The following is a 138,627-nucleotide window of genomic DNA, read 5'->3' on the forward strand; positions in this document are numbered from 1 at the left end:
TAATAACTGCAGCTCTCATACAGTTCACAACACGTTGGTAAAAGACTACACATACCAGGCATGATGTCTTATAAGGTAATGTAAATGTATGGTCTTTTCCTTAAGTTTCATTTTGTGGTTGTTACGGATCAGCCAGGCTCCCACATCAGACAATCACAACGATCAGCCTCACCTGAGTTCTAATCATGACCACCTGCACCTCATCACCACAGTCATCTAGCCACGCATAAAAGCACTCCCCACACTCATCTCCTTGTCTGATCTCGTAAGCACGACGTGGACCTTACTCCCGCGACCAAAACTAAACTGAGATTCTGCTATTCCTGTTTCCTTGTTTCCCGTTTGTTCCTGTCTGTGAATCAGTCAGTAAAACTTCGGACTTAACTTACCTCTGTGTCTGCCTATATTACAGAAGATCAGACCAATTACCGACTCACAAGATGAGCGCTCCGGATCCTGTTCTCGAGCTGGTGGACACTCTGAAGAGAATATTCCTTCAACCCCTTCGACTACAGCATCTCCGGCTCCTGCACCCTCACCGGCAATCGCAACCACCAGTACTTCATCGCCGATCGTAGTCGCCAGGCCCGTGGTGCGGCCAGCGCCGTTCTCTGGTTCGGCGGAGGAGGGCAATGGATTCCTTTTACAATGTACCCTTGCCATAGATCTGCATCCACATATGTTTCCTACCGACCAGTCGAAAATAGCGTTCATGGTTACATCCTTGACTGGACCTGCGCTTCAATGGGCAGAGACTGTCCTGAGCCAGGTGGGTACTCAATCATTGCCTAATTTCCTCGCCCATTTTCGAGTTGTTCGCCAGGAGATTCCTCTGTCGGGGAACAACTTTACCAACTGCGACAAGGAGATATGTCTATTCATCAGTATTCCCTTAAGTTCAGAACCCTTGCAGCTGCCAGCGGATGGAATGAGAAGTCCCTCATTACAGCTTTCCGTCAGGGACTAAAACCTCGTCTACGCTGCATATGACGACAACTATGGGTTGGAAAAGTTCATCCAATTAGCCATCACATGCTACAATCGCCTCCAGTCATGTCCCACGGATCTCTCCACGGTTCCAGTCACTCCCACTAGATCCCAATCAGAGACATATAACCCCCCAGAACCCATGCAGACGGACACTAACCGCCTGACCTCTGCGGAAAGACGGAGACGTATCTCCATGGGACTTTGTCTGTACTGCGGTACGGGCGGGCACGTGATCCGAAACTGTCCCATTCGGCCAATCCGAACTTTGGTGAGTACCATCCATCCCTCTATTCCCAAGATGAATCCCCTTACCACTTGTGCTCTACTACCTCTGCCGGTAACTACGACTCCAGACCTCGTCCACGGAAACCACTTATGAGATCCAATCCGTAACAGGTAAACCTTTAACAAGACGCTATGTATGATACTGTGTGGGGCCCTTACAACTACAGATTGGACTATTACATCAGGAGGAGCTGCATCTGTTAGTTCTGGAGGGTTCCACTGTGGACATCCTCCTAGGACGCCCCTGGCTGGTGCAACACAACCCCATCCTGTCCTGGAAGGACAGGGGAAATCCTAAAGTGGGGAGAAGATTGTTTCCCGCATTGCTTCCCTCACTTACCACAACCTCTGTCACCAGCTCCAAGATCACTTCCTATCCATTCCACCTCGATCGAAAGCCCCGTAGAGAAACAATCTGTTGACATACCATCCTGTTATTCCCACTTTAGTGATGTTTTCTGTCCCGAGAAAGCAGCCCAGTTACCACCACATCGGCCATGGGACTGTGCCATCAATCTCATTCCGGATGAACCATTACCCCGAGGTAGAATCACTTCCCGAACAAAGGGCCACGAAGGAGTATATTGAAGAGGCGCTACACCAGGGCTATATTGTACCATCCACATCCCCTGCTGCTTCCAGTTTCTCCTTCGTGGCCAAAAGGGACGGAGGATTGAGACCCTGCATCGATTACTGAAAGCTCAATGAGATCACTGTTAAGTTCCGATACCCACTTCCCCTGGTACCGGCCGCTTTGGAACAACTGCGCGGTGCCACCATCTACACAAAGCTGGACCTCCGCAGCGCCTATAATCTCATCCGCATACGTAATGGATATGAATGGAAGACGGCTTTTGTGACCCCTACCGGTCATTATGAGTACCGGGTAATGCCGTATGCTTTAGTGAACGCCCCCTCCGTCTTTCAAGGATTCATTCATGAGGTGCTTCGGGAGTTCCTCGATCGGTTTGTCATGGTGTACATTGACAACATTCTCATCTACTCCTGGAACATTGACGATCATCGCCAACATGTTGCAAAGGTCCTCCAGCGGCTGAGGGACTTCCAGTTACATCTTAAGGCAGAAAAATGTATGTTTCATCAGTCCACAGTTCACAGCCCGGCGGAGAGGAATTACGACATCGGCAACCGGGAACTCTTAGCCATCAAATTGGCGCTGGAGGAATGGAGGCACTGGCTGGAAGGGGCAGCGCATCCATTCCTGGTTTTAACAGATCATAAAAATCTGCAGTATCTTCGCCAGGCCAAACGACTGAACCCCCGTCAAGCCAGGTGGGCTCTGTTCTTTACCCGGTTCCAATTCAAACTCTCCTACCGCCCAGGCCCTAGAAATGTCAAAGCAGATGCCCTGTCCCGCCTGTTTACCCCTGAGGAGAGCTCGGAGGAACCAGAAGGGATACTACCAACCACGATCTTCGTCAGTCCCATTCAGTGGACTTCTCCCACGGTCGCCTCTACCACACCTCCAGCTAATCCACCAGGCTGTCCCCCAGACCATCAATACGTCCCCAGAATTCAATGCACTCCTCTCATCCATGCCACTCATATGTCCCTGGGTACGGGCCATCCAGGGGTCAACGCTACACTGTTGCTGCTACGTGATCGCTTTTGGTGGCCGAATATGGCTAGGGATGTGAAGCGATTCATACTAGGCTTCCCCGATTGCGCCATCTCCAAGAACCCTCGCCACCTCCCCACCGGTAAACTCTGTCCATTACCCATACCCAACCGTCCCTGGTCGCACCTAGGAGTGGACTTCATCACAGACCTGCCCGTCTCAGACGGTAACAGCTGCATTCTTGTCATCATCGATCGCTTTTCTAAATTCTGTCGTCTTGTACCTCTTACAGGTTTGCCCACTGCCCTCCAAACAGCGGCGATACTGTTTAATCAAGTTTTCAGAAACTTCAGTCTCCCTGAAGATATCGTATCGAACAGGGGTCCCCAATTCATTTCGAGGATTTGGAAAGCCTTTCTTTCGCTCCTAGGTGTGACCGTGAGCCTCTCCTCAGGTTACCATCCCCAGTCGAATGGACAGACTGAACGGAAGATCCAGGAGGTGGGACGCTTCCTGAGGACCTTTTGCCATGACCGTCAGGACTCGTGGAATCGATTCCTGGGCTGGGCCGAGTACACCCAAAACTCCCTTCGTCAGAGCGCTACGGGTCTCACTCCCTTCCAGTGCGTGCTCGGTTTCCAGCCTCCCCTGTTCCCCTGGACTGGGGAACCCTCAGATGTTCCCGCAGTCGACTACTGGTTCCGAGAGAGCGAGAGGGTCTGGGACGCAGCACACCACCAACTGCAATAGGCAGTGCGCAGACAGAGGATGATGGCCGATGTGCGACGGGCTGCCACTCCTACTTACCAACCACGGCAGCAGGTTTGGCTGTCTACCCGGGACATTAAGCTGCGTCTACCATGCAGGAAACTTAGTCCCAGATTTATTGGCCCCTTCACCGTCCTGCAACGGATCAATCCGGTCACATATAAGCTCCAGTTACCCTCACATTACAGAATCCATCCCACCTTCCATGTGTCACTACTTAAGCCCTTCTCTCCTTCTGTCTCCATAGAGCCTGGCCAGCCTGCAGAACCTCCTCTCCCTCTCATCTTAGAGGAAGGTGTTGTCTATAGATTGAAGGAGATCTTGGAATTCCGGCGCCGTGGTGGCAGGTTGGAGTACCTCGTGGACTGGGAGGGGTACGGTCCTGAAGAACGCTCATGGGTCCCCAGGGAGGACATTTTGGATCCAACACTCCTGGAGGGTTTCCACACGACTCACCCCGATCGTCCAGCTCCCCGAGGCCGAGGTAGACCACCACGACGCCGGGGTCGGCCCTCAGGAGCAGGCCATGGAGAGGGCGGTACTGTTACGGATCAGCCAGGCTCCCACATCAGACAATCACAACGATCAGCCTCACCTGAGTTCTAATCACGACCACCTGCACCTCATCACCACAGTCATCTAGCCATGCATAAAAGCACTCCCCACACTCATCTCCTTGTCCGATCTCGTAAGCACGACGTGGACCATACTCCCGCGACCAAAACTAAACTGAGATTCTGCTATTCCTGTTTCCTTGTTTCCCGTTTGTTCCTGTCTGTGAATCAGTCAGTAAAACTTCGGACTTAACTTACCTCTGTGTCTGCCTGTATATATTACAGTGGTGGACTGCATCTCATTTTTTGTCTGAGAAGATGCCTTTTCTAAAAGCTTTAGGCTTTGTTTCATCGAAGTACCAGCAAAAATAAGCCTAGGTAGCTTCTAATTAATGTCATTATAAGATAATATTAGTTTCCTAGTGCCATACCCGCACCTTACTTTCCAATCATAGTTGACGTCAAACACTGTTACCATAATCTACAACAAAAAAAAGATTTACACCGCTGGCTGGCTGCAGGATTTCTTAAAATTAAAGTTGTAAAGTTTTAAAGTCAACTCAATAATTCTTTTATATTTCATAAGAGGTCATTAAAATATGTTCATGAAGGTCTCATATATTCACATTCCAATGTAATTATTGACCTGTATATAGTAGAAAAGCAAAGAAATTATATTCTCTCTGTCTGTCAGCAGTATATTCATCACAAACAGCAAAATATTGAATGTATTATATTTAGAATAAACAAATCTAAAACAATCACAATAAAAATGCATAGATATGTGGTCTGGATTAATTTTATTATTTGTGTGTTTAAGTTGTGTTTAGTCTTAGTCTAGCAAAAAGTCACCTTAGGCACGGACGGGAAAAGACACAGGAAACTCACGAATTCTTATAGCAAACTCAGGAAAATCATTCAGGGAACATGGCAAACTCACACTCAACCTCAAACTAATACTCCGACAGGGCACAAAGGAACGAGGCAAGTATATATAAAAGACAAACGAAGGGACAGTCTCTAAATAGACATAAAGCTACCCAGAACTCAACTAGGTGAGGCAGGAAAACAGAAACCAAAATAAAAGTCCATCACGGGAACTCAAAAACAACAGGCCATGACAGTCTTTGCTCTTGGCCCTAAAAGCTTTTTGTTTCTGATTTATAAGTTAAATCTGAGCCTCACTGCATTGTGTTTGTGAGCATGTTTAATTCAATTTATTTTTATAGTGCCAAATTATAATTCAATCATCTCAAGGTACTTTACAAAAAACAAAAAAAAAACAAAACAAATCTCTTATGAGCAGCACTTGGTGACTTGGTCACTGAAGGTTGGTGGGGCCAGTAACTGCACATCAGTAATATACAGCTCCAGGACCAGGGACACCTGCAGAAGGTACAGTGAGAGAACAGAGAGAGAGGGAGAAAGCACAAACTAGGGGAGAGCGAGAGCACAAGGTTAGTGACATTCCGTGGTGGAATATACATGTGAGGGGGGAGGAGGGGAAGGGAAGGGGAGGGAGGGTTAGGGTAGGGGAGCTCAGTGCACCGATGGTCCTCGGGCAGTCTAGGCCTATAGCAGCATAACCAAGGGATGGTTCAGGGTTACCTGAAGCCAGCCCTAAATATACTCTTTGTCAAAAAAGAAGGTTTTAAGTCCAGCTTTAAAAGTACAGACAGTGTCTGCCTCCTGAACCCAGGCTGGGAGCTGGTTCCACAGGAGAGGAGCTTGATAGCTAAAGGCTCTGCCTCCCATTCTACTTTTGGAAACTCTGGGAACCACAGGTAGACCTGCCCTCTGAGAGAGAAGTGCTCTATTGGGATAATATGGTACTATGAGGTCTTTAAGGTATGAAGGAGCTTGATCATGAAGGGGAGAGAAGGATTTTCAATTCTATTCTGTATTTTACAGGGAGCCAAAGAAGAGAAGCCAGTATAGGAGAAATATGATCTCTCTTGCTAGTTCCTGTCAGGACTCTGGCTGCAGCATTCTGGATTAACTAGAGGCCTTTTATGGAGATACTGGGACATCCAGATAGTAATGAGTTACAGTAATCTAGCCTTGAGGTAACAGGACTAGTTTTTCTGAGACAGGATGTTCCTAATTATGGCAATGTTGCGCAGGTGAAAGAAAGCAGTTCTAGAGATTTGTTTTATGTGTGAGTTAAAGGACATGTTCTGGTCAAAGATTTTCACAGTAGTGCTGGAGGCCAGGGCTATGCCATCTAAAGTAGCTATAATTTTAGAAAAGTTATTTCTGAGGTTTTTAGGCCTAAATGCAATAACTTCTGTTTTTTCTGAGTTTAAAAGTAGAAAGTTACTGGTCATCCATGCCTTTATGTCAGTTAGACACGCTTGAAGTCTGGTTAACTGGTTTGTGTTAACAGGTTTCATAGATAGATACAGCTGAGTGTCATCTGCATAGCAGTGGTAATTAATAAAGTGCTTCCTAATAACATTGCCTAAAGGAAGCATGTACAAGGTGAACAGAATCGGTCCTGGCACAGAACTAACTCCATAACTAACTATTGTGTGTGTGGAAGGTTCATCGTGGACATGAACAAACTAGAATCTGTCCGATAAATAGGACTGGAACCATTTTAATGCTGTTTGTTTGATTCCAATCACATGCTCCAGTCCCGGTAATAAGATGCTGTGGTCGATGGTGTCAAATGCAGCACTAAGGTCTAGCAGGAAAGGTGTAGAAACGAGTCCATTATATGAGGCTAAGAGAAGATCGTTGATGACTTCTAATAGTGCTGTTTCAGCACTGTGCTCTAAATCCTGATCTTGATCTGGTTTGTATAGCACATTCCAACCTCCAGTTTTTCACAGTGGGCACTATAGACTATGGATATTCTGGCCATGCCACTGTCAAACCAGCTTGGTGCTGTCTGATCCAGTCTCATTTATTTTGACTTCACAAAAAACTTGCTGTCAGTGTTCATTAGGCTTCTTTTCATGTTGTTAAAATTTAATCTTGCAGTTTTGGTCTGTTTTGAGAGTAATGGTTTTCTTCTTGGATGCCATCTGTAGAGGTTGACATTGTGCATTGTCCTTCAGTATTCACCCTGGCAACAATTTCCACACCTATGTTCCGTATCTGTTTTTCAATGCAAGGTGTGTAAACAGTGATTTGTGTGTGGTGTCATTTTTTGAAAGAGGACATTGCACCTTCCTGCTTACTTCCTGTTCAGGAATCTATTGATGCTCTTGTGTGTCTCCCATCTTCATGAAGTCTCACAGTCTGATTTATCTTGTTCAGGCCTTTTCTTACACTGTGGAGCCCAGTTGCATCATACACAACCCACATTAAAACTGAGAAAGCAGTGGTGTGTTACAGGTCCTTTTTTTAAAAAAAATGTATACAGTTAGTCTGCAGGAAAGTTGTATTTTGGGATCTGTATTTGGGTCTGTAACCTGCAGAGTCTGAATGCCCTTCTTCAGGAACAATTCCAGCCTCACAACCACAAACAGTACCGCATTCACACCGGGAAGTTTTCCAGTGCACACACAATCTTATCCATTAATAAGTGAGCAGCCCCACTGGAGAAGCTGGGGGTTAAAAGCTCTGGTCAAGGGCAATAGCTAAAGTCAAGCTCTACTGATTTACCTGCAGGATACTAAGTTAATTTTAAACACTGTATTTAAACAGCACAGGGGTGCCTTCAACACTTTCAGAATGTGGCATTGTACAGTGTTGTGATTTATTATGCATACTGATGAACCCTGCAGCCCTTAGATGATGATGACTCTCTTATGTGCATTTTTTTCAATAACAGGTTTGTCTGATTGAGTAGAAGTAGAAAAATAGAACTTGTCAGGTGATCTAACATTCGTATTCTTAATCGCTTGTCTTTAGTGTCAGTTAAAAATCTGGGACACTGCTTTTTAGATTTTTTGTGCCCAGTTGCAGGACCAGGATTTGTTGATGATCTTGTTTCTGCTTTTCTCCCTATCAACTGATCAAGGCAGATGGACACTCAACCTAAGCCCAGTTCTGCTGGAGGTTTCTTCCATTACAGGGAGTTTTTCGTCTCCACAGTTCCCAAGTCCTTATTCATGAGGAATTTGTTGGACTTGAGGTGATTTTATTGTGATTTGGTGCTACACATTTAAATTGAATTGAACTGAATCAGCCTTTCTGAGGACTTGAGATTTGTTCAATCTTCTCAGACCTGTTATTAAGCAGCTTTTTATCTTGCTGTCACCTTTCACCGAACATTGTCTCCCATTAACTGTTAACAGTTGAATAGTTTGAATGTTTTTGCATACCTGTGGTGAATCGGTCTGAATGTCTACAATATGACGTTTATATTTTTTTCCCTTTGTCTGTGATCTATATATCACTAATATAGTACTAAGCGCTGGTGTTTGCCGTCATGCATGAGTCTATGTGTTCATGCATGCAAGAGCCAGAAGGAAATGGTTTAGGTTGAATGTCAACTTCCTTTTGACACAGAATGACTTACAGTTTATGTTGCCTGTTTGCAAAGACACCGAAACACACATGGAAAGAAAGAAATTATAGAGAGAGTGAGACAAATGACCTCTGTCACGCCTCAATGTTCTTATTCAATTGTTTCACTGAAGCTGTCTTGTTTAGGTTGGATGCTGGTCCAGAAATGTGTGTGTTTGAGAGTTTGTGTATGCAGGCAGCTGACCCTCGTGTGAATAGGGCCACTTTGTGAGACCACAGTGAGCCCATTCTTCAGTGGGACGCAAACACACTTACACAACAACATTACACACTCACAGCCATTCTCCCTCTCTCACTCTGTCACATTCACTTACACACACAAATACACATACAGAGGGTGCAAGAGTCACTTGCCAGCTTTCTCTCATTCTCCTGACACTAACACACAGCAAATTCTTGCTTCCTCTGTTTCAGTCCAACACACAACACACACCCAGTGGCTATATATATGTCCCTCCATATAAAAATCCTTGCTGTGCTGACTTTTACTTACTGGTTCAAGCTACATGTCTTACACATGATTGCAAAAACTACAACAAATATGGAGTGAATAAACCTTGAAAGTAAACTTTTACTTTGTAGTAAGCTAACTGTGCACACTATCACTAAACACCCTTGCACTGTAGTTTCTATTGAGTAAAATGAAAGTAAAGACATCATCAAAGTTATATAAATGTATTAGCCTGCATTATTTGAATTGGCAAGTGCAGACTAATTAGCTGACTTAGCTCAAATTTTTGGCTCCGTGATAATGAGCACTGTGCCAGTGTTTCCAATAAATTCATGATGCTAAATCACACTGGTACTTGTGAGACTGAGTTGCCTACACGTTTTCAAATATGGTATGGGCTATATCCTGGAGAGTTCTGCGTCAAACACTCACTCATGGCCTGTTGGCATGCCCCAATTCCACCTGCATATACTCTGTAGTAGTCTGGTATACAGCAGCCTTCATGGTTTAAAATGCACCTACAAATGCTCACAGGACAAGGGTGAACTTTAAAGAGAAAATGAACGTCTGGGAAAAACCTTCAGGATAGTGACACTGAAAAGTCCCCTGCATTTGTTGTTAACTGGTTGTGTAATTTTTTTTATTAACAAACATTTATTTACAACAGAGTATAGTTTATAGGGTGAGATTGTTTTGTACCAGCTGCATTTCGATGTGCTTTGAAAAATGAATATTCTTTCTAATCCCTTTACTAGTTCACTGAAAAATCACTTTTAAAAGCAAAACTCTACAGTGTGAGGTAAGGTGCAGCATGATTTCCAATGTAAATAGAGGGTTTCAGTAATTCTATGCAGATTTACAATAGGTCGAGCTCTGCCTTCACTGTGACTGCGCATTTCTCACCCCTTCGGCTCAGTCAGGACAGTTACAAGAGTAAACCTGAAAATCACAAATTCTTGCTTTTTCCGCTTGGGTCTATTATTGTGAAAGGCGTGTCCGGAAGTGTGTGCTCTGCGCCGCTTGCTTGTCGCTGCTAGCTAAAGTTCAGCATGGATCCGACCCGTTAGTTTGTAGACCAGAATCCGTCCATGTCTGCCAATAATAAGCTCCTGACAGCAATGTCGAGAGAAAACACCACTCGGAGTTTGGACAACATCGACCTCGCTGCTTTGAGAGTAAGTGACGGTGTGTTTTCCTTTTCGGTGAAATGTAAACGCTGAGATGTGGAGGCTGTCATCGAAACTGGACGACTTTGGCTTGTACAACCAGTGTTCAAACACTGGTCTCTCGTGTGAAACACTGGAAACGCTAGTCTTTCCGTGTGAAACTGGTCTTTTACTGGTCTTTCACTGGTCCTTCACTGGTCTTTTACTGGTCTTTCCGTGTGAAACTGGTCAGTGTTTACACGCAGGCTTTTGCTTTGGTGACGAGCAACAAGTGTTCGAAATGCAAAGAGTCTTTAAACTGTGTTTATTCATAGTAAAACTAAGAACAACCAGCATTCAAAGTTAATGGCATGTTGTTGTTTTGACCTGGTTTCCGTAACTAATATCTAGGGTATGGCTTTATGCTGCTTTATGGGATTTTCCTGATATATTTCTCTAGTAGCTGTTTAATATAAGAAATGAAAATGTGCCTGTGTTGCAAGAGCCTTTATGTTGATGTAATGTCCTTTATTTCTCCTTTGACCACTCCAGAGTCAGTACAGTCATAACCTACAAAATACAGTTTTGAGGACTTTTCAGTGATTTTCAGCCTGTGTTTTCATTGCTTGTAGCTCACAATGTTATCCACTTTTGCAAAACCACTTCCTCAGTCTCTGTGTCAATATAACACTGCATTGTTCTGCTCTATTTGCCTTTAATACTAGAGTTATATAGCTGTTTGTCATAGTTATGCTTGGCACAAACCTTTTTTATTTTGAATTTGCTGAAATGTGCCATGGTCTGTACAGCCAGACCGTAACAGAACTCCTATCCAATCCTATTTTTACTTATTTGACCAACTTATTTTTGTTTTCTAGGATCCAGCAGGCATCTTTGAATTAGTGGAGGTCGTTGGCAATGGAACCTATGGTCAGGTGTACAAAGTGAGTACATAATACTTTTATGTCCATCTTTTCCATTTCAGTATGTGTTTGTTACACGTATGGAAGATCATAACCATGTTGCAGTCTGTGATACTGATGTTCAGTGCAATAACTAAGGTTTTACACATTAAATTGATTGAATCAAGTGAAACTGGGACAGGACATGGCATCTTTCAGCTATACTCCCCCTCTCAATGACAATCAGATTCCTACAGGCCTTCTGTCTTTCTTCAACCTTCTTTACCCTGTGTTGTGAAGATACAATCAAAATATTAGCCTTGTTTTCCATCTAGCAAAAGTTTTCAAATCACAGGTATTCATTTCCAAAAGTCAGCCATGTAGGAGCTCTTGGCAGCTAAGAGTCTGACACGGTGGGTGACACATACATTTGCACAAAGAGTGGGGCAAAGAGCAAACTCCTTTGTTCTGGTAACATTAGCAACTTAGCCTGGACACAATTTTGCCTTTGTATTAATATGATTTTAATTTGGGAATATTTCAAGTTTTGTGTCACATTAGCACCATCAGCCAATGCTAACTTTTGGCTGGAGACTGCCTTTTGTATCCTGACACACACAGACTTGGCATATTACAGCTTGTTACACATCACTTCTGGTAAAACTCGGTATATCTACTTTCAGTTAATTAGGAGTATAAAAAAAAATCTCACTTGACTGAAAAGTCCTGTGGTTCTTATAAAAACATACACATACCAGCATCGGCAGCAACTTTAAAGGGTCCTGGGTGGGGCTCACTTCCTTATCATAATATCTGTTTGTGTATGTGTGAGTGGTTTGTGGTTACAGAAGGTGTTTAGTCTTATTTAGGCTTGTGCAGCTGGTTGTGCTCTGTGTTCACATGCTTTTACTATACCACAAACCTTGTGTTACTATGCATGTATGAGTTAGTTTCAGTTTGGAGCATCAAAAGGGGTCCTTTTGGACAAATAGTGATTTTATAAATAGTGATGAACCTCATTAATGCAACCATAGTAAGATATAGAATGATGCCAGTAACATAGCCACACCCTATACATGCATATGAATTAAGAGATTAGAAGTAAAAAAGAAAGGTTGAAGAATGACTGAGGTTTGTGGATAATTGTATGTGAGACTGTAGATGAGTGAGCCTCAATGGCTGCTTGATTTCCTGAAAGAGGAAATGTTGCAAGAGATGCACAGGGCAGGGAGGTCCCCGTTGGCCATTACACAAGGGTAGAAATCACAAATTTCATCCAGTGACATACATTCACTGCTCTAACAGCGGAAAACTTCTAGTAGTAGTTTCATTTAGGTTACACATACTGTTGTATTGATTGTAGTGTTTTTCATGTCAAAGACCCACAAACAGAAGCAATGTAGACCACAGAACCTCATTTGATAATGATAGCTTGAAGAAGTTTAATCTGAAAGGATTTTTATTTTATAAAGTGAAGCTTTTCAGCACTTTGTACAATCCCAGTTTCTGATGAATACATGACTCCAATCCTCCTTTGATAGTTAAGTAGTTTCAACATACTGTATTTTCAGTAAAGTGCTTTTGAAGTGGGTTTCTCTGTCCACTATTGCAATAATGTTTTTCTGTCCATTATGTGCATTTGACATGGGGATTGTAATACCCATGATGCACTCACTGTCAGTATTTTGTTCTGCCTTATTAGAGGTGCTATAGGAAATGTAATTGTGTGTAATGCTAACAGGCAATTACGTGGACACTTTAAAGGCTGTGTAGATCTGTTTTCCCATTTGTATTTACATAGTGTGTGTGTGTGTGTGTGTGTGTGTGTGTGTGTGTGTGTGTGTGTGTGTGTGTGTGTGTGTGTGTGTGTGTGTGTGTGTGTGTGTGTGTGTGTGTGTGTGTGTGTGTGTGTGTTAGCAATGCAACGGGTCACATTATGGGAAGCAAAGCCAAGACAGGGTTTAAAAAACAATGAGTTGCACTTACACATAGAGTCACACAAAGACACAAAACCCAAAAGAAAACATTTGGTTGTGGATGGACATGTGCTGGAGATGCCGACAAAGGATCTTGATATTTCCTCAGTTCATTTATATGTGTTACATTTTCATTACACTGCATTTGAAACACTTACTAATGGAAACCCATCCTGGTTGCTCTGTTCTAACTGCAGCAGTGTGTCACGGTCACAGCTTTATAACAGGTACAAGTATTTATTGATGTACACTACACAAGGTCTGCAGACAATACCTGGAGAGAGTAGCACCATGTCAAAAGATAATTGATCAGTTTTGTTCCGAGGCAGCAAACAGACCACATGTCCCAAAGATATAGCTTTGTAAGTCAAATCTGTCATGTATTTTGAAACATTTAAATACAGGAAATTTATAGCATGCAGGCATAGGCAGAGGAAGTCCCTTTTTAAATTGTTGTTATACTTACAGAGTTGCTGACATCACTGTTAACAATGTTTGGTGCTAAATAAAGTACACATTCTTGAAGACAGTAAGACAGTTACATCAAATACACAGTTGTGCAGTTACCATCAGCACTTAAATTTATTTTTTACTGTATTTTTTTTATTTTAGTAAATACTTGTAGAAGGCAGCTGAATGCAAATGGTTGTGCAAATAATATGTAATAACATTTAAAGACAATAAACAGCAAACAAGTAGGGTTAGATATGGTTTACAGGTTTGATCCAGACTTTGCTGGATGTCACAGCATCTGAGCAACACAGAACCTCTGGAATATTCATAATGAAAAGCTGCTCTATGTATTCTGTGTGAAGAAATTAAAAATAGCATGCAGGTGATGTCGAGTGGAGAGAATTTAAGTGAAAACATGTTAGGCAGGACAGAAAGTTACGAACATGCGGTGCAACTTTGAAAAAGAGTGAGATTGGAGAGGCAGTGGAGGGAGATGCAAGTGTAGTCACTGTACAGTGTTTATATGCACATAGTTATTTGCAGTTTGTTGTATTTCCCTGTAAACCACGCTAATACACTATCTGTTTGGTACATTGGTTTGTAGTCCAACTTTGTTGCCATCCAGTTCTGCTCTTAATTGAAGCCTTACAGCTGACCTGCATCCAACATAGGATTTGATTGCTCAGCAATTGTGAAATTTTACCATGAGTCATTTTGAGCAGATTTTTTCTTTTAATCCACTAATTGCCAGTTCATAGTCTGATATCCTGTCAGTCAAATCCCTTTGTCAGGGGAAAGTGACCTCTGTTATGCTCACTTTGATTTTAATTCACTCTACCAGCCTTCGAGCAACAGGGTTTTCTGACATGCCAAGACGGCTTAGAAGAGATACAGAGTCATGTGGAGAGCTAACAGGTCTGGGGAAGACAGACCCATTCATCCAAATGGCTCCAGGACCTGAAAAGGGCTGCACAATGTATTGTTTCAGCATCGTTACTGCAATGTGCACATGTGCCCTAGTTACACTGCAGACTCTGTGCTGTCAAGTAAAGCAAATTAAGGCCAGAAACCTTACACATTACTGAGATTTGTTCAGCCAGTGTTTGCAACACTCTATATTGGTCAAGTCAAGTCAACTTTATTTATAAAGCACTTTACATACAGCAACCACCGACCAAAGTGCTGAACATAAGAAAAATCCAACTAGAATAAAATACCATAACAAGAATTGAAATACTAAAAATAATTAATATTAATAATAATTAATCAATATTAATAATAATTAAAATAGTTAATAAATAATTAAATAAATTAAAACATATAGCCACAACTAAACATGAATATAAACAACAACTCATGCCGGATCAAAAGCCAAGGAGAATAGGTGGGTCTTGAGAGCAGATTTAAAAGTGGGCAGTGAAGAGGCCTGTCTGATGTGAAATGGCAATGAATTGCAGAGTTTAGGAGCTGCAACGGAAAAAGCCCTATCCCCCCTGAGCTTCCGCTGTGTCCTCGGCACCTCCAGAAGCAGCTGCCCAGCCGATCTGAGCGGCTGGGAAGGAGAGTGCAAGTGTAGTAGCTCAGCGAGGTAGGGTGGGGCAAGTCCATTTAAAGACTTAAAAACAAATAAAAGAATCTTAAAATGAACTCTAAAATGAACAGGCAGCCAGTGCAGTGAGGATAACACAGGGATAATGTGCTCTTTCTTTCGTGTGCCAGTTAAAAGGCGTGCAGCAGCATTTTGCACCAGCTGTAGATGAGACAATGTGGACTGACTAACACCAACATATAGAGAGTTACAATAGTCCAACCGAGTTGTAATGAAAGCATGAATTAAAGTTGTGAAGAGATCTCTTGATAGAATGTTTTTTATCTTCGCTAAACGTCTCAGCTGAAAGAAACTGGATTTCACCACTGCACCGATCTGACTGTCCAGTCTAAGATCGTTATCTAACCTAAAACCCAGGTTTGTGACAACAGGCTTTCCAAATTGTGCCAGAGGGCCCAAGTCCACAGGAAAAGACCCACTGGTACCACCCGGACCAAAAATTATTACCTCCGTCTTATTTTCATTAAAATTTAAAAAGTTAACCGCCATCCAGGCTTTCACTTCTTCTAGGCAAACAACCAGAGTTTGTATGGAGTAGGCATCCTTGCGTTTTAGGGGCACATAAACCTGAGTGTCATCTGCATAACAATGGAAAGCAATTTTATGCTTTCTAAGAATGGAGCCAAGAGGCAGGAGATACAGAGAAAATAGCAAAGGCCCAATTATGGAGCCCTGCGGAACCCCACATGACAGTGTAGCATTGGAGGAACAAAAATCATTTAGCCTAACACAAAAAGTTCTCTGAGCCAGATACGATTTGAACCACTCCAAGGCAATTCCATGAGTGCCTACACAGTGCTCCAGACGAGATATTAAAATATTATGGTCTATTGTGTCGAACGCCGCTGTTAGGTCTAGAAGAACTAGAATCATATAGTCCCCTGAATCTATAGCCAGAAGGATGTCATTCAAAACCCTCAGTAATGCAGATTCTGTGCTATGAGAAGTCTTGAAACCAGACTGAAAAACTTCAAGCACATCGTTTTCATCTAAAAAAGTTTTCAGTTGAGTGTACACAATTTTCTCCAAAACTTTGACAGAAATGGAAGCTTGGAGCTAGGTCTAAAGCTAGATAGCACCATAGGGTCCAGGCTGGGTTTTTTGATCAATGGTTGCACTATTGCATGTTTAAACATATTAGGAACTACACCTGAGGACAGGCTGCCATTGATAATGGCCAGAACAGATGGTCCTATAATTCAAACCATATAATTGAAAAATATTTCAGCATTGAGGAAGAATTACAGCTCACTGTAAATGTAAATGTTGGCTACTGATTTGTTAGCTAGAAAATAAGAAAATAAGGCTAGTGAATCTGACTCCTTCTGATAGTCTGTACTGGAAGTTACACATGTGGACAAAATTGTTGGTACCCTTCCATTAAAGAAAGAAAAACCCACAATGGCCATTGAAATAACGTGAAACTGACTAAAGGAACAATAAATTAAAATTTACTGAGAATTAACTAATAAAAATCAGACATTGCTTTTGAATTGTGGATTTAGTCAGACTATTTAAAGGCTGAAAAGTAGTCACTGAGTATTCTACAAATACTCCACAATGACAACTTAAAAGAAGTTTGTTTGAAATCTTTGCAAATAGAAAATTAAAAAAAAATCACACGTACATAAGTATTCACATCCTTTGCTCAATATTTTATTGACACACCTTTGGCACCAATTACAGCCTCAAGTGTATGTTTGAGTATGATGGTACAAGCTAGGCACACCCCATCAGGGGCCTTTCTGTGTGGAGTTTGCATGTTCTCCCTGTGCTTGCGTGGGTTTTCTCCAGGTACTCCGGTTTCCTACCACAGTCCAAAACCATGTATGTCAGGTTGATTGGTGACTCTAAATTGACCATAGGAGTGAGTGTGAGTGTGTGAGGTTGTTTGTCTCTATGTGGCCCTGTGATGGACTGGTGACCTGTCCAGGGTGGACCCCTGCCTTTCACCCAAAGAGAGCTGGGATAGGCTCCAGCAGATCCTCATTTATCATTTATTTTATTTGTAAAGTCAGTACCATCCAAATTTAAATCCATATTTGACTGGTCTGCACCTTGGTGACACCATGTTGAAACATCAGGGCCTCAAGGACTATACCCAGCCATCAAACAGCTGGCTGCAATTCAGTTTCCAGAGTGAATCACTTACACTTCCCCCTTTCTTTCTTGGTTCACCACTGTCACTTCCCTTTTTGTTACCCACTTGCCATTTATATCTGAGTGGTGCTAACGGATCTTCTGATAAAATGTCCAAATATTGAGTTTTACCAACTACTAAGGTGTGTAGCAACCAAACTCAGCACTTCAGCTTCTGCTGCACAGCAAAAGTAGCTGGAGGGGTTTCAGTTTGAAATAGCTAACTTAAGAGGGTTTCTTTCAGTTAAAAATTTTGACTTGCTTCTTTATATTAAGATGAAAGATGGCTCAATTGTGCCAAGCATACTTATAACAACATCACGCAGTATTTGAAATTTGGAAATTTTAAATAAAAAAGTCTTATCTTGAAATAAATCTTTGTTCCAGAAAAACGCAGTGGTGGGTGAAGGGTTGAGCTGAGAGAAAGCAGAAGAGAGAGGGATAGGAAACATCCTCCAACATAGTTGCTGCATTTTTGCTTGTTCGAAGTCAGAAAGGGAGTGAGAGAGACAAAAGAAAAAAAGAGAGAGAGGAAAGTGAGAGAGTGTGTAAAGGCAGAGGAAGGAAGGCAGAGGTGAAAGGCAGCAAGACAGATGGGACAGGAGGAAGGAAGAGGGAGAGAGACAGATGAAAACTAGAGAAGGGAAAGCAGCCCCCCATGAGGCTTGGAGTTTGGTGTGTCTGTCTAGCACTCTGCAGCTTTCTAATGTGTGTGTACATGAGCTGGTGCAGAGCGGGGAGCCCTTGAGCCCCTGTGTATATGTGTGTGCTGCAGATTGTTCATAAGTAGCCCAGTTGAGAGTAAAATATTTCACATTTGTAAGTTGTGGTGGCAGCACAGTCAGCAGACACAATTGCATCTGAAGGGACAGGAAGGCCAGTTCCGTATTTATTACAGTTAGGCCAGTGACTGCTTTTTTGCCACAGTTCTTTGTAATTATGTCCCTGGCTAGGGGACAGACTCAAGGCCAGAGTGAACAAAGTGGGCAGTGAACCTGACACAGTACATCTTACAGTTAATATAAAAGTGTACTATACAGTATATCAGAAGAATATCAGCTCGATTGTTGTCTGAGAAGGATTGTGTTTCACAGTTAGCAGGTCTGTAGCATTTTCATTGAAAATTATTGTGAGACATCTGCATTCTACAGGTTGTTACCCTTCAATACTACAGGCTAAAATGATTACACCTTTATTCAGAAGGAGACTAGTTATATGGTGTGTCTCATCTGCAATAGCAATATAAGTTGTTACACATGTCCACAAGTGTCACATATACATATCAGAGTTTTATACAACACTTAAGAGTGACGGCATCCTGCCTCTTCAGAAATAAGAGGCCAAGAAAAAGTAGTTGCACAACACAGCAATGTTTTTAATGCTCGAGGTGAATTGTTACTGTCCTCTACTGACCACATTGATTAGCTAGCCAATTGTGTTAGTATCATCTGAACCACCTGAAATCTTTAGCTAGTGTTAGAAGAATTTGATTAGTATATTATAGCAAGTCATGATGTCACATTAGCTTGTGTAACTTCTCATTTAGCATTTTTTTCCCATCAGTTTTTCTGAGCAAATGACGTGTCATGCAGCAGACGTATAGTATGTGTCCACTCCAGCAGTGCTATTATAAACTGAAATTTTTGTATGTCTTGCAAAGGTAAACGATGACCTTTTGACCACAGGGAAAGAAGTTAATCTTCATAGTTTTGGGCCTTATGGGAAATAGTCCATTAAAGGCTGCTAAAAACAGATATTAAATACACAAAATCAGGTTATCGAGGTGTTGGGTAAGGTTGTTTCAAGGCTGGAAATTAGCTACAAATGTTAAGATTTTGAATGAGGTTTTCTTACTTCTGCAAATGCCAATGTTACTTCAGCTAACTGCGCTGCTGTAGTTTTATGACAAAAAAATTAAGTTAAATAGCCAGACAGTCCACTCATGTTCCATTGACGTTCCCCCCACAATGCACTGGATACCAATCACGTTACCATATACGGGAATGTGGTGAGGACAACGTAAAATGTTTTTTTTCTGGAAAAAAAAAAAAAAGTAGACAACATGGAAGGCATTCAAAACTAAAATTAAATGACACTACACTTCAAAAGTGTGAACATGCCTGAAAAAACATATTTTTTTAGGATAACAAGACAAAACAACATGAATTTTAATGTTATAGTGATTAAATCTTTGATTTATGAAAATATCCACCTTTGTTTTTACTTACAGCTTTGCAAACTCTGAATATTGTCGCTGTGAGTTTTTCCAGATATCTTGCTGGGATCTTTTCCCAGGTGTCTGCAGACATTGTCAGAGCTGCTGTGCATTTGTTGGCTGCATGCTTCAAACCCTGCAATCCAGTTTGAAGAAGTTCTAAGTGAGGTTGGGTGTCTGAGGAGGCTATATGATGATGAGCCTAGCACCTTCTCTTTCTAATTAAATTGTGCACAAACTGGATTTGTGTTTTGGGCTGTTTTGGGCTGGCTGCTTTTACTGCAGGACAAAACTTTGGGTCAATCAGTCGACTTGCTGAAGATATAGCATAATGCTGCAAAATGGAAAGATAGCTTTTCTGGGTGAGTACTCCCTGGACTTCATGGAGATCTTCTTTCATGGATCCTCATGTTTGACTGTTGGGGTAACACATTAAAGAATTGTGTTTTCACCTCCCAATACATGACAGGTCAGTGTTGGTCACAGCTTTTAATGACTAGCAAGGGCCCTGTGAACTTCCCCTACTGACATTTTCTGACAATTGATCTTTTTAAATCCAGGTTGAACTTTTTACACTGTTTTTTAATGCAAGCTATGCTTGACTTTTAGCTGAAGGAACTAGGTCTTAATATTTCATATGCTCTTTTATGTTTTATTGTATTTATGTATGCATATGTATGTGTGTATATGTTGGCTTATGCGTGTAAATGTATATGTATGTATATACATGCATATCCTTTTTTTGTCCAGCACTTTGGGCAGCAAGAGCTGTTGTAAATGTGCTATATAAATAATAATAATATTAAAATTGACGTTTTATGACATTTTCAGTTTCATGGCAGTTGCTCTAAATGTGTAACCCTCATCTTTCAATGAAAGATTTCTTGTTTCTAATGAAATTCTGTTTGTATTTTTCATTATTTTGTAAAAATGTCAAATGTATATGCAAAATTTCATACGTTTGAAAACTTTCTAAGAAAATCTGCAAAACCTCTAGCAGTTCATTGTGACTGTGTAAGATGCAAACAATCAGGAAATTGTTAGACTAAATATTAAATATCCAAACAGCTAAGGTCTTTGTCTGTAATCACATGAATCTTCATGTCCATTTTAAGACTTGAACTGTCTTCTGGGTGTAGACTTATAGGTTAAGCACTGCATTTACAGTCTTTCAAACCCAAGATAATAATTACTTTTATATACTGTGTTTTGTCCCTTGATCACTATAACATGAGTGAGCAAAAGTGATTGTTGACAAGTTTCCAGCAAAGCACGTATATACTCTAGAAAAGTTCCCACTGTGTAAATGGCGCCTCGCTTACATATTTACTTCATTCTATCATTATGCCTGTTCTTTCCCCAGATATCCTACCATAACAGTGTTATGATTATTGTTCATGCTCCAGAAGAAAAAATTGTTGAAAAAGCCAAAACGCCTTTAATTTAAACCATTTAAAAAATCAGGGCTGACTTTCTGAAACTACTAAACCTTTCTCTGATGGGGAAATACTGAGTTTACACTCAAAGATTTCAACACCCTGCTATCATCCATGGCTTACCATAGAAATCAGTCCTGTGAGTAACAGGTCTGGAAAGTGATACAGCATGCATTTAGTTGCAGAGAAAAATATAAACAGGCAAATGTTACCATTTTGTCACAGCTTCTGTGTCGATGCGTGAACTTCAGCTGAGTATAATGGGATTTGTCATGCCTTGTGGTCTGTTTTCAAACACACACACACAGACACTCAGTTCTGTCATACATCACAGCTTAAAGACTTATAGAGTAGCAACTCTAGTATCTTGTCAGTTTTCTGATTCATGACAAGGTTTTCAATTTTCCCCTTTTCACCTGACTGCACTTTACAGCTCTGGCTCTCTGTGCTGGCATGCTCTGTCTCTTTCTCATTTTGCGTGCTGTCTTGTTCTTTGTGACCGTGCTTCTCGTGAGAAAATGAAAGTACATAGACATAACTGTATCGAAAATCCAAGCAGTCACGCAAAAAAATGTAAAATAATATAAAAAAACATTGCAATTGTTTTTTGATTATATCGTAGATAATCTGGAGATAAATGCATACAGTACCTTTCCATCCTGCCTATTTTCTACACATCTGCACTTTAGATTTGAGAAATGTTTTTTTTTTTTAGTGTCAGCATTAAAAATGGTGTAAGTTTGTAAAAAAAAAAAAAAAAAAAATTGTGGTGTGTTTAGGGTTTAATATGTGTTATCCTAACTCATTCTTCATGTGTCCCACCAGGGTCGCCATGTCAAGACAGGCCAACTGGCAGCTATTAAAGTCATGGAAGTCACAGAGGTAAAAATGCATCACATTAAATCACACATTACATTTATTTGTCTACCACTACTCTTAGATTGTTCAGATCTTTTCTGCCTGTTATATTTGATTAATATTGATGTAAAACATCAAGTATAATTCATTTCAGCACTACTAGAAATAAATAATAATGCTGTCAACGTGTGTTATACATGACATACAGCACACTTGAGAATATCACAGCAATCTGGTGTAGGTCGTTCCCATCTGGGATGCCCACAGATCCTTGTTAATGTAAGTTTACCAAAGATTTAAATGTTAATTTGACGTCAAACTAAAATTTTATTTTTTGTTTCTGCTGAAGATTTTTGTGTCATGAAGGCACGTGCTGTTGATATCTTTTAACATTTTGATTATCAGTGTCATTAAGACAGCTGATTAAAGGTCCATCACTGAAGTTATTGGGTGCATTCTTTTGAAAATCAGTGGACAAGTGACTTGTTGTGTTTCAGAAAGTTATAGGGGTTTAAAGCAGGGATACTGTCAATCGATTATGCCTCATGCCAGGTAGCTCCTAACCTCCACCACATTATGATCATGGAACATAAAATCTGTAGGATGTCATTACTTTATACCCTGCCCACTTGTTCATAAAAGGCTCATTAAAGCAACTGTTTTTATTTATATATATTTTTTGCTTATATTACTATTTTGATCACGCTTTATTGTGTTAATCATAAAATATAGTACCAATAGCTCAGAATTCCTGCCAGCTGTATTGCTGGCAACCTACAGTAGCTTAACAAGGAGGGGTTTATTTCTAAGGCTGAACCAATAGTTTTTAAATAGGATTAAGTGACACACACAGAACTTCACTGGTGCTCTTAAATCTTAAACTCACTTGAGCTACAGATGTGCTGTGTTCTGCTGCACTTGTTTACTCTGGTTCTGTCACAGACAAATACAGACACAGAGGTGGTCCTGTAACTCTTTATCTTTACCTGTGAACTTGGCACGTGGTCTTTCTTTTTTTTACATTTTGCTCACATTTCCTCCCTCCCTTCTCCTGCAGCAGTACTACCTACAGACTGCCAGCATCTCTATAGCTAAGAATATCATCTCTTTCCACCTGCTGCTATTGGACCTGGACTTCCAGAATGATGCAAATCTAGCTGGTTACTTATTTCATTTCATTTGTTGTACACAATCCTAGCTATTTTAGCTACGCCTGATTGTTACTGTTTACTGCGAGTTTAATACCAATGTATTCATTTGTTAAACACGTGCATTATAGTTATTTTAAAGTTAATCCACACCTTCTGGATCATCAGAAGTGAGAATTGTCAATAGCAAAGATAAAAACGATTGTTTTATGTTTTACTGCTTCAATATTGGTGTGTTTAAAAACACTTAGCATTGGTGTTGATTCTGATTTAACTAAAAAAGTGATGAGAGAAAAAGAGAAACTGTAGGCACCATAGACTGGATAGTTTTAAGGCACCAATTTAAGGCACATATTTGTTTGAAACCTTCCCTTGTTTTCTTTTTGTTGTATTGTAGCTTTTCTCTTTCAGGTGACATTACCCCAGTCAGGTTTTGAACAATTGGCCTTGGAAACAAGTGAATGCACTTGCAATCTTTGAGCTTGTGAAAGGTTTTATAACTCATTAGACTAAATGACTGGTTGTGCAGTGTGCCTCTCTTCTGTCCTTTCCCAGTTCAATTCTCGCTCCCTTCATGTGGGTAATTAAAGTGATGGAACTTGTACAATCCATTTGACAGGCTCATTTACAGTAACTCCCTCCCCAAAGCATTGACACGCAGTGATGATCAAACATAAATCTACCCTAATATACTTTTTGCCTGACAAAATGAAATTCCATGAAAGCTGCTTTTTCCGAGTTATTTGACACCCACCAATATTTCAGTTTTGACCCAGAAGTAGTTTTTATAAGATTCCAGGCAAATTTTCTTTAGTATTAAATTTCTGTTCACATAAACATTTAAAGCCAGAGTGTTGGATAATTTTTGTTACATGAAATATATAAGGATGAAAAAACTCTGAAGGTCTATTTTGAATTTCAGGTAAGTTATGCATTACTGACCTTTAACAGCTCTGACTGTAGAAAGCCATTTAGGCTTTATTGAACAGGGCAGCAGCATGGTGTTCATTGTGGGCTAATAAGAGCATGGTGCAGCAGGTTCTGAGGCATGCCAGGCTGTAATGCAGCAAAGCAGTGTTTGACCATTTTGTTTATGGTGACAACATAAACTAAAATAGCAAACATGACAAGCATCAGTGTGATAACTCTGTCAGTATGAGCAGGTTAGCACACTGGTGTAAGTATTCAGCTCAAAGCACTGCTGTGCTTTGTACAGTCTCATAGTCTGTGCTCATTGCTAGACTCAGAAATCTAGACTCAAACTTTGCCCAGATTCCCCAAGCATCAGGTTTGCTTTCTGTGAGAAAGTGAAAGATTTTGGACAGATGCTAAACAAAGTAAGCAAATTGAAGATGTCAGAAAAAACAATCACAAGCTGGTCAAACTTTCTTTCTACTTTGTCACACACTCACTTATTACAGAACTGGATACTGCTTTTTTTTTTGCTGTTGATGAGACTCTGGGTTTTCTGTGTCAAGCTCTTCAGCAGGAAATGCTTGGCGATTACTTTTTTCTCTCTCACACACACACACACACACACACACACACACACATTGCAGATGCAGACGCAGATGCAGACGCAGACAGGAGGCTTTGTGTTTCAGATAGAGGTGAAAGTTCAAACGCTGCCTTGTCATTTTCTCCCCTCCTGTCTTGTGGACATTTTAATGGGGTCAGTGACTGGAAGAAACACAGTTTCCTCTTTTCTGATTAACAGCCACATCCAAATATGGCTAATTATAGAAGCAGCTTTAAACGTTATCTGATCTATAGTTTTAGAACGTATTTCTAGAAGGAAAAAATAGCAGGAAAGTTGGTTGGAAAGCAGAAGTGTCCGTGATAGTATTCTGTTTGCCACTCTTTAGTTATAGTTTATGTGCTCAATAGTGTAGTGTATTTAAGGTAACTGAGGAAAAAAGCAAAACTGGAGAGCTTCCCCAACAGAGAGACATCTCACCAAACACTGCACAATAAACACCATTTAATAGCTTGTTTAAATGCAGGCCAATCTCCTATCTTATGAATAAGCATGGTGTTTAATTTTTACGCACGTTTAGGAGGAAGAAGAGGAGATAAAGCTAGAGATCAACATGTTGAAGAGTTATTCCCACCACAGGAACATTGCTACTTATTATGGAGCTTTTATTAAGAAAAGTCCTGCTGGACAGGACCACCAACTATGGGTTAGTAACCATCTTTCTATCATTATTAAATAGCTTCTGCCCCTGACTTTAAACTGTATAAGATTATGACATTTCTAGTTATTTTGGGTACCACTTCTGTGTCTGAATGATATTTGACCTTATTTCTATCTAGTTGGTGATGGAGTACTGTGGAGCTGGTTCAGTTACAGACCTGGTAAAGAAGACCAAGGGAAATTGTCTGAAAGAGGACTGGATAGCTTACATCTGCCGAGAGGTGCTGAGGGTGAGTATTCAAATATAAATTTAGTGATGAGGTAATATTGGCTTAGTGCTAAAAAATATTTGTTTCGTCTTGTCTGTAATAAATAATATTTTTTTTTATGACATCAATTTGAAATTGTTCATTATCAATCTGTTATGTTTTGTAGTAGTAGTAGATTTTTACAGGGCCCAAGGTTGCATACAATGAAGGTTTATTGAAAACGCCAATCAAGGAAAAAACTTAGGCAGGCATGGACAGGAACAGGCACAGTAACGTGGCGCATGACAAGAACACTCAGGAAATCCAGTAACTCAAAAATTGTGGCAAACAGTCAACAAGGCAACATAGCAAACTCTCTCAACCCAACAAACTCAATAATCCGGTGGGGAACAAAGGAACCAGGCAGGTAAGTATAGACACGGAACCAAAAAGGCTAATAGAACTTAGGTGTAACTTATCATGGTAATTAAAACATAAAACTGGGGATAGGTCTGGGAATGGGTCTGAGAATCTGGGAGGGAACCTCAGAGGAGATGCCTTCGTCGGCACACCGAGGTCCGGAAGGCTGGGATGGAACCTCGGTGGGGACGCCATTGTCGGCACACTGAGGTCCAGGAAGCAGGGATGCCATTGTTGGCACACTGATGTCCAGGAAGCAGGGATGGATCCTCAGCGGGGACGCCTTCGTCAACACACTGGGGTCCAGGAGCTTGGGACTCAGGTGGACCTGGCAGGAGTGCTGGAGATTCAGACTGGCAGAATGAAGACAAAGATGGCCTCTTCTGGTAGTGGCAGTGTTGCCAGCACCGAGGCTGCGGGACTGGAGGCTCGGGCTCGGACTGTGGACATGGCTGACTTGGGAGCTCAGGCTGTGGACTTAGGGGAGTTTTGGGAGCTCAGGCTGTGAACTTAGGGGAGTCTTGGGAGCTCAGACTGTGGACTTGGGCGGTATGGTTGTGGACTTGAAGCTCTGGCTAAGTGCTTGGGGACTTAGGCTGAGGGCTTTGAGATAAGGACAGCCCCCTCCAATTCTGCCATCATCATCAGGCTGCAGGAGTTTCGCTAGCAGCGGCCTGGACGACGTCCCACGAGCAGACTGACTGTCGACCCTGAGTCTTCAGCTCTTGCCAAGTGGCACGACCCTCTGCCTGTGTTATAGGCTGAGGTGACTCAGACACCAGCATCAGTGACTGGAGGACTGGCAACAGAGACAAGGGAGCCGGTGATACGGACTGGAGAGCCGGCAGAAGGTACAGGAGAGCTGGCGGCAAGGGCATGGGAGCCACAATAGAAAATTGAAATAATTTAAGCTGAGAACTGAAAGTTTACACACAAACCCTGGAAATGCTCCAGACAGCATAATGTTGCCTGTAGAAAATAAACCTTGTATTTAAAATTGCCCCTCTCACTATACAACTTAAAGTGTGAGTGTATATGAAATGAAAACATGTACCTAGTGTTACCTAAGATACATAAAGAATCACAAGTGAACTTCTTCCTGTGGTGGTGTTACTGCAAAGTGCCTTTTGAGCTCTGGTGAAAATGGAAGTAGTAATTTGACTATGACCTGCTGCTGTTGTAAAAGAAACATGATGCTGTCGTTGTGTGCGATTCTCTGCCAAAGTATCAAAGAGAAGCAGCTAATCAGTGTCTCTCATGTTTTACCCAGTGTGACTCAGAGAGAATAATCAATTTATTTTTGAAAAGGCTTTAAAACACATGTCTGTAAGATGTTATGGTTATCATTATGAGATATCACGGTCCTGGGAAAGACTCCAGGATGTTTGTACTGCTGTCTACATTGGTGCTTGTGTTTGTGGCTCAACTATCAGACCTACACATACGGCATATCTGCTTTTATCTACTCACTGCTAATATATCTTTCATTAATGTTGATGTTATTAGATAACAGATGATTTCTTTTATTAGTTAAAAAAACATGAGAGAGAGGGCTCTGGATTGTCGCCAGTGTTTTCTGTGCTGCTGTCAACCTCTCTGTCTCCCCACTGGTTCAGAATTGCAACCTACACACACAGACCATCAGAATAGCATGGTGAAATCATTGTCCAAAATAAGACTCACTTCCTGTTTATTTAACCTCCTTTGAAGAAGCAAGACTACAAACACACACACACACGCACGCACGCATTCAGACTGCATCACCAATTGGCAGTCTGTGCAATGAGGTCACTGCCACCTAAAGAAAGATTATTTAGAATCATCTTGGAAAGGAAAAGCAGTTCAAAAAGCTTGAAATAAACCCCACCTTTCTATCTACTACTTTCTATCCTATTTCTATCTTCTAATATTCCTTAAAAAGGTATACATAAATGTCACTCTTTTAAGGAAGGTTTGCAACGATTCACAGTGATCATCTGACTCTTGTGTGTTTATGTCTGTGTATTTTTGTCTTCCAGGGTCTTTCCCATCTTCACTCCCATCATGTGATTCACAGAGACATTAAGGGACAGAATGTTTTGCTCACAGAGAATGCTGAAGTCAAACTGGGTATGACACATGGACACATGCGCTGTTGTTTCTCAGACACATGCTTATGCCTTCAGGCGAAGCTGCAGAACAATGACTCAGTCATGCCTACATAAATAAATCACACAACCACCAAAACACCTCATAAAGAAGCAGAGATTGTCGTAGTTTGAGATGTGAATTTGTCCTGTATGTTCATGTTCCAGTTGACTTTGGAGTGTCGGCTCAGCTGGACAGGACCATTGGTCGAAGGAACACCTTCATTGGTACTCCCTACTGGATGGCTCCGGAGGTCATTGCTTGTGATGAGAACCCTGAGGCCACATATGACTACAGGGTACTAAATGATACAGAAATAGTCTTGTTTCTGGCCAACTTCAAGGATTTTTTTTTTTGTCACTTTAGGAGTTGTTGTAAAACATACCATGACACTAGGGTTAGTTTTCAGTTTGGGTGACTTCATGGTTTTCATGAATATAAAAGTATGGCATTCAGCAATAAAGAGCATTTGAAATATTGAGTAGTAGTAAAAGATCTTGTTGTTTAGGATCAATTAATGCAGATGATATCTGATCTTTTCTGATGCAAAAAGAAAAAGCTAATCAACCCTGTACGACAAACAATGAAGACAGCAGAGATTGGGATGAATTGATCTCACGCCTCGTTTACTGTATACTTTTCATTTCAAGTGTCTTTCTTATCTTTACAACAAAAGTTGAATTGTATTCACAGCCTCACCCACACAGACTGATGCTTTCACGAACCCAAATCATTCAGTGGTTGAGCTGATCAGCATGTTTTGGCATCTGTATGATCCTATTTGTTTAATTCACTGGATCCATTTTCTTCTTGTCACTTAAATGAGACTGGGAGAATGAAGACTGATTTAAGTGGAGCTGCAGCTGCAATTATAGTAGGGGGACAGATGCTATATCGGCAACACAGGCCACTTACTGATGTAGCTGAACATCAGAGGATTTAAGATTATTAATGTGGCTTGGAAAAGCAGAGACATTTCCATCTAGCTAGACTCCTGAGGTTTCAGTCCATCTTTCCAATACTTCTTGAATGTACTGAATGCAAGTCCACATCACCATATATTTAACAGCCAAGTTTTCATCATTATTCTTAGCTGAGTGTTATAACTGACAGAATGTCTTCCAAGCTAATATTTATCTTCATTCACGAAAATTTCTTGAAAGGAAGTTCACCTATGTATGCTTTCTGGAAATCTGAACAATGACATTTGAAAGATAGTACCTCACTGAGGGGAATCCAGTGACTTTTCTGTAAAAGGCCAAAAGTTTGGATGGAAGTCTTGGGAAGTGTTTCTGTAATTCCTAGATGCATACTCTCACACTATGCACAAAATGATTTACTGATTGTATGTAAAGAGGCCATCCAAAGCTTACAGGATTCTTAACCTTTTCCCATTTCTTTCATTCTCAGAGTGACCTCTGGTCCTTAGGCATCACTGCTTTAGAGATGGCTGAAGGAGCCCCTCGTGAGTTAGAAATACACATGCACACATTCTTAACCGATAGGCTCAGCTGTTTATTTTTCTGTCTACCATTCATAGTGCATATTTCACCACAAGTTTCAGTTTTAATGTTTTTCACTGTTTCTGCACCCTCGTGTTCACTTCCCTCTCTCTCTTGCTTTCTGTATGTCACCGTGACCCTCTCCCATTTTCACACACTGTCTCTGTTCATAGCTCTGTGTGACATGCATCCAATGAGAGCATTGTTTTTAATTCCACGAAACCCTCCACCCAAGCTTAAATCAAAGAAATGGTAAGCCTGTGAACACACTCTTGCACAAACACACACATGCTGACAACAGGACGGAGAAGGCAGTGTTTAGGTTTTCTCTTCTGAAAACATGGCTTGAAAGTGATCTTTGTTGTGGGTTTCACACATCTGAAATTTAGACAAACGATATCCCAACACAAGAGGAAACTGAAAGGTCAAAGTCACAGTTATGTCTACACATTAAGATGAAATTTAAAAAAAGTATAAAACATGTACACCTCTCTTTAAAATAAAAAGCCATTTTTAATGTCAGGAGTTATCACTATATTATGATGCATGATTTTTATTAACCTTCCCCTTTCTCTGCTTCTTTCTCTTCCATGAAAGAAGTTTTCAGATTGAATTTGTGGGTGTACTTATGCCACCTTTCATTCACTATTAATGTGTTTAGACGTACTAGCTCATAGGACAGCTTTTAATAGCTCCAACAGTCCTTTTACCTCTGGACCTACTCAAGGCATCAAAACGAAACAGCAACATGTTTTGTGCATGTACAGAACACAAACAACATACTTCTTAAATGTTAGGAGCATTTCTCTGAATAGATATTACCTAAGTAAAACTTCAACTCAACATTTTCACCAGGATTTTCCTTGATAAAACTTAAAGAAGTGATTACTAGCTTGCATACTCTAGGTGAGTTTAAACAAATATGTGTGACAGGCCATAGTGGCTGTCAATGATTTAAATGAATCTGCTGGTTTGTAAAATGGTCTGTTTCATTTCATTGTTCGAAAGTTTTTCTCTTTTCTTCTGATTTTAACTGCATGTTGACTGAAGTGAATAGCTTTAAATATTACTTTGATATGCATTTTAACATTTTTTACCACTGTATGAAAAATGCATTACTCAAGGTAACATGTCAGACTCAACAAAATTGCATCAGTCTGTTTTTCCAAGTAGTACAGATACAGTAAGCCTTTGTCAGTTATATGTGTGAAATTGCTCTTCAGTAAAGCCATTTCCACTTGTCAACTCAAGTTTATTTATATAGCTCTTTTAGCAAGCCCTTTAACCAAAGAGTTCTTTACAGATTGCATCTTGCAAAACCCGTTGAGTGAGTGAGTACAATGCAGACTGTAGCTTTAAATTATGGTGGGTATTACAGTAGCGCTTCTGAAACACTGGAATTAATGTGTGTATTTAAAGAATTAATGTTACCAAACTATGTTTAATGGCTTAAAATTTTACAGTTGAGTTAAAGGCACATTCAGGAGATATCCAGAAATTTTTGTAGTGTAGATTTTTAACAACATCAAATTTTTATTCCTCCCTCCACTTTCACTGTCGGCATTTTGTTTCTTTCATAGGTCGAAGCGCTTCTTGTCATTCGTTGATAGCTGTCTAGTCAAGAACCACCTGCATCGACCTACCACCGACACTCTGCTGAGACACGCTTTCATTAAAGACCTGGTTAATGAGAGACAAGTTCGCATCATGCTGAGAGATCACCTAGACAGGACCAGAAAGAAGAGAGAGAAAGGTAAGGAGAAAGTACCAGTAAATAAGGATGTGTGAAGGGGTTTAACAAAAAGATTGATGGAAAATGGCTGGATGGAATGAGATGTACACTGAGGATTAAATGCAGTGTGCTATTAAAAGTTGAATGAATGAGTTTGGGCCAAACCCTGAATTGTTTTTTTGTTTTTCTTTGTTTTTTTTCCCGTTTTTTTTCCTGTGTTCAGAAGCAGCAGAACTGACTCACTTAAATGAGTTACAGTGATTCAGTGTATGTATATAGGATAACAATCTAATTAAAAAGTTAGTACTGTGTACTGAAAGCATGATTTTCATTTCTATCTCGTATTTTCTGTGTGACCTAGCAGTGATTGGATTAAAACTCAACACAGGGAAGCACACACACAGAAAATGAGCATATTCTTTCAACACAGTAGACACAATTAAAGATATAGACTAGAGATGTGCATCTCTGCTCTGATGTGTATCTCAATATGCTGCCAACAATCCAATGCATTAAAGATACTAATGCAGTAACTACCGATTTGATATGATATGATTCACTCCCAATTCCCATGCACAATGATTCAACATGGTTTGGTTCAACTGACACCCTTAGCAGCAACAACTGGAATCAAGCGTTTGCGATAACTTGCAATGAGTCTGTGGAGGAATTTTGGCCCACTCATCTTTGCAGAATTGTTGTAATTCAGCCACATTGGAGGGTTTTCGAGCATCAACCACCTTTTTAAGGTCATGACACAGCATCTCAATTGGATTCAGGTCAGGACTTTGACTAGGCCACTCAAAGGTCTTCATTTTGTTTTTCTTCAGCCATTCAGAGGTGGACTTTGTGGTGTGTTTTGGATCATTGTCCTGCTGCAGAACCCAAGTTTGCTTCAGCTTGAGGTCACAAACAGATGGCCGGACATTCTCCTTCAGAAATTTTTGGTAGACAGCAGAATTCATGGTTCCATATATCACAGTGAATCTTCCAGGTCCTGAAGACTTGCTTCATTAGATTCATTAGGTTTACTTCAAACGGCCCCAGACGATCACACTACCACCACCATATTTAACTGTTGTTATGATGCTCTTTTTCTGAAATGCGGTGTTACTGTTACGCCAGACGTAATGGGACGCACACCTTCCAAAAAGTTCAACTTTTGTCTCGTCAGTCCACAGAGTATTTTCCCAAAAGTCTTGGGGATTATCAAGATTTTTTCTGGCAAAACTGAGACGAGCCTTTCTGTTCTTTTTGCTCAGCAACGGTTTTCGTCTTAGAACTCTGCCACGCAGACCATTTTTGCCCAGTCTCTTTCTTATGGTGCAGTCATGAACAGTGACCTTAACTGAGGCAAGTGAGGCCAGTGGATGAGTTGTCGCTGTGCTCTTGGGGTAATTTTGGTCAGCCGGCCACTCCTGGGAAGGTTCTCCACTGTTCCATGTTTTCGCCATTTGTAGATAATAACTCTCACTGTGGTTCGCTGCAGTCCCAAAGCTTTAGAAATGGCTTTATAACCTTTTCCAGACTGATAGATCTCAATTACTTTCTTTCTCATTTGTTTTTGAATTTCTTTGGCATGATGTCTAGCTTTTGAGGATCTTTTGGTCTACTTCACTTTGTCAGGCAGGTTCTATTTAAGTGATTTCTTGATTGCGAACAGGTGTGGCAGTAATCAGGCCTGGGTGTGGCTAGAGGGGAGGGGGGGGGGACTTTTTCACACATGGCCATGTAGTTTGGGATTTTGTTTTCCCTTAATAATAAAGACCTTCATTTAAAAATTGCATGATATGATTACTTGTTATCTTTGACTAATATTTAAATTTGTTTGATAATCTGAAACATTAAAATGTGACAAACATGCAAAAAAATAAGAAATCAGGAAGGGGCCAACACTTTTTCACACCACTGTAACTTTAAAAAAAAATGCATGTAGAGGTTTATATGATGCAACCCCTAATAATTACATTGATAATTTTTTTTACCGATGCATTGACACATGAACTGATGCATCCAGATTTCATCTCAGATTGTATCTAGTTCACAGCAGCTCTAGCGACGCACTCGCGTCATGCTCGCACAAGTCCTTGCATCGGTACAAATCGGTCAATATTCCCATCCCTAATATAGACACATACACACAAACACACTAAAGAATGAGAAGGTGCCAAAAACCTGTTGTGACGTAACACCCAGGTTGTTTCAAGACTGAGGTCATCACCTCTATCCCACATTATTAGAATTAAAGAAATTATTCCCAGAGAGGGAATTTGAGTAACAGATAAAAGTTTAGGAAATTTTACAAATAAACCACTTCACAGGAATGTTTCAAAATGGTTTTCCCCCTGTTTCACAAATTCAGCATATCATCTGGTTTTTGCCCAGTCATGGTTGGAATAACAATTACCAGTGCACTGACTGCACTGATGGCAGAGCAGTTGCTTTACTTAAAAAACAAGAAAGTTCAAAAGAATAAAGCTCTGTTTTTTTGTTTTTATTGTTTTCAGATGTGTGTCTATATATGCATTTATATACCTCACTAAAGTTATATATAAGTTATATTAATTATTGTCAATACATTAATGCTGACTAGACAGCAGTAAAGCTTTTAAATTTGAATTATACAAGTTATGCCATTTTCAGTTATTTATTTATGAAAGAAGAAATAAATGAGGAAGAGCAACAGTGAGATGGCAAGACAAAAACAATGAGAGTGAAAAAGGGAGAATATTTGGTTGGGCCAAAAGGCTGTACACAGCTGACTTTTCTACTGTGTTCGCTTAGGACAATGTTTTATAAAACTGAGACAGAAAGAAAAAATGGGAAAATAGACAAAAAAACAAGACATATTAGGAATATGTTGTAAAGATTGATACTATTCTGAATGAGCTGAATGTGTGATGCTATAAAGTGTAGTTAAACCGAGGAAAAAGGGAGGAGAGGAGAAAACAAGATATTTAGGTTTTGCTCTTCTGTTCTCATGCAATGTAAGAATTACATGTACTGTTCTTTTAGGTTTATTAATTTTCATTTTTGAAAGACAGGGTAAGGAGGTGAGACAGACCAGAGAGAAACTAAGAGAAAAGCTGAGGGGAAGGAAGGAGGAAACAGAATGGACATCTGGTTCTAATCTTGAGTTAGCGTATAAAAACATACTAATGACTGGTAGACTCTGCATACTGCATTGGTTTTTTTTGTATGTGCATGTGATGTGTGTATGTCCCCCTCCCATGTCCCTCTAGAATAATGAAACACTGATAGTCTCAGTGCATGTGGGATAAAGTCACAGCTGAAGGAAGAAAAGAAATCTGTGTTTTCGACATGATGCAAAAAGGATGTATCATTTTCATCATACCCAAGATTGCAATTTAGGCAGATTGTCTATGCTGTGGAAGATGAATCACTCCAAAGAAAGGAGAATGACCAATTCTTAGTCAGTAAAAGTAGGCACTAACCCTATAAAGGCACTCTCCTGCTGCAGCTTTGGCCCAATAAGACATAACAAGAGCCACAATGTTCAAACATGACATCACAACCACAGGGATTTCCTCTTTCTGGTTTGCACAGACACACCTGTATTATGTTACCTTTCACTGTGTTAATAACAACATGCGACATGTCAAATCATTTTTCAAGTTAGGGCAAGCTACTTTTACTGCATATGTTGGCCAAATGTTATGCTATGTTGCCTAGCCCCAACATGTCACCTGGTACACTGTCGCCTGAAACCAAGAAGGTCCCAGATTCAGATCCTATTCTGTGTACAGTTGAAACCAAAAGTTTACATACACTGTATAAAAAGACATATAACTTTTTTTTTTCTTACTGTCTGATATTAAATCATACAAAACCCTTTCAGTTTTAGGCCCGTTCGGCTTCCCAAAATAATTTCTATTTGCTAAATGTCAAAATAATGTGTGAGAGAATTTATTAGAGATTTTTGTATTACTTTCTTCAAAGTCAAAAGTTTACATACACTAAGGTTACTATGCCTTTAAACTATTTGGGAAAGCCCAGATGATGAAGTCATGGCTTTGGAAGCGTCAGTTTTAGGCCCGTTCGGGTTATGTCTTTTTATACAGTGTATGGAAACTTTTGGTTTCAACTGTATGTATGGGTTTTCTCAGGTAGTCCCATATTCCAAACACAAGGAGTTTGGGTTTAGGACAATTGGTGACTCTAACTTGCCTGTAGATGTGAATGTGAGGAGTAGTTGTCTGTCTTTGTGTGTCAGTCATAGTGATTTGTCCAGGGTGTACACAGCCTCTCACCCAATATCAGTTGAGATTGGCTCCAGCCCACTGCAGCCCTGAATTGGACTAAGTGGTATGGAGAATGTATATAGAGAACTACAGTCAAAAATGCAAATTAAAGTCTTTTTCCATGCACACCAATTGAAGACATCCATCATCAGATTAAAGAGGACTGTTCAAATAGTAACTAAGCAAAAAAAAAAATATAGATTTCAAAAACAGTTTTACTAAGACATTATGTCCAGCTGTGTGACTGCCAATCATGCTGTGCATGTGTTAGCATGTGTTAGGATGTGAGCACATAGAAAATAGAGAAACTGTTTAGTGTATGCTTTGGGTCCGGATTGAGATAATTCAGCATTGCTGTTCTATAGCCATGTGTGACAACACTGTCCCATACGCTTTCCACTAAACAAGACTCTCATTTACTCTCTTGCCCAAGTTTGCCCACATTATATTTTTGTGTAGCTTTCATAATGACAAAATTGCTACTGGCAGCAGACGATGAAGAAACAAGATGGCAGGCTTGGAGGAACAGTGGCTGCTTCAGAAAACGGGGGACACTTTACTCTACACCAGTGCTTGCACAACAAGTGTTCACTCCAAAAAACCATCCATAACTGTACCTAGTTTCTGACAATGAATGCATAATTGCACAGTAGAAAATTTGCTAGCAATCATGTACAGTTATGCAGCCAGTGTTAACATGGGCACTAGAGTGAAGTGGCCCCCATTCCACAAATGCTCTGCAGCTGGTGGTTGTCTACAGTTACAAGTTCATATGTTTAGATGCTGATGCTTTGCTATGCTGATATAGCTGTAGAAATATTTTTACAATTGGATGGTTTTTTACAGTATAATGTATCTTTAAATTCTAATTAACGTAATAATAACCCACAAATGTTTTCTGTTTTTATTTCCTTCTCTCTGTATTTCTCTCAGAGGGTCCAGGGTATGAATACAGTGGTAGTGAAGAAGAGGACAACGAGGTGACGGAGGAGGAAGGAGAACCCAGGTAAAAGCCTATTTATATTTATACGAGTCTGGAATATTTGTTCAAACTGTCAATGTAAAAAAAATGGGAGGTCATGAGAGGTTGCATAGAAAAAAAGTCTGAACCACATTAAATTTTATAGATTTCAATATACAGAAAAAAGATGTCAATTATTAACAACTGTATTATCAGAGTCTCATAGGACTGATAGCACTGCTACCGTCTCTGGATTAGGGTGAGCCTTAGGTATTTGTATTACAATGCTCATTTTCATGATGTATCACACAGTTTTTCTCCCTCTTTCTCAGTTCCATTGTGAATGTTCCTGGTGAGTGGACGTTGAGGCGAGAGTTTCTTCGTTTACAGACAGAAGATTGTGAAGGAATCAGAGAGGGAGTCCATGGACGTGGTGTTCAACAAAGACAACAGGTAGGTTCTGAGTTCATGTGAAGCGTTTCACAGAACCATTCATATTGTGTTAAATATCATTTGGTGACATCAGCAGGGCTGGAAGACATTGTGACTTTGTTTTCACTTTTTAGCTTTAGCTTTTTTCCATTTTTCACTTTAGATGTTAACATTTCATGGGCTAAATTGTTAATAAAGAAAGTTGTTGGCAGATGAATCAATAAAGGAAAAATATGTGTAGCATTATTAGTAGTAGTGGAGGTGCTTGTAGTAGTGCAACTGTCAACACAGGTTAATTCATTTTAATGATTTTGTTTAAAGTTTTGTCATAAGCACGTCTTTGAAACTCACAAATTAGCTTGCCCTAGTTGACTAAGATTTTTAGAATTAGTGCTCATCCTCTGTGTAATGTACCCTTTAATTTTGTTGAAGTTGTCGGTATCATGCTTAATGTCACAGTGGACCCTGGATCAAAGTCAAACTCACAAAACTCAAATTATAATTTCTATTGCAGATTTAGATTAACTCAATACATTTGACCATTAAATCAAAGACTGAGCTGTTTAAAAAAACCTACTGTATCATTTTAAAATATATATGTATATTTTTAACGTATATATATATATCTGAATCAGTGGTTAACACTGCAAGAAGGTTCCTGATTTGAAACCCAGCAGGGGCCTTTCTGTGTGGAGTTTGCATGTTCTCCCTGTGCTTTGCGTGGGTTTTCTCCAGGTACTCCAGTGTCCTCCCACAGTCCAAAAACATGTATGTCAGGTTGATTGGTGACTCTAAATTGACCATAGGAGTGAGTGTGAGTGTGTGAGGTTGTTTGTCTCTATGTGGCCCTGTGATGGACTGGTGACCTGTCCAGGGTGTACCCCTGCCTTTCACCCAAAGAGAGCTGGGATAGGCTCCAGCAGATCCCTGGGACCCTGGTTAGGAATAAGTGGGGTCATATATCAATTATGTTTAGGCATTACAGCAACACAGGCAGCAATTGGCAGAGCAGGAACGATACAAGCAGCAGTTAGTGGCTGACAGACAGAAGAGGATCCAACAACAACAGGAGCAACGGCAAAAATTGGAGAATGTGAGTACTGCTTCAACACATTATTTTGTATTCACTCAGCATTTATAGGTCACTACGTAGGATAGAGTGCTGCTGCAAATAAACCATTTCAGATCATTGGAAAATAAGTTAAGATCAGAAAGAATCACTTAAGTGTCACCTTCTACCTGAGTCACAACCTTAGTTTGCCCACTCTACATGTTTTTTTTTTTAGGTCGCTCTCTCTGTTTTCTGTTTCCAGCAGCAGAGGTGGCAACTGACAGACTGTGCCTTGCAGTGGGCGGAGCTTCATGAGGTTTTAATGGGGGAGGAGTCCGACCTCCATGACAACAGAATCCAACTGGATGAGAGAAGAAGGACCAATGGGCCACAGGTGAGGTTTTTGTACTGTGGTGACAGGGTCCCAATGAGTTCATATGAAGAATTCCACTTTGTTGCTATTTGTACCAACCTTGCTGCCTAGCCAGTCTGCTGGTCCATCAGTGGACCAAATCTGATTAAATCATGTATTTTTCAAGTACCATCAGTGAGTCAGTGAATAAACAGAATGTAAACGTACAAATGTCTTATTAAGGTAAACTACAAAGCTTCTGATTTTTATGTCCAAAATTACTGGTTGTTTAGGAAAACCTTGCATAAGCATAAGAGCTACAAGTACTTTTTTGGCTTATGTCTGCATTGTTAAATTTTTTGGGCCACGCAGCCTCATTATCATTTATTTGGAGTCATGTTTCTCAACCTCTATGAACTGTACATCCTCACTATAATGTGTGCTGCCACACGTTACCCTGAGGCAGTGCCACTGCGCTCGTTAAAAGCTTGTGCCATAGTCAAGGCACTTGTCAAATTCTTCTCAACTTTCGGTCTTCCAAAGCATGTTCAAAGTGATCAAGGATCAAATTTCATGTCCAAATCTTCGCCCAGGTCATGTCAGAGCTCAATATCAAACATCAAACGTCCAGCGCATATCATCCCGAGAGTCAGGGCGCATTAGAAAGGTTCCACCAAACTTTAAAAAGCATGGTTCGAAAGTTCTGCACTGAGTTAAACCCTGATTGGGACGAGGGGCTGCCGCTGTTGTTGTTCGCCATGAGGGAAACTTGTCAGGACTCTCTAGGGTTCAGTCCAGCTGACTGACTGGCTACACTGTGCGGGGACCATTGCGTCTGCTGCGTGAAAAATGGCTCTCAGATAAGCCAAGCCCGGGAAAAATATCTTAGACTATGTCTGTTCGTTTAAAGAGAGGCTACATCATGCTTGCGATGTAGCACGTGAGTCGCTTTCAATGGCACAGTTCAAAATGAAAGCAAACTATGATAAAAAATCTGGCCTGAGTGAACGTCTACCCCTTAGCTGATAAATGTTTCACTTTGCCTCTCTCTGTGAGCTTCATATAAGATCTTTGTTGCCAAAAATAGCTTCCCTCTGACAATATGACATTGAGGCGGACTGTCAGAAATTGTAAAGTCCTGGGTCATAAAACTCTGTGTTTCTGTGTGTGACCTTGTGTTTTTATTGATGTACAGCCCAAAACAGGAAGTCCACTCAAGTTGTGGGGACTAGTCCTCTTGTTAGGTACCAAATCATTGGATTGTAAAGTCATGACTTAGTTTCAGGTTAGTGTAAGGTTTAGTGTTAGGCTAGTAAAGTGTTGGAGTGACCTCTATATATAAAAGAGGAGTTACATAAATTAGAGATTGGATCTGTTTCAATAATCCGTTGTTTCTGGTTTCCTTGACTTCAGTGAAGTCTTTATACAAAAAAAAAATCACTCACATTGAATTGAAACTTAATTTATAACATCATTCAAATCTGGAAAATTAAAAAATCAGCTCTTCTGTAAGGCAGTGTTACAGAGTGACCTTAACACTGCACATTTTTGACAAAGTAGATTAAGAGAGAGAGAAGTGTCTCTGCCAATTCTAGTGACTTTAAACAAAGACACATAGCTTTTTTTTTTTTTTTTTTTTTTAATCATTAATTTTAACACATGCTTCAATTAATCTATCCCACACACCAGTGAGTTTTCAATAGATACTGTGACCAGTGAACAGGTTAGCAAATGTGATTTCTTCAAGTTAAAGAGACAGTGTGTTTTAATCCTATGTCCACTTACAGTACATTATATGTCAGTTTGGTGTATGTGGTCTTATGTGTGTGAAGCAGAGAGCTATCTGTACATATTAGATTCTGATTATGCAGATTGCCTCTAAGTCATTAAGTTCAGAATGTGTAATGGATCTATCTGACGCTTCATTTAATTTTAATGCATCTACATTTAACTATGTAACAGGTTCATGGAGTGTGTGATGTGATTTTATCAGATGAACAACTCGTCTGGGCACAGCAGTTCCAATCATTTTACACTGATCAGTTTGGAAAGTATCTAATGTGATTCAGTGGTGTTTTGATGGTCGTTTAAAGATAAAAGAGGTGGCCTGTTGTGGGGTTTTAATCTCCATAGTGCACAGGGAAAGTGAATGACAGAGGGGGTTTTTACACACTGTCGAAAGAAAAAACGCTCTTAAATGCTTTGTGGGTAGTGTGACTTCCCTGTAACGGACTGGTAACCTGTTTGAAGTCATGCTGGGAGACACTCCAGCCCACCGCAACCTCGAAGTTGAGGGGTATAGAAAATAGATGCTGTTTGGAAAGGTGACTTCCATTATCTGAGGTCAACTACAGATATTCTATGGGACGTCTTTTTTTTTTTTTTCCCCCTCACTTACACAGTTTCTTGGCTTTGGCATTACTTGTAAAAGCAATAGTAAAACTACCCAACACCTACTGGTTACGAGTTGTCTAATACTAAAATGAATACTTTAAAGTCAGGCTAGCATTATTGCTTTAGTGTTGTTAGTGTTTGTCAGTCATTTCACCAGTTGTATTCATCTGATGTATTTGCATGAACTTCTGACATTCATGTTCACCAGAGGAGGTATTGAACCATGACTATCATGAAGATCCTGTTGTTCCACTTCATTGATCCATAAATTAATAAAGTTTATTTATATACCCATAGATTTTAATGTAGTGTTTGATGTAAAGTATCTGGTATCTTTTTTTTTTTTTTTCGAAAGATTCTATCCTACAAAACCTATTTCCTGGAGCCTAAATAAACTAATGTTCAAATTGATATATACATTACTACAAACAGTGCTGACAACATGAAATGTACTCAACTAACAGGTGCTATATGTCCTCTACAGTCACTGTCATTCTTATCAATATCAGACTGAGTATGGCTTGTTGCTCAGCAAGAATTTAAGTTTGTTATCAAATGCACCAGCTTCATCAGAGAGTTAAGCTGTTGTTTCAGCTCAAACTCTGTTCAGTGTGACCCTTCAGATTCAGGCAGAAAAACAATTTTAAAGGCAATGGAGGAATCAAGAATTGACACTAGATTCAAACATATTCAGTTTGGACACTGGACATACTAGGGTTTTCCAGCAGAAATTCAAAAAGAGGTCATAATAAAATATTCAGATTTGATGGTGTTGGCTGAGAGCCCCATGCCATCTTGCACAGTGTGAATATTTTACTTCCCACCTCTCAGAATGCTGCTCCAAACCATAGCATACCCTAATTAAAGTGAGTCTTTGCATGCGTTCGTGTTTGTGCAAGTGTAAGAGAGAATGAGATGTGCCTGTACTTATGAGGACCTAGCAAGGATAGATAATCTCTGACAGCGATGTAATTTAGTTGTGAGGGTTAAACAAGCAGTAAGCAAAGTCATAGAGTATACAATGGAAATAATATTCTAATTCACCTGTGTCTATATGTGTGTGTTTTTCCTGTGCAGGATCAGGCAGGCAGACAGCACAGTGCCGATGTGTCAGTAAGGCCTCTGGGCTCCACGGCAGAGCAGGTAACAAAACTTCAGTCTATATCTTTTACTTACCTGTCAGTAATTCCTCCATTTTTCTTACAAGACAAGTTTTTTTTTTTTTTTTAAATATCTAGAATATTATGCTAATAATGAAAAACGTATTATATGTGGTTGCACCATCTTAATTGAGCAGTGGTTTTTGATGCTAGACCTTTTCTCGTTTCACCTTTGACTTAATTGTTATTATTTCTCAGATGAGTGGAATTTCTCTTGAAATATTACATCTGCAATGCTAGTGAGAATTTGCTGCTTTCCTTTGATATTTGTTATCTGTCGGTTTTGCGCTGTCGGACATTGAAGGGGACTTTTTTTTTCAGCATTGTCTGACATCTTCAGTGACATCTGAATTTGTGATGCTCCAGATTTGATGAGATTAAATTCAAATTTTATTTGTCACATACACAGTCATACGCAGTATGATATGCAGTGAAATGCTTGCAAATTACAGAATAGTTTCATAAAGGTGAAGAAAGAATGTTTGATCCAACAGGAAGAGAACAGGAAATTGACTGAAATTACATGTCCGCGGTTAATGAAATATATGAATTTAAATGATAAAGACTAGGATTTTTTACATCCCTGGGAGCATTATTTTTGACGTTCTCTCAGTCAAGATGACAGTGCAGGATCAGAGTTTTAATAAGTATTTCTGTGGAAGCGGTTCATAGACAGTAGTGACATAAACTGCACGGTACCAGTAGTGTCAGATCTTGACAAGCTTTTAAGACCATGCTTATCACAGCATGCCGTCACTTTGGTTTTAAAGCCTCCCCTCTGTATCTGTCTCTCTGTGTCCTTCTGTCTCTGCTGATCCCAGCATGCCTTCTATCTCCTTTCCTCACTTGTTTCCTCTCTTCATCCCTCCCCTGTTGTTCACAGCGTGGAACCTCTTTCATTTCTATAGTCTCTCTTTTAAACTTGTCTCTCAGATTTTCTTCCAAAACGTTACTATCTAATCTCAGTAGGGGTTTCAGACATACAAATTCACCAACATGTCTCCTTTCACTTTTAGTGTCTCTTTTCTATTTTCTGAAACACTTTTCTGTTTCTCTTCACTGCCTCCTAATCCCCTCATCCTTCGGTTCTTCTCCTGTGGCTTTCTGCCCTGATGTTGGAATGACTCTGTTTTAATGACTGTTTTGCTTGATAGCCTACAGACTTATAGCATTAAACAAATGGCTGCATATTTTGTGCAACTCTTACAGTCACAAACAAACTATCATGATCTGTTTTGCTGAATTTGCTGTAGAATATATGCCCTGCAATAATGGTCACCTGCTGCAAGTTAACATAACTTCTGTAGCATCTTTTGTGGTGAGTTTTGTTGCTATGTGTTTGCTCTCTGGTATTGTATTCGGAGATAGTTTTCACATACTTTTGAGTTGGGCAGAGTAGAGATGACAAATTTTTTTTTTTTCACTCTGGACCTCAAAAGTAAACTTGGTTTAAGTTTCCTGATGTAGTGTATTTTGCAGTTTCAATTGCGAACATACTGTGACTGAGCTACTGAGACATTTGTCTTGACTTAGGCGCCACTATGGGGAATACATTTTACTTTCCACCAGTAACATACTTTTATATTAGAGGGGCAAAAAAAACAAAACTTATTTTATGAAAATCTGAATTTTAAATTCTTTCACTGATTTGTATTCTTAATCTTTGTGTAAGTTACATAGATAAACTGGCATTTTATTCCAGTTATTTATTTATTCCAGTGCTGATTTGGAAGGTATATTGTAGATGACAAACACATTGTTTCCTCGAGTCTGCTGTGAAAATAGGTCTTGTGCTGAGGCAACAAGAAAGCTGATGTGTTGCCATAGCTAGTGTTTAGTTGAACAAGATTAGGAAAGTATGTTGGGTATTCTGACTGCGTGTACTGTGATTCTCAAGAAAATAACATTAAATCTGTGGTGATGGTTTCCCCTCTACAGCAGCATTCACATAAATCTAATCTCAACCAGTTGTCATGAGGAAGTCATGTTCATATTTCAGATGGACAGCAGGATCGCACCTTTTAGTGGGGTGTAAGGAACTGCAGGGCTTGGTATTATAACCCTGAAAGAGCCTTTTAATATGAATGAATCGGACTGAGTTCTCTGTGTGAACGTCCTGGATATGTCTGCATTTACTATACAGACATGCAGCATGTATCAGAAAATATTCAAGCCTTCTTCACTTTTTGCATATTTCAATGTGTTGTAGATTTCATTTGCAGAAATGTCAAAAAACAGGTATTCAGTTTGAAATTATGGGTTATGGTAATGATCAAAAATCTGCAGCATAATAGTGTACATATGTTAAGGGATTGAATATCTTCTGAAGACACTGTATGTAGTACTGCTCTGTGTTATACACAGCAGCACGGTTCAATGCATACATACACAGTACTGTATCTGTTGCTTGTTTTTATGTGGGTAGCCTCAGTGCTAATCAAACAGAAAAACTGGCATTGCTGGGCTCTTAAACCACATCTGTAGCAGTCATGGTGCTTATACACAGATCTAAAAATGTTCTGTGAAAATTCCACCATTTTGTTCTCTAGCAAAGATATACTGGGGAAAAAGGTTTCTGGCCAGCTGTAATACAAAGTTGTGTGATGTGGATAATGTGATGTTATTTGTGCTTTTATTGCATTTACTACAGAGAATGTTGTGCTTACAAATCACATTCTCAAGCCAGAGAACTACTGCTGTCATATGTCCAAACTTTATAACCAATGCTAGAATGATTGTTTTCACATTTGTACACAACAGAAGTGAATCAAATTAGCTCATTTCTTAAATGTGTGTCACAACAAGCTTAAGGATTTAGTATATGCTTATTAGGTCTTGCATGCAGCAGTTGTGGCTTGTCAATTTGTGCAGAACTCGGGAGTGTCAGTTTTGTTTGGAATTAGCATGTAGTTGTGCACATTCACTCACATTTTAGAATCGTTTAGAGTCATGTATGATTGATATGTAGAGTCAATCATACATGAATTTCACACCTGCAAGGCCTTTCACAGTTTATATCCAGTCTGTCTATACAGCACAAAAAAATTCACTCTTATTGTCACTGTGAGATTGTTTAGTAACCTTCACTCTCTGGAAGCTGAAGTAAGTTTTGAGTAAAACTCCTGAAATATAATCTGATTAGCCAGTATTGGCCCATTGTGCTATATCAAAATTACAATTTAAATGTGCCAAGTATGTTATTCGAGAATGTTGTCATTCATCAAAAAATACAGGGGTTTAATTGGTTCTAATCAGGAAGAGTCAGCTAATCTTGGCAAGAGGGGTTGAAATCAGTTGAAACTTTCATGTTTTATAATTGTGAATAGTGTAATTTCTATGTACTTTACTTAGGATACAACACAGTATACATGTATCTTAAGTCATATAGACACTCCCAAGATCTGTTAGTTTCTGTGTGCTTTTAATGTTTGCTACATAGAGAGCCAGGGCTGCAAACCAGCTGCTTCAGCTTAAGGCCCAGCCTCAGCTACAACCACATGCCAAGCCCCAGCCTCTGGCCCAGCAACAGCAGCCCTCAGCAAGCAGGAGATCTCACCGCACCCTGCCCAAGGACCAAACCCAGCTCCTGTCGCTGCAGCACGACCACAGACACAGGGAAAGAGAGAGGGAGAAAGAGAGGCAGAGGCAGAGAGAAAAGCCTGTGGCAGGTGTCCAAAAGTTAACAGCTAATAGTGGGAAGACTGCTGCAACTGCTACTGCCGCTGCTTCTTCACCCAGCCACCTTGCAAACAGCCAGTGCTCAATGGTAAACACTGCCTTTTTCAGATGTCTGGCTAGAGTTTTTCGCATCTGCAGTCCACATCTCCCACACCACACTCTGTCCCTCTGGTAGCCCCCTTTGTTTAGTTCTTTTTCCTATCCCCTCCTCCCGGTTGCATGGCCCAGGTCGTCCTTACATCATGTCCGTTGACAGACTTCTTTGACCTAAAGGTTACAAAGGTAAAGAAAAAGTGAATGTTAGTTAGGATTTGGTTAAGTTAGGTAGTCACAGTTCAAACCATTATAACAATCCAACAAAGTCAGTCCAATTTGCTGCTGGTAGTCTTTGCTGCAGGTTGGTTTGGTGTAACAACTATAAAAGCTCAACTGAACATTCAGTTCTGCTTTAGAGCTGCAAAGATATTAGCAGTTTCATATTTTTTCATATAAATGCATGATTAAACATGCTGCTGTGGTTTATATGGTTTATAGCTTCTGTTGTTCGCATAGTAGCTAATCCACATGAACAGGAAACAACACACGTCAACAGTCAGTTGGGAGGCAAGTTTTTTTTTTTTTTTTAAATAATAAAGAAATGGCCTTAGGCTGTTCCTAAACTTTGATGCAGAAATCAGAAAAAAAGTCATTTTAACATTCTTTATTTTGATTTTTAAGTACAGACCTTTAACAAAGACCAGTGATGAAAGCTGTAGAGCTTTGAGCAGAAATGACTTGGTCCAAGAGGTACCCATGAATGCAACAATCCAACAGAAAACCTGGTAGAGTGGCCAGGCCGGAGCCACTTTGAGTAAAGGCAGATGACAGTCCATGTGGAGTTGATGCTTTGAGACAAATTATTTTTGAAGGAGCATGAGAAAAAAAACTGGTCTGAGCAGATAAGAAACAAAACTCTTTGAGCAGACGTTCTGTTGGGTGAACACCAGGCACTGCTCAGCATTTGGTCAACACCATCCCTTTAGTGAAGTGTAGCTGGGGCTATATCATGCTGTGGGGGGTATGTTAGCTACTGGGACAAGGAAACTGGTCAGAATTCAGCGCAGTCAAATTCAGTCCTTAAAGATACCCTGCCCTTAGAGTGCATATATAGTGAGTCAGTTCACTACAATATCTGAAAATCATTCAAAGCACACCTCCAAAACAATGGTAGAGTAGCTTCTCTGACACTTCCCATAAAATCTAATGGAGGTTAGGAGGATCTTCTAGAAAGAACTGGATAAACTCTTCAGGCGTTTAATTCTTGTAGGAAGACTCAGTCAAAAACAGTTTAGTTTTTTATCTCTAATAAATTTGCAAAATGTCAACAAACATGTTTTCAAATTTGTGAGTTTGAGTTATATTGAGTGTGGATTTAGGGGTAAATTCTACATCATAAAAAGGGCCAAAGGTGAAGTTGGTTTGAATGCTTTCTGAAGCCATTGTAATTCAGGAACATTTTTCATTGTACTTATTCTCAATTCTAACAGCAAAATTTAGAGATACATCATTCATGGTACTAAATCGTAAGTCACACTCTGAGCAGTTTTAAAAAGTCTCTACTGCACCCCCCCCCAGCGTGTATGTTCTGTTCAAAATAGTGACTGATTCCATTACTCTTCACAGGTAATTTGCCTCTTCTGCGATTTTTCCTCCCCATTTTTATACTCAAACAGCATTTATGTCCATCACTGGTACATGGGTTTGCACTGTATGTCTGAATAAATAAATATTATGTAGATCCTCTGACTAAATATAGTACTGTTTATAAGATTCAAGATACACACACAGAAGTCAATTAGTCTTGCATGTGTTTCATATTTTAGATGGACTTTCAGGACTCAAACCTGGCCAAGCTGCTTTTGGCTGCTGGTCTTCCCAGCCAGATGCACACGAGGCTAGGTTCTGGGAGCAGCTCTAGTCCCTGTACCCCAGCCATGCAGAGAGCTCACCTCAATCAGGTAATCATATCACATGCACACCTTTTAACTTTAATGTGTTGTATCCTGCTCTCCTTTTGTTTGTACTATTCTCCACTGTTGTACTTTTAGGACTCTTTATATGTGCTGTATTTTTTTAAGCCTATAGTCCTATTTTGAGCACACTTTGACTTGTAAGCAGTTCTGTTCTAAAATACTGCAAGTTAACCTTTCTTGCAATTGTAGAAAATGTGGTGAGGTATCTTGAATTTGTAAAAGCAATACATACATCAACACATCACAAACAACCTTTTGTCTTCACAGAATGCAAATCTGCGCTCAACTCGAGATGCCCCTCACAGCAGCTCTATGTCAGATATGGCCACTTCCCCAATGTCCTCACTTTCCCCGTTGTCGCCAAGCGATGATGTCTTCTGGGATTCAGTCGCGGCTCCACCTGTAGTGCGTAACAACTGTCCTTTTATCAGCTGAGTAACACATTAGGGTATAGGCAAGCAGGTTTGGTGACTGGCATAAATGAGATATAAACTGAACTGAAGTACATTTTGTTTTCCTGCCTGCCGCTGAAAGCGGAAGTTAATATTATTGTCATGCTATTTGCAGGATGTAGCCTGCATCACATGAGTTTGGCATAATGTGTTTCTGGTAAGCATCCTGTATTCTGGTCAAGTAGTGCACAGACCACAGGATTGGCAAACAGAGCGTGCATTAGTGTTTTAGGCTGTGTAGGCTTGTTTTATCTCAAAGCCTGTTCTAAAGTGCCTGTAATTAAAAACATCTCTGTAATAAATATACCCTACCTATTCACACTTCATTCACTTTCTCTCTCCCTCTACTATACTACGCTCCCCTACTAGGTTTTTACTGAAATAATATGCCATAAGGTGTCTTTACTAACAGAACACCATATGAAGTTGATAAAACAACTAATAACTACTACATTAGGAGGAAGGGAGGCCAGTAAAGATGTCTGTTTGCTGTGTTATGTTGCTGAACTAACAGTCCATATGGAGTTGATAGAACAGTTAATAACTCACTGCTCTCTCCTGTGATTGCAGTGTGATTACTGGAGCTGTTTTTAGAGGCTGCGTAGAGGGAGTGCATTATCTTTAAGACTGTTAATTTTTGGAGGGCTTACAGCATAATAGAATGTGACACCAATGTGCTACTGCATGAATTTTTACAGCTGTCTGTGTTCATATAATTTAGCAACTATACAATACTAAGCTCAAGGTTTGGTGACTTTTTTTGATACCACAAATCCTTACCAATGTTTGTCTAACGCTCTAAATGTCAGCTTCATGAGTGTGCCACAATAGAGGGAAACGGCAAACATCATATGTATATGTGTGCTTTGAAACGTCAGATGCAGGATGTGGGCAGCTTGTCAGAAGGTATTCCCACAGCTGTCTTCCTGCTCTGCTGGGTGTGTCTTCCTCTTTGTAACTGGGTCAAGTGACCCCATAGATGAGCAGCTGAAAGGTCACCAGCTGGTAGGGCAGAGACTTTGAGAAGAATGAAATGTAGGAAAAAAAGTCTAGTTAAAAAAAATTGTAGCTTGCAACACTTGATCTAGTGTGTGTGATCTAGTTTTGATTTCACAATGCTGCTTCATGAATGCAACATTGTGAAAAAGATTGAGAAATATCATTGATTCAGATTCAATTTCTAGACCATCTGTAAGATTTTGATGCAACTGTAAGGAGTTTAGAGGAGCAAGACAAATGTTAAGAAATGTTTTATAAAAATAGAATAGATAAATGTTCTCAGTAGTCTCTCAGTAATAAATGTCTCGCACATTTTATTGCACTCTGCTCCACTGCCTCCACTCTTGAAGTTGTGGTACATAAAGGTTTTATAACAACAGAAACCTTTGCATAATTAGCTGACACCCTGCTTGGCTAGACATGAAATCCTCTCAGACTTATGACTATTGAAACAAGCAATCAGGATCACTGTCATCTTTGTGTATTCACTAACCACATATTTTGATGGAGTCTGTTATATTGATTCTTCTGCCCTCTGTCTTGTGCACTTCCAGGTCCCAGAGCGCACTACCTCTAAATTTTACTGTAGAGAGGTAGTGATGGGACACAAGAGGGCTGCTTCAAGGTAGAGTATTACTGGGCTGTAATCACACTGCACACACAAACCATACACAGAGATACTGTATGTGATTTTTTTTTATTAAGATTGGTACATGTTTTTCTTGCACACAAGAAACCTATACTGTGACAGGAGCTTTGAAGTAATATTTTAGGTTAATGTTTTGAATGCATTAATCTATTTTAACCATGGATGAAACAGCTATGTGTTCCTGGGATTGTTCCTTAAGAAAATTATGACCTGACTGTGTGGTTCCCCTTGCTTCTGTTAAGTGTGTTGCCTTTTTTAGCTTCTGGGTTTGATTTTATGGCCTACACATTTACTGTATTGGTTTAGTTTTAGCAATTTACACTGTGCACTTCCTGTCCAGTGTCAAATGACAGACTAGCTGGTTATTGTGCTGTAGTGGAGTGTTTAGCACCTGAAGAGACAGATTACTCCTGTTGTAGGCAATAGAGGCCAAGCCAGAGCTTAAAAAAGAGAGAATATTGGACGTACATCTATCAGTTGTCTGCTGGGTTTTGTAAATAGTGTTAGTTTGCAGTTTGCTAACACATTACCCATAACCACTTTGCATGTTGCATCATCAGTGCTCTTTGAAGATATTGTTTTACTGTTTCAGAGTGACAAAAACTATTCTTTCTTGTGGATTTCTCTCTTGAACCAGGCAACTAAGCCACATCTGTTTTTCTTTGTTTTAAATAGGTATACATACATTGTGTAGCTACACAGTAATTTCACTGGCTGAGGCAGATGGCCGCCCAAACTGAGCCCGGTTCTGCTGGAGGTTTTTTCTTCCGTTAAAGGGAGTTTTTCCTCTCCACTGTCACCAAGTGCTTGCTCATAAGGGATTTGTTGGGTTTTTAGTTTTTGTAAAGTGCCTTGAGATGATTTGGCGCTATACAAATTGAATTGAATTGAATTGAATTGAATTGAATTGAATAAATGATTTTTAATGCAGTCTCCCATGTTAGTTTTTGCTTACAACATTGTTGAGCCTTGTTACATCAGTGTGTTAGAATTGCACTCCTGTACGTTTACATAACCATCTTTTAACAGCTGGTCTGCTAACAGTAAATCCCCACTGGGTCATAGTCTGCCTATACTTTCTTACCAAGTATCATAACGGGAAGGTACTTATTGAGTTTGGTAGTACCCACAGGCCAGTTAAACTGAGCATCAGCTGAGCTTGTAGCTTAAAGCAGAAAATATCTAGGGATAGCTTAGCATCCTTGAAAAACAATGCATTTGTCTGTCCTTCAGTTGGAAGGAAGAGGAGCCCAGTAACATTAGTCTTATGTACAATGTGAATGTATATTATTCTTTTGTAATCTTTGTTCTTGTAATTCTTTGCCACATAATTATTCTTTTAGCTGGCAGTAAACAGTTACGGATAGATAAGACTGGTTTAATTTAGATAGTTGTTTTTTTAATGCACAAGAAAATTGGTGAGGAAATTGGGGCCTTGTAGGGGCAGAATGTAGGATATTCTCAATATTAAAACTAAGAGATGTGTATGAAGTTGCTAAATGTCCCCCCTTTCTGTCCTTTTTTGTTTTTATAACTCCCCACACTGTATGTGTCTCTCTCTCCATCTAGTGGCAGTCCAGTGTTTGTAGCAGAGAAAAGTGGACTGTCTGTGTCTCATGGAGTCTCGTCTTCTAACAGAAACCACCAAGGTCCGTGCCTTTGAGCTTAGTCACATGTTATCTGCTGTATGTTAAATCCAAAAGTACAGGTAAACTGGTCATAGAGGTGAAGTGGGTAGGTCAGTCATCATTCCTTCTTTTAAAACATTAACTTAACTTAATTCTCTTACTAGTCCCACAATGGGGAAATTCTATTACCACCCAAAGTGCCCACACACAGTAGTGAACATACAAACACACACACACCCGGAGCAGTGGGTAGCCAGTGCTGCGGCGCCCGAGGAGCAGTTGGGGGTCCGGTGCCTTGCTCAAGGGTCTCACCTCAGTCATGGTATTGAGGGTGGACAGGGCGCTGGCTGTTCACTCTGCCCACCGACAATTCCTGCCAGACCTGAGACTCGAACCCGCAAGTTTCGGGTTACAAGTCAAACTGCAGTCACCTAAGATTCTTGGTATGTGTTCAAACAGAGCTCCTTTACTGTTTTGTGCAGTGACTTTTGGCCAAAAACAAAGGTGGAACATCTTAATTTCCGACCCAAATCTATTAATATGATTGCCATCACTCAAGACAATAAAATTGCTTCAGTCAATATTTTTATATTAAAATCCACCATCCACTTCCTGCCCAAACAAGACAGCTTAAGTTAACAAGCAGCTGGTAAATGCAGTTGCATTAAACGGCTACAGAGCAAGGTGTTCCCTCAGCTAAAAGCTGCAGTGCTTAAAGCAAAGGGAATTTTAAAATGATTCATATTGTAAACTAGAAACAGATCCACTGAAAGCTAAAAATACTCTGTGGCTGTTGGATGTGTAAGTAGGCAACTGTTTGCCAGCACATTTGCCATGGCAGTATTTATACGGTGGAAATATGGGAGTGTTCATGTTTACAAATTTTTGCGCTGCCTCCAAGTAGCCACAACATGAAGAAATGTTGGATTAAGTACTCTGACCACATTTATTTACATAGTTAAAAAAAACAACAAAAATATTTTATTAAACAATACTGTGCAATATATGTGTCATGAAACTGTGATTTTGATCTGTGATTTTCCATTCAGGGTGCACCTCTGTGCCTGTGTTTTTGTCTGTGTGTGTTATAGGTTACTTTAAGCTGGAGAGCACTCATCTACAGCACCGTCTACAGCAACACAGAAGGACACAAGAAAATGTAACCAGCGGTCATGCACAAGTAAATTCAAAGTTGTTTTCCTTGACATTTCAGAGCTGTGATGACATTCTGCCACATGTTGTACACATGTATACCTGCGTACAGTGTTGTGTGAGCAGGACATCTCAATGTGTCATGTAGCGGAAATTAATCGTATTATGAAGCTGTGCACAAAGACAGTAATATCAGAAAAACCAGCTGAGCTACACTAATCTTAATGAACAAGCAACAAGACTGTCACAAAATATATGTGCACACAAATCTCAGAAAAGGTCTCCTTCTGCATTGTAAAATTACCAAATACTTTGTATAAAAAGAATTATAATGTTATTTTATTATTTATTTATCCTGTTTTTTTTTTTTCCTCTGTTGACTCTTCTTCTACTCATTGTTCCTCCCCTCCATAATGCAGGGTGTAAAATCAGCTTTCAGCCGGCTTAAAGCCACAAACTACTCTTCTTCCAGTGACGAGGTTGGCAGCAGTGATGACGAAGAGAGGAATAGGTGAGATCTTCGTCAGTATAATGCTTGCATTGTGATATTTTGTTCTGTTTTGTGATTTAGGTATACCACACATTTCATCAGGCGTTTGTTTCTAATCCTCAAAGCTGGGAATTTATCATGGCTGTTCTCCTGCACACAAAGGAACCTATTATTATTCTCATAGTGAATCATGACATGTTGCAAGTTCAGAATATGATGTCACAATGGTCTAACCCAGTGATTCTCAAACTGTGGGGCATGACGCCATGACAGGTGGGGCGCAGCGAACGGGAGTAAATTAGTCTAATTTTGTGTATATCCTAATTCATAATTTTCTTTACTGACAAACACCATACACGCAAAATAAAACAACCACATACAAAGAAACGTGTCATTAAAAAACAGAAATAGAGGGAAACAAGAGGAACCATGATGTGGGAAATAAATGTTTAATGTCGGCACTTAATTGTAGCGGAACAATAAGCAAACCTTCACGCAGCGACGCAATGATTAGTGGGCATAACAATGGATAAATTTGTTACACGGACCCCTAAAAGAGCAGGCGACTCCACGCCAGCAGACAAAAACACGACAGACAGTAAGGTAAATCACGCAAAAAGCCAGCCAAAAAGAAAATACGATGAAGCCTACCTGGGTCTTGGATTCACAGTGGGGCTGGTGGGGGCAGAGGAGAGACTCATGTGTGTTGTGTGTCTTAAACCGCTGGCAGCAGACAGCATGAGACCCAACAAATTAAAAAGACACTTAGAAACAAAGCACCCCAATCTCGTCAATAAACCACTCAACTTCTTTAAAAGAAAATTGGCAGAATACCGTCAGCAGGAAAATCGAATGGTAAATGGTAATCTTTTTTTTTTTTTTTTTGTACAGAATGCAACATGCCTAAGTAATTACACAATTGCACTTTCATTTTATTTATTTTGAACTCTCTATTATTTATTTAGAAGTTATTTTGAATAAATTTGAAAATTTTAAGTTTGAAATAAGTTTCATTGTCATTTTTTGGGGTGAAGTGGGGCTTGAAACTTTATGCTCGGCCTTAAGTGGGGAATGGCAGGAAAAAGAGAACCACTGGTCTAACCAATATTGCAAACCAATAGAGAATTAGTGTGTCCCTTTTCTTATGCAGCAGCATTCTGCTGTATCTACTGTGAAAGTCTGTAGGCTGAAAATCTGAAAATCACAACATTCACATTGTTGAAAAACTGCACATTAAAACTAAGGATTAAAATTCCATGGATCTCTGTAGGAGTTACTGGACAAAAATACATGTCATGAACTGTATTTTTTAAATGTATATAATGTATTTTTGTCTGCTTGTGGTGAGGGTAAATAGACAATGTTTTATTATTTTTGACATCTGTATTTTTGATATCCTGCTGATCCCAGGAAGGATCCCAGGCCATTGACCTTGTTTCTAAGTAATAAATGCAGCATCTACAGTCAGACTCTGGTCTAACATCTTGACCTGTCTGTGTCTCAAGGTATGGCCTGTCCAATAGAAAAGGGAAGCACTTCAGAGGAATACCTGATGGCATCGTTCTCCAACCACACCACAACCTTAACCAGGTGCTTCACTGCATTTCCACCTTCACCAGCTACAGGGTGCAATCAACTGACTATGCTACAGAAATAATGACTGTCGCTTGTGGAATAATGTACTCTGCTTATTAAATTGTGTACAGTTGAATGGTGAAACTAAAGAACACAAAAATATACAGATGAGTTGAGTTGAGTGTGTCATCCTGCTGTCGGCCTCTCACCCACAAGGTTTCAGCCATTCCTAACCTCCTTACTTACTATTTTGTGTATGTTTGTGTTGTACAGATTACTTGTTTGGGTTCAGATGATGCCTACTTGCTACCAGACCTTCTGCAGAAAACCTCTTCCTCCAGTCCTACCCATAATGCACTGGGCCAGCAGCAGCGAACACATGAACTGAGTTACTCGCAGTCACCAACAGCTCTTCGATCTGCCACACATCATGAACTACATGTGTGTATAAGCGCAGTGAACAGTCACAGACACAAGACAAAAGCAGGAACATGTGCACACATGTGCGCACACGCACAGTGCACTGATGTTTAGTGAAATATCTTATGCTTTATTCTGCCCAGACTTGATTCAGGTTGCACTACTACAAATTTGTGTTCAGTAATGTTTAGTCAGCATATCCAGTGAAGAAATCCAGATCACTGATTGTACTATTGACACAATCGGTTTGCCAGTGAATCACTTAAACTCAAATCATCAAGACAAAAAATGTTCACCCAAGTTTTTAAATACATAAAATCAAGTTAGGGCTGTTTTATTGGGATAAAGAAATATATGGGAGTAGTTGCATTAATTAAATTTGTCCACCAGAGGGAGGTGATGACAGAGTTGAAGTGTTAGTAGTAATATATCTCAGCGGCACTGCAGTAGCAAGAGCCTTCATTTAACAAAGCTTACTTAACCTGCTGTGTGTTTCAAATATCCTCATGTTTAGATTTAGATTTATAGTAATAATATTCAGAGACTACAATACGATGAGAGTTTGAGCAGAATCTGAGAGTGGGGGTTGCACAGTTATAGTCATTGATCTGCTGCCACTGATCAAACACATATTTCCTTTTTTGTGTATGTGCAGAAAAAACTCAAATACAAATTGTCTGTTGTTGTATTCATCAGGCTGTTAGCAGTCCTACTGGTAAAAACACCTCCACATCATCTTCTTCCTCCTTCCTGTCCTTCATTGATCCAAGATTAATTCCTATATCATCGCCACCACAAAGCCCTAGTAAGTACGCTTATAGATAAATAAACAGTAAACACTACATATAGTTGCACTTTCAGTGAACTTATATTCAGCAGGGCATTCATTCTTTTATATTTATATGTAAGGCACATTTTCCATATGCATTATATGAAAAGTGACTGATTAATTTACTTACATGCTACAGTAAGACTAAGAAAACAGATATTAAATGTGAACAGACTATGAACAACAGGAGTGAAGACCCTGTTGAAAGTTTTCTTGTCAAAAGCCTGACTAGTTTTATAGTGACCATTCAGTGATGGTGAGCCCAGCCCATAGTGACTGCAAACAGTACTGAACAGTGTGGCCAACTGGAAGTGTCCATTCACACGAGGACTCATCCTCGTGTGAATCATCTGAACATTATTCATTGGATAACAGATAAGATTCATGCACCTAACTGCACTAGCCAGGTAGCAACGGTTGCAATTAGAACTGTCGAACATATTGAACACTGAAGAGACTGAATATTTGGGGGGAAGAGGGCTCTTATTTTTATTTTATTTTATTTTATTTTATTTGACACACACTGTACAAAATTCTGATGTGTGTTTCCTATTGGTGAGGTAAAAAACCGCCAGTTCAATGCTCCAGTAATTTGTGGCAATTACTCTAATCCACTTACTCCTCTACCGGACCTAGTAGATGTCTAATGCCTTCACTATACTAGTCCACACTAAGGGTGCTACATTTCACTTAACGTTTCTATATAAAACATGGTGCATAAGATAGTCATGAGAGAAATGTTACTTTTGGTACAATTAGAGTAAGTGGAATCCCTGGCCCTGACAGACACTGTACTCACCTAACTGCACTATCTATTGTTTTTAACGTGTAGCCGGCAGTAAGGGCGAGCCATTCAAGAGAGAGAACCACCGGAAAGGCTCTGTGGTGAACGTTAACCCAACCAACATTCGACCGCAGAGTGACACTCCCGAAATCCGCAAGTACAAGAAGAAATTCAACGCTGAGGTTCTCTGTGCTGGACTCTGGGGTTTGTCATTTTCTCTTTCTTGTTCCCTGTGTGTGTGCATGCATCTATTAAGTTTGTATTTACTGTAAATTGTTGGTTGTGGATTGATGCTTTAATTTTTTATTGTCTAGCAGACATGGTCTGAATGAAGCTGGACAATGTCCTGTTTTTGAGTGTGTGCAGGTTCCACATGTTGTTTTTGTAATTCACACCAACACAGACATATGTTGTTATACTGATAGATGGAAACATGAAACAGCGTGTTGGTTGTAGATATAAGGTTTTTTGGTTCTGCAGGTGTCAATCTGTTGGTGGGGACAGAGAATGGTCTGTGGCTGCTGGACCGAAGTGGCCAGGGGAAAGTGTACTCTCTTATCAGCAGACGAAGGTTTCAACAGATGGATGTGCTGGAAGGACTCAATGTACTCATCACTATATCAGGTAAAGTACATGTAATGGGCAGGAGCTTTGCTTACAATATGTCACACATTTTAGCAAAAAAACAATTTAAATATTTTTCATCTATATGTCTTCTGTTGATTCCAAAGTCTTGATTTCCTTCAGGTCTGCCTTTTGTTCAACTGCTATAATTTCACTGAATTTGTTCATGTATGAGTTTACAGAGCCCACAGTGGTGTAATTTTAGATTCCTAGATGTGACTACAAATGTTGTCAATTTTGCATTAAAAACGTTAACACATATTATCATCTTTAAGTCCTGATCCAAATGGGCAAAACACTGAAGAAAGAATTACCACCATTTCTCCAGCTGTTCTTAAGGTGAACCTTAAGAGAATTTCAGTGTTTCAAAGAGAAATGACTGTAACGAGTTGAGTGAACTTCATTTAAGTTTTATTTAAAGGGTTTCACCTTCATCTCTTCATCTTCCTTTGTGTCTGTAGGCAAAAAGAACAAGCTCAGACTGTACTACCTGTCCTGGTTAAGAAATAAAATCCTCCATAACGACCCAGAGGTGGAGAAGAGACAGGGCTGGACCTCAGTAGGTGACCTGGAAGGCTGTGTACACTATAAAGTGGGTAAGTGCACACTGGTAAGGACACAGATAACACTATTTTCCTATATGACATCACAAAGAGGGAAAAAAAAATAGAAACCACAAGTATTGTTATATCAAAGAGCTGCAGAGCTGCATGCAGCTGAGCATCATGTATTAACTTTAGACTTTATCTGTCTTGTGTTTCCAGTGCGTTACGAAAAGATAAAGTTCTTAGTGATTGCTTTGAAGAATGCTGTGGAGGTCTACGCCTGGGCCCCAAAACCCTACCACAAGTTCATGGCATTCAAGGTTGGTTACATTTACACATGGTGGGAAAAAACAGAATCAAGAGCTGCTGGCCGTGGCATACTGTACAAATTATACACTGATCTCTATGCTAGCAGCATGGCTGTAGGGAGGGAAAAGACACACCTGACAAAACGAGTTTACTGTCTTCAGTGGGAACTGCGCAGAAGATAAGATAAACCTTTATAATTATAAACATGACCCTACCTTGGTGCCACACTCAAACCAAACATTCAGCCATTTTTAGTGTTTATTGGTGTTTGATGCAATTCCAGCTCACTAAACATTATTATTACTGCACCTGATAAAGAGGTGATGTGTAAAAATCCATCTGAGGCACATCCAGAAACTAATTTTGCAGGTAACCTTTAACACTGCTGTCCATTTTCCTATCTGCCCTTACTACATTTTTGCATACAGTATGTTGAAGAAAGTTGTTGTAGGCATGGAGAGAAATTAGGGTCATTTCCACAACATTTCCCGAGACATCCACACCAACATGACACATCCAGGCTGTTAGACTCACATGCACAGATTCTCAGAAGAGCTGTGTCCTATTTCTTTACTCCCGATGTGGCCTGAGCTACTTTTCTTCTGCATTATGTGGCTTAACTCTTTCGACGCATTGTCAGAGAAGTCCAAGCCTTGTGGGAGTAATAGCATAAATATTTTAGGAGTCAATGGGTGATTTCTTGGTAATGGTGCAGTTTCAGTTAGATTAATGGCGTCTCATTTTATTTTGTGTTTGAAATGTCTTTCTAACTTGTTTTGTTGATCTGTGTGTGTGTTGTTGTTGCATCTTTGTGTTTGTCAGTCATTCAGATCTCTTCCTCAAAAACCACTGTCTGTTGACCTGACAGTGGAGGAAGGTCAGAGGTTAAAGGTCATCTACGGCTCCTTTTCTGGTTTCCATGCCATTGATGTCGACTCTGGAACACCTTACGACCTTTACCTGCCTACACATGTAAGAGTGTGCTTATTGAGGTGTGCTCGCGCGGTTAATTATTCTTCTTCCACAAAATGTAGGTGCTCTACTCCTCCTGCAGCTTCTGAGCCACATGACCCAAATTCAAATATGTAGTGTCTTCCCATTGGGAATGTTGTGAAACTTTTCCCTTTTTGTACATCTCTTTCCTGTGGCACTCACACAAAACTCACCACAAAAAACCTGTATGGCACCACTATGTGGCAAATCCTAAATACTCTGTGTGTGTGTTCATGGGCGTGCGTGCGTGCGTGGAAGATTTTGAAACTTTTAGTGATTTCTGTTCTGCTATCGGTTGCTGATGATGAGTGGGCAGTGTCAGTTGGTCTCTTTAATTCAATGTCTAGGTGTAACCAAAATCATTTCCCACATGCAGTCAACCTCAGTCAGCTGGCACTATGGATGGGGGCCATGAATCTGAACCTAATTTCCAACACTTGAGCAAATATCAGGTCTGTGTCTGCCCCTACAATTTCATACCCTAAAAACATTGTGGGGCACATCATTTAATTAAAATATTTTAAAATAGCACTTCTGGTTGACATTTAAAGTTTGATTTGATATAACCCCGGAAAGAAATTAATCATTGCAACTAAACCTGGGTGAGTTGTTCACCCAAGGTTCTTGAAGCAGCCGGCCAAATTTCATGCCTCCACATCAGTAGGGGGTGCTGTAGGGGGTAAGTGAACATAATCATTTGCCTCTCTGAAATTTGCTGTCTTCAACATTTCATGTAGGAAGTTCTTTCATTTTTAAAGACACTTGGATCTTTGTCCAACTTCGGTCTTAAACAGTTTAAACCTGACTTTCGTTTTGCCTTTCAGTCCATCAGCTGTCATTTCTCAGTTTTACCACATCAGCTCCATCTCTCTGGCTGTTGTTCTCCCTGTCCTCCTCCCACACAGTCTTCATGTCAGTCATTGCTCTCCTTTATTTTTCCTGTTTACCACTTTCCTCGCTCCTCTCTCCTCCCACTCAGTCTAGTGTAGCTGTCAAACACCTTTCTCTAGCTCTCTCATCCCTCTCTTCTCTTTCCTCCTCCCACTCTGTCATCCAGTGTGCCAGACTCATATTTCTTTTCAGACATTGTCCTTTTCATCCTTCATATGGAATTTGAACTTTTTCAAAGTTGTAAAAATTCATTGAGTAAAGTCCAGGTAAAAAGATGATATTGTTGATGGTTTTGGACCAGTCAAAACTTTTGTTTTAGTTTCTTTTAGTTTGCTATTTACTTGTTTCTTGTTTTCTGTGGGTCAAATGTCCTTGAAGGAATGCCCTACAGATTTTAGACAGTTGTACAGTACTGTCTGTGGCTTGTGAAGACTAAAAATAGCCTTCATGATGTCATATTGTATACTACTATTTTTAACAAAAAACCCTTCATAATAGAGCTGTACAGTTTAAAAGGGTTGGCATTAATCAGAAGTGAGAACAGTGAAGGGTAAGCTATTGATTAGATACATTATGCATTATTTGAATTGTACGATCTAGTGTTTTAGGAGCTTGACATGGGTCAAGATATATTGACTTCTTTTGCTTTCATTTTGACCTGGACTTTCATCATGAGCACCCAGCTTCTACTGTACCTGTACTTATTATAAATTAAATACAGTAGAATAATACACAGGCTGAATATAACATGTATTTTCATGGTGTTAGGATGTGTTGAGTCATAATGACATATCGAAGTTTGTTTTTCTGACTTTTTCAGTCTCCAGAAATCTTCCTGCAATTGAATTTGTATCTTTAAATGTGAACAAATCGCCCACTGCTGGTGCAATTAGAGGTGGAGTTGGTCATTTTTTTCTCTCTCTTCTGCTGTGTGTGGGCATGTACAGCTCGCTGTGGCCTCTAGTGAGTCATATTCACATTTAGATGCTGACACACTTGATAAATATGTTTTTAGCAAGAACTATGGAAGCTTCAGGCTCAACTTTGAATGTAATTGAAAAATTAGAGCCATTTTGCTTTTAACTGTTTTTTATGTGGACAGAATATAACCAGCATTTCTACAGTTAAGTCACTGATTATTTTTGTTTTGTTGGTTCACCATCTGTGGACTATACCATCTTTGGGATGCCGTACATACATATGGTATTGAGTGGGTGGATGGAGCAGAAAACAAAGTTGTTTTACTTTCATGGCTTTCTTCATCTTTTCTCAGAAAATTGTGAAAAATAGAAGACATTTTGTCACATTGGCTCCTTTCAGGTGTGCTTTACTCATGAGGTCAGTGACCCAGATCAACCTAATGTTGCTTTTTGGGTCTTGGTGACATAGTTTCAGGTTATAATCCTCAATAGTTCATCCATCCATCCATTTTCTATACCCGCTTTTTTCCTGAAAGCCAGGGTCACGGGGATCTGCTGGTGCCTATCTCACAAGTAAACTCACGCAAGCCCGGGGAGAACATGCAAACTCCACACATAAAGGCCAGGTTGCGAACCCATCACCTTCTTGCTGTGAGGCCACCATGCTGCCCCTCAATAGTTCACGTGTTATTGATATGCTTGTTACTGGTGATAATAGGAAGTGTGTTTACTTTGTAGAAATACAGCACCGGATGGACTGCTGTATCAGTTTACAGTTCAGCCACAGAAACTTTATTCAACCATCAAAAATCTGCCCTTTTCTACCATGCCATCAGCAACCACAGTGTCATTTTGCACACAGTGCACGTAGTTTTCCTCACAGCAGCGACCCATTGTGAAGGTTATCCAGATGAGGAGTTGGAGGCTCTTTATCCAACAGCTGCCTGTGGCTTCTTGTTGCATTTCCCACCTATAATATTGAAAAACTGATCCACTGTCAGCTTCTCAGTGCTAAAGTTAGTGATGGATGCATTTCAGCTTCACAATAAAAGCCTCCCTGTGTGTTAATTCAATTCAATTCAATTCAATTCAATTTTATTTGTATAGCGCCAAATCACAATACAAATCATCTCAAGGCACTTTACAAAAACTAAAACTGAAAACCCAACAATTCCCTTATGAGCAAGCACTTGGCGACAGTGGAGAGGAAAAAACTCCCTTTAACGGAAGAAAAAAACCTCCAGCAGAACCGGGCTCAGTTTGGGCGGCCATCTGCCTCGACCGGTTGGGGTGAGTGGATAGAGCAGAGAGAAAAGAACAGCAACAATAAACAACAAATAGACACTGCAAATTGGTGGGGCCAGTAACTGCACATCAGCGATAAACAGCTCCAGGACCAGGGACACCTGCAGAAGGTACAGAGAGAGAGAGAGAGAGAGAGGGAGGGAGAGAGCACAAACTAGGGGAGAGAGAGAGCACAAGGTTAGTAACATTCAATGGTGGAATATACATGAGGTGGGAGAGAAGGGGGGGGGGGGTTAGGGTAGGGGAGCTCAGTGCACCGATGGTCCTCGGGCAGTCTAGGCCTATAGCAGCATAACTAACTAAGGGATGGTTCAGGGTTGCCTGAAGCCAGCCCTAACTATATGCTTTGTCAAAGAGGAAGGTTTTAAGTCTAGCCTTAAAAGTACAGAGAGTGTCTGCCTCCTGAACCCAGGCTGAGAGCTGGTTCCACAGGAGAGGAGCTTGATAGCTAAAGGCTCTGCCTCCCATTCTGCTTTTGAGAACTCTGGGAACCACAAGTAGGCCTGCACTCTGAGAGCGAAGTGGTCTATTGGGATAATACGGTACTATGAGGTCTTTAAGGTATGAAGGAGCTTGATTATGAAGGGATTTGTATGTGAGAAGAAGGATTTTAAATTCTATTCTGTATTTTACAGGGAGCCAATGAAGAGAAGCCAATATAGGAGAAATATGATCTCTCTTGCTAGTTCCTGTCAGGACTCTGGCTGCGGCATTCTGGATTAATTGGAGGCTTTTTATTAAGATATTAGGACATCCAGATAGTAATGAGTTACAGTAATCTAGCCTTGAGGAAACAAATGCATGGACTAGTTTTTCTGCATCATTTTGAGACAGGATGTTCCTAATTTTGGAAATGTTGCGCAGGTGAAAGAATGCAGTTCTAGAAATTTGTTTTATGTGTGAGTTAAAGGACATGTCCTGGTCAAAAATAACTCCAAAGTTTTTTACAGTAGTGCTGGAGGCCAGGGCTATGCCATCTAGAGTAGCTATAATTTTAGAAAAGTTATTTCTGAGATTTTTAGGCCCAAATATAATGACTTCTGTTTTCTCCGAGTTTAAAAGTAAAAAGTTACTGGTCATCCAAGCCTTTATGTCAGCTAGACAGGCTTGAAGTCTGGTTAACTGGTTTGTGCTAACAGGTTTAATAGATAGATATAACTGAGTGTCATCCGCATAGCAGTGGTAATTAATAGAGTGCTTCCTAATGATATATCCTAAAGGAAGCATGTACAGGGTGAACAGAATCGGTCCTAGCACAGAACCTTGTGGAACTCCATAACTAACTTTTGTTCGTGTGGAAGGTTCATCATGGACATGAACAAACTGGAATCTGTCCGATAAATAGGATTGGAACCACTTTAACGCTGTTCCTCTGATACCAATCACATGCTCCAGTCTCTGTAATAAGATGTTGTGGTCAATGGTGTCGAATGCTGCACTAAGGTCTAGGAGGACAAGTATCGAAACAAGTCCATTATCTGAGGCTAAGAGAAGATCGTTGGTAACTTTCAACAGTGCTGTTTCTGTACTATGATGTGCTCTAAATCCTGATTGGAAATCTTCAAATAGTTCATTCCTGTGTAAAATAGTTCATTCCTGTTACCAGTTAATTAATCACTTCCCATGTGAAACAGCACCTGAAGGAAATCTTCAGTTTGCATTAGCATTAACCTAATAGGTTCTAATAAGGTTGTGGGAAATATAAGTAGGATTATACTTAGACATACTAAACAGTAATTGTGGACTACATGCAAGCATTGTTTCCTGCCAGTCATCCAAAAGCTATTTGAACAACTTCTGGGCAATAAAACAGTCTTGATATTTATTTAAAAAATATATATACCTAAGCGATTATAAACTGACTCCACATTCACCCTGTTAGGCTAATGCAACTGTAAAAATGAGCAAGAAGAGTGAGATGTCCCACACAGAATTATGAAATTGTGGCAAAGAGAGGTCACACATTATCTGTGCCTATTATTACAATTATCTGTGAAAACATTAAAGCAACACAGGTTATAGTTAGCTAAGAGGAAATGGGGGCATTCTGCGGACATGCAGAAAGCATATCATACATTTTTAAGGACAAATTGCTTTTAATGCCAGATTTGTTAATATCTCTAGTTCTGAAAGTGAGGAAAGTCAGTAATCTGCTGTTTGGAGTTCTTCATGGAAATCAGTATTTTTCTAACATGAACTTTGTTAAAGAAATCTCATTTGTCTACGGCGTTTTTCTCTCTATAAGGGCTCTATTGAGGGTTCTCTCTCATATTTTCAGTGATTATTTTTTTCCACACTCACACATGCAGAAAAACACACTGTCCCAACTACCTGTAATGTGTGCTATTTTCTATAAGAAAGGGGGAGTTGGAGAGAGAGCGATGGACACAGGAAACTGGCTGAAAATGGCTCTAAAAATACCGCCCTCCTGTCCTCCTTCTCTTACGATCCTTAGTACTGTATGTGTGTCCTGACCCAGCTGTTTTTTTTTTTCATCCCTCTTCCACTGGTATATTAAGTCAACCTGCACACATCTGCCCACTACACTGGTGCCTTACATTGCTGCTGTTTTGATATAATTTCTACTCTCCAGCCATTCTGTTTTGCCGTATCTCTCTTTCACATACAGTCATGCTTTCAACGCTCCCTTAGACAAACACTCAATTACAGAGCGCTTTTAAACCCAGTTATACCAAGACATGTTCATCGTTTACTTTCTTTGACAACACTTCACACTCCCAGGCTTTCTTTGCAGCTGTATATATGCACTCATTTACACACACCTTCTCGGGCGCCCATCTTCCCACACACACCCACCTGCATCAACATTAAAACACATTCAAACACAACACTGATTTCATCACTGTCAAAAGCAGTTCACAAATCCAAGCCTAACCCACACACACTCATTTTCACACATACGCTGCACCCACTCAAAGAAACACACACAAAGTATCTTCCATTGCTGCCTGCAAACTATGTGACCATGCTGATTCCAAGACAGAGGATTAAGATTGCGTTGCGTCTGTGGATGCCTGTTCTGATGCTCAGGATTGTGGTGGCTCACACTCTGGTAACGTATGAAAAGCACTGACATAAACTGTTTTTTGTGACATAGCACAGAATACTGTTGCACTTCTTCTTAACTCCTGATAGTTTTATTTCAGTTAGGCAGATGCTGATGTATTGTTACTCTTGTAGATGTTGTATTTGAACTAACTTACTACAAGGCAATGATATCCTCATTTTTGTGTCGATAAATGTTTTTGCTTTGCTTTTCTATAACAATGTAGTCAGTTTTTGTCTTAGATCAGCATTTCTGAACTTGTAATAAATAAATGTTTCTGAAGTGAGTAGACAGATTTTTCTGAACTTTCTACATTCATGTTCCTGACCCTGCTAGAGAGCTGATTGTTTTTTGGTGAAATTTTATGTTCAAAACAATTACCATGTCCGACTCTTTCTTTCTACTCAAACTCCTTTCATGTCACCCCCCACACCCTTGTAATTCTTAGTAGTCCTGTACCTTGCCCTTTCTTACCTTTGGCAGGTTGTGGTGGTGATGTAAGAACCAAACCTTGTTTTGTTCTGTGGCTAAAAGACATTTTCAGATAATCTGAATATTATAAAAAGCAACTCCACTGTCCACTGTCAACTGTCAGAGGGGCACTTGGGGGCACTTGGGGGCAGTAATGGCCTAATTGATAGGGAGTAGGACTTGTAACCCGAAAGTTGCAGGTTCGAGTCTCAGGAGTGGTGTCGGTGGGGCAGAGTGAATAGCCAGTGCTCTGTCCACCTTCAATATCATGACTGAGGTGAGACCCTTGAGCAAGACACTGGATGCCCACTGCTCTGCTTGTGTGTGCACTTTGGGATGGGTTAAATGCAGAGCACAAATTCCAATTATGGGAAAGTCACTTTCATGCATCTCGGAGTTTATATATTATTTATAATGTGTGTTACCTTTTGTGCATGAATGTTTGCTTGAATGAATGAATTGTTATTTGTTTCACAGATCCAGGGTTCCATCCGTCCCCATGCCATCATCATTTTGCCAAATAGCGCAGGAACAGAGGTTCTAGTTTGCTACGAAGACGAGGGAGTCTACATTGACACCTACGGTCGCATCACCAAGGATACAGTGCTGCAGTGGGGGGAGATGCCTGCATCGGTTGGTAAGTTTCATTCACACACAGTTACAATGAATGAATTATGGTGCACAAACATGACATGCCAACACACACAAAATAATCACAGTGTGTCTGTGTAAATTACCTGGCAACAGTCCTTAAGGATTTTGATCATTTTAACAACTGAATGGTGCTCTTACCTTAATGCACAATGTCATTTTAGTGGTTTTCTCTCTGCTCAGTGATTCTAGATCAGCAGCTGTCCTTGCAGGGAGAACTTAACCCTGAACTAGATTTTATGAGGATAGATTGGGACAAGTTTGTCTAAAAATAGCATGAGAGTGATTCACTGTGTGTCTGCGTGCGTGCGTGGGCGCTTGTGTGTGTGTGTGTTGGCATGTAGAAGTAGATGGGTTATTATTCTAACATAAGGACTGTCTGTAGAGATTATATTTAGCCATACTGTACATGCAGAGATCTCTTGTTTTCTACCTGCTCCATCTGTCTTTGTTTAATTTCTGTCATGGTGTGTGTCTCTCTCCAGCCTACCTTCAGTCAAACCAGGTGATGGGTTGGGGAGAAAAGGCCATTGAACTGAGGTCTGCCAATACAGGGAACCTGGAGGGAGTTTTCATGCACAAAAAGGCTCAAAAGCTCAAGTTTCTTTGCGAAAGGAATGACAAGGTAGGAAATGTATCCACAATTTAACGACCTAACACTACTACAAAAAGAAAAAGTATTCTAAATCAAATATTTTCTTAATTAGTTTAGTATCTAAATGCTGCATCCTCAGATATTTTCAGAAAGGTAGTAAGTGCTTTTTCAATTAAGAAGTTTTTGTTGAACAGTTGACAGTAGTATTTACAAACACCCACGCAGTTTATTTGTGAACGATCGATCCTCAGATACTCACAGCCATAGTGAGCTGTGATTATGAGCACATCTATTATGAGCACATTGTTCCTAAACCTAAGTCTGTCCTGTTGCAGGTGTTTTTTGCCTCAGTGCAGTCAGGAGGCAGCAGTCAGATTTACTTTATGACCCTTGGACAGAACTCACTGTTCAGCTGGTAATGACTTGGATTAACTGGTGGTGGCTGCCTTCATTAATCTGGGTTTGCCATTCTGTATACTGATGTTGATCTTCATGGATAGTGGATGCTACACAAGGATCAGCAACATATTCCTGGATCCATTATTCTTTTCTTCTCTGGTTTTCATGTCACTGACATCCACAGTTGATATTAACTCCAGCTGTAGCAAAAGTGCTTGAATCCATGACTGCATCATAGACGGCTGACTGCCCGGAACACTGCTCCTTCAGCAAACAAAAATTTGGACCTATGTGCTAAAGTTGGTATATACCGTGACCAGGATAAACGAGAATCTTCAGGCATCTGGATGTAATATTTTTTAAAAAAAGGAGTTTTTGTTTTATTTGTTTTTTCTTACTTAGATCTGATTTCTGCCCACCACAGATGTGTAAACAGAGCTGAGTCCCTTTCATACAGGGTTCAAGATACGATTCATGTCTGATCTGTGGTATTGTTTAAAAATCTTTATGGAAGCAAAACTTATAGCTTGAGTTAGCATATTGTGTAGTGACTCCTAGTGAACAGTAGATCATTGGTCAACATCTGGCTGATGATTTCACTCCTCCATTTGTGTCAGCATGGGAAGCGACAACAGTCCACTCAGTTTGTTCTCAGTTTACTCTCATGGACTATTAACCCTTTTTTTCCTTTTACTAAAGGACCCAATTGTATCAGCTACCTAACTTTGTGTACATACATGATTGGTTTAACAGTGCCCCACTGTGGCGTATTACTGGATCGACTGCTTCCGTTTTGTCTAAGGAAGAGGAGTCATGTTGTGTGATCTGTCTTCCTGCAAGCAGCAACCATGTGAACAAGAGTAAAAACTAGAAAAATAAGTTTTTCGTGAACCTCAATCACCCCAAAGAAATCACCTGGGCATTTTAAAGACTGGGTTGGGGTCAAAATGTGGACATCCGCTGTATGTCATCAGACATATTGTTGCTAGTGCTTGCCGATTTATTTTTAATTATGAGAACTATATGCATTGTCTATCTGTGAAACCTCAAAAGTGTTCAGATTTTATGAAGGCCTTTATTTGTTTAGTTTTCCTTGTCATTCGTCATTCCAGGACCAAAACAGATTAGTCAGTTACTGCACTGAATTTCTATTTTGTTGATTTACATGAAGTATTATCAGAAAGTATTATATTATGCACTTTTAAGTGTTATATTATTAAAAGAAGAGTGTTTTTTTTTTGTCCAAGGTGATAGTGAGTCTGTATCACATCATCATATATTCAATCAGTTATGTTTAACTGTATTCCTAGCTGTAATCATACTGTCTGTGCAAACCTTACAATAAGATCAGATGTGCAAAATAATTACACAAACATAGTTCTGTTAGATTGTAAGGTCACTCTGCCCCTGCTTATAGACAATAAGTCATATACTCTCTGTTTGGCCTGAAGTCAATTAGGCAATCAGTTTTTCTTGCACAATTTCCATTAAAATTAGTTGAGTATGTTTTATTATCACTTAATCTGCTTGGATTCCAGTTTGAGCATCCATTCCATCCCAGATCTGGACCATTGAATTGAATTATAGTAAGGATGCTAAGAGCCTTTTATGTAACTGTAGAAGCCATCGTTCTGATGTACAGCATAAATGGTGTACAGTAGAGATACAACTCCACAATGACATGCAATGAATGCTTTTCTGTAGTTTTGCATCTGTCTTGTACAGTTTAGGATGTAAATAATCTTAAAAAATGCACTGTTTTCCAAATATTTTATAATTGACAAGCCATGTTTGTGTATGTGTACAGATAGGCTTATGAATGTGAAAATCTATCCCAAAACCAACTTCATACATTTTCATGATTTTTGAACATTAGTGAATATAAGTATGAGCTACTGACAGTGAACTTTAATGCTCACGTTGAGATTTATCAACCTGATTGAAGTGTTCAGTATCAAACGATAGTCATAGTATCATATAAATTCAGTTTTATGGTTGATATTATCCTAATGTGTAAAGTCAGGCTCTTTGCACAATGGCCACCTTATATGTGTTTCCTGTAATATATCGTTCTATGAAATTATTTTCCTTCTTCAAAGGGGTGAGATTTTTAATCCATCCTGTATGCATTATTGAAGATTACTCCAAGCCTTCAGTTCCTTACACTAACCAAGATGGCATGCACACTTGTTTGAAAATGGGTAATTTTGAGAAATGATTTATTTTTATGTAGCTTGGATCTGAAGAGATGCAATTACCTTGGCTGAAAAAGGTGAAAATGCCCTGTCAAATATATTATATGTAGGGTGTATTTTTCCTTCATTGGTCTTCAAAGCAAGAAACCAAAGACTCAGACTTTGAGGTCTTGACTTTTTTATCTAATGTGTGAGATTCTTAACAAATTACAACTAACTATTTGATTTGAACAATAAATATTGTTGGAAAGTTAGAATTTGACAACAATCATCTATGTTTTCAAAACCTACATAGTTGTATGGTGTATATTATTACTATACAAAAAATGTCATTGTATCAGCCTGCAAAATCTCCCAGGCTGGATGTGTGTTGCAAAATTGCAATGAAACATATGCAAGTTAATGTTGCTAGTGCTCGTATTTAGCCCTCATTTATGCTTTAGGAAGTGCTGGGTCTGGTACAAGTGAGGCAGTAAAGGTTTTCAGTAAAATTGTAGTTTGTCTATTTCTGATTCATTTTCATTGTTCATTTTACACATCAGATTCAGCTTACTTATGTTTTGTTACATTATTCACTATATTGTATTCACTCGTGAAAATTGGTGATGATTTTATTATGGTCTTCATAGGTATACTGCAGCTGGTTCTGTGAAAATATTTTAAACTGGAACATGTACTTTCTGATGATTCTTTATTCCGAAAAGAAACATTACTCCCTGAAGCAGCAGAGTGGGTGGCTAAACATGGCATTCATAGAAACCAGTCAACATTAATGTCGACAGCATGAACATGGGCTAAGCATGCAAGCTAATTAGCTTGAACCCAATTATTGGGTTCTGGCTTGCAGGAGGCTGAGAAAACCTTGGCTAGTAAGCTGACAGTTGCTGAGCTGTGTAATGTTTTCACCCAAAATAAACAACTTGACTGAACTGCCTTTCATATTATGTACCTTATAATTCAAATTATATATGAAGTTGCATAAAAATGTTGAAATCAAATTTCTTACACTGGAAATGCAGGTGATACATTTTATTCTTATGGTCAGTTTGCAAATATAAAAAACTGGTAAAACAGACTTCTTTCTTCGCATTGCAACTGAACAAATGTCACGAGACATAAGTCAAGTGCTGACATTTTTATTTTAAAATCTTGACAGAACATCCAGATGGTCCGTTGTTTGGATTGTCTTTGTGCACCAGGGTACTGTGCTGGTTTGTGGTCAGCTTTGGTCAGGTCTGGTCTGTCACCAGGATCCCGAGCAAGACCCTGGCCATTAGAATCTAGATAGGACAAAATACTTGACCAAAACTAGTCCTCTGCTACCACAGTCTCCCCCTCCCCCTCCCTATCTGTTTAGAGTAAGTTACTGGTCCAGGTTTGCTGTGAGAAACCTGGCCAAACAGTGCATTCATTAAGAAGCACAAGCAGCTCCTAAAAGGAAGTTGACAATCTAAACATTTTGTTAGTCACTTTATGGTTTGGTCCTTTTAATTTGAGGGTTGCTCTTTTGTAGTTGATCACACTGTAAAGGAAGAATTTTTGTGGATGTTAATTACTAGCTAACTAATTCTAGCTAAAGCAATAATAATTTTGATGCCACCAAATTCATTGTATATGAGTGCATTACAGTGACAGACTGTATTACAAGTTGTACTATTATTCAGTTTAGTCTTCATAATGGACCAAAAGAAAAACAAATTTGAAACATGGTGCTATCCTTATACTGACATATTTGTGGTGGTTTTGCTTGTACTGTAAAGAAGGGATGTTTTGTTTTTCTGTTCACTGCTCCATAGAAAACATTATTGTAAAAGTGCCACTTTTCCATAATGTTTGCTTTACATTTAACACATTTTCAATAATCAGTATCTTTATCTGCTTCAAGAAATCAGCTTTTCTATAAGCTAAGCAGAGCGATTGTCAGAGCCAATTATATATTTTTATCTGGGTTTTAATGTAAACCCAGTTTTAGACACAAAGAGTACAGTTTTGTGGTTTGGTTGATACACTTCTCCTGCACATAATCTTTCTGTTGTTGAACATTTGCCTGTAGCTATATTTACTAATGAAAGAGCAAGAGATTGGTGCATTTCCTCCCACATCTACCACTGGTTTAGATGATGATAGATTCTGTTTCCAGCACACAGTGACTCACATCTCCAGCTCTCCCACCAACTCTTTTCTCTCACTGTCACCGTATCTCTCCTTACTGCTGACATCTGTTCCCTTAGCTCCACACTGTCCTCTAACCATCTAGTGTTTTGTTACTTTTTGGCTCTTTCTTCCCAGCTCATATTCTCTGCCACCAGCTTTGTAAAAGACCTTTCAGCCATTTTAGGAAACGTTTTATGTCTCCTGTGTGATTGAATCACTCATTTATATTATATTATATATTATATTATTATAATATATATATATATATATACATATATATATTATATGTATTGTATTATATGAAGAATATGATGAAGAAATCATTTCTCAGTTTCTCCCTATAGTGTATCAGATTTCCTTGAAATTTGTATTGAAAACTCAAAGACATGCAGTAAAAAAAATCAAGTCTTATATAACTAATACATATTTAAGAATATATATTTCCCTTGACTATTTTTGTTTGTTTGTTTTTGTACCAATACCAAGGTGATTATTTTGTTTTTTTTGCACTGGACCTTTTTTTTTTTGTTGCATCATATACTGTACTCCTCCTGCTTCTAACTGAATCCTCACTGACTTGTGTTTCTATGTAAAGAGGCAAAAGACAGTGAGACAACAATAAATATGTTGCATTGAATACTGTGTTCATTTTCTTCTCATTTCTAAGGCTTTTTCATCTACCCTTCATTTTAGCACTCACTCATCAGAAGCTTTAACTTCTGAAAAACTGACAGTTTTTGCCTTTGTTGATACAACACTGTCAGCGGAAAAAAATTCTGTTTTTGATTTCTAAGTCTTTATGTTTTTGTCTTTTAAAGTCAAAATCTACATTCAAGGCAAGTGCATGATTCCTCTGAATATACAACTAAGGGGGGCGGTGCCCATACCTGACACTGACTTTACATATTGTACGGTATGTATAGGACCATACTGTAGGTCTTGGCCGTTGGTTTTATTAATAATCCTCTGAGATTTTCTGTTAGTAAATGTATTTTTTCCTCTCTAGTACAGTTTGAAACTCCAGCAAAGTGAATGCTTTCCAACAGAGAGCCTTTTAATGAGAAGTCAGACTTTCCTAGTCTTTCCTAGTGACCAGCAAGCCATGTGGGGGCCAACACCTTCAAACTGGTTGCATAATGGTGAGAAATATGAGCTTCCAGCAGGGGTGTCGCCAGAGATATTTTTAAACCAAAAAGACCTTAAAAACATTTCTCAAGGGGTTGAAGTGTTAAATGTGACTTTGGCTTCATTTGTTGCATCTCAGACAGAGAGCTGATGTCCTGTGCATGTCCTCAGAGAGCAGCCCTGCAGAGCTACAGCTGACTTTCCACAGGCTGACAACAGCTAATATTACATCACAATCTTTGAGGCTCAAACTCATTTTTTTGTAGAGGACAATGAAAGCTCTGCTGGTGACTGCCAGTGAAGCAACTTCCACACTGCACTCATTCCACTGATAGTTGCACCTTGGTTGATGTTAAAGGTTTGTTTTAATGCAGTGAGTGTTGTAGGATACATTTAATTTAATTTAATTCTCTTATATTATTATATGAGTTTGCATTTGGTGGGTGTACATATATTTAACAGCAAAATGATACCTGTAATAAATATTTAATTTGAGGTCAGAGTGCAGCTTAATGAATCTCACTGTGGACAGAGACTTGGCTGTTTGAGGTCTGCATTACTGCATGATGAGCTGCAGCAGGCTCTGAGCTCTGCTCCTCTCCCTGACCAATCACTTAAATCTTCAGAACCACCTGACTCAGATTGGTTGTCATCCCTTACCATCACAGTAGAGAAGCTGAGCAGTTCTGCTGGAGCCCACACCACAAGAGGTGAGGAGGCTGGAGTTCCTGGACTTTCCCAGTAACACATCTTTCTGTGGGAGTCACCATTGTTCAACTTCACGATATTCACCTCATGCATCTGTTCTTTCCCTGTGTCTCTGCTTGCCTCTCTCTCTGGGGTAAAGCTGGATTAGGTAGCCTCCACTTCAGCCATATTTTCATGTTTTGTGCTGAACTCCTTAATGGCAAAGTTGTATTTCTGGTTTGTTCAGGCTGCTAACATAAGCTACCGCAGCACAGAGCCAGGTGAAGGAAGCCGTCTGAGTGGACCTTAGCTCTGCAAAGAGTTTGTCACTGTTGACCAACACATTGCTCTAAAACTGCCTCTTTATTACCCCCCCAGCTGAACCCCTGCTGCCCTCTTCCCACACCCCCCACCAGCCTCAGGTTCCTAACCCAATTCCACCCCACTCCTCCCAACATGCTTCTGCCTGTATGTGTATGTGTTAATGTGTGTGTCAGCTGGCCCAGAGCGGGGAGCGACCAGGCCCTGACTGGCAGCCGCACAGTCATAGATCAGTTCAGAGCATCTGGATCATTCTCACTTTGTTGGATCAATACACTTGTTGTGGTTGTTGTTTTAGCCTGCTGGGAAAAGGCCAGACAGGTAAGGAGTGGAACATTTTGGGTGCAGTCTTCTACAGTCAAAGAGAAGTTGTGCGTTGGAAATGCAGCTGGCCCTGATTTGCATTTGTATGGTGAGATCAACACTAGAATTTTACCATTAAATACAGTGACAGTGTGAAGAAAATTGTCACATGCTTCTGGACTGCAAAGTTGAGTGAAGATGACCATTCAGCAGTGAAGACTTTTGTGTTATGGCTCTGACTGTGGTTTTGACTGGCACAGAGATAGGACACAAAAATCAAGGTGATCAGAGGATCTACTATTCAGCTGGTCAGGGATCATACTTTTCCTGATGCTGTATTGAACTAAGATTTTGGGCAGTGTTACAATGAATGTGGTGAATGAGTTTGCAGTCAGAAAGAAGTGGACAGCTGGGATGATCTGTCCAGGGCTAAATTTATGCTGTGTCATGTGTTCATGTGCCTATCTATCTGTCCTTACCTTTATCAACTGCATCACTTTAATCTCTATTCTGCTGTATACTGTATAGTCATCCATCTATACATTTATCTGTTGACTTATCCACTACTTACTGTTCTGTCTGCAGCTCTGTATGTTGTCAGTGTGATTATATAACTCTATATATGTAGGTTCAGTGTGTGTGTGTGTGCGTGTGCGTGTGTGTGTGCGCGTGTGCGTGTGTGTGTGCGTGTGTGTGTGTCTGTCTGTCATTCAGGATACAAACTGTCCACATCGGAGCTCCAAGCCACATGGATGAGAAATCTGTTACATCCGTTTGGGAGTTTAAAGTGTAGAAGTTAAAAAGGTGTGTCAATCGTGAAGGCTGAGGAAACATGAGACACACCAGCCAAAGCTGAGTGGGTGGCAGAGTGTGTGTGCAAGCTTGGCATGCCTGTATGACGCTGTGCTCAGCCGCTGAGCTGTGGTTGGCGAACAGAGAGATCAGGTGAGCCAGTTCAAGCTAAATCTGTCCCCAAGGAAGACAAGTTGAGGAGTTATGATGAGTGGAGAGAGTTGGTTGTGGAGGTGGCGGGTTAAGAGATTTTTCAGAATAATGCACTTCAAAATGAGCTTGAACCAGGTACAAGAATTACCCTTTATTCCAGCAACAGTCCCTTTCCATCCCAGTGGACATTTGGATTTACCTTTAGAGCCACAAATGAAAGCTGCACTGGGCAAGATTCTTATGTAATAACATACTGAACATGGTACACATTATACATTATTACCACTGAGCTCACAATACTGCTGTTCCTGAGTGCAGCCTCACAGTGTAGCTACACTGCTGTAGAGTCTTGGCCCTTTTGTCTACAGAAGTATTGTTTATACTTGATGTCATGTATTAATGGGTAGAGAAATGTTTAAAAATCAGCAAATACTATTTGTTTATTTTAAAGTTGTAGATGAAAAACTCTTTGGTTTATGGCTGCACAATTTTTAAATAATTTACAAAAGATACCTGCAGAATTTATGGAAATAATTAGATGGAAAATCAAGACTATTAAATTTATATTGTTCCTGGTTCGTGCATCACGGAAAACAGTATGGAGGACATATATGGACAATAAAGGTCCCATACATACATTCCCACATAAATGAACAAATAATTTATATTTGGGGTTATTCTTTTTGATGAAATTCCTGCACCCCCTGTAGTTAGTACAAAATTATGTGAACTGAAATTATCAGAACATTAATTAAGTAAATTAGTTAAATATTGCTATGATTTGCATTATGCTGCTGTTGGTAGTCAGGATTTAACCCATTTGGTTTAATAGTTATAGGGAGTTTTATGTGAACTTTATTATATAAAGGATTTAATAATCAACCATGAAACATTACTTGTATTATGACATCTAATTAAAGCAGTTTGTATTGAGTAAAATGTAAAATGTGCACACAGCAGTGAAGTGTACTTCTGGCCATAGATTCTGCAGCCGAAATGTGCTGGGGCTGAGCTAAATCTGCCCATGGCAAAGAGCCGCTGAGGCTTCAAGGTGTTGTACATTGAAACTATACAGCAGGTAGTTTGTTTAAATTTAACAAGGTGGATTGTGGGTAGTTGTTGATTTTGCTCTACTTCCTCCAGAAAAGCTGAAGTTAACCAGGAGTAACATCTGCTGGAATTCAATACAGTGCATTTTTCTTTAGTGAATGATAATGATGCTAATTGATATATGTATACATAGGGAAACATCCATCCATCATCTATACCCACTTATTCCTAACCAGGGTCACAGGGAACTGCTGGAGCCTGTACCAGCTGTCTTTGGGTGAAAGGCAGGGGTCCACCCTGGACAGGTCACCAGTCCATCACAGGGCCACATAGAGACAAACAACCTCACACACTCACACTCACTCCTATGGTCAATGTAGAGTCACCAATCAACCTGACATACATGTTTTTGGACTGTGGGAGGAAACCAGAGTACCTGGAGAAAACCCACACAAGCACAGGGAGAACATTCAAACGCCACACAGAAAGGCCCCTGATGGGTTTCAAACCAGGGAACTTCTTGCTGTGAGGCAACAGTAATAACCACTAATCTACTTTGCTGCCCTCCATAGGCAAACAGCAAGATGATATTTCTACAGCAACAACTGAGAATGAATCTGTTTCTTTCATATTCTGCCCCATTATGTTTCTGTTATTTCAGGTTTTGGACACTTCATCAGGTATTATAGTTGACTGAAAGTCCTCTAGCCCAGTTCACATCTACCTGTCCTTTGGAGGCACAGTGGACGTAATATCCACCTGTGGGGAGTTAGAGAGAGTGCAGCCATCCTCACTCTGCTGTGTAGCAGGTGGGATGAACCTTGAACCAGGAGGATACGTAGTGTTAGAAATATCTGCCTTTATTCTTCAGTGACACTTTTAGAATAACAATAGAAGCACAGTAACAGGTGAATATGAAAAGTAAATGGGGATATATTGAAAGCTATTTATTGTGTAAGTCTTGTGGTACACTATGTTTCTTAAATTAAGGATGGTGGTTCAGGAAAAGCTCCACACATAACTCAGTATGTTTAGCAGTGGCACAAAAATAATCACATTGGTAATTACAGGGATTCTGACTTTATAAGCTGGAAAAGAAAGGACATTGTAACTTCCACCAAAACAGTTTCTAGAGCTGCTTTGAAGGGGCATGCTACAGATTTTATAGACTAAGTTGAGTGTACTCATCATGAGGAGGGACTACTCAGCTGTATATTGTCTTCTGTCATGTGAAATACTCTGCATCAGTTTCATCATCAGCTACATCATTAAAACTTGGCTGCCACTTCCTGGACGACTTCTTGCCAGGTAAGAGATCAGTCACACTGTGAATGCAGCTTTTTGCTGCTGCCATAGATCCTTGAGCTATGTAACCCAAAGACAATTGATAGCAGGGGCTCAGCAGCAGCTGTTGTTGAATCTACAACATGCTTCAGCCAAAGTACACACAAACACACCTGCTGTGTCTGATTATCTGAGGCGAGAACTGGATGTACACATGGATGCTGATTTTCTTAAGCTGTGATCCTCTTGTTTTAGCTGTTGATGTGACTGCTCTGATCCCTATATAGCACTACATATAAAGAGACAGGGGATAACTCAAGAAAGGAATTTAAATGTGGAGCAGACATAAATCTGGCGTGAAGGTGAATTTTACCCTCACTTGTTTGTCACTGTGTGTCTTGCTACAGGAGACACAGATTTATCTCTGGTCAGTGATTCTCTGCTGTGCTCAGGACGCAACAGAGATTAATTTAGCCTGGAAACCTGAGCTCCGACCTCCTCTGGCAGCTCCTTCTCTGAGCCCAGAGGGCAGCAGGCTGGGAGCCATAGGTTTGGGTGTGAGACGAAGAAAGACTCCATATGTCTTCCATTAGCTCTGATACTGCATACTATTGCTAAACAAACTGGAACCATGAGGGAAGTGGAAGTGGTGCATTTGCTGATGTTGCAGTGGACAAGTGCAAAAACACATTCACCACTCACCAGGCAATTCGGTCATAGACAGGATCCGTCCATATTTAATGCATGTTTAAATGGTTCGTACCTGAAGATGGAGTGCATGTGTGTGTGTGATGTCATTCTGTAGTCCAGTGGAAGGAGTGAGTAGGGAAGTTTATGAGGTTGAATTTACAACATTGGACTTGACACATATATGACTGAACATATGTTAAAACTGATGCATGCATGTTTTTTTTAGCATTATTGAATTGGATGACTTCTTAAAACCGGGCAGCATGGTGGCTGAGTGGTTAGCACTGTTGCCTCACAGCAAGAAGGTCGTGGGTTCGCATCCCGGCCTTTCTGTGTGGGGTTTGCATGTTCTCCCTGTGCTTGCGTGGGTTTACTCCGGGTACTCCGGTTTCCTCCCACAGTCCAAAAAACATGCATGTTAGGTTGATTGGTGACGCTAAAATTGCCCGTAGGAGTGAGTGTGAGTGTGTGAGGTTGTCTGTCTTTGTGTGTCTATATGTGGCCCTGCGACAGACTGGTGACCTGTCCAGGGTGTACCCCTGCCTTCCACCCGAGAGAGAGCTGGGATAGGCTCCAGCAGATCCCCGTGACCCTGAACCAGGAAAAAGTGGGTATAGAAGATGGATGGATGGATGGACTTCTTAAAACATGACTTGGTTTCTGTATTTCTTTTTTGTTGTGCTTTTCACTCTACAGTAGTTAACACCTTGTTTAGCCCTCAGATAGCCTGGACCAGGACCCCAGTATTAACTTTTAGTGTTTTTTCTTTTACACTGTTTCACTTTATATATTTCTATATTTTATTTTTTACTATGTTGTACTGCAGTGTGCTTTTGTCATATTTTCCTTTTTCATTGTTTTGTGAATATTTGAACACGCACACACATAGTTTGGTGTTTATGACAGTATGAGATCAAATGATTCAGCTCAGTGGAGGAGCAGACTGATGGCAGCAGGATATCTGGGTTTACCACAGCTGATGGATAAAGTACATAAAACAAAAGTCTGCTATAATTTTTTTGTTTTAGATTTTAGCCGTTAGTATGCAGTCCAAATTCCAACTGGAAAATATGGATGAGAACTGCAAAAATGCTGCTGAATCAGCAATGTTTTATGTAGGAGCATCCAGCTGCACTAAACCATAAGGTGCTGAGATTTTGAATAATTGTGTTCCACTACAACAGCCTCTGATACATGCGCAGGATGGGAGAATGGAGATTACTTATCCAAAGTGCCTTGACGAAAATATACAACTGAGAAGAAAACTGGTTATTGTTTTAGTAAAAAATACTTGTATCATAAAATCAGTGTACATGCAGCCAATAGTATTGTCATCTACTTTATAGGACAAATATGGGTGCTCAGAAAACAGCCCTGCAGAAAATGTTTGTGAAGCTTTTACCACTGTTATGGTACATTTTGAGGTGTTGTTCTGCTGGACTGTATTATGTCAGAGCTGGAGGCACACTGAGGAATTTCTTTCTGAGAGCTTTCGTTAACTTTGACAGTGGAGGATTTTCAGGGTCTTCCTAGGTTGCAGGAGGTGGCTTGCTCAAATAAAGAATCAATGTAAGTGCATGCAGTTAACCTCAGCATTCTTCATTATCATGACTATACAGATCAGCTGAGTTTGCAAGCACATAACACACTATTTAGATTCTCAACAAAAAAAAATCATTTGATCCTGAGTAGTCTAAAAAATCTCTATGGCTCATTATTATCAGCCTTGTTGTATGTGCATTTTTATTGTAACTTCAGTCATATCCCATATTATAGATCTTATAAATGGGTTGATTGGTTTAAACTGCGGAAATGACCTGTTTGGTCAGGAACCGCTGGTGATGTCCCTCCTATGTGAAATGCTTGAAATGTTTAACCTTTTTTTTGTCCCATCCATCTGTCTCATCCCAGTATATACAAGCACTGCTCTTTCCAACATCACTAGCAACTCTGGAGTTAAAAACTGTATTCATCCAATAAATTATGTCGCTTACCATCTCAAAACCCCACTTGCAAATGGGCATTAGCGGTTATGAGTTCCTGTAATACTATGGACAAAGAAAAGGTAGGAGAGAGCTTAAGATGTCTGACACTCTGCTTCTGTCTTTGTAGAGCATAAAACAACCTCTGTCAGTGGCTCCTGAAAGACCTGAAACATGGCACAGTAAGTCTACCTGGACGCACAAATAGAAAAACCAACATCTTAACCAGATGTCATGATTTCACTGCTAACATATTGCCAACTCTTGGACTGTGCAGCTTCCAGAAGGTGCAGAAGAAGACCAGCACTATGTCTCTTACCATCTCCTCCTCCTCTCGAGAGGTCTCCTCCTGCTCCTCCAGCTCCAGCTCTGCTTCCTGCTCCACTCTCCTCACTCAAAGACACTCCAGCCTGGTGCAGCCACTGTGTGTCAGCCCTCAGAGGGTAACTACAGCAAACTGTAGTAAATCATCTCATATGATAGACATTATACTGTACTATGTAATGGGCTATGGGTAAATGTCACGTTTCCCCTGTAATTAGTTATGGAGTTCCACAAGGTTCTGTGCTAGGACCGATTCTGTTCACCCTGTACATGCTTCCTTTAGGATATATCATTAGGAAGCACTCTATTAATTACCACTGCTATGCGGATGACACTCAGTTATATCTATCTATTAAACCTGTTAGCACAAACCAGTTAACCAGACTTCAAGCCTGTCTAGCTGACATAAAGGCTTGGATGACCAGTAACTTTTTACTTTTAAACTCGGAGAAAACAGAAGTCATTATATTTGGGCCTAAAAATCTCAGAAATAACTTTTCTAAAATTATAGCTACTCTAGATGGCATAGCCCTGGCCTCCAGCACTACTGTAAAAAACTTTGGAGTTATTTTTGACCAGGACATGTCCTTTAACTCACACATAAACAAATTTCTAGAACTGCATTCTTTCACCTGCGCAACATTTCCAAAATTAGGAACATCCTGTCTCAAAATGATGCAGAAAAACTAGTCCATGCATTTGTTTCCTCAAGGCTAGATTACTGTAACTCATTACTATCTGGATGTCCTAATATCTTAATAAAAAGCCTCCAATTAATCCAGAATGCCGCAGCCAGAGTCCTGACAGGAACTAGCAAGAGAGATCATATTTCTCCTATATTGGCTTCTCTTCATTGGCTCCCTGTAAAATACAGAATAGAATTTAAAATCCTTCTTCTCACATACAAATCCCTTCATAATCAAGCTCCTTCATACCTTAAAGACCTCATAGTACCGTATTATCCCAATAGACCACTTCGCTCTCAGAGTGCAGGCCTACTTGTGGTTCCCAGAGTTCTCAAAAGCAGAATGGGAGGCAGAGCCTTTAGCTAACAAGCTCCTCTCCTGTGGAACCAGCTCTCAGCCTGGGTTCAGGAGGCAGACACTCTCTGTACTTTTAAGGCTAGACTTAAAACCTTCCTCTTTGACAAAGCATATAGTTAGGGCTGGCTTCAGGCAACCCTGAACCATCCCTTAGTTAGTTATGCTGCTATAGGCCTAGACTGCCCGAGGACCATCGGTGCACTGAGCTCCCCTACCCTAACCCCCCCCCCTTCTCTCCCACCTCATGTATATTCCACCATTGAATGTTACTAACCTTGTGCTCTCTCTCTCCCCTAGTTTGTGCTCTCTCCCTCCCTCTCTCTCTCTCTCTCTCTGTACCTTCTGCAGGTGTCCCTGGTCCTGGAGCTGTTTATCGCTGATGTGCAGTTACTGGCCCCACCAACTTGCAGTGTCTATTTGTTGTTTATTGTTGCTGTTCTTTTCTCTCTGCTCTATCCACTCACCCCAACCGGTCGAGGCAGATGGCCGCCCAAACTGAGCCCGGTTCTGCTGGAGGTTTTTTTCTTCCGTTAAAGGGAGTTTTTTCCTCTCCACTGTCGCCAAGTGCTTGCTCATAAGGGAATTGTTGGGTTTTTAGTTTTAGTTTTTGTAAAGTGCCTTGAGATGATTTGTATTGTGATTTGGCGCTATACAAATAAAATTGAATTGAATTGAATTGAATTGTTGATGATACATGAAAACCAAAAAGGTGCAATAATTAGAACAAATCAAATTAAATGTATTTTTTCTGTGTCCAGATTCAAAGCCCCACCTACAACCAACAATATTCGGGGAAGGGAGTGGCTCCCACATTTGTTAAGGTAAAATGTTTTTACATATATGTATTTGTACAGAGCTGAATTATATAGGAAAACAGAACCGCAGATTTATTTATTTATGAATTTATTCTACTGTCAGTCTCATCCCTCTTCCCCTCATTGCTTTGCCTCTGTGTCCTTGTCTGGTCGCCGATTCAATTATCATCATCGTTGCCATTGTTGCCATCATCACCCGGCCCTAGTGCCTCCATGATGTGTCCACAGTGAAGGGGCAGTTAGTGGTGCTGGAGTGCAGACTGAGGGGAACTCCACCCCTTCAGGTCATGTGGTACAGAGAGGACAACAAAATACGGGACTCAGACGATTTTAGGATACTACGCAAGAGTACGTGTGTGTATGTGTGTTTTTGACATGACTTGGACACTGGTCATAAATTTGACTTCAGAAACATCCATATGAAACACTCATATGAGGCTCACAGCTGGAAAATATAAGACGCCCACTTGAGCTTCAAGTAAAGTTACGTTCTCATCAGGAGGGGCTGGGGCTGACTTTGCTACACACAAAGACCAAGTGACAATCGATAAATGATTATATAGATTAATGAATATGTATAAACACATTAAGCATTATATCAGAGGTGGTGCCCTATTGATCAGAGCTTATTTATATGAAGGTAAAACTCATTCATCTAATACAAATATAGACTAGAAATATAGACTTGAGCTGTGTGATTAATGTACACCAGCTTGGAGTTAAAGGATATCTCCTAAATTAGAAAACCAGCAGTTAAAGTGGTGTGGATGTAAAGCAGTATTTTCTCTCTTTGTTTCTCCAGAGGCCAGTTCGGCATCAGCACCAGGTGAGTACAGAATAATGGTTTTAAATTAATAACTTCAAAGACGTGATTCCCACTGTGCATCACACCCCATAATTAGTCCCAGGATAAGTCATTAAGAAGAGTCCCAACATGCTTTGCAGATGAGAAAGATAAATTGACCATTTTGGTGAGATGCAGTTACCCCTTTATGTTTTTAAAACTTCTAATGAGACAAGTCCTAGATTGAAACTTTTTATACCGCACAGGATAAAAATGACTCACAGCTCAAGAAGCTTGGCAGAAAAGGACTTGTGCACTTTGGGATGGGTTAAATGCAGAGTATGGCCACCATACTTGGCCACAAAAAGTCACTTTCACTTCACTTTCATCAGGTGTCAGGTTCATTGTTCAGCCCATTGCGCGGGACACTAAACCCATAAAGAACCCACTAGAGTTCATTAAGAACTATTTTCAGAAGCCAGAAGAACCAGGAGTCCAGCAGATGGTCTGACCCCAACAGAGCCCTGATCTGGGCAGTGTGGAGTCAGTCTGGGATCACAGGAAGAGACAGAAACAGAGGGACAGTCTGAATCTACAGAAGAAATGCAGCAGCTTCTCCAAGGTGCTGCAAAGTACCAGGAAAAACTGAGTGCAGGTCAAGCAAGAGAGAACTGCTGCTGGTTTAAGGGGAAAGAGGATAGCTGCAGATACTGATTAGATTTAGGTTTGGTTCCCTTTACTGCACTTTGGATTAACTGATAAATGAGAAAATATTTATGTCATTTGTGTTAAAAGCACCCCCTGTTTTTAGTGCCTCCAATCTTTGCACAGTACTCTACATGCCTTGACCTGAATCCAACAGACCACATATAGACTATAAAGCCTTTATCATAGTTTCGTTAGGTTTTTGCTTTTCAAATAAATTGGCTTCATTCTTCTTGGGCTTTGGCTATAAACAAATAAACCTGTTCTACATTGATCAGTTTGTTGACAGACTCAGTTTTGTAGTGTGTTGTTGTACATGTAGACACAAACATGATTGTCTGGGTCAATGCGAAGAACAGTCAAAGTTTGTGTAACAGCTCAGCAAAATGAAGTTTTTCCAGAAACCGTGGACCAAATAAACACTAATGCAAGTGAACTTCCTCACTCATTTTTCATTTTAGTTTGCTCTTGTGGTCTGTTGTGTAACCGTTATAAGACTACAAGCAAACATCCATTGAAACAGTACATCAGTTTGTGGGGATTAGTGCTGAGCTGCATTAATGTTGTGCTAACCCTTGCAGAGGAGCTGTGTACACTGGTGATCACTGAGGCCTTTCCCGAGGACTCAGGCCTGTTTAAATGTGTGGCCCTCAACTCGTTTGGCACCGTCTCATGCTCGGCCAGACTTGAAGTTCACAATGGTGAGATGTCTGATAAAAGTTCATCTGCTGAACTGCACTATGCAAATGAAAATGATGGGTCAGGCTTTCATCTCTCCATGCAGACCTGGAGGAGCAGCTGGAGAACCAGGCACTTTCTCTCAGACAGGAAAAGACAGTTGATGCACATCAGGAGACCTTTTACTCCAGAATGAACAGCAGTAACTTTTGCCCTGTTAACATCCCTCCTCCTGAGTGGCCTGACAGCTCTCCAGAAGACAACATCCCTGCTGCAGAGTGAGTGCATGGTGCCAGCACAACCCTGTGAGCTGCAGTGTAGCTGTTCCCTGCCCAAGGAAACAGCACATAACACAGTTCATCGTTTCAGTTCAGTGTATTTATTTATCATCCATTACTGGGTAGAGCAGGAGCAGGCAGGAGGCTGCACCTGTGTATCTCCAGGTGAGGGCACTGTTGTATAATGGTCTAATTATGGAACCAGATCATGTCCCCGTCCTCTGCCCATAATGTCTCCGATCACTGAGAAACACGAGGAGACCCATACCAGTGGCTCACACGTGCACCGAGCAAGCGAAATAAGGCGTTGTCATGGAGACGACGCTGTAAGTGTGCGTTAGCGTTAACCAATCAGGTGACGCCGCGCGCTCACGAGGCAGGAGCGCGCGGCGTCACCTGCCGCCGTCCGGCCCCGGTGCTCCCATCAGTGTGGGCTCTGGTCCCTTCAGCCTGAGGACGAGAGGCTCGGAGCAGAACCGGAGAACAAGGTAGGAAACGGGTTAGGGGTGAAGTTGAAAGTATCGGTACAGTGACGTTGTCGTTTAAAGTTTTCCTCCGTGTTTGACGGTATCACGGAAACTTAATATGCCATCTCCGCCTTAAAAGGTCCGACTGTGTGGAGCACTGGAGAAGTGGGTTTCAGTCTATTTTGGGGGTTTGTGTCATCTGGTCGGTGGCCTCCACACAGCAAAGGAGAAAGAGTCGTCAGATTATTAAAATGAATGCTAAGAAAGTTACCGACGCTACCGACGTTAATTAAAAAGCTGAAGTCGGTTAAAACTTCTCATTGTCGCCAAAGCAGGTTTTACTTGGTGTTTGACATGATGTGGCTCCAAAGAGTTGGCAGGTTGTGCTCTCTCACACACACACACAGAGCAGGTTCTTGTTGGCCTTGTGCAGCACATGAGCTCATCTGGGACCTGAAGTCTGTCTGGGTCCTTCACACCTGGTGCCTTCACTGTGTCCACTGGCCAGACAAACATGTCGACTGCATCTTATGGATATTATTTTTACTGTTCAGGTACTGCATATTATGTTCTAAAATACACCTAAATTATACACTCATGTTACAGCAGGTGTGAAGAGTTTCCACAGTGGAGATGCTATTTAAAGAGTTTGAAGTCATCTAAAACATTTTAAAACATTTCTGACACAGTTCAGGGTGACTTGGTGGTTCAGTGTCTCGTGGTGTGAAATGTGTGTCCACTCTGTCTCAGTGTCTGGAGCTATGATCTCATGTGTAATGTAAGTGCAGACATGGCGTCCGTGTCCTTCATGGACACCCACCCCTCCTCTGTGCTGCACAACAGTTGTTCACAAACCTTTAAGGTCATGTTGAGATTTACTAGCCAGCTTCAAGTTTGTCTATTTTCCTGGTTGGATTATTTGGTGAGGAGAGAGAACTAGATTACCTCTAACATGTTGTGCTTCTGTGGTTTTGGACTTTACCCTGGAATTACAAATAAGCATTTTAGATAAATGATGGGTCAAGGCATGTATTATGGTCAGATAAAGAGGACTTTCACCAGTGAAAACATTTTGTGTGAGAAGTTTGACTGTTGCTACTTATGAGTGGTTTTGTTAAGAAATGGTTTTGTTTACGGTCACTTTCCTTGTCAACTTATTTCATAACAAACTCCTTTTTTTACCCAGAGGTTACAGTATTTCATTGTCTTCCCCTGTAGTCCTGTTGAATTCCAGAAAGATAAAACAATGAAAAACAAAGAGCAGCATTAAGTGACGGATCAGGTCACTGCAGTAATTTAGGCTGTTTAAGGTGCATTTGATTTAGCTTTGTTGGGTTGCTTGTGTAACACACTTCTGAGATGCTTAATTTCTCCCCATTTCTTTAGAATAAGTTCAAGTTTGCATTGTCATTATTATTTCCTACAACATTCATGTAAAACTTGGAGTTTAGCATTCAGCTACCTGTGTGTGTGTGTGTGTGTGTGTGTGTGTGTGTGTGTGTGTGTGTGTACGTACTTATGTCTTTCTATAGTTGCACCAATTTTAAATTGTTATGGTTAGAATCAGGTTAAGTGTGTGTGAGGCTTGAGATTAGATGTTTAGTTGTGATGATGGATGGTTAGGATTAGGGGTTGTGGAATGCATTATCATCCTCACACCTATGGTCAGATCACTGTGTGTGTCTGTGTATGTGTGTGTGATGAAAGGCTTGGGGCACCAGTGAAGTGTGCACCTGCCAGCTGATGTCTGAATTCCAGACCAATATAGCTTTGCCCACCTAATCACACAAATACATGTGTACATGCAGACACATGCCATCACAGTACTAAATCACACACACACACAGGTGTTACATATGAGTTAAAAGATAAAAAACATTTACTGATGAACACACTCAACAACACACTTGCTAATTCAGTCATGTGATTAAACACACACTGTAACGTCCACTCACACATATACATGTACGTGTTTTAGAGGCAGACGATGAAGGTTAGGTTTTTATTTAATTATCAGTGTTAATGCTTAAAGGAATTCACAGGTACAGGGGTAGATATGCTAAATTTAGTGACATTGACAGGAGCTTCAGGTTCACTGTGTTGGTTTCAGTCGGTGTTAGATTCACTCAGACTGACTTATTGGTAACATGTGTAACAATCATTGCTGCATGACTCTCAGGTGTGACACTTCTAGGACCCTGGTATGCTGCATGTTGGTATGCTATAGAACAGACACCTCACTAACATTAGTAATGGTGTTCATGCTGGCAGATCAATCATTTCAATACCAAAACTATTTTTAGGTAATACATAGTTTGTCCACCAAAAATAATTGATGTTTAATATTCAACTATATATATAATGTCTCATACAGATCTCAACATTTTAACAACCATCTTTTAAATCAGTATTTGTATCTGCTTCAAAAAGAGTATATATGTTGGATTATGGACCACAGCTTCTAAGGTCTGGATTGTTGGTCAGTGGAAAAGTTGGGACCCAGAAGGTGCAGATACAGTGGGTACGGAAAGTATTCAGACCCCTTTAAATTTTTCACTCTTTGTGTCATTGCAGCCATTTGCCAAAATCAAAAAAGTTCATTTTATTTCTCATTATTGTACACTCAGCACCCCATCTAGACAGAAAAAAACAGAAATGTAGAAATTTTTGCAAATTTATTAAAAAAGAAAAACTGAAATATCACATGGTCATAAGTATTCAGACCCTTTGCAGTGACACTCATATTTAACTCACATGCTGTCCATTTCTTCTGATCCTACTTGAGATGGTTCTGCTCCTTCATTGGAGTCCAGCTGTGTTTAATTAAACTGATTGGACTTGATTAGGAAAGGCACACACCTGTCTATATAAGACCTTACAGCTCACAGTGCATGTCAGAGCAAATGAGAATCATGAGGTCGAAGGAACTGCCCAAGGAGCTCAGAGACAGAATTGTGGCAAGGCACAGATCTGGCCAAGGTTACAAAGGAATTTCTGCAGCACTCAAGGTTCCTAAGAGCACAGTGGCCTCCATAATCCTCAAATGGAAAAAGTTTGGGACGACCAGAACTCTTCCTAGACCTGGCCGTCCAGCCAAACTGAGCAATCGTGGGAGAAGAGCCTTGGTGAGAGAGGTAAAGAAGAACCCAAAGATCACTGTGGCTGAGCTCCAGAGATGCAGTAGGGAGATGGAAGAAAGTTCCACAAAGTCAACTATCACTGCAGCCCTCCACCAGTCGGGGCTTTATGGCAGAGTTGCCCGACGGAAGCCTCTCCTCAGTGCAAGACACATGAAAGCCCGCATAGAGTTTCCAAAAAACACATGAAGGACTCCCAGACTATGAGAAATAAGATTCTCTGGTCTGATCAGACCAAGATTGAACTTTTTGGCGTTAATTTCTAAGCGGTATGTGTGGAGAAAACCAGGCGCTGCTCATCACCTGCCCAATACAATCCCTACAGTGAAACATGGTGGTGGGAGCATCATGTTGTGGGGGTGTTTTTCAGCTGCAGGGACAGGACAACTGGTTGCAATTGAAGGAAAGATGAATGCGGCCAAGTACAGAGATATCCTGGAAGAAAACCTCTGCTCAAGACCTCAGACTGGGCCGAAGGCTCATCTTTCAACAGGACAATGACCCTAAGCTCACAGTTAAAATAACAAAGGAGTGGCTTCGGAACAACTCTGTGACCGTTCTGGACTGGCCCAGCCAGAGCCCTGACCTAAACCCAATTGAGCATCTCTGGAGAGACCTGAAAATGGCTGTCCACCAACGTTCACCATCCAACCTGACAGAACTGGAGAGGATCTACAAGGAAGAATGGCAGAGCATCCCCAAATCCAGGTGTGAAAAACTTGTTGCATCATTCCCAAGAAGACTCATGGCTGTACTAGCTCAAAAGGGTGCTTCTACTCAATACTGAGCACGGGGTCTGAATACTTATGACCATGTGATATTTCAGTTTTTCTTTTTTAATAAATTTGCAAAAATTTCTACATTTCAGTTTTTTTTTTTTTCTGTCAAGATGGGGTGCTGAGTGAACATTAATGAGAAATAAAATGAACTTTTTTGATTTTGGCAAATGGCTGCAATGACACAAAGAGTGAAAAATTTAAAGGGGTCTGAATACTTTCCGTACCCACTGTAGTAGCACTGTGTGTGTGCAACTATGAACCATATAATATTTTAATGAACTGTGAGACAATGGGGAATAAAATTCTGTTTTGCACATTTCAGCCCTAACATATCATATTACCAATAGACCACTTTGCTCTCAGAGTGCAGGTCTACTTGTGGTCCCCAGAGTTTCCAAAAGCAGAATAGGAGGCAGAGCCTTTAGCTATCAAGCTCCTCTCCTGTGGAACCAGCTCCCAGTCTGGGTTCAGGAGTCAGACACACTCTGTACTTTTAAGGCTAGACTTAAAACCTTCCTTTGACAAAGCATATATTTAGGGCTGGCTTCAGGCAACCCTGAACCATCCCTTAGTTATGCTGCTATAGGCCTAGACTGCCCGAGGACCATCGGTGCACTGAGCTCTCCTACCCTAACCCTCCCTCCCCTTCCCTTCCCCGCTCTTCCTCTCCTCCCACCTAACATGTATATTCCACCATTGAATGTCACTAACCTTGTGCTCTGTGTATGTCTCGCCTCTAGTTTGTGCTCTCTCCCTCTCTCTCTGTTCTCTCTGTATCTCCTGCAGGTGTCCCTGGTCCTGGAGCTGTATATCGCTGATGTGCAGTTACTGGTCCCACCAACCTGCAGTGTCTATTTGTTGTTTATTGTTGCTGTTCTTTTCTCTCTGCTCTATCCACTCACCCCAACCGGTCGAGGCAGATGGCCGCCCAAACTGAGCCCAGTTCTGCTGGAGGTTTTTTCTTCCGTTAAAGGGAGTTTTTCCTCTCCACTGTTGCCAAGTGCTTGCTCATAAGGGATTTGTTGGGTTTTTAGTTAAAGTTTTTGTAAAGTGCCTTGAGATGATTTGTATTGTGATTTGGCGCTATACAAATAAAATTGAATTGAATTGAACATATCCTGCAAAATTCGATTGTATTTCATGGTAGGTGGCATTACATGAACATTTTAAATGACTGTAACTTTGGACATATAGCAGACGTAACATTTTGCGCAGTTCACCTCTCTATTTAGATGCACATAAAGTTTAAAACATGTCTGTATTTTAATCAAAAGTCTTGGTCAGCAGATACTGGCGGGCCTAAACTTTGTTGTGCTGACAGGAGACCGGAAGAAATGCTAAGAAGCAGCGAGTGAAGAGAGAGACTGCTATTGTCGTCATGCTACTGTGTAGCCCAGACTACATGGTAGTCATGGGAACTAAATTCTTTCCTAATAGAAAAGTACATGAGCAGCCAGGCTTGGTGTTAAAAGAAAACTACAGATTGGACCGAAATGGGAGCATATAGTTAAGGATCATTATTTTGTTCACCAGGGGTCATAAAGATCTTAATGGTACAAATTTGATTGGTGTCTGGAGACCAATGAGATATAAGACATACAATAGTTTTTCTTTGCAGTGGAGTGCAAAATTCTTACTTAATGCATATTATTTTAATCTCCATAAGACTGATCCATCATGTTGTCATGTCCACAGTGAAGTTTTTCCAGAGTGGGATTTACACCTGTTCTTGGCTAGCGGTTTTTATTTGGATATGTTTTGGGGGGGGGGCTTGTCATGAAAATCACCACCACTGTTTCTGTATCTCATTTATCGGTTTCCCTGACTCCGAGCCTTCTGTTTTCTATGCAGCAGTTTGTAGGAATAGATTTACTTTTTTGCTCACGTCTCTCTTTGTCAGTTTTCCAGAGCCTCAGCCAGTCAACCAGTCTTCTGGAGAACCCTTCAGTCTAGGTGAGGAGGAGAGCGCTCTGAGCTCCGAAGGCCAAAAGTCACCAGAGGTTCTGGTCCAAGCTTGTACACCGAGCCCTCCCTCTCCAGCTTCACCGCTGCCATCAGCACAAGTCTCGGAGAAAGCCCAAACACTCAAGCTGTTTTCCCCGAGCAAGCTCAGTTTCACTGTAAGAATATTTCTTACTTTACTGTTTCTGTGTAAACTTTGAAAGTGGAAATTGGAATAGATTGCTAAATAAATACTACATGCAGCCAAACCCAAGAGAGTGTATAAAATATATCATTTCTTTGTCCCTTAATCACCTATTCTTGTCTGTCCGTTCTAGGGGCACAGCCAGTTTTCTTTTGGATATTTCATTAGAATATTTTCTTATGCTTCTTATTCATTTCAAACAGCAGGAGAAAAAGCCTGACATATAACAGAATATAAACATGACCTCCCTGACTGAATATTCTTAACTCCACCTTAAAGCTTTTTTCTAAATTTTTAATCTTTGAAATTTGTTTATCGTTAATCATCTTCATGAAAATATGTGAAGATTTCTGCATATCTTATCTTCTTTACAGTCATAAATGGTTGAATTCCAACATGGTCAGTTTTAGTAATTCTTCCTTCCTCTCTTCTCCCTTCCAGTCCTCCCAGTCAGGAGGCAACAACATGAACCTGTCAGACCTGCCTAGCTTCACTCCCAGTGCCTTCCCTCCCAGTGCCTTTCACTATGAGCGTCCAAGGCATTTTATTCAGTCACAGCCGGCCTTCCAGGTGCCCAGCTATGAAAGTGTGCTGAAAGAGGCCCAGGAAAACCAGAATAACTCCCAACAGAAATTCAACAGTTCCCAGAATACTTCAAAAGTTACAGAGACACAGAGTCAGTCAAAAGTCATGTCTGCACAAAGTCAGCCATTTTCTCAAACTCACACAATGCCTTTGTCTCAGACCCAGTCACAGATGCAGTCTCTAAGCCTCAGTCAGAACCAAACCCAATCTGTTGCTCAGGCACAGATCCAGACACAGGCCAATGGCATGGCCAAGTCCTCCCCCTCCTCATCCAGTCTTAGCTCTCCAGTTTCCAACCCGGCCTCCTCTGCTGTATCTTCTCTTTCCTCTACTGCCCCCTTGCTCAGTCCCTCTGCCACCACCTCATCCTCCCTCCCCCGCACCACCAAGCGTTCCACCATCACCCTTACACCCAGAGTCCCCAGTGCCAGCGGGCTTGGTAGTGCCACCCTGCCAGCCAACCAGGACACCATGTCTGCACCCGCTGCTTACCTTTGCTCTGTGCTGCCCACCCAGTCCTTCTCCTCCTCCAAACTGTCTCCCAACTCCCACTTTCCCCACACCACCCTCTCTCCCTCCCACTCCCCGCTCGCCCCATCCAGCCCTGTGCCCCCCATAAGGGCCTCTTCCTCTCCATCCTCTGTCCCTCAGCAGCCTGTCCCAGTGTCCCTTCTCTCTCCCACCTCCTCCTCTGTCACACAGCCCAACATGCCCAGCAGTCAGAGCAGAGTACCACCCGCTGTGGTGTCCCTGCCTGCCAGCAACAAGGGGACCCCCAGCACGTGAGTCACAATATGAATCCATTCGATGCGCACATGGTAAAACACAAGCCAAAGCCAAAAGCAGCAAATTACTTTGTCATTAAATCTGACTCAAGATGAATGTTACTAAAAAAAATGGCTAAAATAAAACTGTCGAATTCCAGTTTCTGCAGACTTCATACCACCTGGTGATTAAGAATTTTCAGAGGCACGAAAAGTTATACATTTTTAAAAATTTAGCTGTTAATGCATCATCATTAGACACTTTCTACCCATTAAAAATAACAGATCTGAAATTATAAAATCATGGAAGTGACTGACTCAGGTATGCATGTTTATGGACACTGGTGTTTTATGTCAAATCGATGGTGGAAGCCCTGGACTTTCTGAGCTGAATATCAACTAAAAGGAATGATTTCCATCTGTAGTGTTCTTTTTTTCTTTACTAATTAAGTTAAAAATCATAGCACTTATCCACTAGGATAGGAGCTAAAATTCCTTACCGTCTGATCTGTTCATTTTTTCTGTTTCTTTCATCGGGCTTGCTCTGTCTTCCAGTCTTCCCAAGCCCATCCTGAAGAAGTCTGTAGTTCCTCGTCCATCTTCCTCTCGCTCCACAGATGAAGAAATCCAGGGTTCCAAAGACGCCCTCATCCAGGATCTGGAGAAGAAGTTGCGCTCAAAGGAGGCTAGGAGGAAAAACAGCCAGGTGCGTGCGTGTGTGAAACATACTCCAGCCCATTCACACTTATACTTTGTAATTGTTAAAAAAAATATGTATTACTATATCTTCTCAAAGCAAATGATGGGACACTGTCTGACTGTATTTGTGTAAAAACCACCAGTTACCAGTTTAAATCTTTATTTTTGACAGAAACTGTCCTATGAGGAGCGAATGGCTCGTAGGCTGCTGGGTCCAGACAACGCCACCTACATGTTTGATCAAGACAATCTTTCAGACTCACAACTCGACCAGGTACAGCAATTTATTTATTTATTTATTTATTTTTCTTCATTTTTTCCAGTGGACATGTTAATTGGTATATTTCGGATTGTACTGATGTGCAGCACTGACCACAGTCTATCCATTAGCTTTAATCTTGCTGTTAAGTAAAGAGTTTATTACAGTTATATTTAGGTTTAAATGGCTGTACAGGGAGTCCGTGCCCCTCTCAGGGCATCCTAATGGGCTCCCGAGCCCAAAGTTGAAAAAGCCTGACAATATAATCAGCAGTCCCAGTGGGCTGTCACATGTTGTCATTTTGACCAGTTCACTATGTGTGTATATATGCAGGATTGTTCTGTTGAAAAGCCTTTGTCGCTCACAGGGCTTTGCACCATCTATTCTCTTTCTCTCTCACACACACACACACACACACACACACACACGTACATATACACACCCAGGGACACGTGTCCTCTCAAGCCAACGAGGTTTGTCAGGGGCTATTTCTAGCCTGCTTTCTGAGAATGAGCCCCTTTTACTGTTGACAACAGGACTATTGTCAGAACACACACACACAAACTTACCCTGCTGGCATTTAGTCAGTATTCAAACTCTGATTACCTCTGCTTATCTGTTGTCCGTTACAGCCAGATTCACCAGAGGGAAGACACACGGGTGGACTATGGTAAATACAAATTATACGCCAGTGTTGCTGAGAATTATTAACTAATGTTTTCAGTTCACTATTAGGGGCTTGTTACTTCACCTTGCAATTCCCATCCAGCATGGCAGTATTTACTCAATCTGTGAGCATGTAAAATTGAACTTTTTAAGTAAGTCATTACCAGTTAATGAACCTGATATTTTTTTGTTTCTATCCATTTGATGTGGTAACTGAAGCTCAGGCTGCTCTGTGCACTCATGCATTGTACTTCGAAGCTTATCTCACAGAAGTATCCATGGAAATACTTTAGCGTCTTATTTTTTTCATAGTCAAATTAAAGTATCACTTGCTGGGCTAGCATAAATTCCCTTGTATTATGTATCCAAGTTACCCTTTCAATGATTTCATTATAAACACTGTTTCCTCTAGAATTTTTTTTCAGCAGTGGTGCTATTGTGCCTGTGTCCACACGCATGAATCATTAGTCCCATATTGAACCAATGACTGAGAAATGGTTTAAAATAACCTCAGAACAGTTATAGCTTGTTTTTGTTCGCCTTCTCTTTTGTGAGGCCCAAATAGCTATAGTAATGAAAGGCCTCAGCTAAGAAACAGGATTTTGACCCAGAACGTAGCTTAGTACAGCCCACATATGAGCTATGCAGTGTGATCATAATGATCATAATTATAATTTTTTGATGTAATATTGAACATAGTATTCTTCACATTTGGATCATGTTTGATATCAGCAGGTCTGACACACATTGACTGTGCGCAGTGTAGAAAGTGGACTCAGTTCCTCAAAGCGCTCTCATATGGCATGTGCTAATAGACTGTAAATTTCAATAATTTAAAGCAATATAGGATATGAATGAATAGATAATCTCTCTTTCTCCAGGGGGAGGCACCACTCAGGGACAGATGAGAAGGGAAATGAGGGATCAGCTATACAGGAGAAATGTTATGCTCCTCGCTTCCTGCAGATCCCCCCGGACCTCACCGTAGAGGAGGGACGCTTCTGCAGGATTGACTTCAAGGTGAATCACTCTCTCACTCACGCACATGCTCTCACATTAAGAGCTTTATTTTTTCAAGTTTGTTAATGCACTCAAGTTTGTGGTAGTACAAGTTCAGGGGCTGCCTTGTGTATGAAATAAAATAAATGTTTGTATTCAGGTTGGAGGGCTCCCTACACCAGATGTCTGCTGGTACCTGGACGGTAAAGCCATTCGTCCAGATGACTACCATAAGATGTTGGTGTGCGAGAAAGGGCTGCACTCATTCATCATAGAGATTGTGACAGTGCATCATGCTGGTGTGTATGAGTGTGTGGCCCGGAACCGAGCAGGGGAGAGCAGATTTACCATGAGGCTGGATGTGATAGGTAAAAATGTATTTACACTCTGTATTCAGGCTGAAAATGCTTCATTATGGGGTTATCTAATAATAAATGTAGTAAATCTCTATCAAGATACATTTTTTTCTTCACTGTTTCATGGATATGAATCGCCTGTCCTGTGCAACCTGTTCTGCCCCCCTGCAGCTCAGGAGGTTCTCCGTCCTCCCACCTTCATCCAGAAGATGTCAAACTCCAGAGCTCTAGAGGGTGACACTGTTAGGTTAGAGTGCAAAGTGGAAGGCTCCCCTCCTCCGCAGCTCTTCTGGAAGAAGGATAAAGACATGCTGCGCATTGACCCCAACAGAATGAGGTGGGTCAACTACAGCACTTCATCACATCCAAACTTCTTTTAACCACATTTCACTACTGCACATCATGCTCAATACACCCTTCAGCCTCTGCAGCCAGGTAGTGACAAGAACTCCAAAATCTCATAGTCCATAGTCTTGCTGGCGGATAATCTAGCTAGAGGAGCATTTGGCAGCCACAGAGCCAAATAGGGCCAAAAATCTGTTAAATTAATTATACACAATTTAATATCTTAGTTAAGATTTCAAGAAGGTTCCTGGTTTGAAACCCAGCAGGAGCTGGGAGTTCTGTTTCTGTGTGGAGTTTGCATGTTCTCCCTGTGCTTGCGTGGGTTTTCTCCAGGTACTCTGGTTTCCTCTCACAGTCCAAAAGCATGTACAGTCAGGTCCATAAATATTGGGTAGGGGAGCTCAGTGCACCGATGGTCCTCAGGCAGTTTAGGCCTATAGCAGCATAACTAAGGGATGGTTCAGGGTTGCCTGAATCCAGCCCTAACTATATGCTTTGTCAAAGAGGAAGGTTTTAAGTCTAGCCTTAAAAGTACAGAGAGTGTCTGCCTCCTGAACCCAGGCTGGGAGCTGGTTCCACAGGAGAGGAGCTTGATAACTAAAGGCTCTGCCTCCCAGTCTGCTTTTGGAAACTCTGGGAACCACAAGTAGACCTGCACTCTGATAGCGAAGTGGTCTATTGGGATAATATGGTACTATGAGGTCTTTAAGGTATGAAGGCGCTTGATTATGAAGGGATTTGTATGTGAGAAGAAGGATTTTAAATTCTATTCTATATTTTACAGGGAGCCAATGAAGAGAAGTCAATATAGGAGAAATATGATCTCTCTTGCTAGTTCCTGTCAGGACTCTGGCTAGGCATTCTGGATTAATTGGAGGCTTTTTATGGAGATATTGGGACATCCAGATAGTAATGAGTTACAGTAATCTAGCCTTGAGGTAACAAATGCATGGACTAGTTTTTCTGCATCATTTTGAGACAGGATGTTCCTAATTTTGGAAATGTTGCGCAGGTGAAAGAAGGCAGTTCTAGAGATTTGTTTTATGTGTGAGTTAAAGGACATGTCCTGGTCAAAAATAACTCCAAGGTTTTTTACAGTAGTGCTGGAGGCCAGGGCTATGCCATCTAGAGTAGCTATAATTTGAGAAAAGTTATTTCTGAGATTTTTTGGCCCAAATATAATGACTTCTGTTTTCTCCGAGTTTAAAAGTAGAAAGTTACTGGTCATCCAGGCCTTTATGTCAGTTAGACAGGCTTGAAGTCTGGTTAACTGGTTTGTGTTAACAGGTTTAATAGATAGATATAACTGAGTGTCATCCGCATAGCAGTGGTAATTAATAGAGTGCTTCCTAATGATATATCCTAAAGGAAGCATGTACAGGGTGAACAGAATCGGTCCTAGCACAGAGCCTTGTGGAACTCCATAACTAACTTTTGTTTGTGTGGAAGGTTCATCATGGACATGAACAAACTAGAATTTGTCCGATAAATCGGATTGGAACCATTTTAACGCTGTTCCTCTGATACCAGTCACATGCTCCAGTCTCTGTAATAAGATGTTGTGGTCAATGGTGTCGAATGCAGCACTAAGGTCTAGGAGGACAAGTATAGAAACAAGTCCATTATCTGAGGCTAAGAGAAGATCGTTGGTAACTTTCAACAGTGCTGTTTCTGTACTATGATGTGCTCTAAATCCTGATTTAAAAATCTTCAAATAGTTCATTCCTGTGTAAGTGGTCTGAAAGCTGCTTAGCAACAGTTTTTTCTAGGATTTTAGAAATAAATTGTAGGTTGGATATTGGTCTATAATTAGCCAAGACTCCTGGATCAAGACTAGGCTTTTTGAGTAAAGGTTTGATTACTGCAGTCTTAAAGGCCTGTGGTACGTAGCCTGATCTAGTCAGGATTGGGTCTAAGAGACACGTTGATGATTTAGATGAAGCAACTACTGATGTAAATTCAGAGAGATCTATGGGAGAGAAGCAGTCTAAACATAACTGAGGTCCTACAGATGATTCAAGAGCTACTGTAGTAGAAGAATCATTTATTGCAGGTATAGGAAGCATCTGCTGAATTTTATCTCTAATAGTTGTGATTTTATTTGTAAAGAAACTCATAAATTCATCACTGCTGAGAGCTAAGGGAACACTGGGCTCAACAGAGCTGTGACTTTTTGTCAGCCTGGCTACAGTGCTGAAAAGAAACTTGGGATTGTTCTTATTTTCCTCTATTAGTGATGAATAGTATGCAGTTCTGGCTTTACGGAGAGCTTTTTTATATGTTAATAGATAGTAGTTTTAATAGTAGTGTTAATTTTTCTAGCCTGGAAAAACTATTTCCTCTAAGTTTGTGGAACGCCACTTCCTTTCCAGCCTTCGTGATGCCTGCTTTAAGGTACGGATATGTAAATTATACCGTGGGGCTAGTCTTCTCTGATTCACTAACTTCTTTTTCAGAGGGGCCACAGTATCAAGCGTTTCACGCAGTGAGGTTACAGCACTGTCAACAAGGTGATCAATTTGGTAGGGAGTGGGATTGAAGCAGCTGCCCTCCACTATGTTTATACTTGGCATAGATGTAAATAAAGATGGAATCATTTTCTTAAATTTATTAACAGCATTGTCGGATAAACATCTGCTGTAGTGGAATTTTCTTCCAAACGCTGCATGATCCATCATTTTAAATTCAAAAGTTATTAAAGAATGATGAACAAAACAGGATTTAGGGGAAAAACTATTAGATGTTCAATTTCGATGCATAGGACCATAGGACCAAGTTTCAAGTGTGCTATTTGGACCATAGGAGAGAGTGTGAGTGTGTGAGGTTGTTTGTCTCTATGTGGCCCTGTGATGGACTGGTGACCTGTCCAGTGTGTACCCCTGCCTTTCACCCAAAGAGAGCTGGGATAGGCTTCAGCAGATCCCCATAACCTTGGTTAGGAATAAGTAGGGATGGATGGATGGATGGATGGATGGATGGATGGATGGATGGATGGATGGATGGATGGATGGAGTTTAGATTTCCCATTGCTGTGTAGTATTTGTTCTAGAATGTGCAGCCTGTAGCAGGACTGTGTTTGCTAGTGTGTTAACTTTAGTAATGAACTAGAATCTCTTTCTGTTTTTCCAGTCTGTACCAAGATGGTTCTGGCCGGCAGTGCTTGTTGATAGAGAGGGTGATGAAGTCTGATGCTGGTTGGTACACACTCTCTGCCATTAATGAAGCTGGCATGTCCACGTGCAACGCCAGGTTGGATGTAGGCAGTAAGTACACTGTGTGTTCATGCAAATTAGCTTTAAAGGGCCCCTTCTCAGCGACATGTTGTGTGAGATAGCCTGGTAGTTACTATAGTAGCCCAGGCTGTAAAATCAGAAGATGGAGGATGTTCTGCACTCAGTGGTACAGTGAATTCAGCTCTACAGCAGTGTTATGTGATTGAGGGAAACTTGATGAGACATAGAGCTGGTCAGCTTAATGAGTACTGCATCAAGACCAAGTCAGAGTGATTAGTATGGAGACAATTCCCTGGTGAGGGAGAGCTCACTGCAGGAAAATACAACATAGCTATTAGGTTTCAGCTCGATCACATAACACTCCATCTGCTGTGTGTGAGGGGACTGACAAAAGCTGCACAGAGCCCTATCGGCTACTCGACACACTGAGCAACCCTGATCAGCAATCCTGAAAGTGAATTTAGACCACTGTATCTGAACCAGGACTCACACAGTGTAGCTGCACAGGCCCTCACTTAGCACTGAAAGAAAGGTTTTATGCTATTTCAGGTCTCAAGATTGTTTTATTAAGAGTGCGGGTATGTAGACTTTCCTCAATATTAAGTAGAGGTTTCAGCCAGTTCAGCATGCTTGTTAACAGTTTAGTTTCACTTTATTGCATGTGTGTGTTGTGGATGCAAACTGCTGACTCTGCTTAGGAGAATCAATGGGGCAACACACCTCAAAGAACATATTCATGTCCCCCGCTGTAAGAGGCTCCTTAGTGTTGCAGTTTTATGCAGACAATTTCATGTGGATGTAATGGCAGAACATCACTTCGCTGTGGTAAATACAGCTCCAATTAGAGTGTAACAGATCAGGCAAAGGAACATTCAAATTCACTTCTCCCATTTCTTGGTCTCTTCCAGCCCGCACCACCCCAGCTATGAAAACTGCCCCCCCTGGCTCAAAGACACTGAAGCTGCTGTCATCTCTGAGCCATGTGCCTGCTCTAACTATGGAGGGCCCTGCCCAGCATACTGCCCCCCTGTACGAAAGTGAAGAGCTGTAGAGCCACGCTAACACCACACTGTTATGCATCTCAGAACTGTGCAGCTGGGCCAGAACCTGTATTAACTGCAAGGTCAGGACAGAAACCGTTGTAAACATGCTTTGGTTCAGAGTTCAGATTATTAGCATCGCAGCAGATGAGCACAAATCTCAGAATTCTTTGAAGGCCAATCCAGATCAGGGACATTAGTTTAACTCAATAAGCAACAGTTTAGTTGGAGTAGAAGGTAGATAAAAACTGTGATGCAGTGGTGAAGGAGTTTGCTCTGTTAAAGGAAAAAGCTTATCTTTGCATTGTTAACATGCTCAAAACAACTCTTTCTCCAGTGATGTTGCGAAATGGCCTTTTAAAGTATGATGAAATATGTTTAGGAAACAGCCTAATGATAACCTTTATTAACATTTGGTAGATACTTTGAGGTTTTGCCTTCGGAGTTCAAATGTTCACTCCTCATTATTCGTCAGCTGCTGTTTATCGCTGTGCCCACCCTTCCTCCACAGTCTGTGTTGCTTGTGCTTGATACATGCCTGTAAGCCTCTCTTGCCTGCCAGTCCTGTTTGGTTTCTGCATAATGGGCTAGGTCATGAATGTATTAATAGACTTGGCTATGGAGTGGCAGAATCAGCCCAGCTACCAGTTTTAGCCCAGCAGCCAACCACAATACTGCAACAAATCCTCTATGATCCAGAAACCACTTCCAGGTTTAAAAGAAACAAACTTAAGATGCCTCAAACAGCACACAAGGTGATTTAGTTCTACTCTGGATGTATGTGCTGGTAAGAACCTTTCACTTGAATAACTGCACTACCTGGTTTCCAGCTCTCATCAGTGGTCTAGGTCATAAAATAGTCAGCTACAGTACCCACAATTCAAAGCTGCCAGCATTTATCACTGTACTTTAATCCTAAAAACTGTCTGTGTGTCACTGGCTCATCCAGCACCTGCCCTCCTGTCATCTAGCACATAGTGTTATGTTTGTCCCTGAATTTCAGCTGCTGCTGCTATCAGTCTGTAAAGCTCCAATAACTGGAATGGAAATTAACGTTTTTAACTAAGAAACAATCTGACGTGCCCTTGTTTGAAGAGATGTGTCAGGTGCTGGTTACTGCTCAGTATTAACTCAGCTGATGTGTGTTTAATGTTGATATCTGAGATACAGTATGTAAAAGGAGCTATCAGAGTTATTAGCTTTCATGTTGGAGCTTGAAGCTGCTCCTCTCTTGGCCTGCAGAAGGCTGCAAGTGTACAATATCAACAAGTTGGACAAAGAACAACAGGCTTCCATTCTGATACCTACTCTACAGCTGAGCACAAAACCTGATCGGCACTTAAAACAATTCTGCCCTAACTTAGTTACATATGGTTTTTATCACATCTGTAGTGCAGTTAAGACCAGTATACTTAACTGTTTCAATGCATGTTTGCATCATTGTTTGATAAAGATATGGGTGTCAGTAGGTCGGCTTGTGGCCAGATTTGTCCATTTACAACCAGAGCTTTTCTGTACAAAGCTTTTTAAAAGAGACCTGACTTGTCTGCTTACCTTGGAACTGCTTGTTATTGTCTGTCGATAGCAGCTGTAACAAAAATAAATGTGTATTTTTGGCTGGAACAGCATGCAATCTGAAACCCTAGCATTTAACCCTGTGTGGCCACAGTTCAGTGGCAGGAATTCTCTCCAAGATGCCCATTAAATCCTGAGGTCTGGGTCAAAGCAGGTGAAAACTACATTTTCTGGTTCAGCCTGTAGACAACAGAAACTGTAGTTTGGATGCATTAATTAAAGTAACATCCAGATCGAGTCAGGATTTTTTAATCAAACAGGGTTAAACATAGGATTTGTTTAAAGCACTAGAACAGCCTTGATAGGTTAGGCCCTTTCTGTTGAGATTTTAAACTGCAGGAATTAAGTGTGTATTGTTTGTGTAAGAAGTTCTATGTATCATTCAATGAATGAGGAATAAAACCTGTATGACCTTGGTTTTGCTTCCTGCTGTTTCTCTGCGATTGCCACAGTGGTGTTAATGCTTGAATCATGTCACCCTCTGGTGGCTGCGTTCAAATTGTTGTTCGAAACTCGGGAAAACATACAAGAGTTCTGATTTTTTTTTTATTAAAAACAAAATTTGAAGACAATATCAAAAATCACATACAACCTGTTTCTAGCTCAAAGGACTGGATGGTATAAATTGTTTCTACTGAGGCTTCATAGTTTAGTTGCCGCTAATGTGCATCTGAAATGAAGCTGCACAGTCAAGTCAAAATGCTTCACTCATCCTGTTCTATGCTATGGACACACTCATGCTTCATATATTTAAGAGTAATGAGCAGAGAATGCAGGGGGAAAAGAGAAAGGAGGGGACTAGTTCTTGGATCAATCAGGTCTTGTCCAAATGTTTTCTTACAGAAATCCAAATCAGAAAGTGGAACTTCATGTGAAAGTGCCCAGCTCTACACCTTAACCTTTTAAAGCTGTACGGCACATGAATAAAGCTATGATAGGGGAAAAAAAAACCTGTTCGCTACAGTGCCATTCTAAAATAGGAAAATACTGAACTGAGACTCTAAAACCATAAGCATGATTTAAACATCTGTACTGGGTAATGTGTCACTTATGTCTCCTTTTCACATCATGTTTCATATAATGAAAAAAAAAAAAAACATCCTGCTGGTAGCAGCTGTCTCTTCTGCGGTTTTCAATGAGTGTCTTTAGATGTATGCTCTTTCAAAAGCCAATTACATCTCATTGCTAAGATAATATGAGCAAGAATACACATACTAAAAAAAAAAAAAAAAAGTATTTGCACATACAAGAAGTCTGTTTGGAATCCTAATAAGTGACACTGTAAATTTAAAACAAAAACAAACTCTGACCATCACATGATCATCATGAAAATCTGACAATTGTCTACATTTTCTTTGTTTCACTATCCTGTACCAGTAGTTTGGGCTCTTTCTGTTGACGAGAGACTTTATGTAAAATTGTAAATACTGCTGTGTTCATGCTAGTACTAACATTACTTCTGTTCTTCATGAGTTGTGGTGGGATGAGTGTGTGAATAATGACTTAAATGATTAGAAACAGAACCACCTACTGAGGATAAACACAGAGCTTGACAGTCTTTTCGAGCCTTCCAATAATGTTTTTAAGTAATCTGCAGCGTAGGTGTGATGCAAACGCAAAGTTGCAAGGAACAGCTCCACTCCTCTCATTCCCGTAGGTCAAATTTCCACATCACTCTCCTTGTCATTATCATGGTCGCCATCATAGAACTCATTGGCTGCCTCTGATCTGTGAAAGTGATAAGGAACAAATCACAGATTTGAAACACTTCACGTTTTACTTATTTTAGTCCCAGCCTATGTCCATGTACTGACCTGGTGTAGTTTTCCTCAGCCCCCCTGTCATCAGGGTCTGGCTCGTCGTTTCGTTCGTAGCTCAGCATGTCAGACGGGACATCGTGGATCTGGACGCTGGGTGCATGGTTCAACATCTTCAAGTTCTCAAACACTGTCTGACGGATCTGCTCTAAGTACTGCAACCACATATGCAACATTAGAGACAGAACATGATGTCTCATCAGCCACAGTGAACATTTGCAGTATACTAAGACATACTGATTCAACAGGCTGTGCCAGTGTCAGCTGTTCATTGTGAATGAGACCTGACTCCTGAGACCTGAGTCCTGTTAAAAAGTGCCCAGCTACGCTGCAGGTTGCCAGCCAATGGCTGTCTTAAGTCCAACAGAAACTGAAGCACAATGTTCACTGCTTCAATACACCACATGAAGGATTTTTAAACAAAGTGAAGCAGCAACAGATTGCAGCCTAAAACTTCCTAGTTCTTTACAATGTGTCTAATTAGTTACTGGGACAGGAGGTCAATGTTGGGAAATAAGTCTTTGACAACTGTGAAGTATGAATTCACTGTTATACCCCGATTCTCCTGCAGACACTGAATGGTTTTACTATCTATAAAAACCATTAAGCCATTGTTACATCATGGTGTTTTACCTGTCTGGAGTTCTGGTTTTCTATCCTGGTACTGACATCAGGATGCAGTGTGAAGTCTGGAGCAAAGTACTCAAAATATTCTGGAAAAGACAGACACACAATGAGAAGAGAAATAAATTGTATCTGTCAAACTGTATGTAAAACCAATTTCTAGTGTCACTTCTTTAGCTATATGCACTAACCCACAGCTTGTGTGGCCTGTGGAACATGAGTGAAACTCACCACTATAAGGCAGCTCATCACTGATGGATTCATCTACTAATAGAGACGTCTCATAGGTCCTACAACACCGAAGGCAGCAGAAATGAAAAGAAATTTTTATCAAACCATGTCACCACAAAACTTAAAATGCATTTATGAGTAGTTATCTCATTTATTCAAATTCAGCATAACAGACTAACCAGCAGCGGGCCACATTCCTCACTGTATATCCTCCTCCTCCCAGGACCAACAGTGGAATCTTAAAACTCTTTACAAACTCCACACACTCACTGAATCAGAGAGCCGAATGCATACACACATGACGGTTTAAGAAAACTGGAAACGCCAGGCAAATGAAAATTTCTTTTACAGCTATTTAATAAAAGCATGTATAATGAAATGATCACACGTAGTCAGTCTCACCCATGTCCCCGTATACTGAGGTTGAAGCAGCCCAGTCTGTCACAGCCCAGAGAATCAGCTCCACACTATCAAAAAACAAGTTGCACTTAGACCAGAAATGTGTTTACAGCCTCACATGTACTGAAAATGACCCAAGTTTTAATTAAACAGATGGAGACTACATTAGAGATTCAAAAGTACAGTCTGACCTGTAGAACGATGCAGGTTGGCTGATAGAAATCCACCACCTGTTTAATAACCGGCTGAAACAGCTGCCTATAGCCTGAAACACATACATACACACTCAGATACTGAATTACCTGCTGAGTCACTGATACAGTCAACAAAAAACAGTAATTGTGCAGGAAGTGAGCTCACTTTGGTCATCGATGCCATCTCTTAGAGGAACATTGAGGCAGTAGTACCGACCACTCTCTGCTCCAACCTCATACATGTCACCTACACCAAACAAACACATACTTCATTATCTAATGCAAACTATATTGAAGCAGCACAATTTACACAGGTAAATCTGAATCACTTATTTAAAAAAAAAAAAAAAAAAAATTACTGTCAGAAAGGGTCTGTTACTAAATGTGAAAAGAAGCCAAAACATGGGTCTGAACCAATTAATTGACTAGTGTTTTTAGAATCTGTAAAATACCTACAATAAGAAAAAAAGACCAATAAATAAAAAAACCACCACATTTTACCTGTTCCTGGAAAAAAGTAGTTCCCATATTTGTGGAAGGAGACGGTCATGACACGGTCTGTGAGGTAAAAGGCTTCCTGGACCCCATCACCATGATGAATGTCTATGTCAATGTACAGAACCCTAGGGTGGTATCTGTCAAACACACAAAAAAAGATAGGTGCACTGAAAAGTAAGAATTCAGCACAGTCACATTTGAAAGAAGTTATTCAGATGAGTGTTGTTTTACTTCAGTAGCTCCAATATACTGATGACGATGTCATTGACGTAGCAAAACCCAGATGCCTGCAAACACAAATGATTTAAGTCTCAACCAACTATTCACAGCAAAATATAAAGGCACAGCAGGAGTAGTGGCACCAATATACAAGACTTTGTCCTGACCTCAAACTTTTTTGCGTGATGCAAACCTCCAGCCCAGTTGATGGCAATGTCACAGATCTGGAAAATAAAGGTTAAGTGTTTGAAAGTGACAAGTCCACTGACTTACATCTGCTACACATATCATCTGTCGATAGCAGCAGACTCAGAACAGCACTGGAAGTTAACATGGCTGGAAGTGAAATAATAACAAAACCCTCGTAGATAAATATCTGTGACACAGGAACTGCAGCAGCACTCACTTGTGTGTAAGTGCATTGTGGGTATTACCTTGTGGTTGAGCTGGGTAGCTCCCTGTAATGAGGCGCCTGTGTATCTTGAGCAGAACTCAAAAAGACCAGGGAACACAGGACTAAAACACAACACGCACCAAATATATTCTGGTTACAGATGGCAAGCTTGGCTATTCAGTGGAGTATTCTGGCATGAAAATGTTTCATACGGTAAGAGTTTAATCATTTAAATAAATTACAATCCACACATGATGAATTTATGGTATATATGAAAACAAAGCATTTTTGTGAAGAGCAGTAATACTTACCAGTCATCTCCCACATTAAATGTGTTAAGGCTCTTTGTGAAGCCCTGCATGTTGTTGGGGCTGACCTTCTGTAAGAAGTCTATGTAGTCTTCAGAGTGGAACCGACACATGTCATGCTGAGATGCTTTGTATGGTTTAAACACCTAAAGAAAAAAAGTCAAATTACAAAAATCCAGTATGTCGTTATGTCAGGGTGTGAACTTGGAACACCATCTCTCTCAACAGCTTACCATCATCTTCTTGTAGAGCCCATAGTGCAACACCAGACTATGAGTCAGAGACAAACGGTGAGGCTTCATAGGATGGCCAGCACCTGGGAGGGACAGACAGTTTCCACATTAGAGCCCCAGTATTTCCCAGCTGCACCCTAACGATTTTAGACCCTTTTAGGGGTGCTCAATCACATGTAACTTTCAGCTCAGTATCTCTAAAATAATAATAATAATAATGGGCCAAATAATTAATTAACTAACTACCTGACACTACCTGACTGCACAGTCCAAAAACAACCCAAAACTCTACTCAATAAGATTAGAAGTCAATACGGATCAATTTGTACCGCTTATGAGATCACAGATTCTGTGAGTGGATATTAAGCTATTTGCTTGACAGAACAAAGCAGGTAGTGAAGGAGAGAGGAGGATGGGGTTTGCAGGAAGAGGACTAACTTACTCATAAGGTATAGCATTAATGTCACATACCACTGAGGGGCTGAACCCTAACCCTAAGTCTGATCCCGGACTTGCCCCATAATTCTGATCCTAGACTCGCTCCATAAGTGTGATCCTAGACTCTCCCCAAAAGTCTGATCCCGGACTCACCCTGGATCATCATGAATTCACTTCTTCACTTCAGACATTTACACCGACATATCGTAACAGTTTCTAACCCTAACCCTGCACTTACTACAAACCGCTTATCTACAAGAGACGTCCCAGTAAATCCTGATGATGATGATGATGACAGAAAGACAAACGCCAACAAAAACCAGTGGCTAGCTAAGCGTTAGTGTTAGCTAGCTACGCAGCCAGATGCTTTGTGCTGTAAATATAAAACTGAACTTTAGTGAAAAGCAGCAGAGCATCATCCATTATCTATATAACAAAGAGCAATATACATCATCTGCAGAATAAATAATAAAGAGGAATAAGCTTATTCCTGAATAAGCCGTTAGAGACATCCACCATCATTTTGTTAATCTCTTTTCATTAGATAATAGCTGATCAACACTGTTTAGAGCATCCCATTAGCCAAATGCCCTTCCTCATTATCTGTCCTCCTAATATGAAACTGAATAAGCTTATTCCTCTTTGGGGCAGTTGTTAGCATGTAGCTTACATTACCTTACATACACCTATTCACTCACCGTAATGAAAGTTACCCACGTCGGGGTCGTAAAAGTAAGAAGTTCTGTTGGACATTCTCAAAGAAACACCTTCTTACTCTTTTCATTAAACTATGACTGTTCCTGCAAACGAAACAACCCGCATTTTCCGTCACCTAGACCTCCGCCGCCATGGTAAACACCAACTACGTCATCAGACCGGGACAGCAATGACAGCGACGGGAGGAGGGAAGGGGTAGTAAAATAAATAATTTCAAACACAGATAAATAATTTCAATAACAGGGAGTTTGCATGTTCTTCCTGTGCTTGAAATTCTTTATTTTACTACTAGCACTGTTGCCTCACAGCAATAAGGTTCCTGGTTTGGAACCCATCAGGGGTCTTTCTGTGTGGAGTTTGCATGTTCTCCCCGTGCTTGCATGGGTTTTCTCCAGGTACTCTGGTTTCATCCCACAGTCCAAAAACATGTATGTCAGGTTGATTGGTGACTCTAAATTTCCCATAGGAGTGAGTGTGAGTGTGTGAGGTTGTTTGTCTCTATGTGGCCCTGTGATGGACTGGTGACCTGTCCAGGGTGTACCCCTGCCTTCCACCCAAAGAGAGCTGGGACAGGCTCCAGCAGATCCCTGTGACCCTGGTTAGGAATAAGTAGGTATAGATGGATGAGTAAATAATTTTAAACAATATCACAGAGTCAGTTTACTTCATTTCTTTACTTGTTACTACATTTTAGTGTATTTATAGACAGTGGCTGCTCCTGACAAATTTCACAGGGGGTGCAATCGTTGCAGTGATCACAAAGGGTTAACAGGCAACTAAATTTGTTGCATTTTTTCTAAAATTGGTAACAATACCACTTTTGGCCACAAGATGGAGAAACACAGTCCTATTTGTGGTCTTCACAAAAATTATTACAATTTGCTTTGCACTGATCAATCCACTGTAGGCATCAACAGATAAATGACAATCAGTTTACCTCAAATACCTTTGAACATAGAGAGATGTCTGCTTCTCTGTATTACATTAACATTTGTGCTTCTCCAAACATCTTCAGTTACCAAAACTGCATGTGTGAGGAGACACATCAGGCATATTCCTGACTAGTTCCCTCTCTATGCAAAGCATAGCCAGTGCATTTGGACAACCTGACACATTGCATTTTGCAGGAATGTTTTAATTCTCTTTAACATTGAGAAACACGTTTCTGCTTCAGCTGTTACCATTGGAGTCTTAATGAAGATGTTCAACAGAGCCACAGTTTCAGGAACTGTCTCCTGGAGGTTGTACCTGAGCAAAACCTGGTAGAGTGCCAGTGCACCACAGCATCCATGGATTTCAGGATCTTTGTAGATAAGAGACAGTTCTGTCTTGAGCTTTGCTCAATTCATCATAGGGTGTGCATTAGTACTTAGAGTCTCAACAGGAAATGTTTGGCAATGTTGTTAAAAAAACATCTCTCCTTGTAGTAGTGTGGCACTCACAGGGTGATCACTGAAGGAGAACCTTTCTTTGGACTGAGCCAGGAATGTGTCACAGACCTCTTTCCACAGCCTCTGCCTCCTTGCTGCTGCAGTTGGCATGAGCCTCTGAGGAGATAAGAGGTTAGAGAAGTTCTATTTGTCACATGCACAAGTAGTATAATGCAATGTGGAATGTATTTTTCTACCTGCAGCCTATAGAAAAACAGTAGTTTCACATATAACTCAATATCTAAAAAATGAAAATATAAAATTAAAAATTCGAAGGGGGGTAAGGCAAGGCAAGGCAAGGCAAATTTATTTGTATGTGCCATACAAATAAATTTGGTGCCCATTTGGTGGTATGGTGCTCATTCATACACTACGCAATTCAAAGTGCTTTACAAGGCATGTAATTACATTAAAAGTATGGAAAAGAGCATCTAAAAACAAAGACATTTAACATAAAATAAATTTAAATGAAATAAAGTAAATTAAAATAAGATGTAAAAGCACATTAAGAAAACAAGGATGAACAATTATTTGAAGGCAGCAGTAAACAACAGTGTTTTCAGTCCTGATTTGAATGAGCTGACAGTTTGAGCAGAGCTCAGGTGTTCAGGAAGTTTGTTCCACAAGTGAGGAGCATAGAGACTGAATGCTGCTTCACTTTGTTTGGTTCTGGTTCTGGGAACACACAGTAGACCTGTCCCAGATGACCTGAGGGGTCTGGAAACCTCATAGGGAACTAATACATCTTGAATATATTTTGGTCCACAACCATTTAGTGCTTTATAAACTAGCAATAAGATTTTAAAATCTGTCCTTTGACTAACGGGAAGCCAGTGTAGTGATCTAAGAACTGGTGTGATATGGTCCAGTTTCCTGGTGTTTCTAAGGACTCTGGCAGCAGCATTCTGGATTAGCTGCAGCTGCCTGATTGACTTTTTGCTAAGACCTGTAAACAAGCCATTACAATAATCTAACCTACTGAAGATAAATGCATGAAGAAGTTTTTCTGCATCTTGTTTGGACAGAAAACCTTTTATTCTAGCAATGTTTTTCAGGTGGTAATAGGAAGATTTAGTGATGGATTTTATGTGGTTGTTAAAATTCAGGTCTGAGTCAATGATTACACCAAGGTTTGTGGCTTGATTTGTAGCTTTCAATGACATGTCAAGGTGAGCAATGACCTTTGACCTTTCATTTTTGGGGCCAAAAACAATCACTTCTGTCTTGTCTGTATTGAGCTGGAGAAAATTCTGGCACATCCATTCTTTAACTTGATTAATACACTCACATAATGAAATTAGAGGACTATAATCATGAGATGATACTGATATATAAAGTTGTGTGTCATCTGCATAGGTATGGTAGTCAATGTTATAGTATTCCATAATCTGAGCAAGGGGCAGCATGTAGATATTGAATAAGAGAGGACCAAGAATAGACCCTTGAGAAACCCCACATTTAATTTTTGTTCGCTCAGACTCATAATTACGAAGTGAGACAAAATAGTCTCTATCTTGTAAGTAAGATTTTAGCCAATTTAACACTGTGCTGGTAACTCCCACCCATGCTTCTAGTCTATCAAGCAGCACATCATGATCAACTGTGTCAAATGCAGCACTGAGATCCAGTAGTACTAAAACAGAGGTTTTGGATTCATCATTATTCAAATGTAAATCATTTAAAATTTTAATAAGTGCAGTCTCGGTGCTGTGGTGTGCGTGAAATCCAGGCTGAAGTGCATTAAAAAGATTGTTTTGCACCATAAAACTGTAAATTTGTTGAAAAACTACTTTTTCAATTATTTTTCCCAAAAATGGAAGATTTGATATTGGCCTGTAATTACTTACTGCTGAAGCATCTAGATTAGGCTTTTTAAGAAGAGGTTTTATAACAGCAGTTTTTAAGGCCTGGGGAAACTGCCCTGACTGAAGAGAACTATTGACAATCTGCAATACATCTGGAGCTAAGCTGTTAAAAATATTTTTTTAAAAATTTGTTGGTACAATATCAAGGCAGCATGATGTAGATTTTATTTGTAGAAGCGTTTCTGCCAGAGCTCTGTGATCAAGGAGATCAAAATGTTCTAGATTCAATGGAGAACAAGGAGGCACAGGTGATATTGTCATGTTCCTTGGACTGCAGCTAGATATAGTTTGTCTTATCTTTGATATTTTGTCTGTGAAAAAAGCTGCAAAATCATTGCATGACTTTTTCGAGAGCAGTTCAGAAGGAACAGAGGCTGCTGGGTTTGTGAGTCTGTCTACAACAGAAAACAATGTGCGGGCATTATTGCTGTTTCTATTGATAACCTCTGAGAAAAATGATTGCCTTGCATTTTTAAATTTTTGGTTATAGTTGTGAAGACTCTCTTTGTACAAGTCGAAATGAACCTGGAGTTTGGTTTTTCGCCACTTGCGTTCTGCTCGTGTGCATTATCTTTTCTGAATTTTAACCACTGTGGCATTTCTCCAAGGTGACTTTGACTTTTTTCTTGCTGACAATACCTTGGTCTTAATTGGGGCAATGGAATCAATAACAGTCATAACTTTGGAGCTGAAACTGCTTACAAGATCATCAACAGGGGCTGATGGCATGGTTGGTGATGGTGCAAAAGCTTGAATGAATAATGCACAGCTCTTTTCGTTGATATTCCGCTTTTTGACTACCTCTGTTTCACCTGTGTTCAAAGCAGTAGGGGTGGTTGTTTTAAAAAAAACACAGCAATGATCAGAAAGAGCAACATCGGTCACCACCACCTCAGAAATATTAAGACCTTTAGAGATTATTAGATCCAGCATGTGTCCTTTGACATGTGTTGGATCTGTTACATGCTGAGAAAGTCCCAAGTTGTCCAGGATGTTCAAGAGTTCTTTTGCACTTGCATCATTGAGATTATCAACATGAATGTTAAAGTCACCCACTAAAACAATGCAATCAAAATCAATCAATCAAAATCAATGCATACAATAGATAGTAATTTAGCAAACTCGTCAAAAAAATGTGCATTGTACTTTGGGGGTCTATAAATAGTTACAAATGTTGCTCGACAGGAGGATTTGGTATGAAGAGCAACATATTCAAAGGAGTCAAACTTTCCATATGATATGTTTTTGCATTTGAGGCTATCATTAAATAAAATGGCAACTCCACCTCCTTTCTTATGTATTCTTGTTTCACTCATGAAACTGAAATTTGGAGGGGTTTATTCAATAAGAACTACAGCATTATTATCTTGTCCTAATCATGTTTCAGTTAAAAACATAAAATCAAGCTTGTAGCTTGAGGTAGCTCCCTCCGTCCATAAGGGGACACTGTAGTTTTCCCGGCCTGTGGTGGATGGGGTTAGTCCTTCTTGTACAACGCACGTCTTTGTCTTTTTACACCAGAATCAAAGCGAATGAATGATTGAAATGTTGAAGATTTTGGCAGCACCTTCCTCTTTAAAAGCAGATCTTTTGGCTTTAAAGTTAAAGACAGGAGTAAATACATGGACAAAACAAAAGTTGTTTCCAAACACTGCCATGGTCCAATACAGCATTCAGGCAGTATGTCCTACTTGCAGGTTTACTTACAAGACACCATGCTGAAAATTTAGCAGTCTCCACACAACCTGTGGAGCCAAGGCAAACACCTCCTACAAGCTAATATCTACCTCAACTCGTGCACGAAAGATTACAGGTTCAGTGCCCAGTTCACTTCAGCTGTGCACGCTCCCATGTGGTGCACACAGATCATGAGGGTGCAGGTCTTAAGGCACTTTTCAAGGTTCATTTTATTGTCATTCCACACATTACATGAAGAAATGAAATGTGTACTCAGGCACAAAACAGTCTACCCCCTTTATCCAAAAACTGACAAAAGATAAGCCCAAGATAAATATCAAGTAACACCTAAAGAGATAGTTCAGTTGAGGACAGAACAGAGCATCATCTTAAGCACAGTGCAGCATAATAGCAGCACAGGGGAGGCTGGGAGTTTATCAGTCACACGTTTGAGCCTTGTCATTCTAGCTTTCATGCTCTGCAGCAGGCCGCTCTGTTCCTGCATCTGCTGATATAAATATTTTTCATGTTTATAGTGAATATGCACGTTAACATAACCTGTACATGCACTTTTGATTTTGTAACATATATGAATGTAAAAACACTGACATATGCACTTTATTTTCATGTTTCTACTGTATAAGAATTATGAACTTAAATTTTAACATGAAAATTAACCAAAATAGTTTAACTCAGCCCTGTGATGGACTGGTGACCTATCCAGGGTGTACCCCTGCCTTTCACTCAAAGAGAGCTGGGATGTTTTCAAATATTCAAATACAGATCCAAAGTTTTATTAAAAGTATATTTCCGTTAGTTCCTGATCAGCCCACGGACTCAACACTGTTTTTCTACGATCCTTTTAAAAAAGGTTGAATAACTAAAATTCATAGTGGACTGTACTATTACACTTGACCATTTGAAGAGGGCCTGGCAGGAAGACCTTGGTATGGAAATCACAGAAAATCAATGGACAATAGCCCAAGAACATGTTCACTCCTCTATTTGTATCAGACATAGACTGTTCTAGTTCAATATTTTACGCAGATTGTTTCTGTCAAAGTTAAAACTGTCAAAGCTATGCCCCTCTGTAAATCCCTCCTGTGACAGATGTAAACAGGAACCGGCCTCACTCACACATATGTTTTGTCTTCACATTATAATATACTGGAATAAGATGTTTCAACCTTTATCCACAACCTTACAAAAACAGTTTAAGCCAGATCCAATTCTCGCTTGCACAAAGATTCATTTTACTAAATTGGAAAAACAAAATGACCCCACCCACTCAGCCCTAATGAAGGAAATAATGAAACACCCACAATAGGAAAAAATAATTTCTTACTAAGAGGGAAGTTAGACATATCTGACCTCATAGACATCGATTTTACTGATACAAACATGTGACTGTCACAGCTGTATGATATCCTCAATTCAGTGTTTACTTTTCTGTTTGTTGGTTTGTGTTTTTTTCCCCGTATACAGGTATTTTTGTGTTTCACTACAAAATAATATTTAAAGAACATGTATGAACATCATCTTATTTTTGTATGAAAAACTAATAAAGTGAGGGCAAAAAATAAATCAGTTGCATTTCATATGGTCATGTTTTTTTGGTCTCTTGGTCTCACTTTACTACACACTATATACAAAAAGTGAGTTCAATTCCAAGATACTTTTTCAGAGACTAAATCTTTTTACTGGTTTCCAAATGTTGGAAAAACAAAATTGTGTTCATCTGTGAATGACAGAAACAAGGTGATCTCCACTGACAATGTCCAGTCGCTGATTTAAATGCACATTCTGTTTTTCTTTGAGCTATTATCAAAGCATTCTTGTGTTAATGATATGATTTTGACAGCATCTTGCCAAGCTGAATAACATGTCTCTGCAGGTTTAGTTAAAAATGTCCTGAATATAGATTCAGTACAGCACCAAGACGTTACCTGTAGAACTGTGTTTGTTTTAAAAAAAAAACTTTTTGGAGCTTTTCCATATCATAAAAAAGCAGACTTCACATACGTGGCAGAAAGGGAGGTGTAGGAGGTTAAACACAAGGCAGGTATGTTACCCTGCACTCACTGGCTTCAACACACACACTAAACACAAACACAAATGCACACATACTAAAGTTTCTATTCTTTCAATGTAATGGATTTCAAAGGTACTTCATTTTCTTCTTTTCTGTTTCTTCCTCTTGCTCTCTCTCTGTGTCTTGCGAGAATTTGTGTTGTTTATTGGTGCAGACATACACATACACACAAACATGCATGTGCGCACGCACACACACACACACACACACACACACACACACACACACACACACACACACACACACACACACATCTATGAACCAGGGTCTTTATAATGAAGGAATTAATGATTTATTTGATGACACTGAGCTGACCCTTGAGCTTTGTAAAATGTTTAGTTGCATTCTACCTACAATTGAATATTTAAGTGAATATTTTTTATTACTATTGTTATTTATTTTACTGGTTAATTAATTCATGAGTGTAATATTAATTCTGTGAAACAACATTTTTTGTTTGCTCTTTTTCATGTGGATGCACATGTGCACACATATATATGCATTGACTCAGTACACAGCAAATGTTTTCACAGTATTTCACACAGTGCGCAGCAGGTGGCGATGCTGTGTTAAGGAACAAACAAAGCCAAGGTAGAAGAATAATGCAGGGTAGAAAACGTGCAGAATACAGGTTTCAAACTTTTAAAATAATCAGCTTTGCAGTTGTGTTATTGGGAAAGAAATGCATTTAATGTGTTTCCCAGACATCAAGGGTGCACACAATGAGATTTGGTGAGTACTGAATGAAAAAATAAGTTGTTTACAAAAACCTCAATGAGGAATTTGATTGGACTTATACTTTAAATTCACAAAAGATGGGTCCAAATTATTTCAGTTTAAAGTGGGATTTTGCAATCCCACCCACACCTGCTCTATGATACCAGGTATTGCTTATGTGACGCTCTCACTTACAGTATGGGTATAGTGAATAGAAGCCATTCATAAATATACAACACACGAGGAAAGATCTGAATTAAAAGTAGATTATCAACAATACAAGGTTGACTAATGCAAGAAAAAGGTTATTGTATTAAATCACCAACTCAGTGGGAATAGGAACTTGCTTCCTAGAAGAAATAATAGGTGTCATGGAGAGGCTGGCATAAATAATCGTCCACAGAGCAGTAGCAGTTTGCCTTCTCTTTGCAGAATGTGTGTTGGCTTGTCGGCTGTTTCGTGTTGGAATGTCTGGATGTGCATTTGACTTTCTCTCTCCTGCTTGGTTGCACCCTGTCTTTCTCTCTCTCTCACTTCTTTATGTTTCTCTCCCTGCAGGTTTATGGCAGAGGTTCCCTGGATTAAATGGTTTAGGTATTATGTATTGCTGATGTTATAGGTTACAGTAGGTTGAACACAGGTGAGCATTAGGCACAGATTATGTGTGTTTGTGTGTGTCAGAGCAACCAGTATTGAATCTGAAATCCCCCTCATTCATTCTTTTTTCCCTATTTGAGATGGCAATGAGGGTTGATATTTCTTCCATGTACACCCATGAGGTAACACAAGTAAACGTGATCTCATGGGTGCCTCATGCCTGAAGGCTCACATGAGTCCGTATGTCAAATTCAACCCAGTAAGCAGTGTCTGGATGTTGGTGTAGCATTTTTCTTGTTACAGCAAAGCAAGATTTTCATTTTTTTTTTAAATTTCAAAACAACTTTCAGTATTTGTTCATTTTTTAAATAGTATTATTTATAGTTAAGCCAAAAAATGTAATAGCTGCTAAATAGATGCTAAAATAATTGAACATTATTTGCACTCAGCACAAATGATTACTAAATATGGATTTTTTGCTTTGTGGGTCAGACGTGGACAGACATTGCCTTGTTGCTGAACTGCAAAAAAGTCATTTGTAGCTGGAGACAGCAATTTTTTTGGCTTCCCAAAAACTAATCTTTGCTCGCATGACTTTCTTTTGCTCATGTAAATAAATTGCAGTTACTGTAAGAATACATTTGAAATGCTATATAAGCTACGTAAACTTTACATTGCACATTTTAAACAGTAATGTCAGTGCAGCATATTTCATAGAGACCACTGCTCAGAGCCCACAAGTGTTTAGGTTTGCATAGCTATGAAATCAGTCTGTGCATGTGTGTGTATGTGAGCACGCACACGTGCATGTATGTGGGCTTCATCCTTCGCTGTCTTGTTTTGGCTCCAGGGTCCAAATGTGTTCAGTCAAGCATCTGTCTGTCTATTTGTTGAAACATACACTCACTGCCTTTCTCACCTACACACACACACACACACGCACACACACGCACACACACACACACACACACACACACACCCTCTAACTCATTCCTGTATGTCACTGCCATGGTGATGTGTATATATCTCAATCTATTTATCTATCTATATACGTTTTAATCAAGTGTAGATGTAGATATAGTAGTGACAGCTACAGTGATCTCTCGCACCTGTACACACACAGTCTTGGACTATTGTAAATATGATGCAAATATCAAAATAGTTGCACATGCACAGATGCAAAAAAAAATGCATAATGATAAACAACTGTCCTTAAACTGTCAAACACACTCTACCCAATATGTGGTCATTGATTGATCTTAATACTCTTACACACTAAATGTCCTTGCACTACAAAGACTATTCATTTTAATAACAGGATATTTTATCTACTGATGAACAGGTTACATACAGACTCACACAAATGGTTCTGGATACTGTTTTGTTTTGAATCAAGAGGAAACTTGCCAGAATGCCTGCATGAAAACGGGTGCCACACCAGCAGAGATGTGTTTCCAATCTGTGCATGATCTTTTTCATTCCTTTGTTTTCCTTCTATTCCACATGTGGAACAAAATGCAAGATCTCACCAGGACATATTTCAAAACGCTGCATAGTTTAAGGTCACCAAGAGACTTGAAAATGATGGCCAAGAATCGTGTCTATACTGTAGCTGTAAGTAGCTTTGTGTTACAGGATTTATAGCTTGTGTATTTCCTACACAATCTACTTGAACTTATGCCCAAATGACATAAGGTTCTTTGTAAATACTTGTGAAGATATGTGGATTATTAGCAGTGGTTATGAAGGGTAGGCTTTGTCTTTGATTCCACTTTTTCTCATGTTTCTTAGCACAGGTATTGTAATTGGAAAATCAGATATTTATATTGATCCCCTGATGGCTGATGGCTGCTCATAGTTAGCATCAGGAACCTGTTATCAGAACTAGAACAGACTTTATGTTCTAGCATTACAAGATACAATCCTACAATATTCCTGCAGGTGTACAGGGACTGAATTCCCAGCAGTCATTGCGGTGCTATGTGTCTTCACTTGGCTTCATTATAGGAGTGGCATCCATAACATCATATGTGGCAGAGAAAAGAAAAGAGAAAAGATCAATCTCCATTGTTTTGTGGAGAGAGCATATTATATAGGATGGAGGGAAATAGAGGTTTGGGACAGTGATGTACCACCAAACCCCAAAGGAGAGTAGTATGATGGTTAAAACAGGCAACATGCTTATACATCAGGTGTGTGTGTTACTTTTCTCCAAACATGACATGCATTAACTGCATCAGTGTAGTTACCAAATACCTCAAAGGCAGCCAAGTGTACAAACCTTTGCCCAGCACTGTTTTGTGGTGCTTCTCCCAGTGGATGATGAATGATTTGGTCCTGGAAGCTGAGTCCACTGAGTCATAGCAAAGTGTATCACTTCATAACAGACTTGATAATAACAAGTAATGCAGCTGCTTTTTGACAGCATGCCCATTGATGTACATCTGGAGATATTTTCATTGGAACAGCCAGGTCTGGGTTGAATGGAAGAAAAATGGGCGTGTGTGTGTGTTGGCATCTTCAGACAGGCCCATCCCATCACTGAACCTGTTGTTATGGTAAAATCATTCAAAATAGCTAAAAATAAAAGCTGTGTAGCAATAGTGTGCAGTGAAATCAATATATTTTTCGATAAAATGAAAGCAGCTTGCACAACCTATGGTAAAACGGAGCAAAAACAGGAATGTCTTGCACCTTTAGAAAGAAACCTAAACATTTTGCTGCTGACCCAGTATAAGGAACACTTTCAGCCATCCCAGTACTGGTAAATCACTCTGTGGATACAGGCAATAAAACTCATCATACTATAACAGTCAGATCATGTATTTAATGATAGATAAATGTGCTGTGAAATCTAACAGCAGTTGCCATGCAAACAAATGCCAAAAAATATTATTTTTCAGATGTGTACAGGGGTGTTTCACAGCTATGTGGCTGAATATGTAGTAACCTGGCTTAATTTGAGATGTAGAACAAGACAGAAGTGAATTAGAGCTGTTTTAATAAAGTGAAGTCTTGGAGGCTGGAAGCTGGAAGCTGTGACAAACTGTCCTCTTCGCACCACAGGCAGTTCCTGGAAAACAGAGCCAGGAGGTTTAGTGATTTAATGAGCACTAGGATGTTCTCCTTCTGTCCACATGGGTTTACATTGGTTACTTTAAAATTTCATAGGGTGCTCTTACTTTAAACCTTTGCTCTGCAAGAAATATGACCTTATTGAGTTAGGCCAGTAGATGTTGGAAGAGAGAAGCTTGTGGGTTATAGATTATTCCTGTGTATCTAACTGGTTTCAGGTTTTGACAACGCTGCAGCACCCAGGGAGCAGTTGGGGGTCCGGTGCCTTGCTCAAGGGTCTCACCTCAGTCATGGTATTGGGGGTGGACAGGGCACTGGCTATTCACTCTGAGACTCAAACCCGTGACTTTCAGGTTACACATCCAACTCCCTATCCATTAGGCCACGACTGCCCCAAAGAACCATATAGTGGGGTTTTCTAACACAAGACAGCAGTGTGCACTAGTGTGAACAATAAAATAGGGTTTTATTGGATTCTAGGGAGGAATTAAATGGACAGGAGCCCCATCAGAGAGGGCACAGAACACGAACTGCTGATACTTTAAGAAATACCATGACCATGAGTAATGTGAAAATTAATAAAACAAAAAGAAACCTGTTGTAGCAAGCAGAGCTGACATAGTGTTTGGAGGTATTCACAAATCAAAACTTGAATGTTGTCAATTCCCCCAAGGAGTTTTTTCAAAAAAAATATTGTGATTGCAATAATCTTCTGCTGTGTAATTGCTTGTGGTCTGACATAATTATGATATTTTTATGATACTTAAACAGCTTTCAAACATGTGGCTTGTTCTCAATATCAACTCTTCTTGAATAAGTCCTGACAATTAAGACTGATCCTGATAAAATGAGTCTTTAAGTGGTGGTGGTAAACTCTGTTTGGTGTCGGTGGTGAGACACTTTCCATCAGTTCTACCGAATGCTACTAATTAGACTGATAGATTTAGATTATTTGAGTAAATAGTTTTCATTAGATTCTATTTTCATGTTTCTTATATCTTTTCTCTGAAACATCAGTGGCAGCTATTATGCAAAAGTTATTATATTTACACAAATCAACACAGCTGGGCTGCATCAGCCGGGGAAAGTACTGGGAAGAAAGTGGATATAAGAGCTACCATAAAGAACAATAATAAAGTGACAGGAGAGGAGGAAATCTATGAGAACATAAGCACACAGGCAAAAAAGTCCTCCCTTAACAGGGGTGGAGGGCTCAGACATAACCTGTCTTCAATCTACCAGGCTGCACTTCATCTGTTTCCAGGAAATTAAGGAACATATCATGTCTTCCAGGGAGGACACACTCTGCAGCCAGTTGGTGAATCAGAGGGGGTCACATGAGTCCACCATTAGATCCTAACGACCCTCACCTGAGCTCACTTCTATTGTTCACCCAACGACTCCATTCAGACCAGGTGTGAAGTGAAACCAACTCAGGAGTGTGGGTCTAATGACTGTCACCTGATTTACATAGCTCACCTAATGAGCCTATGGGTCTAGGGGTGGAGTGAAACCAACCTGTGAGATAAATTGGAGGTTCCATACCAGCTTTCTTTTAGACTGATGAAGCTACTTGGATGAGTAATGAAACATTTCAACTTAAAAACTAGAAGCCCAGTTGCCCTGACTCAGCCTCTGGATAACTTAACCTGGACAACTGAGAATATCAACTGAGAATCTTTCAATTCAATTCAATACAATTTTATTTGTATAGCGCCAAATCACAATACAAATCATCTCAAGGCACTTTACAAAAACAAAAAAACCCAACAAATCCCTTATGAGCAAGCACTTGGTGACAGTGGAGAGGAAAAACTCCCTTTAACGGAAGAAAAAACCTCCAGCAGAACCGGGCTCAGTTTGGGCGGCCATCTGCTTCGACCGGTTGGGGTGAGTGGCTAGAGGAGAGAGAAAAGAACAGCAACAATAAACAACAAATACACAGTGCAGGTTGGTGGGGACAGTAACTACACATCAGCGATACACAGCTCCAGGACAAGGGACACCTGCAGAAGGTACAGAAAGAGAGAAAGATAGCACAAACTAGGGAGCACAAGGTTAGTGAAATTCAATGGTGGAATATTCATGTGAGGTAGGAGGAGAGGAAGAGAAGGGAAGGAAAAGGGAGGGAGGGTTAGGGTAGAGGAGCTCAGTGCACCGATGGTCCTCGGGCAGTCTAGGCCTAAGGGATGGTTCAGGGTTACCTGAAGTCAGCCCTAACTATACGCTTTGTTAAAGAGGAAGGTTTTAAGTCAAGCCTTAAAAGTGTCTGCCTCCTGAACCCAGACTGGGAGCAGGTTCCACAGGAGAGGAACTTGATAACTAAAGGCTCTGCCTCCCATTCTGCTTTTGGAAACTCTGGGAACCACAAGTAGACCTGCACTCTGAGAGCGAAGTGGTCTATTGGGATAATATGGTACTATGAGGTCTTTAAGGCATGAAGGAGCTTGATCATGAAGGGATTTGTATGTGAGAAGAAGGATTTTAAATTCTATTCTGTATTTTACAGGGAGCCAATGAAGAGAAGCTAATATAGGAGAAATATGATCTCTCTTGCTAGTTCCTGTCACGACTCTGGCTGCAGCATTCTGGATTAACTAGAGGTTTTTTATGGAGATACTGGGACATCCAGATAGTAATGAGTTACAGTAATCTAGCCTTGAGGTAACAAATGCATGGACTAGTTTTTCTGCATCATTTTGAGACAGGATGTTCCTGATTTTGGCAATGTTGCGCAGGTGAAAGAAGGCAGTTCTAGAGATTTGTTTTATATGTGAATTAAAAGACATGTCCTGGTCAAAAATAACTCCAAGGTTTTTCACAGTAGTGCTGGAGGCCAGGGCTATGCCATCTAAAGTAGCTATAATTTTGGAAATGTTATTTCTGAGGTTTTTAGGCCCAAATACAATAACTTCTGTTTTCTCTGAATTTAAAAGTAGAAAGTTACTGGTCATCCAGGCCTTTATGTCAGTTAGACAGGCTTGAAGTCTGGTTAACTGGTTTGTGTTAACAGGTTTCATAGAGAGATACAGCTGAGTGTCATCTGCATAGCAGTGGTAATTAATAGAGTGCTTCCTAATGACATAGCCTAAAGGAAGCATGTAGAGGGTGAACAGAATCTGTCCTAGCACAGAGCCTTGTGGAACTCCATAACTAACTTTTGTGCATGTGGAAGGTTTATCATGGACATGAACAAACTAGAATCTGTCCGATAAATAGGATTGGAACCATTTTAATGCTGTTCCTCTGATACCAGTCACTTACTCCAGTCTCTGTAATAAGATGTTGTGGTCAATAGTGTCGAATGCTGCACTAAGGTCTAGGAGGACAAGTATAGAAACAAGTCCATTATCTAAGGCTAAGAGAAAATTGTTGGCGACTTTTAACTGTGCTGTTTCTGTACTATGATGTGCTCTAAATCCTGATTGAAAATCTTCAAATAGTTCTTTCCTGTGTAAGTGGTCTGATAGTTGCTTAGCAACAGCTTTTTCTAGGATTTTGGAAATAAATGGTAGGTTGGATATTGGTCTATAATTAGCCAAGACTCCTGGATCAAGACTAGGCTTTTTGAGTAAGGGTTTGATTACTGCAGTCTTAAAGGCCTGTGGTACGTAGCCTGATACTAGAGAGAAATTTACTGAGTCTAATAAAGATGAGTTAATTAATGGCAGGGTGTCTTTAAGCAGTCTAGTCGGAATGGGAATGCCATTTCCTTTCCAGCCTTCGTGATGCCTGCTTTAAGGTACGAATATGTAAACTGTACCATGGGGCTAATCTCCTCAGATTCTTTAACTTCTTTTTCAGAGGGGCCACAGTATCAAGCGTTTCACACAGTGAGGCTACAGCACTGTCAACAACATGATCAATTTGGTAGGGAGTGCCCTTTGGCTGCCCTCCACTGTGTTGGTACAAGGCATAGAAGTAAATAAAGATAGAATCATTTTCTTAAATATATTAACATCATTGTCAGATGAACATCTGCTGTAGTGGAATTTTCTTCCAAACGCTGCATGATTTATTATCTTAAATTCAAAAGTTATTAAAGAATGATCTGACAAAATAGGATTTTGGGGAGAAACTATTAAATGTTCAATTCAATTCAATTCAATTCAATTTTATTTGTATAGCGCCAAATCACAATACAAATCATCTCAAGGCACTTTACAAAAACTAAAACTAAAAACCCAACAATTCCCTTATGAGCAAGCACTTGGCGACAGTGGAGAGGAAAAAACTCCCTTTAACGGAAGAAAAAAAAACCTCCAGCAGAACCGGGCTCAGTTTGGGCGGCCATCTGCCTCGACCGGTTGGGGTGAGTGGATAGAGCAGAGAGAAAAGAACAGCAACAATAAACAACAAATAGACACTGCAAGTTGGTGGGGCCAGTAACTGCACATCAGCGATAAACAGCTCCAGGACCAGGGACACCTGCAGAAGGTACAGAGAGAGAGAGAGAGAGAGAGAGGGAGGGAGAGAGCACAAACTAGGGTAGAGAGAGAGCACAAGGTTAGTAACATTCAATGGTGGAATATACATGAGGTGGGAGAGAAGAGGGGGGGGGTTAGGGTAGGGGAGCTCAGTGCACCGATGGTCCTCGGGCAGTCTAGGCCTATAGCAGCATAACTAACTAAGGGATGGTTCAGGGTTGCCTGAAGCCAGCCATAACTATATGCTTTGTCAAAGAGGAAGGTTTTAAGTCTAGCCTTAAAAGTACAGAGAGTGTCTGCCTCCTGAACCCAGGCTGGGAGCTGGTTCCACAGGAGAGGAGCTTGATAACTAAAGGCTCTGCCTCCTAGTCTTCTTTTGGAATCTCTGGGAACCACAGGTAGACCTGCACTCTGAGAGCGAAGTGGTCTATTGGGATAATATGGTACTATGAGGTCTTTAAGGTATGAAGGCGCTTGATTATGAAGGGATTTGTATGTGAGAAGAAAGATTTTAAATTCTATTCTATATTTTACAGGGAGCCAATGAAGAGAAGTCAATATAGGAGAAATATGATCTCTCTTGCTAGTTCCTGTCAGGACTCTGGCTAGGCATTCTGGATTAATTGGAGGCTTTTTATGGAGATATTGGGACATCCAGATAGTAATGAGTTACAGTAATCTAGCCTTGAGGTAACAAATGCATGGACTAGTTTTTCTGCATCATTTTGAGACAGGATGTTCCTAATTTTGGAAATGTTGCGCAGGTGAAAGAATGCAGTTCTAGAAATTTGTTTTATGTGTGAGTTAAAGGACATGTCCTGGTCAAAAATAACTCCAAGGTTATTTCAAGTTCAATTTCGATGCCATAGGTGAGAACAAGATCAAGGGTGGGATTGAAACAGTGTGTGGATATATTTAGCCTGGTCAGCCAGATAAACTCTTTTTTTCGACATGTGGCTAAACATGTCATAGCTGGTCAGATTGGGGAGGGGCCCAGACAAAACTACGGAGTCCAACGTTGTTTTGCCAAAGTTACACACCGACTGAACATAAATTTTAGTGACCTCCGATTGGTGTAATCGGTTGTCATTGCTGCCGACATGAATAACAATTTTAGTCTTAGCCAACAGCTTCAGATTTGACTCGATGTCGCCCACTCTGGCCCCAGGAATACATTTGACTATAGTCGCTGGTGTCTCTAGCTTCCTGTTTCTGACTATGGAATCACCAATTATCAGAGTATGTATGTATGTAATGTAATGGTGATGCAGATATTTTGAGCTTTATTTATTTTGCTTAGAGTTAAAATTTCAGTCCTAATTTTTGATATTTTTCAGACTCCAAAGTAACCATTTAGATTTGGTAGTCAATCTATCCAAGTAATGCCACCATGACAATTTGCTCTGATGCTTTCTTAGATGTGGGTACCCACTAGTGGACCAAGGCAGCTCTAACTAGCAGGCAGTTAATGTTACCATTATAATCAGCGTCATCATCATCTCAGTAGTATTGTCTCAGCAAGCCCCCGGTAATTTAATTTATCCTTTTAATCATGAGATAAGTTGGTGTAGACTGACTTAATGTTTTTATGACAATGTGCTTCACTGTGCATTTAATGTTCCAGGAGAGCTTTCTTTATAATTGTGACAGTATTGTTTGATCGGCTCCACTCCTAATTGTACTGATAATGGTAAAAGTATAAAGATGAGCCCATGATGTCAGCACTTCAGCATGTGCAGGATTTGTCAAAATATGTTCACATAACTCTCTTTAAATACATAAGAGCAGTATTTCTATTGGCACTTCAATGTCTCATAACAAATGTACAACCTGATCAAATGTGTAACTGGTAACACGCAATGTCATTCTTGTGTTAATAATAGACATCTCAGCTTTTCACAAGAGAAGCTGAAACAACCCAAGGTTTGGGGCCACCAGCTGAATCAAGACATGAGTTGATCTACAATCAACAAGTATCTAATCCAGAGACCAAAATTTGAAATGTTTTTTGTTCTGCACTAAAGCCATTACAAATAAACCACAGTGGCTCCTTTCACAGAGGATATGCTTTGAAATCTGCTACTCAGCCCACTGGACTATGATTTAGGGTAAAGAAACAGAGTAGGCAGATTATAGAAATAGCGGGGAGGATAGAGTACAAAGAAAAAGCATATGATAAAGACCTCTGGAGTTTGTGAGATTTATGAGGAACATGTGTAAACAGAGATTACCAGAGCATCAGAGACAGGCTAAGATACAGTAACTGTACCCTGAACTTTTAGCTGAGGGATTCAATAACAAAGAAACTAAATGAAATTTTACACTGCTAGGTATTGGTAAACATGGATATATATGGAAACCCTTTCTTACACAGTGTGTTGTGTGGGTTTATAATATTATAATATTGTTAGACAAATATCTCCATAACTTAGGGTTTATTGTGAATATTCAGTTTGCTATAAATAGGAGAGGTCAAAAATGAAAATTATTCAGACTAAATATGTTCTTTTCTGAAGCATTTCATTTTAATTTTCTGGACTATAAATTGCACTTCTTTTTTACTCCTCTGCGACTTATACAGTGAAGCGACTTATATGTATATTTAGTGTCATTTTGTCGAGTAGTCACTAATGTTAGCTGACACTCTTGACACAATTGAATATAATGTTGTATGTCTGAAAATGTCAAAAAGTTTTTGTTCACAATAAAACTCTAACTCCTAGGGTAACACAAGTGAAAATGCCACCCAAAAGAAAGAGCTATACTGCAGACTTCAAAGTGGAGGTAATAAAGTCTGCAGCTGAAACAGAGTTTGGAATGAGTGTTGGCATTCAGACAACCTGAGACATGCGGAGGAGATGCTGTTTCATCTCCGCACACCCTGATGTTGGCACAGTTGTTAAACTCAATTCAATTCAATTCAGTTTTACTTGTATAGCGCCAAATCACACTACAAATCATCTCAAGGCACTTTGCAAAAACTTTAACTAAAAACCCAACAAATCCCTTATGAGCAAGCACTTGGCGACAGTGGAGAGGAAAAAGTCCCTTTAACAGAAGAAAAAACCTCCAGCAGAACCAGGCTCAGTTTGGGCGGCCATCTGCCTCGACCGGTTGGGGTGACTGGATAGAGCAGAGAGAAAAGAACAGCAACAATAAACAACAGACAGACACTGCAGGTTGGTGGGGCTAGTAACTGCACATCAGCGATATACAGCTCCAGAACCAGGGACACCTGCAGAAGGTACAGAGAGAGAGAAAGAGAGCGCAAACTAGGAGAGAGAGAGCACAAGGTTAGTGAAATTCAATGGTGGAATATTCATGTGAGGTGTGAAGAGAAGGGAAGGGGAGGGAGGGTTAGGGTAGGGGAGCTCAGTGCACCGATGGTCCTCGGGCAGTCTATGCCTATAGCAGCATAACTAAGGGATGGTTCAGGGTTGCTTGAAGTCAGCCCTAACTATATGCTTTGTTAAAGAGGAAGGTTTTAAGTCTAGCCTTAAAAGTGTCTGCCTCCTGAACCCAGACTGGGAGCAGGTTCCACAGGAGAGGAACTTGATAACTAAAGGCTCTGCCCCCCATTCTGCTTTTGGAAACTCTGGGAACCACAAGTAGACCTGCACTCTAAGAGCGAAGTGGTCTATTGGGATAGAGACTGTGTCTGCCCCTCGAACATATAAATCAAATAAATCAGAAGTTAACAGTTATTCATAAAAACTTAATAAAAATTAAGACCACTCCTCTTATTGAACAGAAAAACAGAACTGTCAAATGTGGACTATTAAATATTAGGTCCCTTTCATCTAAATCTTTGTTAGTAAATGATTTGATAACTGATCACCAAATTGACCTACTTCTTACTGAAACCTGGTTACAGCAGGATGAATATGTCAGTCTGAATGAATCAACCCCCCTCAGTCATAAAAATTATCATGTTCCTCGAAGCACAGGTCGAGGTGGAGGAGTAGCTACAATCTTTCATCCTCAGAACAATTTTAACTCATTTGAGAGCCTCACTCTTAGTCTCTCACATCCAAACTGGAAAACACAAAAACCAGTTCTACTTGTCATTGTGTACCGTCCACCTGTCCCTTACTCAGAGTTTTTAACTGAATTCCCTGACTTCCTGTCTGATCTAGTGCTTAGATCAGATAAAGTTATTATAGTGGGAGATTTTAACATTCATGTAGATGTTGAAAATAACGGCCTCAGCATTGCATTTAATTCTATATTAGATTCAATTGGTTTCATTCAAAATGTTAATAAACCCACCCACTGTTTCAATCACACCCTTGATCTTGTTCTGACCTATGGCATCGAAATTGAACATCTAATAGTTTTTCCCCTAAATCCTGTTTTGTCAGATCATTCTTTAATAACTTTTGAATTTAAAATGATGGATCATGCAGCGTTTGGAAGAAAATTCCACTACAGGAGATGTTTATCCAACAACGCTGTTAATAAATTTAAGAAAATGATTCCATCTTTATTTATGTCTATGCCAAGTATAAACATAGTGGAGGGCAGCTGCTTCAATCCCACTCCCTACCAAATTGATCATGTTGTTGACAGCGCTGTAACCTCACTGCGTGAAATGCTTGATTCTGTAGCCCCTCTGAAAAAGAAGTTAGTGAATCAGAGAAGACTAGCCCCATGGTATAATTTACATATTCGTACCTTAAAGCAGGCATCACGAAGGCTGGAAAGGAAGTGGCGTTCCACAAACTTAGAGGAAATTTTTCTAGCCTGGAAAAACAGTCTACTAACATATAAAAAAGCTCTACATAAAGCCAGAACTGCATACTATTCATCGCTAATAGAGGAAAATAAGAACAATCCCAGGTTTCTTTTCAGCACTGTAGCCAGGCTGACAAAAGTCACAGCTCTGTTGAGCCCAGTGTTCCCTTAGCTCTCAGCAGTGATGAATTTATGAGTTTCTTTACAAATAAAATCACAACTATTAGAGATAAAATTCAGCAGATGCTTCCTATACCTGCAATAAATGAATCTTCTACTACAGTAGCTCTTGAATCATCTGTAGGACCTCAGTTATGTTTAGACTGCTTCTCTCCCATAGATCTCTCTGAATTTACATCAGTAGTTGCTTCATCGAAATCATCAACGTGTCTCTTAGACCCCATCCCGACTAGACTGCTTAAAGGCACCCTGCCATTAATGAACTCATCTTTATTGGATTTGGTAAATTTATCTCTAGTATCAGGCTACGTACCACAGGCCTTTAAGACTGCAGTAATCAAACCTTTACTCAAAAAGCCCAGTCTTGATCCAGGAGTCTTGGCTAATTATAGACCAATATCCAACCTGCCATTTATTTCTAAAATCCTAGAAAAAGCTGTTGCTAAGCAGCTATCAGACCACTTACACAGGAATGAACTATTTGAAGATTTTCAATCAGGATTTAGAGCACATCATAGTACAGAAACAGCACTGTTGAAAGTTACCAACGATCTTCTCTTAGCCTCAGATAATGGACTTGTTTCAATACTTGTCCTCCTAGACCTTAGTGCAGCATTCGACACCATTGACCACAACATCTTATTACAGAGACTGGAGCATGTGATTGGTATCAGAGGAACAGCATTAAAGTGCTTCCAATCCTATTTATCGGACAGATTCCAGTTTGTTCATGTCCATGATGAACCTTCCACACGAACAAAAGTTAGTTATGGAGTTCCACAAGGCTCCGTGCTAGGACCGATTCTGTTCACCCTGTACATGCTTCCTTTAGGATATGTCATTAGGAAGCACTCTATTAATTACCACTGCTATGCAGATGACACTCAGTTATATCTATCTATTAAACCTGTTAATACAAACCAGTTAACCAGACTTCAAGCCTGTCTAACTGACATAAAGGCCTGGATGACCAGTAACTTTTTACTTTTAAACTCGGAGAAAACAGAAGTCATTATATTTGGGCCAAAAAATCTCAGAAATAACTTTTCTCAAATTATAGCTACTCTAGATGGCATAACCCTGGATTGTCAGGCTTTAGGTCGGCTAATAAACTCGGCCAGATTTCTAGAGATGAGAGCTGCACCATTCAAAGTGGGATGGATGCCGTCTCTCGCTACCAGACCGGGTTTTCCCCAGAAAGTGGCCCAATTGTGTATGAAGCCCACACCTAGACAGCCAGCGACGGAACGATGACATGCGGCTAAACATGTCATCGCTGGTCAGACTGGGGAGGGGTCCAGAGAAAACTACGGAGTCCAACATTAATTTGGCGAAGTTACACACCAACTCAACATTAATTTTAGTGACCTCCGATTGGCGTAATCGGGTGTCATTGCTGCCGACGTGAATAATAATTTTCCCATATTTACGATTAGCCTTAGCCAGCAGCTTCAGATTTGACTCCATGTCGCCCGCTCTGGCCCCAGGAATACATTTGACTATGGTCGCTGGTGTCTATAGCTTCACATTTCTGACTATGGAATCGCCAATTATCAGAGTCGGTTTCTCAGCAGGTGTGTCGCTGAGCGGGGAAAATCTATTAGAAACGTGAACAGGCAGATGATGAGCTGTGGGGCTTCTGCTTAGGAGTACGTTTCCGTCGGACCGTCGCCCAGGTTAATTCTCCGGGCTGCTCCGGAGCTGCCCTTGGACCGCTAACAGACCCTGAGCTCGGTGGCTCCACACCTGCTAACGGGGCTAGGCTAGCTGGCTTTTGTTCAAAGGTGCGGGGCTGAGCTTCCAAATCAGTGATCCTAGCCTCCAAAGCTACCAGAACCTTACACTTATTACAGGTATCATTATCGCTAAAGGAGGCAGAGGAATAACTAAACGTGGCACACTGAGCAGGAAAGAGAGAGAGAGGGAGGAGTCATGTTACTAGCTAGCTAAGCTAACTGGTAGGCTAACGAGCGCTAAGTCAGGAAATAGCAATAAATACCGGTAAAAATAGAAAGGTACTTGACTAGTACCGGAATGTAGCAGTTAATGAATTGTTTAGAGAGTTTAGTTGTTTTTTAGGAGTGTTAGACTATAGCTAGCCTGTTGCTAATCTGTAGAGGAACTATACAACACACACAATATGACACGCTTGCAATAGAAAGTGATTCACTTACCCGGAAACAGTTATTGACTGGAGTCAACTTTACTACAATTTCATAATGTACTTCTGCTTGTTGTTATTCTAGCCTACGTTCTTCATAGCATCATTTAGACTATAATTAGTATAATTAGAAATATGACTTATACACTGAAGCAACTTATATATGTTTTTTTCTGTTCAATAAGGCAGTTTATTGTCCAGAAAATACAGTGGTTTAATTATCTGGGTTTAGCCTTAGGATTGGAATACCATAGTTATATAAGAAAAAAAACCTTCATTCAACAACAATTATAATAAAGAACTTAGACCTTTGTCCTCCATAATGGGGTGGAAGTGGGATCAGAGACACATTAACAAAAGATCTGTATTACAAAAGACCTTTTCATATAGGTTTGTTTAGAATTTGACCGAAGCAACAGGTGGGCAGGTCAGTGACATAAGTGTTTTCAGCCGTTACCAACAAGATCAATCCTCTTACACAGTCAACATGCACAATACATCCAAGCCATACAAAAAGCAGACTTTACATTTCTGTAATTAAAATAAAATGTATTTCCGATAAACTCCTATGTCAACACAGCTGTGGTATGGTATTTCAGTACTGCAGCTATTATGTACAGTATCTGGGCTTAAGGGATGATTAGCCTGTTGAAACTTTATCCTGTTTGAGTCACTGAAAATTTTATCCAGGTAGATCACATGAATAATTCCAGCTTTTTTAAAGTATGCGTCGGTGTGTGAGTTGCCGCCGGCACAGGCTCGATATCTATGGATGGATTATTATAATTGCTTAATCTGTATTCACAAACTCAAATATACCTCAGGAGGGAAAAGGGAGAGGAAGAGCGGGGCGGACGGTTGGAAAGGTGAAGGCATGTCCAAAAAAAATAGACAGAGAAGGGAGAAAGAAAGGTAGTGAGGAGGAAACACAACACAGTGAGACCGAAAGAAAGAAAGAAAGTGGCAATGTGTTCAACAGGAAAACAGTCTCTGGGAGGGTGAGCGAGGCAAATGTAGGACAGACAGAGAGAGGGAGTGGAGATGAATGGACGTATATAGGTATAGAACGGAATGGAGAAGCTGCATTCCTGACTGCACAGTTACAAAACGAGAAAAGAAAGAGGGAACCACGTTAATCTAATCTCCAGATGTTTTAACAACCAGGTCAATCTAGTCTACACACACACACTTATTCACAGGGAGCACATCCCATCTATTTCAGACTTCGGGACCTTGGCAGCTTTACAAGTCAGCAAACATCAACAGGACTAAACACCAACTGGATACTTTTTGACATCTGCTTTTCTTCTAAAGCTCTGACTTTGCAGCCTACATCGAAATTTAAAGGACTAGTTTTGGAAGTCTATTTTGTACTTAAATTGTTTATCATTCCCCCTTTTTGCAAGAATTTCCAGGTGAGTTTGTGGTCTTTAAAACAAGAGGTTGTTAAATGCTTCCAGATGTAAAAGTAACTTCAACTGAGGCTCATGTTTACTTTAAGGTTTGTTAGTTAATTCGAGTTATCTGCTTTTCATTTAGAAATGATCTGTATATGTTGGTACAATATTTTGAGTACTATTTTCTACTGAAGCTTTTTACACTAAACTGTGAGCTGAGTGAATTATTACTGGTGACTGTCAGTTAAATAACTTCAAGGTGTTAGTGTCAGAAAGTGACACCCTTTGAGCCATATTTGTCTTTCCCAGATGAAATAATGGCATCTAACCTAGACCATGTTGTGACAGATGTGGTTGGTGTCACTGTTATTCATTTGTTAGTTGGCTTGTGTTTAGTGAAATTAGCAGCAGAAAACGGTGCTATTTACTGTGGTCTATGGAGCATATTTTTAACAGCAGCTATTTGTCTTCAAAAGCTTGTGCTCTTGTAACCAATATGGCCAATATGTAACCTATTGTAAGTTTCCCATATGATTTTGTTCAAACAGCATCTGAAATTGGAAATATTGCAATACTGTCTGGAAGACAGGAATGACTGTCTAAGAGTTTAATATAACCAGATCCTTTAAGCGCAATGCATTTTCTCACACTTAACATATATGTATTTCAAGTAAGCTATTTATTAGCCATATCCAGATATGATGTAATGAATAAAAAGGGTCAAATTTTGGTAATATGAGGCAAACTTTGCCTGCAGTGCACAAAGTATTTTAGGTTTGCTTGAAAGTCACCTGAGCTTTTCTGTGTCAAACTGGAGCGAGTTCAACTGTGAGAGATTTACAGCCAGTACTTGCAAAGTAATCTGAACAAAATCTGCTCGTGAAAATAGTTTAAAGGATCGATTAGCGTAGGACTTTTGTTCTCATTCCGTTTACTCAGTGTGACTGCAGAACATTTGTTCCCTATTTTTAGCCCTCAGGACCACAACGCTTGTAGTGACATGTAAAACCAAAGTGTGCTCTATTCAACCCCATAGGTCTATAAAAATGATGAAAAACATTGTGTCCCCATGTAATAAATTTAAACACGTGGCACATAAGGCAGCCATCAGGTCCAGTGAATATTTTATTAAATTTTAGAATATATGGCTGCCAGGATGTGTCATTGTTTAACTTACTACATAACCTTTGGAGACAAGGCTCAACAACATGAAAGTATTTGTATACTGTACATACACTGTCTGTGGAGATGCTCAGTCGTCCAGGTGAAGTTATCTAAAGGTTGAGTCATGGCGATTGGACAGACATGTTGTCTTGAATAGAACAGCTGTAACTTGGCTGGCAGTCAGAATATGAGCTTAGATCGGGTAGTCAGAAAAGAATGTAGACAGGGCTCTTTATGTCATGAAAATGTTAATAATTTTAATACATTATTTCAGTAAAAACTAACTTATAACATTAACAATGGCTGGGTCATCATTTATGTTATCTGGTATACCTGTGGCTTTATTCCACTTACTATGACAAGTAAAAATATCTGCTTACTACAGTGTTGGACAGTAGAGTTACATATTTGATTGTACAGACAAAAGCATTTCCTCAGATGTTTTTGTTTGTTTGTTTTATATGAGGGACTTTGTTCCTCTTTAGATAACTATACTTAGAAAGCAGGGGGACATTAGTCAGTCCTAGCACACAGCATAGATGCATCCTTTCATTCAACTTCAATTCTATTCAATTCAATTCAATTTTAGTTGTATAGCGCCAAATCACAATACAAATCATCTCAAGGCACTTTGCAAAAACAAAAAAACCCAACAAATCCCTTATGAGCAAGCACTTGGTGACAGTGGAGAGGAAAAATTCCCTTTAATGGAAGAAAAAACCTCCAGCAGAACCGGGCTCAGTTTGGGCGGCCATCTGCCGCGACCGGTTGGGGTGAGTGGATAGAGCAGGGAGAAGAGAACAACAACAATAAACAGCAAAAAGACACTGCAGGTTGGTGGGGACAGTAACTGCACATCAACAATATACAGCTCCAGGACCTGCAGATGGTACAGAGAGAGAGAGAGAGAGAGAGAGAGAGAGGGAGAGAGAGAGCACAAGGTTAGTGACATTCAATGGTACATGTGAGGGGGGGAGGAGAGGAAGAGAGGGGAAGGGAAGGGAGGGTTAGGGTAGGGGAGCTCAGTGCACCGATGGTCCTCGGGCAGTCTAGGCCTATAGCGGCATAACTAAGGGATGGTTCAGGGTTACCTGAAGCCAGCCCTAACTATACGTTTTGTCAAAGAGGAAGGTTTTAAGTCTAGCCTTAAAACTACAGAAAGTGGGAGACTGGGAGCTGGTTCCACAGGAGAGGAGCTTGATAGCTAAAGGCTCTGCCTCCCATTCTGCTTTTGGAAACTCTGGGAACCACAAGTAGACCTGCACTCTGAGAGTGAAGTGGTCTATTGGGATAATATGGTACTATGAGGTCTTTAAGGTATGAAGGAGCTTGATCATGAAGGGATTTGTATGTAAGAAGATGGATTTTAAATTCTATTCTGTATTTTAGAGGGAGCCAATGAAGAGAAGCCAATATAGGAGAAATATGATCTCTCTTGCTAGTTCCTGTCAGGACCCTGGCTGCAGCATTCTGGATTAACCCGAGGCCTTTTATGGAGATACTGGGACATCCAGATAGTAATGAGTTACAGTAATCTAGCCTTGAGGTAACAAATGCATGTACTAGTTTTTCTGCGTCATTTTGAGACAGGATGCTCCTAATTTTGGCAATGTTGCGCAGGTGAAAGAAGGCAGTTCTAGAGATTTGTTTTATGTGTGAATTAAAAGACATGTCCTGGTCAAAAATAACTCCAAGGTTTTTCACAGTAGTGCTGGAGGCCAGGGCTATGCCATCTAAAGTAGCTATAATTTTAGAAAAGTTATTTCTGAGGTTTTTAGGCCCAAATACAATAACTTCTGTTTTCTCTGAATTTAAAAGCAGAAAGTTACAGGTTATCCAGGCCTTTATGTCAGTTTGACATGCTTGAAGCAGTGTTAATTTTGACAGCAGATTTTAATTTAATTTTAGTCATAGTCTTTTGACTAAAATGCAATTTTAGTTTTAGTCACATTTTAGTCATCTGATTTGTTTTAGTTTTAGTCTAGTTTTAGTCGACTAAATAGCATAAGATTTTAGTCGACTAAATCTACTGTAGATCTAGTCGACTAAAATATATTGGGTTTAATTTAAGTGATATTAGTTAAACTATTGTAATATACAAAATATTCTAAATTAAAATTAAATGAAAAACAAGTTTCATTAAATATATATGGAACATGGCCTTTCCATAAAAGACCAAAAATTAGATATGCATTGTTTATAACCTGCATATGACATTCTTCATTCTTTAAAGCAAAAGAGCAACTCCAAAATATTTAAAAGAAAAACTGTATTTAGCTGTAATGCCATTGCATCAAACGTGAAACTGACCCATATATCTTCTCTTTGTTTTCTCCCAGCTGTTTCCATTTCATTATAGTTTAAGTCAGACAGAAACCCAGTGTAGGCTATGATGATGTTGTGTACTCGCGCATCCCGCTTCACAAGGTGGATCAGTTACTTTTAAAATGTGCGTGTGCGTCTAAGAAGATTAATTCTGACTGGATCTTTTCTAAAAACGTCCCTCACTCACATTTTCATCTCGTTTTTATTAGTCAACGAAAATGTCAATATATTTTTATTTAGTTTTTGTCGTCATCACTTAATTTTTATTTAGTTAACGTCTCGTTTTGGTCAGTGAAAACTTGTCGTTGACGAACATTATAACGAAAATACTTTGTCAACGAAATTAACACTGGCTTGAAGTCTGGTTAACTGGTTTGTGTTAACAGGTTTCATAGAGAGAGACAGCTGAGTGTCATCTGCATAGCAGTGGTAATTAATAGAGTGCTTCCTAACGACATAGCCTAGAGGAAGCATGTACAGGGTGAACAGAATTGGTCCTAGCACAGAGCCTTGTGGAACTGAATAACTAACTTTTGTTAGTGTGGAAGGTTCATCATGGACATGAACAAACTGGAATCTGTCCGATAAATAGGACTGGAACCATTTTAATGCTGTTCCTCTGATACCAGTCACATGCTCCAGTCTCTGTAATAAGATGTGGTCAGTAGTGTCGAATGCTGCACTAAGGTCTAGGAGGACAAGTATAGAAACAAGTCCATTATCTGAGGCTAAGAGAAGATCGTTGGTAACTTTTAACAGTGTTGTTTCTGTACTATGATGTGCTCTAAATCCTGATTGAAAATCTTCAGATAGTTCATTCCTGTGTAAGTGGTCTGATAGCTGCTTAGCAACAGCTTTTTCTAGGATTTTAGAAATAAATGGCAGGTTGGATATTGGTCTATAATTAGCCAAGACTCCTGGATCAAGACTAGGCTTTTTGAGTAGGGGTTTGATTACTGCAGTCTTAAAGGCCTGTGGTACGTAGCCTGATACTAGAGATAAATTTACTAAGTCTAATAAAGATGAGTTAATTAATGGCAGGGTGTCTTTAAACAGTCTAGTCGGAATGGGGTCTAAGAGACACGTTGATGATTTAAGATGAAGCAACTACTGATGTAAATTCATAGAGATCTATGGGAGAGAAGCAGTCTAAACATAACTGAGGTCCTACAGATGATTCAAGAGCTACTGTAGTAGAAGATTCATTTATTGCAGGTATAGGAAGCATCTGCTGAGTTTTATCTCGAATAGTTGTGATTTTATTTGTAAAGAAACCCAAAGTCATCACTGCTGAGAGCTAAGGGAACACTGGACTCAACAGAGCTGTGACTTTTCTCAGCCTGGCTACAGTGCTGAAAAGAAACCTAGGATTGTTCTTATTTTCCTCTACTAGTGATGAATAGTACGTAGTTATGGCTTTACAGAGAGCTTTTTTATATGTTAGTAAACTGTTTTTCCAGGCTAGGAAAAATTCCTCTAAATTTGTAGAACCCCATTTTCTTTTCCAGCCTTCGTGATGCCTGCTTTAAGGTACGAATATGTAAACTGTACCATGGGGCTAATCTCCTCTGATTCACTAACTTCTTTTTCAGAGGGGCCACAGTATCAAGCATTTCACGCAGTGAAGCTACAGCATTGTCAACAACATGATCAATTTGGTAGGGAGTAGGATTGAGGCAGCTGCCCTCCACTGTGTTGGTACTTGGCATAGATGTAAATAAAGATGGAATAATTTTCTTAAATTTATTAACAGCTAGTCAGATAAGCATCTCCTGTAGTGCAATTTTCTTCCAAATGCTGCATGATCCATTATCTTAAATTCAAAAGTTATTAAAGAATGATATGACAAAATAGGATTATGGGGAAAAACTATCAAATGTTCAATTTCAATGCCATAGGTCAGAACAAGATCAAGGGTGTGATTGAAACAGTGGGTGGGTATATTAACATTTTGAGTGAAACCAATTGAATCTAATATAGAATTAAATGCAGTGCTGAGACTATTATTTTCAACATCTACATGAATGTTAAAATCTCCCACTATAATGACTTTTTCTGAACTAAGCACTAAATCAGACAGGAAGTCAGGGAATTCAGTTAAAAACTCTGAGTAAGGGACAGGTGGACGGTACACAACGACCCGGTCCCCACTCTGGATTGTCAGGCTTTAGGTCGGCTAAGAAACTCGGCCAAATTTCTAGAGATGAGAGCTGCACCATTCAAAGTGGGATGGATGCCGTCTCTCGCTACCAGACCGGGTTTTCCCCAGAAAGTGGCTCAATTGTCTATGAAGTCCACATCTTTTGCTGGACACCACCTAGACAGCCAGCGACGGAACGACGACATGCGGCTAAACATGTCATCGCTGGTCAGATTGGGGAGGGGTCCAGAGAAAACTACGGAGTCCGACATTAATTTAGCAAAGTTACACACCGACTCAACATTAATTTTAGTGACCTCCGATTGGCGTAATCTTGTGTCATTGCTGCCGACGTGAATAATAATTTTCCCATATTTACGATTAGCCTTAGCCAGCAGCTTCAGATTTGACTCCATGTCGCCCGCTCTGGCCCCAGGAAACATTTGACTATGGTCGCTGGTGTCTCTATTTTCACGTTCCTGACTATGGATTCGCCAATTATCAGAGTCGGTTTCTCAGCGGGTGTGTCGCTGAGCGGGGAAAATCTATTAGAAACATGAACAGGCAGGTGATGAGCCGTGGGCTTCTGCTTAGGAGTATGTTTCCGTCGGACCATCACCCAGGCTAATTCTCCGGGCTGCTCCGGGGCTGCCCTTGGACCCGCTAACAGACCCTGAGCCTGAGCTCGGTGGCTCCACACCTGCTAACGGGGCTAGGCTAGCTGGCTTTTGTTCAAAGGTGCGGAACCACACTTCCAAATCAGTGATCCTCCCCCTCCAAACCTTCAACCTTACACTTATTACAGGTATCATTATCGCTAAAGGAGGCAGAGGAATAACTAAACATGTGGCACACCGAGCAGGAGAGAGAGAGGGAGAAGCCATGTTACTAGCTAGCTAAACTAGGCCAATGAACGCTAATTGAATTGTTTAGAGAGTTTAGTTAGTTTTTAGGTGTT

The 138,627-nt window shown here is 40.3% G+C and overlaps 4 protein-coding genes across 12 annotated transcripts in view; 3 read left to right on the forward strand and 1 right to left on the reverse strand.

The window, feature by feature from the left end:
• Nucleotides 1-10,096: 10,096 nt before the first annotated feature.
• Nucleotides 10,097-70,327, forward strand: LOC113144301 (mitogen-activated protein kinase kinase kinase kinase 4). Of its 7 annotated transcripts, none has more exons than XM_026330236.1 (33): nt 10,097-10,281; nt 11,130-11,195; nt 21,807-21,863; nt 25,045-25,170; nt 25,304-25,414; nt 27,811-27,901; nt 28,087-28,217; nt 29,330-29,384; nt 29,595-29,673; nt 31,002-31,174; nt 36,349-36,421; nt 36,709-36,829; nt 37,785-37,901; nt 38,095-38,253; nt 41,683-41,748; nt 45,205-45,531; nt 47,306-47,440; nt 47,723-47,860; nt 49,461-49,531; nt 51,125-51,204; nt 52,275-52,363; nt 52,755-52,846; nt 54,331-54,415; nt 54,674-54,841; nt 55,517-55,625; nt 56,482-56,637; nt 56,914-57,057; nt 57,519-57,653; nt 57,822-57,922; nt 58,734-58,883; nt 66,036-66,195; nt 66,695-66,834; nt 67,957-70,327. In XM_026330236.1, the coding sequence occupies exons 1-33, from the start codon at nt 10,195-10,197 to the stop codon at nt 68,002-68,004; spliced, it is 3,840 nt and encodes a 1,279-aa protein (XP_026186021.1). In that variant the 5' UTR covers nt 10,097-10,194; the 3' UTR covers nt 68,005-70,327. The 7 variants fall into 7 exon arrangements, with proteins under 7 accessions (XP_026186021.1, XP_026186023.1, XP_026186024.1 ...); XM_026330233.2 differs by having other exon boundaries at nt 10,098-10,281; nt 67,140-70,327; XM_026330234.2 differs by having other exon boundaries at nt 10,098-10,281; nt 38,122-38,253; nt 67,140-70,327.
• A 3,531-nt stretch (nt 70,328-73,858) lies between these two features.
• On the forward strand, nt 73,859-102,032 carry myot (myotilin). 2 transcript variants are annotated; one of them, XM_026329674.1, is made up of 18 exons: nt 73,860-74,006; nt 80,070-80,121; nt 80,217-80,382; nt 82,065-82,127; nt 82,328-82,469; nt 82,924-82,947; nt 84,192-84,311; nt 84,395-84,566; nt 90,850-91,069; nt 91,537-92,462; nt 93,000-93,150; nt 93,316-93,417; nt 94,035-94,072; nt 94,950-95,088; nt 95,228-95,435; nt 95,595-95,760; nt 98,898-99,031; nt 99,910-102,032. In XM_026329674.1, exons 2-18 carry the CDS (start codon nt 80,114-80,116, stop codon nt 100,050-100,052), a joined length of 2,922 nt encoding a protein of 973 aa, XP_026185459.1. In that variant the 5' UTR covers nt 73,860-74,006; nt 80,070-80,113; the 3' UTR covers nt 100,053-102,032. The 2 variants fall into 2 exon arrangements, with proteins under 2 accessions (XP_026185460.1, XP_026185459.1); XM_026329675.1 differs by lacking the exon at nt 98,898-99,031 and having other exon boundaries at nt 73,859-74,006.
• Nucleotides 102,033-102,148: 116 nt separating this feature from the next.
• hdac3 (histone deacetylase 3) lies at nt 102,149-107,847 on the reverse strand. 2 transcript variants are annotated; one of them, XM_026329677.2, is made up of 15 exons: nt 107,670-107,847; nt 106,534-106,616; nt 106,304-106,446; nt 106,033-106,114; nt 105,766-105,822; nt 105,611-105,666; nt 105,383-105,516; nt 105,048-105,128; nt 104,879-104,952; nt 104,691-104,755; nt 104,468-104,557; nt 104,289-104,347; nt 104,067-104,146; nt 103,431-103,588; nt 102,149-103,344 (listed from the first exon to the last, which is right to left on the reverse strand). In XM_026329677.2, the coding sequence occupies exons 1-15, from the start codon at nt 107,722-107,724 to the stop codon at nt 103,275-103,277; spliced, it is 1,287 nt and encodes a 428-aa protein (XP_026185462.1). In that variant the 5' UTR covers nt 107,725-107,847; the 3' UTR covers nt 102,149-103,274. The 2 variants fall into 2 exon arrangements, with proteins under 2 accessions (XP_026185462.1, XP_026185463.1); XM_026329678.2 differs by lacking the exon at nt 104,468-104,557.
• A 23,770-nt stretch (nt 107,848-131,617) lies between these two features.
• LOC113144564 (matrix-remodeling-associated protein 5) overlaps nt 131,618-138,627 on the forward strand; it is a 30,657-nt gene continuing 23,647 nt past the window's right edge. Inside the window, exon 1 of the mRNA XM_026330720.1 lies at nt 131,618-132,058. The gene's annotated coding sequence lies outside the window, so the exon portion shown is untranslated. The remainder of the gene's footprint in view (nt 132,059-138,627) is intronic.

This window comes from Mastacembelus armatus, chromosome 10 (assembly GCF_900324485.2).
Source record: "Mastacembelus armatus chromosome 10, fMasArm1.2, whole genome shotgun sequence".
NCBI classification, from domain to species: domain Eukaryota; kingdom Metazoa; phylum Chordata; class Actinopteri; order Synbranchiformes; family Mastacembelidae; genus Mastacembelus; species Mastacembelus armatus.

Excerpts from the sequence above, each read along its gene's own strand:
- LOC113144301 (XM_026330233.2), top strand. The coding sequence starts at position 10,195 with ATGTCTGCCAATAATAAGCTCCTGACAGCAATGTCGAGAGAAAACACC. Across the intron at positions 10,282-11,129 it reads TCGACCTCGCTGCTTTGAGA|GATCCAGCAGGCATCTTTGA; the intron begins GTAAGTGACGGT and ends TTTGTTTTCTAG. Across the intron at positions 57,654-57,821 it reads CTGTGTACACTATAAAGTGG|TGCGTTACGAAAAGATAAAG; the intron begins GTAAGTGCACAC and ends TTGTGTTTCCAG.
- myot (XM_026329674.1), top strand. Across the intron at positions 93,151-93,315 it reads CTAGGAGGAAAAACAGCCAG|AAACTGTCCTATGAGGAGCG; the intron begins GTGCGTGCGTGT and ends TATTTTTGACAG. Across the intron at positions 93,418-94,034 it reads CAGACTCACAACTCGACCAG|CCAGATTCACCAGAGGGAAG; the intron begins GTACAGCAATTT and ends TGTCCGTTACAG.
- hdac3 (XM_026329677.2), bottom strand. The coding sequence starts at position 107,724 with ATGTCCAACAGAACTTCTTACTTTTACGACCCCGACGTGGGTAACTTT. Across the intron at positions 106,447-106,533 it reads GGCTCTACAAGAAGATGATG|GTGTTTAAACCATACAAAGC; the intron begins GTAAGCTGTTGA and ends TTTTTTCTTTAG. Across the intron at positions 104,756-104,878 it reads CAACCTGCATCGTTCTACAG|TGTGGAGCTGATTCTCTGGG; the intron begins GTCAGACTGTAC and ends GTTTTTTGATAG.